We start from the raw sequence: 144,179 nt of genomic DNA, 5'->3' as shown, positions 1-144,179 counted from the left end.
CATTTCAAATCAATGCCAAGAGCTTATTCTCAACTTGAATCCATTTAGCTACAAGGAGACCTTATGGACCTATAGCTTGAAGCTCCAACGGTACGTGTATAATTGACTAAACTCTTTAGTCAAGGGATCCACCATCCATTAACTTCCAGTCACTCCACTAAAGACCGACATCTATATTCTTCTTACTACATATATATTTTGTGTCCATATCAACCAATCAACAGTGCGATAACCCTTCACAGATCGCTCGTAAGTATAGCTGGGCCAATAACAATTATGCCCCTGTAGTTACATCTAACTCCTTAAGTACCCCCGATCCCTCTAATGAACATAAGTCATAGTCCTACTATGACTGAGTCTTCTCTTCCAAAGAGAAGTTGTAGCCACTATGTTCAAGACCCAGAATCAACCCTTGAGGGAGCAATCTATTTACTTACCCCTGCTTCGGAGAAAGAGTGAATTCCATCTTGTGTAGTTGAGTTCCCAGCTCCCAAATCAGACAAATATCCAGAAAGGTAGGCTTGTTGAGTTGGCAATCTTGCTACTCTCATCCATACTAATCAAAGGACCGCCCTAAAAAATAGGAGTTCCCAAAACACTCGGAATTGAGATCATGTCACCTGTGGTCGTTTAGGTAAGATGTAAGTCTCAAGTATCAACAGCGTTATATAAAGAGACTAGTCATCTCATGGTCTGGTCTTATACAAACTCTTTGTATAGGATACCCCCGCTCGCATGTCTCCACATAAATGCTCAAGATCTACCATCTGTAGTAGTTCACAACACTTACAAACCTCTACAAAGCGGGTCGTATCTGTAGTGTCACCAGGATCAGGTATCCCTCCTTAATCCTTATACTATAGACCTTTTTAGGTTATCACTTAAGGCATGATCTACTTGTATATCTCATATACATGCTTAAGTTTACATACAATAACCATAGAGTTTTGTTTATTGGATATGAGTAAATGTCAAATAAAATAACTCTTATTTTCTTCATAACAATTTGTACAGTTTACAAATTACGAGACTCTAAGAGAATTAGGACACCAATCCCAAATAATCCCTCGTAAACAGAAGCTCATAATATACTCAAGATTGAGACTAAGTCGCTTAGGTCATTCTATTGAAATAGGAACCAAACTAGTCAACGGTGTTACATTTAGTGGTTACTATTTCGTAGTCCAGTCTTATGCATACTCATTGCATCACCTACACAAACACGTTGGATCATTATGTTTGTATCAAATACAAAGTGGGTCATATCCATAGTGTTACCAAGATAAGATACCCAGCCTTATCCCTATACTATAAACCCTTTAGGTTGTATTTTGAATATTGATCCCTGTATGTCTCCATATATAGTTCAAGACTCATAAGACACCTTTGGATGTTACTTTATTAGATTCAGGGTTATGAGGACAAAATGGACAACAATACAAACAATAACATTTATTGATTTAACATCTAGTGTTATTAATGACTGTCAATTAATAACATTTACTATCTACGAGTTTTAGGGCATAAAACCCAAATAATGTCATAATTCAAACTAAAACCTATTGCTACTGGATTGAGCATGCTTTCAATGCAATTACAGACATAAAACACACACTATTTTTTTTTTCTAGGAAGTCGGCGATTGCCTCAGTTTTTTATGCTTTTTTTTCTAATTTTCCAAGCAACTAATTTTTTTTTATCTATACTTTTTATTCATACACTAGGTCCATTTTTAATCCACTTTGTCTACTTTTTCTCTAAAACAAGTAAGGTTAGTCCTAAGCCAAAGATGGACCTTTCGGGGTGACAACAGATATATAAACTAAATAATATAATTATAAGCATGCAAGACTTTAATTTCGCAAGAACAATGACTTAAAGATGCATGAGAGATAAGGAAAAAAAAGTAATGGTCTTAAAATTCATGATTATGCTCTCATAACATTCTTTCATGTAGATTTTATTACAACAAGAGTGTGTCATAAACTATTCATCATAACAAACTAAGCAATAGATCAAATACAAACAATCAAGCACACAACAATGTCCGAGCATAGTGCTCAATGACTGTAGATCAGATCAAAATTAAACTACCCAACGGGTACCTAACCCCCAACTTAAAATGATTCTTTGTCCCCAATGTATCCTAATTAAAGCTCTAAAGTAAAAAAAGTACAAGAAAACAGAAAACCTCCTCCGATAATGTTCCCGTGCATGGGGTGATGGTTGGGTTACCACTCTCTTCAATTTGGTTTTCTTTCTTTTTAGGCTCTAAAGAGACCTACAAAAAAAAAAAGGAAAAAAAAAAAAGAAAACTATACATAAAAAGAAGCTAGTTTAAATTCTACTCCAAGAAAGCAATTAAAATTTGCCATCAGGAAGCGCAAATTTTTAAACGTCTTGCTCAACATGATTTATACCCTATCAAGGCACAAAGAAATTCTCATATATCTCTGATCACTTCTTGGATGAGTCAATATAGCCTCGTAAGGTTATAAAGGTTCCCATCTTTTGAAATAAACCAGACAGGTCGAATTTTTTATTTTTAATTTGTGGTAAAAAAAGTGAAAAAAAAAAATCAAAAGACTCAAGTGAACCTAAAGAGTCGAAATAAAGAAAAAACTCAACAGACTCTGACTCGTGAGGAAAAGATTAGCAATAACAAAAATATAAGAAATGCCAGGGGGAATAACAAATCGAGGCTTGGTAGCCTCTGACCTTACTAACTTGTTCCTGACATGACATGAAATAAACATCTTCTTCATCACTAAAGGGGTAAAATTCCTCTACGAACTCAGCCTTAGTGGTATGAACGATGGGAAGCTCTGAACGGCTCTCTCCAATGTAAGCATGGAATTTGCAAGCTAAGAAACAGAACCAACCTCAACAAGCTGGGGGATTAAGTCTTCAAGTGAGACTCAATAGAATCCTGCACACACTGAGAAGAACTATCAACAAGTTCACACATTATAAAACCCAAACTATTACCTTGACCGGCACTCTAAGGAGCCAATTGCTCAACTTGATGATCGATGCTAGTCAATTTACTACTCGGTTCGAGATCCATCCAAGACTCTTCAAGCCTCCCAACTAATTCAGTAATCTAAGCAACGAGGTCACTCAGATTCTGAAATTTAGTTCTAACTTCGGATCTGGAATGGAAGCTATCCGACTGGAAACTTGAGAGTTCCTGTTGAATAAAGGAAGTTTTTTGCACAAACTCACCAAAGCTGTTAAAAAGTTCCCTAACCATATCTTCTAAAGACATACCTAAATTGGCATAAAAAAACATACATTAATGTCAAGCTCGGGCTAGGAATCTCTCTAAGGGAATAGGGATCGCGTTCAGGACCACGCAAAACCTATAATTTCTTAGCAGCCAAAACTTTAACAAGAGAGATTAGTTCAGATATTTGATTTCTAAGCTCACTAAATTCTCTTACATTTTCTTCTCTTCGTTGGGCTGCTTGCTTTGCACGAAATGCGTAGTAAATGTCCAATTTCCTGTCATGAGAAAACAAGTAGACACAAGAAAGAAAATATTTTTGGGGTTTTTAAAGTTTACAAGTCAAATTCAGCTAAAAGAGATTAACTAGTTTGCCTCCCTGGCAACGGCGCCATTTTGTTCAACCAAAACTTTACATCGTTAATAAACCTCAGACTCGATCAAAAGAATACTTATAAATCATCGAACCACTACTTATACTACAAGGTAGCCCAAGTGGCAAACACGGGGTCGAACCACAAAGAGGCCAAGAATTAAATCTCTCCTAAGTTAAATTTGACTGAGTAAAAATGGGGTTTTGGTTTTGAATAAAATGAAAACATGCAAAAAATTAAAATGCGACGGATAAATATAAACAAAGATTGGTTTATCTAGTTCTCAGATCAAGATAGAGATTCAATGCAATTTCTATCATCGTTTTTTACCAAATAATTATGCAATCAAATTATGCATGCACGACTACTCGCTTGATTCGATATAACTAGCCTCTACAGTGGCGGATAACTAGCAAGAATCTAACCAAGAAAGCGTCCTAATTATTAATTAAGGTCGGAAAGCCAATACCCTAACTAATCTACATGCTTCTAAATTCTATTGGGTTCGATAGCAATCATGTAGAACTAAAACACATGCATTATGATTAAGGATTCAATTGTGTCGATTAATTGTCAAGAAAACTATATTCAATTAACCAATTTGCAATTCATGCATCCTAGGAATAGCCATAAAATGCACAATTAACTAATGTAACTTGATTAATTTTAGCTAGACATTCAAGTAAAAACGTGACATAACTAAAAATCGATTAGCCATGCACGATTATTCGTGAAAAGTCAACCTCACAATCGCGTGTATAGAAATTAAAGAGGATTCAAGGAAAACATAATTTCAGAATGCAAACAACAATTAAACCAGAAAACTCAAGAAATAAGCAAAGAATTCTTAATCTAAGAACTAGATGAAAATTGTCTCAACAATTCATAGAAAAATCAAAGAGACAATTCAATCCAAGCTTACAACCCAAAATAAAATAAATAAAACCTACCTAAAGATGCTGAAAAGATAGAGAGGAAGAAGAAAACCAGGCCTCTCCTCGGCCCTCATAAAATCCAACATGATTTTGACCTAAAGTTAAAAGAGCTATATATAGGAAGTAGTCATAGCATTGCAATGCTGTTACACAATTGACCCTCAAACGTTGGATGGGTGGTGCAATGCTAGCTTGACGCTGGTTTGCGCAAGAGGCGCATGCACGGAAGGCTAGAATGACGTCAAGAGTTCGTAGGCTTACAACACTCTTGGTGACGTTGCAACACTGCGCTGAATATTCAACCACTGCCTTCAGTGTTGGGATAGTGCCAGGCTTAGGAATGATGAGCATTGCGATGTTCATGTCAAGGGCAGTTTGGTCATTTTTACTTCTTTAATGTCTGGATGCTCAAATTACCTCTAAATTATTTTAGATTAACTCCATTTGGCTTCAAACACTCGGTTTTACCTCTTGGTTGCTCGATACCTATAAAATAGGATAATTAACATTAAAAATCTACTAGTAAGCTTGAGTTAAGCTAGAAATTATAGCTCTTTCTGAGAGCTATCATCTTTGCATCGAAAAATACCTCAAATCTTGTAGTGTCATGTCACAAATGTCTTTTGATTATTTGCACGGTAGTCATTTCACTAATTTCACTCTTATTTTAACAAAAAACTTTCGTTTTAAAATCAAAGTTCAAGAGTAAAAAAGAAACTTTTCAAAGTCTAAAGACATAGTGTTGAAACAAACACAAAGTTCATAAATATTCTATATAATAAAACCTTTTTTAAAAAAATCGTTTGGTTTCAATTTCATTCTTATGGTTTAAATATTTTATAGTGATTTTCAAGTTCATTGAGAATATTAATCTTCAAACCTCTTTTTTGGGCAATTTCATATATAGCAATCTAGAACAAAATAATTGAAATCTAGCATCATTTAAAATTATTTACAAACATGGTAAAAAAATTTGGCTTCTATCAATAGCTATCATTAAATTAGGTATATCATAATATCCAAATGACTGATGATGTCTATCACTAATACTTATCATGGACTAAGCTCTTTCAATACTTATTGATAAGTTTATCAATGATTGACATAAAAATAGTCTACCAAACATGTAAAAATGATTGCTAATAGGCGCAATTCATAAAACAATCTATCAATAATAAAAAGATATCATTCATGCCAAAATGAGCATAGCTCGACTGGCGCAGTACTTGTATCATTAACCTCAACGTCAGAGATTCAATTCTTCTACCCAAATATTGTCAAAAAAGAAAAAAGATATCACTAATAAACATAATAATGGTTTATTGATAATATATGTAAAAAAATTCATCAATAATAGACATAAGAATTATTGATAAGTGATAGACATCTATCGATAATTGATAACAAAAAAAAAAAAAAATGTACGTATGTTTCTGCTTGAAAGTTTGCTAAGAAATTAATGATTAGGTGCAAGTGTACATCATCAATAAATAATAAAGTGGAGAGTACTTCAAATATTATTTCCCAAGACTATTTGTGAATTTCATACTTTTAAGAGAGAAATTATTTGAGTTGAGCCTAAAGGTAACCAATAAAAATGAGTAGAGGTAAATTAATTATTAACAAAGGATTCGGCCAAGTAATGCAGTGCACTTTCTCTTATGAACTAGGGTAAATTTTCATTCAACATTGATTTTGGTTTGACGTTATAGATACTCGAGAATAAATAATGCATGAGAATATAATACTTGGAAATAAAAGATAACTGTATTCGATCATCCATAAAAATGTTATCAAAATTTTATGAACAAAAATTATGATATATTTAATTTATAAAATTAAGTATGACAATCTTATATATTAATTAATAGGTTAATTAATTAAACAATATATTTTATTTTATTTAACGAATTTATATTAATTATAGTCTAATACATAATCATCTTTAATTAGTTAAGTTCAATATTATTAATTTAAATTTAAATTAAGGAATAGAAGAACATATTTTTAATAAACAATATATTATATTAAAAAGTGAAAAAGAAAAATAAAAAATATGATATGGTAATAAAGAATACTAATTTATTTTTTTATATATAAAAATGATATGTTAATTATGAATGAAGTAATAAAAATTAAGCATAATAAATAATTAACTCATTATAAATAATCATATATTTATAATGAAATCAAATTAAAATTAATCACAATAAATGATTGTTGGATAATCAAAAAACAAAAAGTAATCAATTATTATTATTGAAAAATGAATTTTTACACTAACTAAAAAAATATAGAAAACTGCAGAAAAATATTTTCAAATATAGCAAAATTTCATTATCTATCAGTGATATACACTGATAAACATCTATCAATGACAGTGATAGACAGCAATATTTTGTTATATTTGAAATTATTTCATTTTTTTCATTTAAAACAATTACCCTTTAAATAATCCTAATTTATTAATTAAATATATTTAAGATATTTTAGCTAATTAATTAATAATTTTGTACATAAGTAATTGCATTCATTTAATAAATTGTTATTATAAAATAAATATTTATATTAATTTTGTTAAATTAATATTTATTAATTACTTAATTAATTAATTAATTGACTATATTCAAAATGAATTTTTATATATATAATAAAAAATAGAAGAAGAGGGGAGACAAGAGAAAACCCACAATTTTAGATGAGAAAAGAAAATATTGTCTTTGGGAAAAAAGGATGCTTGAGAATTACCTATTCTTAGGTAAATTGTTAAAACGATGAAACAAACATGAGTCAGTATGTGTCAATTCTCATCCATAAAACTCTCAAACCAAACGACCCCTAGAATCCTAAAAAAGTAGTCTTATATGTCTATAGTTAATTAAAACTTAGATGATGTCCTATGTCTAGGTCATTAGTTCCATATTCCTTTGTGAAAATTTTATGTTGATTTAACCTTCTCTACATTAAAACTCAACTAGCATGCTAACTTATGTGCCAATTTAAATTAACAAGATAAACTATAAAATCAACAAAGAAAATAACATAAAGTAATTAAGTGCAATGTATTCACAATCTCGTAAAACTAGTTCATCCTCCGAGAGCATCCACAAAACTGAACCTGTTAAAAATTGTAGCTAATAATTGCAAAAATAATTAACAAATTCATTGATAAAAAATTCATGAGTACAAAGGAAAGAATGTATGAAATGACCCGACCCCCTAGGACTTAAGTTAGGCCGTTATAAATACATGCATGCATGGAATTCAAAACGACACTCAATTAAATTCAAATACTAAAACAATAGTAAGGTACCCATAAATCAAACAGGACAATAAATAAGTTTGAAAAAAAATTCTTAAAAGTAAGTTTTAAACATCAAAACTAAAAGTTAAGAGGAACATGAAAAGAACTTTAAATTTCATGAGCGGAAGCGTAAAAACTAGTCTCAATGGCTCGATCACGAATTCCGCTTGACCATCGCCGGTGCATCTCTATCCTTACCTAAAACAACAACATGAGAAAGAATGAGTATAAAATACTTAGTAAGTAACCCCACTACTGGGGTCAGGCTAGGCATCTATATCCTCTAGATACCCACCTCTGGTGAAACATATAAATTGCTCTAGTCCTCATGGGACACATATACACATGAAACAAGAAGAGGGACTGAGTTCTATCCTACTGTAGTTAAGTATGTCCATTACCTCTAGTAATTCCCGTAGGACCCACAACCTCTAGTGAATCCTGAAGGAAACCCAATCTTTTACATATGCATTGTTATGCATACACCTCTTTCATATACACATAACTCACTTAATGTGTACCTCTTTCGTACACATGGTTACGTATACACAGAACCCACAGAATATGTACCTCTTTCGTACATCTAGTTATGTATACATCTCTTTCGTATACACATAACTGACTGAATATATACCTCTTTCGTACATCTAGTTATGTATACACCTCTTTCGTATACATATAACCCACTGAGTATGTACCTTCTTCGTACACCCCAGTACCCTCTAGGTATGCATCACTTTCATACACACCAGCCCTAGTACGTCTCTTTCATGTACTAGTGCCTTTTGACGTGCATCACTTTCATGCAGTCACATAGTCTGGAAAGGAAAAGAGATTGCATCTAACTTCATATTACATATAACATTCACCTAATCATGCATCCTCTAAAATCTCCTAATCAAGGTTAGGCTAGTTAACCTCAACATACATAATTAATCTGTATTAATGGATCCACCCTAGTACATCGATTTCATGCACTAACTCATGTAACAATCAAACATTTGAAATTTCATAATACATAATATAACTTACACACATTCATAATAAATCAAATCAACAAGCACATCAACAAAATGCTCCAACTTTCACCTAACTTTAAGACATTTCTGTAGTAGTGTCGCTTAACTCATAATTTAGGGTCATGCCCAATCGTCCTTTTAATATATTCCAGCTCATACATTAACAAGTTTTAGTCATATTATCACATGCTCTTATATCTTTTCTAAACAGTCCATTAAATCTCAGAACAGTCAAAATTATCCTTGTAACTAGTCTTACAATCCTCAACATCAACAGATCAAATACAACCATATGGAATCACATACCATCTCATGCTAGCATTCAAGTGTCTATGTGCACAAGTAAATCTTTTAGATCTCATACCAGAACATACATTGATCATACTGTACTATCAGACCATCACGCTGTCATTCTGCCATATCACTCATTTATCATGCTACCATACATCTAATGTTTGGCCCATGGGTGGTTCCAGTAGTAAGATTACTTACCTCAAATTACGCCTAAGTGGCAAACAATTTAATTTTTCTCCTCGTTTAGATGAATCTTGAATCAAGCCCCAAAGTATAGCTTGTTCCAAAACTGCCTTCGATCTCTCAAACAAATGCCTCAATCAAAACGTTGCTTGGTCCAAAATTAGTTTCAAACTTAAGTTCGTTTGCGAACCCAACTTAATCCTTCGCAATGCCTGACAACACACTTCTACCTTAAAATTCCACCAGTGCTCGAATCTTTCCTAAGGTCCAAAAATCTTGCGACGGGTCACATGCTCTGGTTGCTGTGATAGGTTGAAGAAGAGATTGTCGGCTGGATGTGATAAGCCATGCAAGAACAGTTGGAGCGGCGGAAAGGGTCTAGGCTGGATGAAGAAGAAATTGAAAGGAGAGTACCGGCGGGTGCGTAAGGAAGAAAGGGAAAGAGGGTTTTAAAAATGATAATAATAATAATAATAAAACAAAAAGGAAATAAATATAATTACATTTAATTCCTTTCCGTTTTATAAAATTAAATTCCTTACCGTTTTATACTATTAAATTTCTTTCCGTTTCAAAAGAAAAATAATTCCTACCATTAATTTTCAAATTGAATTTAAAATTGAATAATTTCACGCCAACAATTAAATTCCCGCACTTACACTTGAAGTCTAAAATTCAAAAAATGCCCTCCAACTAATAACAATAACTGAAATTTCAAATAATAAAGTTACTGAAATTACATTATTACTAAAAAAAATGTGCGGGATGTTATAATGTATGAACTGAAACAGCAAAACATTAACTAAGAACATAATGTAAAAGCTAGAAAAAAAAGTTTCTCAATCCTAGTCACAATGATCTCTTCGCTTTCTAAGATGCTCTCTTGACTCGATTCCACCTCTTTCAAGAATAATCTTGGTTACAACACTATCTTACAGATAGAGTTAAACTAAAAGCCCTAACTTCAAAGAAATTTTCATTCTTGAAGTTTAAAACACATCTCTCTTTAATGGAAGTGTGAAAACTGTCACTAAGCCTTGATTCTCCAAATTGACGGGTTGAAGGGCTTCTATATGGCTTTAGGGGATAGGGTTGTTGCCAAAATACTTGCTCCATACTCATCTAGGAAGATTTAGCATAGACTAAAAGCTCAGGGCCTCAACATAAGCAAAATTGTTTAGACCGCAACAATTTCGTTCAACTAGTCTAGGGCACAATGTTGCCCTGTTGATTTTTAAATTTAAGTTTTAAATTAGCCATAAAAATATGTGTTTAATTGTTTAGTCTCTTAAAGGTAATTCTCGAAGAGAGCTGAATAGATGGTGAATTTGATTCATGTTGCTAAGTGTCGGTCAGGGTAGATTGCAAACATAATTTGATCACATACAATCTAACTCCTCTCAGCTTAAAAGAGCATATATTCGAGGTGTAGGGATTACAACCCCACGCATCGGAAAAAATCAGATCTAACTCTAATTTAATATCAAACAAAGATAACACTAGAAAATAAACCTAGGTAAACATACATTTTCAACAAAATAAAGAAAGAGGAAATTTCTTACCTTTAGACGTCTTGATCAAAACAACTCCCAAAAGATCTTCACTGGTATTCTCAGATGGGTTTTATGAGGCGGGATAGTGGGATCCCCTCTTCTTCATTTGGGAGGAAAAAAAATAGATTCAGAAAGATCTTTGTGCTAAGGAAAGGGTTTCTCTCTTTTTTTTCCGTTAAAACCACACTTTTAGTGTGAGAGTCAGAGGGAAAGGAAGAAAATCAGGGAGAAGACTCACTCTACCCAAAAAAAAAAAAACGTAACTCCCCAACCTAATTTTTTTTATTTAACTTTGTTTATTATTATAAAATAAACAAATCTTATTTTGATTAATTAATAATAATAAATATATTTAATTTAACAAAATAAATTAAATCTAATTTAATTTATTAAAAAATTAAATTAAATAATTATTAATTAATAATAATTAAATATCTCATATATTTAATTAAATGTGTACTAGAATCATATTCTAATACATCCCTCTCACATAACCTATAATTTCAATTCAATTAATTTAATCAAATCATATTTAGTTAAATATAATTAAATTAAAATAATTAATTCATCATTAAATTAAATATCACATATTGAATTTAACCTTATAATTGATCACATTCAATTATCTTTCTCTCATATAATCTATAGTTTTGATGTGCATCTTATGCGCATTATTTTTAACCTATAATTTTAATATGAAATTAATTCATATTCCATTTAATATTTGAAATCCTTCGATTATATAATTCTCCCATAAATTAATTTTTAAGTCAAATTCAAAATAAATTTATATAATAAAGTTTAATTAAATTATAAACTTTATATTATAATGTATCAACATACATTATATTATTTTCTCTTAGTAAATTTGAACAATTCAAATTACTTTAATTTCCTCAATACCCTTTTTTCAGCTACTAGTGGGACTTAATGGACCTACGTATCAGAAGCTTCAATGATATGAGATTAATTGGCTAAACTCATTAACCGAGTTAATCAATATTCGTTAACTGTGGGTACACTCCACTATAGACTCACAGTTGCTCTTTTCTCACTATAGATATATTACTGTATCCACATATATAGACCAATAACAACAAGTAGTCCTTCACGAGTGTTCGTAACATTAATTGGGTCAAATTACCTTTTTAACCCTGGGTTACTTCTACATCCTTAGGTACTAGTGCTTCTCTAATGAACAACCTGTTTGTAGTCCAACCAACAAACAGAAATCCCTCTCGAGCGAATGAGAGAGCAGGGCCCTTTGTTCAAGACCCGAAAACACTACTTAAGGGAACACTCATCTACTTTCCTAAAGCGAGAAAGGAGTGAATTCCCTCTTATGAAATTATGTTCATAGCTATCCACTTGGTTTTGTCCCCAAAATGGTAGGCCTATTGAGTCGGCGAGCCAGCCACTTTCACTCATACAAATCCATGGACAATCCCTCATGAACAGGAGTTCATAACTCACATAGAATTGAGACTAAGTTACCTAGGTCATCCTAGTGAAATAGAAACCTAACTAGTCAATAGTGTTATAGCTAGGGGTTACTATTTTGCGGTCCGATCTCATGCAAACTCATTGCATGGGATACCCCCACTCACATGTCTCCTACACGAAAACGTTGAATTATTATGTTTGTATCAAATACAAAGTGGGTCGTATCCATAGTATTACAGGATAAGGTGCCCAACCTTATCCCTATACTATAGACTCTTTAGGTTGTATCTTGAACAGTGATCCCCGTATGTCTCTACATAAAGCTCAAGACTCATACAACAACCCAGGATGTTAGTTTATTGTATTAGAGTTATTTAGGCATGAATAACATAATATAAACAATAACGCTTTATTGAAAAAACATCAATAATAATTTATTAATGAACAGTCAAAAGTTACATTTATTATCTACGCGTTTTAGGGCATAAAACCCAATAAACTCCCACTTGAACTAAAACTCTAGTTAGTGAGATATATATAAAAATAATCCAAAGCTGGAAATGTCAAATGTATAATATACATTACATGGAAAGTAAATATACAAATACAATAAACTAGGGCATCCTTATACCCATTACACATCTCCCACTTGCCCTAGATTATACTATATACATGTCTCGTAGACCTAGACCCTCTAAATGACTCTCAAACACTTTAGCCGAGAGAGTCTTTCGTAAATAGATCAGTAATATTGTGCTCCGAAGCGATCTTGGTGACAATTAAATCTCCTTGTTGCACAATCTCTTGTATGAGGTGGTACTTCCTTTCTATATGCTTTCCTCATTTATGGCTATGAGGTTCTTTCGAATTGGCTACGGCCCATTATTATCATAGTATAACGTAATGGGTAAGTCCATATTTGAAATAACTTCTAAATCTTAGAGGAACTTCATGAGCCATACTGTTTCCTTATATGCTTCACAAGCAGCTACATACTCAGCCTCCATAGTGGATTATGTTATGCATCCCTGTTTGATGCTTCTCCAAACTACAGCTCCCCCATTTAGGGTGAACACTGACCCTAACGTTGATTTTCTAGAATCCTTGTCAGTCTGAAAGTCAGAGTTGGTGTATCCCATAAGGATCAAATCCTTAGCCCCATACACCAGCATGTAGTCCCTCGTTCTCTGAAGATACTTGAGGATATTCTTAACCGTTGTCCAGTGGTCTAACCCTAGATTGGACTAGAACCTACTAACTATCCCTTCAGGAAAACATATGTCAGGCCTAGTGCATAGCATAGCATACATTAAGCTACCCACAGTTGAGGCATAGGGAATGCGTCTCATATCCTCAACTTCTTAAGGTGTCTTAGGACATTGCTCCTTAGACAAATGAACCCTATGTCTAAAAGGAAACAAACCTTTCTTGGAGTTCTGCATCGAATATCTAAACAATATCTTGTCGATATACGTTATTTGAGACAACACTAGCGTTTTGTTCTTACGATCTTTGATGATCTGGATCCCAAGAACATATTGTGTCTCTCCCAAATCTTTCATTTGGAATTGGGCTGCTAGCCAGTTTTTTATGTCTATCAGGTACCCTACTTTGGGATTGGTGTCCTAATTCTCCCGGAGTCTCATAATTTGTAAACTATACACATTGTTATGAATAAAATAAGAGTTATTTTATTTTGTATTTACTCATATCCAATAAACCAAACTCCATGGTTATTGTATGTAAACTTAAGCACGTATATGAGATATACAAGTGGATCATGCCTTAAGTGATAACCTAAAAAGATTTGTAGTATAAGGATTAAGGAGGGATACCTGATCCCGGTGATACTACGGATACGGCCCGCTTTGTAGAGGTTTACAAGTGTTGTGAACTACTACAGATGGTTAATTCTGACCATTCATGTAGAGGCATGCGAGTGGAGGTGTCATATACAAAGAGTTTGTATAAGACCGGACCACGAGATGATTCGTCTCTTTATATAACGTTGTTGATACTTGAGACTTACATCTCACCTAAATGACCACAGGTGACATGTCCTCAATCCTGAGTGTTTTGGGAACTTCTGTCTTTGAGGGCAGTCCTTTGATTAGTATGGGTGAGAGTGACCAAATTGCCAACTCAACAAGTCTACCTTTTTGGGGATTTGTCTGATTTAGGAGTTGGGAACTCAGTTATACAACTCTTTCTCCGAAGCAGAGGTAAATAGATAAATTGCTCCCTTAAGGGCCGATTACGAGTCTTGAACATAGTGACTACAGCTTCTCTTTGGAAGAGAGGACTCAGTCATAGTAGGACTATCACTTATGTTCATTAGAGGAATCAATGGTACTTAAGGAGTTAGAAGTAACTACAGGGGCATAACGGTAAATTGGACCAACTGTACTTATAAGCAATCTGTGAAGAGTGATCCACTGTTGATTGGTTGACATGGACACAAAATATATCTGTAGTAAGGAGAGTGCAGCTTTCGGTCTTTAGTGGAGTGCCCGACAGTTAACGGATGGTGGATCCCGTGACTAAAGAGTTTAGTCAATTATTCACGTACCGTTGGAACTTCAAGCCACAGGTCCTTAAGGCCTCTTGGTAGCTCAATGGATTCAAGTTGAGAATCAGTTATTGGTGTTGATTTGAATTGTTCAAATTGACAAGAGGAAATCCAATTATATATGATATAATCAGTGTGATGTATGAGATACATCAAGTGGAGGATTAATGTAAATATGATTTACATTAAGTACCATAAAATAGAAAAAAAAAAAACTATGGTTTATATGTTTTATGAGATGAAATATTAAAACTATAGGTTATAAATATAATATGTTAAGTTGGTTATTATATATGTTTATAATAATATTAATTATTAGATAATTATCTTTTTTTCTCTAATAACCAATTGAGTGGGAGGTTATTGGTGATTATATGGTAACCATGAGATAAAAGGAAAAATGTTTTCCTAAATTTAGAAGAGTTACTTGATTCGGAAAGGAACTCGCAGAAAGACTATCAAGTGAAATTGTTTCACTAAACGATAGCTCATAGAGAAACTAAACGATCGTGGAGTGTCACTATACAATAGATCACTCAGCCGGTCGTAGCTAAACGATTGCAGGGCATTGTCTATACGAAAGGCTACCTTCTTCTACACGATTGAGCATTTGTCTATACGATAGACACTTCTTATCTACCACTTGCTCAATCGTCTACACGATTGTTGTTCCTCCAGTCTCTTCCTCTAACCAAGTCCATATAGAGCCCACACTTCTGGAATCTCACACCAAAAATACCAAGGTAACCATTGTGGTGGTGTCCTCACTCAACTCAACTGAGTTCGAGGTTTTGAAGGTCGTTCATTGGGTTCGTGTTGTTCGTGTGGCATTCGTTATTGATCGTGTTGTGTTGCGGTCGTTGTGTTCGAGTGTTCGTATTGCTGTCTTAGAGGATGAATGAGCATTCGTGATCAAGGGAGTTTCAAGAATGAGTCTTCAAAGGTATGATACTCTATCCCTTGATTATCTGTAAGCATGCTGTAATTTCTAGTTGTTGCAAGACAAGTTAGTTTCCGTTTATGTACTGTAATTATGTATGTTCAATTTTGAATGGAATTTGGACTGATCCTTCCGGTGTCATGGAAATCCTCATGCCTGATTTCCTTCACCTACGTCATTCCCAATGAGTAGGATGTCGTCCACATAAAGTACTAGAAAAGTTACTTTCTTCTTGATGATCTTCTTGTAAACACAAGGCTCATCAATGTTTTGGTCAAAACCAAAAGATTTGAGTGCAGTATCAAATCTAATATTCCAAGATCTGGACGCCTATTTCAACCCATAAATGGATTAGTTCAGCTTGCAAACATTTTTGCTCCTGACCTTGGATTATGAACCCTTCAGGTTGAGACATAAAGATATTCTCTTCAAGATTACCATTTAGAAATGTACGTCCATTTGCCATATTTCATAGTTATAATATCTGGCTATGGACAAGAGAATTCTTATGGACTTGAGCATAGCAACAAGAGAAAAGGTTTCCTCATAGTCAACCTCTTCTCTCTGGGTATAACTCTTTGCTACAAGTCTAGCTTTGAAGGTTTGTACCTTCTCAGCTGCATCTCTCTTTCTTTTATAGATCCATTTGCACCTAATGGGTTTTACCCCTTCAGGTAGATCTACTAGTTCCCATACTGAATTAAAGTATATAGACTCCATTTCGAGGTCCATGGCTTGGGACCATTGGTTCTTATCTACGTCATTTATTGCTTATCTATAGGACAATTGATCCTCAACACCATCGTCAGGTATGACAACTTGAGTTTCAGTTAAACCCAAGTAGCGGTCGGGTCATGTCATAACCCTCCCATTACATCGAGGCACTCTCAACGATTTAGAAGGATGAGATGGACCTAAAGTACTAGCTCCTTCATCAACCCTTGTTGAAGGACTAACTACATCTTCAACAACATTTTTGGATTTTCAGTAGCTTTTCCTAATACTAACTTAGTATGTGGTTTATGATTCCTCATGTGGTCTTCCTCCAAGAAAGTAACGTTTGTCGATACAAACACCTTATTTTTCTGGGGATTGTAGAAAAGACCACCTCTTCTTTCTTTTGGATAACCAATAAATTGGCACAGCCTTGAACGAGGTTCCAAATTCTTAGGATTTATTACAAGCACATGTGTTGGACAACCCAAGATATGGAAGTAAGCAAAGTGGGTTTACGCCTCCTCCATAACTCGCAAGGTGTTTCAGAAATACTTTTCGATGGAACAATGTTCAGGATGTGAACTGCAGTATCTACTGCATACCCCCAAAACGAGCTAGGCAATTAAGCATAGCTCATCATCGAGTGAACCATATCTAACAAGGTTCTATTCCTCCTTTTTTATACATCGTTTCGCTGAGGTGTACCAGGTGTGGAGAATTGGTATTGGATTCCATGTTCTATCATATAGTCCTGGAATCTTTGATCCATGTACTCTCCACCTCGATCAAATCGAAGTATTTTAATTGTTTTACTTAATAGGTTTTCAACTTCAGCCTTATACTCCTATACTTTTAAAGGGCTTCAAACTTATGACCCATTAGATATAACTAACCATATCTAGAATAGTCATCTAGAAAAGATATGAAGTATTCGTACCCTCCTCGAGCTTTTACATTCATTAGACTACAGAGATCCGGATGTATCAACTTTAAGGGTTATTTGGCCCTGTAGCCTTCTCCAATAAAATGCCTTTTATACATTTTTCCCTCAAGACAAGATTCACAAGGTGGTAATGAATCATCTTCTAACTCATTTAGAAGTCCATTCTTTACCAAACAATTGATCCTATCTATGTTTATGTGACCTAGTCTTAAGTGCCAAAGATAGATATTATTACTTTTAGGAGAAATGCGTTGCCTTTTTTATTGAGTATTAGTAGTTTTAAACATCTCATGATTTAAAAGTGTTTTTATTTTAGTTGGTCTTAACACATATAAGTTGTTTTCTAATTTAGCAGAACAAATATGTACACCATTTTTAAATGAATGCTTCATTAACTGAAAAATTAATTGAGTGCAATTGTTCTAATAAACAAGAAATAGATACTAAGTTCCTTCTTATCTTGGGAACTATATATAGATTTTCTAATAAAAGAAATTTATTTCCATAAAACAACTTTGCGTTTCCCACTGCACGAGCTGAAACAACGTCTTCTGTTCTGACTGTGAGCATCATCTCACCCTCTTTCAACTGCTGAAAGGAGTTATTTCCTCGTAAAGAAGAGCAAACATGATAAGTTGCTCCTGAATCAAGTATCCAGGAAAACTCATCATGCTCAATAAGGCATGTTTCTAAAATAAGTAAATCAAATTTACTTTCCTTTTCCTTCTTCTTTTCAGTGAGGTACTTAGGGCAGTTTCTTTTCCAATGTCCATCCACATTACAGTGGAAACATTTGCCCTTGTCAGCCACCTTGGCTTTTCCCTTGCCCTTGCCAATAGCGGTGGGAGTCCTCCCCTTGTTTGCTTTCTTCTTCTGAATCTTCTTAGAAGCAGAAGATTGAGATATAGCTTTAGTATCAGCGGATGAACCCTTGTGGAACTTTCTTTTGGAATGGGCAACGTTTGCCTCAATTTCTATTTGTCCCTTGATTTTCAGAAAAGACTGATAAATTTGTAGCTCATTCAGGAGACTAGTCAGGTTGAATTGAATTTTATTCATCGTCGCATTACTACGAAATTGAAGAAAACTCTTTGGAAGATATTCCAAGATGAATGCAACCTGACTACACTCGCCTATAACCGCTCCATTTTCCTCTGCAATGTTAAATTGGACCATCATGTCCAAGACATGTTCCCAAACAGATGTACTCTCTTTCATGCAGCAAATGTAAATGTACTTGAGGGAATCATGGTGGAGTTGGTAGGACAGTTGCCCAAACATCTCCTGGAGAGATTCCATAATCTCTCTCGTCATGACCATAACCTCATGTTTCTTGGCCAAGACATCAGAAATGTTGGCCAAGATATAGACCCGGGCTTTTTTATTTGCCTTTGTCCGGCAGTTATAAGCATCCTTTATTACTTGGGATGCATTACGAGCAGGGGTCGGAGGACATTCCTCTGTTAAGACAAACTGCAGATCGTCTACAACAAGAATCGTATTCAAGTTAGACTTCCACGTAGAATAATTTTCACCGATTAATTTTTCGTTTTTAAGCAATGCTATTATAAAGGAAGACATTGCTAAAAATAAACAATGACCATATTAGTTATCTTTGCCTTAACCCATTACACTAGCAAATAAATGCATAAAATCAGAACAAATTCAGCAAAGCAAGTACTTAAAGAACCCTAAGAAAATATTGATTCAGTTTTGCAACGATGCTTCAGAGGTTACTACTCATCCTCTAAAAATGAGACAATTCTCAACTAAATCTAATACCAGAATAACTCATATTCCTATAGACTTTAGCCATCGTTGTTCAGTCAAAGATTTATTAACACATTTAGCTCATCCCTGTAAGTGTAACCCTCCCACTTTATGATCCCAAAGGTATGTACCAACAGGCTACCGTTAGGAAAGACAACTATTGGTAATTAACCCAAAAAACCCTATCCTTTCAAGGAGTTCACGGTGTTCTGAATCCTATGATCAGACTCTCCGAAGGGATGGTTGCTCTAGGACAACATACAGGCAGATCATAAGGAGACTTTCTCGCCTGTTACCATGTTAAAGTCGATCCGCATTCTCCTATCCATTGCAGCTTATTATAATTATGAGATCTGGCAAATGGACGTCAAGACGGCCTTTCTGAATGGAAATCTTGAGGAAACTATTTATATGGTGCAGCCCAAGGGATTCATAGCCCAAGATCAAGGGCAAAAGGTTTACAAACTGAATTTGTCCATTTGTGGACTGCAACAGACGTCTCGATCTTGGAACATACGATTTGATGCTGCAATCAAGTCGTATGGCTTTGACCAAAACGTTGATGAACCTTGTGTCTACAAGAAGATCATCAACGTTTCAGTAGTCTTCTTAGTGTCGTATTTAGACGATATCCTAATCATTAAGAATGACGTAGGTCTACTGACTGCAATTAAGAACTGGCTAGCAACCCAATTCCAAATGAAAGATTTGGGAGAGGCTAAGTTTGTTCTAAGGATCCAGATCTTTCGGGATCGTAAGAACAAAGTACTAGCACTGTCTCAGGCATCGTACATTGACAAAATGTTGTTCAAGTACTCGAAACAGGACTCCAAGAGGGACCTACTGCCGTTCAAGCATAGAGTCACTTTGTCTAAAAAAATGTGTCCTAAGACGCCTCAAGAGGTTGAGGAGATGAGACGGGTCTCATATGCGTCTACCGTTGGCAATTTGATGTATGTGATGCTCTATACTCGTCTAGACATCTACTACGCTATGGGCATAGTCAGTAGGTATCAGTCTAACCCAGGCCAGGGTCACTGGACTGCAGTGAAGAACATCCTCGAGTATCTTCGGAGAACGAGGGACCACATGCTCGTGTATGGTTCGAGGGATTTGATCCTTACAGAATACACGAATTATGACTTTCAGACTGATAAGGACACTCGCAAGTCCAATTCAGGGTCAGTCTTCACTCTTAACAGAGGAGTTGTAGTGTGGCGAAGCACTAAGCAGGGGTGCATCGCCGACTCCACTATAGAGGTGGAGTACGTAGCAGCTTGCGAAGCTGCTAAGAAGGCCGTCTAGCTCAGAAAGTTCTTAACAGACGTGGAAGTTGTTTCAGATATGTCTAGGCCCATTACCCTTTATTGTGATAATAGTGGGGCAGTGGCGAAATCCAAGGAGTCAAGGAGTCACCAGCACGGTAAACACATAGAGCGAAAGTATCATTTGCTACGCTAGATAGTGCATCGAGAAAACATGATCGTCACGCAGATCGCTTTGGAGCACAATGTTGCTGACCCATTTACGAAGGCTCTCATGGCTACAATGTTTGAGGGTCACCTATGGAGCATGGGTCTACAGGATCACCCGCGGCTGAACTAAGACAAGTGGGAGATTTTATTGTACTGGGCTTTTATGCCCTAGTTTATTGTTTTGTACTAAATTTTTTGTACACCCCACTTCGCTTTAGGAAAAGTGGGAGATTGTTGGGGTTGAGGTCCTAAAGTCTCGTGTCCTGTAGTTTGTAAACAGTATATACGAACACCTGTGATTGTTAATATATGATATTTACTTCACCTCTTGTTGTTTTGCTCATTTACTTGTTTTATTTGCTTTACCACAAACCAATAAACATAAAATCCCTGGTTATCTGTATGTGACTCAAGCTTGTATGTGGTGACATACAAGTGGATCATGTCTTGAGTGATAACCAAAATGGCCTGTAGTATATGGATATAGGAGGGAAACCATATTCTGGTAATGCTACGGACGTGGCCCGCTTTATGGAATGGTCACAAGTGTTGTGACTTGCCACAGATGGTCTGATCCTGATCATTCATGTTGAGGACATGCCAGCGGGGGCGTCCTATACAAAGAGTTTGTATAAGACTTGACCATAGAGACTTCTCGTTATATAACAATGTTCATGACAGAGACTTAACTTCACTAAGATGACCATAGGTAACATGACCTCAATCCTGAGTGAGTTGGGAACTCCTGCCATTAAGGGCGGTTCTTTGATTTGTATAGGTGCGAGTGGCCAAATTGCCGATTCAAACCTACCATTTTGGGGATGCGTCTGATTTAGGAGCTGGGAACTCAACTACACAAGATGGAATTCACTTCTTTCTCGAGGTAGGGGTAAGTAAATAGATGACTCCCTTAAGGGCTGATTCCGAGGCTTGAACAATGTGGCACCACACACCTTCTCTTGGCTTGAGAGGTGTTCACACATGACTATGTTGTATTGTTCATTAGAGGAATCAATGGTACTTAAGGAGTGAGATGTAACTACAGGGGCAAAATGGTAAATTGGCTCAGTTGTACTTACGAGCATCTGTGAAGCGTCATCAGACTTATGATTGGTTATATCCAATGGACACAGAAATATATTTGTGGTAAGAAGAGTTCAGTTGTTGGTCTTTAGTGGATCACTAACAGTTAACGAATGGTGAATCTCATGGCTCAAGAGTTTAGATAGCTATTCACGTACCGTTGGAGCTTCGAGCCACAGGTCCATTAGGTCACCTAGGTAGCTTGGATAATGTTGAGAACCAGTGTTTAGGTTAATTTGAAATGTTCAAATTGACAAGAGGAAGTTCAATTATATATGATATAATTGGCTTAAAGTATGAGATACATTATTTTGTAGGAAATTAGATATAAATATGATTTATATCAAGTAGAGGAAAAATATTATTATAGATATATGATATCAAACTATAGGATATAAATATAATATGATTATATTTATTAATTAAATTAATTGATTAATTATTTAGTAATTAACCAATTAATTCACGTTTGAACATGGGGCTACAAAGGTTAAGGTAACCGACGGGTTAAGGTTTGAAAATCATTTTCATTTTAGAGAATTAATTCAGTCGTGCTTTTGATATCTCGCGCCCAAAAGAAACCGTGAAAGAGCGATCGCGAAAGCCTATATGATAGAATCTCATTCGTCTAAACGATCGTCTAGTTCACACGTTCTCTAAACGATCGTATACCACTTTCCTAAGCGATCGTCTTGTTTTTCCTAAAGGATCGTGTAGTTCTACTATACGATAAGCGTCTCCACTATATGATAGCAGAGTTCTTCTCGCGCGCGCTTATCGTCTACACGAAGTCTTTTCCTCCATCCTCTACCAAACTCACCAGAGCCCACTCTTTGGGTTTTTGACGTCCTGGATACCTGGGTTTTCCTTGTGGTGGTGTTGTCCCTACGGCCTTGTTCGTGTACGTTTGGATCGTGCAGTAACAGTCGAAAAACTCGCCGGGTGTTGGTAGATCGGTGGGAGTTTTCTGCTGCTTTGGGTTCACACATACGAAGATCGTCTTTCTCTGGTATGAACCCCTTTTCTCTATTTTTATTATATTCTGAGCATGCCATTGATGAGTTAAATATGCATAACTGTTAGTATGGAATGTATATCGTTTATGTTCCAGTCATTGTGAAATCGGAGCGATCTAAGCCCACTCATGGAACTATCGGTATGAGATTCTTCAATTGGTATCAGAGCTAGGTTTCTGATACTCCGATTTCATTTGTTGCAAGGAAATAATGTTTGCATTCATGGTGGGTGCATTTCTACACTGTTTTTAAGTGTTAATACTATTGTGGATGTGCCGGATTAATGGATATTTTCGGGATGAATTGCCTCGGTCTGTTTAAATTCCTTTTACATTTGTGGTTGTATGTAAAGGCCCCTGCATTTTTGGGCATATATAATCGTAATCGAGTCTGTATTCAAAGTGTTTAAAGTCTTGAGTTGTTCGTCGAAGTTCTGGGCAAAGGTTGCAGCTCTTTGAGGAAGAAGATGATCTAGAGTTAATCGCATCGTGCAGAAAAGGTTCTATGCGATCGCTATCCATCGCATCATGAAAATGAAGGACTAAGCGATCGTGGTTGAACGCATCGGTTGAACGATGGGGTATGTGATCAAGAGTTGGTCGTATCGGGAAGACGGTCATGCACGCGATCGCTGAGTGTCGTTTAATATGCGCGCGAGCTAGACAATCATTTAGGTCGGCAAGCTTTATCGCTTAGTAACTGACTAAATGATCGTTTAGCATCGTAAGGTAAATCGTCTACCAAGTTGCACGCATTGGTTAAACGATCAAACACTCGCGTATCGTTTAAAACGCGCTAGATGATCGTTTAGGTCAGCAAGCTTCATCGTTTAGTAACTGACTAAACGATCGCTTAGTAACTCAAGGTAAATCATTTACCTATCATTGTGCTACATGATCGTATGCACGATCAGGCTTCGCAGCCTCGTCATCGTCTACATGATTGTTTGCTAATGTTTCTATCGTCTAGTGTTCACTGAACGATCGTCTACCTGCTAAAGATTGCTACACGATGGAGACCTTCTGGCGATTCAAGACCCGGTTCACCTGTGAACTGGTTTTCTTGATGAAAAATGTAATAGATAGGTTTTTCATTCCGGTTCTTATTTGGTTTATAGGCTCATCCCGGTCTATTAATCTATTTGTTTAATGCATGTGATGTGTGTCTTATATGTCATATGGTATGCATATATAGTAAATCCCACCTTAGGTTATGCATTGATCAAGCATCATCTCTTTATTGTAATTGTTATAATTTAGATAATGATGATTTTATTATGTAAGAGCATGCTCATGCATCATATAATATAAGAGTTATATTTATGCATGCATAAAAAGCATTGACATGCATCATCTTTATATTATAATTGTTATAGTATAAGGGTGAACGATAGCATGTTTGCTTGGTTATTACGCGTTATATAAAAGTTATATAGTAATGATCGGACATTGCATGAAGCATGATACATAGGTTACTTTATAATTGTTATAAACACCTCGTTATGCGTAATGTTTTTAGTTGTTTCTTTTTAAGAGTTAAAGAGAAATTAGAACTAAAAGAAATAAGAAAGACGTGCATGCTCACTTAGGTTTAATTCATGTTTTAAAATGTTTAAAACTTGGATCACATAGACCTAAGATCACGGTTCTAATATGATTAGCAACCCTAAGACTTTAATTCTTTAACCAGTTTAATAGGATTAAATTGGCTAATAAAAGGTTAAAGTGTAGAAAATCTATCTATAAGGGACCTTTTGTCTAAGGTGGGTTCTGTCTAGGATGGGGTATTTAAGTTGATGGAAACGTAACACTATCTGGGAACTTACCTGGAAAGGTGAATTAGATAGATTTGATGCATGCATGCAAATTAAGGACAGTCCATTAAAGTGTTTAAATGAGACTACTTGAACTTGTTTATATTTCATAAACAAACACTGTTTATGAGCAGACTTTAAAAAGACCACTAGACTAAAATTAGTAGCCAGATTTTCTAGGTTAATGAATCCCTAGGTAGAACATTCAGTGGGAGGTACTTGGGGCATAAGATACTTCACTTAAACCTTTCACTTTTCTCCTAAAATCCATACCGTGAGATCTATCCTCGGCCTCGTGGCACCTTTGGCGTGTCCCCCCAATGGATGGTGTTTAGTTAGGTCAATATCAAGGTGGATGGAGAGAATGTTCATAGTAAGTGGAAGCGGGAAGTGCGATAGCATATCCCTCGATCTCCCTCATTAGGTTGAATAAAGTTACGCGCATTGCTTCGAGGCACCCTGAGAGTGTCCCCCTAAAGGATGGCAGTTTTACGTGTTTCTTTATTTGATCTCCTGTAAGAGGATAAGTTAACTTGGTCTCTTGTCCTAATCTATCTTTTCCCTACGGTAAGTGCATTAGGGCGGGACTCTGGCACCGAAAACGAGGGGTTACACTTACACAAAATAGTTAAATATTAACGATTCTGGACCGAAAAATGGTAGCTATTAGGTTCAGTTCCAAGAGTTGGTTCTGCCTAATGGTTAAGAATGTCTCATCCCAGTGAAGGGGCAACTGATCACCCCACCGGTGGCAATTTTCCTGATTCACTGGGGCATCATTGCAAAATAGAAGTTTATAACTTAGGATACTTGAAACTTTTTTGCAAAACTAATTGGTTTAAAAGTTTTTTAGCAAAAACTAATCAAGATTTGTTCGTATTTTCAGCAACTTTTTCAAATGGCTATAGCCACCTTATCTTTGTTAAGTGCCAAGAATTAACTGGCGACAATTTTTCAACATGGAAACACATGATCACAACGATCCTAATCATCGAGGATCTCATGTTCGCTCTCACAGAGGCTTGTCCTCCTATTCCAGCTCCAAATATCACTCAAAAATTTTTGGAGGCATACGAGCGATGGACAAGGGCGAATGAGAAGGCTCGTTCCTATATCTTGGCAAGTCTTTCTGACGTCTTGGCCAAGAAGCATGAGCCTATGGTCTCAGCTCGTGAGATCATGGAGTCCCTACAGGGGATGTTTGGACAACCGTCTGAACAGCTTATGCATGAGGCTCTTAAATACATATTCAATTCCAAAATGCAAGAAGGCACCTCTGTTCGTGAACATGTGCTAAACATGATGGTCCATTTCAATGTGCCGGAGTTGAATAGTTCTACCATCAATGAGGGCAGCTAGGTTAGCATAATCATGCATTCTTTGCCAGAGAGCTTCCAGCACTTTATTAGTAATGTGATTCTTAACAAAGTGAAGTATAACCATACAACTCTCCTCAATGAGTTGCAGACATACCAATCTTTACTGAAAAGTAAGAAGAGGCAGAAGAGTGAGGCAAATGTTGCTTCATCCTCAAGGACGTTCCATAGAGGTTCGACCTCAGGAACGAAGTCTGCACCTTCTATTTCTAACTCTGCAAAGGGGAAGAAGAAGAAGGGTGGTAAGGGAAAAGGGAAGGCACTTGCTAACCCACCGCCTGTCGCCCTGAGGAGGCGTCCACCAATTGCTAAGGGAGAGTGTTTCCATTGAAATCAAGATAGACATTGGAAGAGGACCTGTCCTCGGTATCTGAAGAAGAAGAAAGCAGCCAAGGCTAAGGCCAAGGCGGATAAAGGTAAATATGATTTACTTGTGCTCGAAACTTGTTTAGTGGAGAATGATGATTCGGCCTGGATAATTGATTCAGGTGCCACTAACCATGTTTGTTCTTCTTTTCAGGGGATTAGATCTTGGTGACAGCTAGAGGCTGGTGAGATGACGATGCGAGTAGGCACCAGGCACATCGTCTCAGCTGTGGCAGTGGGAGAGCTCCAGTTGACTTTACAGAATAGGTTTCTAAATTTAAATGATGTATATATTATTCCTGAACTAAAAAGGAACCTTATTTCTGTAAAGTCATTATTGCAATGTAAATACACTGTTTCTTTGAATTTGAGTAAAGTGTTAATTCATAAAGATAGTGTTTTTATTTGCAAAGCAAATCTAGAATCAAATTTATATGTGCTATGGCCATTAGCCATTAATTCCCTTCATAATAATGAAATGTTCAGAACTGTCGTAACTTAATCAAAACGTCAACGAACTTCTCCAAAAGAAAATGCCCAACTTTAGTATCTACGTTTAGGGCACATTAATCTCAATAAGATTGAGAGATTGGTGAAGAATGAACTTCTAAGTGAGTTAGAAGAAAATTCTTTACCTGTGTGCGAATCTTGCCTTGAGGATAAGATGACTAAACGACCTTTTACTGGAAAAGGTTTTAGAGCCAAAGAGCCTCTTGAGTTAGTACTTTCTGACCTATGTGGTCCTATGAATGTGCAAGCCCGAGGTGGCTATGAGTATTTTATCAGTTTTACTGATGATTACTCCAGGTATGGGTATGTTTATCTTTTGCAACGGAAGTCTGAATCCTTTGAAAAGTTCAAAGAGTTCAAGGCTGAAATTGAAAACGCATTGGATAGACGGATTAAAACACTTCGATCAGATCGAGGTGGAGATTTTTTGGACATCGCATTCCAAGACTATTTGATAGAACATGGAATCGTTTCCAAACTCTCAGCGCCGGGTACACCTCAGCAGAATGGTGTAACGAAGAGGAGAAATAGAACCTTGTTAGATATGGTTCGTTCGATGATGACTTACGCTTCCTTACCGGGCTCATTTTGAGGTTTCGCAGTGGAGACTGTGGTGTACATACTCAACTGTGTTCCCTCTAAGACTGTTTCAAGAACACCTCTAGAGTTTTGGAATGGGCGTAAAGCTAGTTTACGTCATTTCCACATTTGGGGTTGCCCTGCACATGTGTTTGAGGCTAATCCCAAGAAGTTGGAACAACGATCAAAGTTATGCCTCTTTGTAGGCTACCCCAAGGTACATGATGGGGTTATTTTTATGATACGACGGAAAATAGGGTGTTTGTTTCAACAAACGCTACTTTCCTGGAGGAGGATCATATAAGGGAGCACAGTCTACGAAGCAAAGTCGTGTTACATGAGCTTTCCAATGAAACTACTGAAACTTCAACAAGAGTTGTTGAAGAGTCTGCTACATCAACAAGAGTTGTTGATGGGAGTTCATCTAGTAGGTCGGTTCCACCACAAGAGTTGAGGGAACCTCATTGTAGTGGGAGGGTTGCGAACCCACCCGTTCGCTATCTGGATTTCACGAAAATCCTTGCTATGGTAGCAGATGGCGACGTTGAGGATCCGTTTTCTTATAAGAAGGCAATGGAGGATGTTGACCGGGATGAATGGGTTAAGGCCATGGATCTCGAGATGGAGTCGATGTACTTCAACTCAGTATGGGATCTTGTAGATCAGCCTGATAGGGTTCGCCCTATAGGTTATAAATGGATCTATAAGCATAAACGGGGTGATAATGGGAAGGTACAGGCCTTCAAGGCTCGACTTGTGGCAAAGGGTTATACCCAGGTAGAGGGAGTCGACTATGAGGAGACTTTCTCGCCTGTTGCCATCTTAAATTTGATCCGCACCCTCCTATCCACTGTAGCTTAATATAATTATGAGATCTGGCAAATGGACGTCAAGACAGCCTTTCTGATCCGCGAGATAGTGCATCGAGGGGACGTGATCGTCACGCAGATCGCTTCGGAGCACAATGTTACTTACCCATTTACGAAGGCTCTCATGGCTACGGTGTTTGAGGGTCACCTACGAAGCATGGGTCTACAGGATCGCTCGCGGCTAAACTAGGGCAAGTGGGACATTTTATCGTACTGGCCTTTTATGCCCTAATTTATTGTTTTGTACTAAATTTTTGTACACCCCACTTTGCTTTAGGACAAGTGGGAGATTGTTAGGGTTGATGCCCTAAAGTCTCATGTCCTGTAGTTTGTAAACAGTATATACGAACACCTGTGATTGTTAATATATGATATTTACTTCACCTCTTGATGTTTTGCTTATTTACTTGTTTTATTTGCTTTACCACAAACCAATAAACATAAAATCACTGCTTATCTGTATGTGACTCAAGCATATATGTAGTGACATACAAGTGGATCATGTCTTGAGTGATAACCAAAATGGTCTATAGTATATGGATATAAGATGGAAACCTTATCCTAGTAATGCTATGGACACGGCCCCTTTGTGGAATGATCACAACTATTGTGACTTGCCACAGATGATCTGATCCTGATCATTCGTGTTGGGAACATGCGAGCGGAGGCGTCCTATACAAAGAGTTTGTATAAGACATGACCACGAAATTTTAATGTCCCTTTATATAACACCGTTCATGACAGAGACTTCACTTCACTAAGATGACCTCAATCTTGAGTGAGTTGGGAACTCTTGCCATTGAGGGCGATCCTTTGATTTGTATGGGTGCGAGTGGCCACGTCGCCGATTCAAACCTACCATTTTGAGGATACGTCTGATTTGGGAGCTGGGAACTCAACTACACAAGATGGAATTCACTCCTTCCCCGAGGCAGGGGTAAGTAGATAGATGGCTTCCTTAAAGGCTGATTCTGAGGCTTAAACGATGTGGTGTCACACACCTTCTCTTAGCCCGAGAGGTGTTCACACATAGTTGGACTATGTTATATTGTTCATTAGAGGAATAAATGGTACTTAAGGAGTGAGATGTAACTACAAGGGCAAAACGGTAAATTTGCCCAACTGTACTTACGAGCATCTGTGAAGGGTCATCGTACTCATGGTTGGTTATATCCAATGGACACTGAAATATATCTGTGGTAAGAAGAGTTCAACTGTTGGTCTTTAGTGGAATCACTAACAGTTAACGAATGGTGAATCTCGTGGCTATAGATTTTAGTCAACTATTCACGTACCAATGGAGCTTCGAGCCACAGGTCCATTAGGTCATCTGGGTAGCTTGGATAAAGTCGAGAACCAGTGTTTGGGTTAATTTGAAATGTTCAAATTGACAAGAGGAAGTTCAATTATATATGATATAATTTGACTGGTTAATTATATATGATATAATTGGCTTAATCTATGAGATACATTATTTTGGAGGAAATTAGATATAAATATGATTTATATCAAGTAGAGGAAAAATACTATAGTATATATATGATATCAAACTATAGGATATAAATATAATATGATTATATTTATTAATTAAATTAATTGATTAATTATTTAGTAATTAACCAATTAATTCACGTTTGAACATGGCAACATGGGGCCACGAAGGTTAAGGTAACTGGCGGGTTAAATTTTGAAAATCGTTTTCATTTTAGAGAATTAATTCAGTCGTGCTTTTGATATCCCGGGCCCAAAAGAAACCGTGAAAGAGCGATCGCGATAACCTATACGATAGAATCTCATTCGTCTAAACGATCGTCTAGTTCACACGTTCTCTAAACGATCGTATACCACTTTCCTAAATGATCGTCCAGTTTTTCCTAAATGATTGCATAGTTCTACTATACGATAAGCGTCTCCGCTATACGATAGCAGAGTTCTTCTCACGCGCGCTTATCGTCTACACAAAGTCTTTTCCTCCGTCCTCTACCAAACTCACCATATCCCATTCTTTGGGTTTTTTATGCCAAGGATACCCGGGTTTTTCTTGTGGTGGTGTTGTCCCTGCAGCCTTGTTCATGTACGTTCGGATCGTGCAGTAACAGTCGACAGACTCGTCGGGTACTGGTAGATCAGTGGAAGTTTTCCATTACTTTGGGTTCACACATACGAAGACCGTCTTCCTCTGGTATGAAGCCCTTTTCTCTATGTTTTATTTATTCTGAGCATGCCGTTGATGAGTTAAATATGCATAATTGTTAGTATGGAATGTATATCATTTATGTTTCGGTCACTGTGAAATCGAAGCAATCTAAGCCCGCTCATGGAACTCTCGGTATGAGATCCTTCAGATTTTCATATGAAAAAATATAACACTTTATATATAATGCAAACCTGGAAATCAATTAAGCATGTTCAAAACTTTATAATAATATAACTCTTTATATCTATCTAAGTAATTACATGCTTCATGCTTTATTAATTTCGAAAAAAAAATATAACAATTATATTAATAAACAAATTAACCTATCATGCATAAACTATATATTATAACACTTGTAATATAAAAATGCATGAATATGTTTAACCTAAGGTGGGATTATATCTAAATGACATCCATAAAGCATTTAAATAGCTAATGAATCGGTTAATTGGCCCCTAGGATAAAATTAAAGCAAAAAAAGTTACATTAATTTTACTAATTTTATCCTAAATAGTCTTCACTGAACCGAACCAGAAGAGCTCAAACCGTGAACAAAAATGTCAAAACCAGGCCAAAACCGCTTAAACCGAGCTGAAAACCGCTTGAACCAGCCCAGAACTAGTCAAACTAGGTGCAAAAGTCAAAGAACCGGTTGAATCAGTATGAATCGCGTCCCAGACTGAGTCGAACCGGACGAACCAGGTCGAACCGTGCTCGCGACACCGACGGTAGAATGAACCGCGCCTACTGACGTCACGCTGACGTGATCTGTGATGTTGAAATCAGCAACCGAACCGAGCGAACCTCAAATCGGACCGTGCGAACTGTTGGGCTGACGTCAGCCCTTCCTTTTTCAGCGTCCGTCGCTGTTTTTCGATTTTTTCCCTTTTTTTTCTCGAATTGTAGCCACTGTATTCCTCCGTTTTTGGCCAAAATTGATCCCGATCTTCATCGATCTTCAACCTAATTCTAGACACGGACTTAGAGCCTCAATTTACATTAAAATACCCAAAATGCAGGGGCCCTTACATGATGAAATCACATAAAAACAAATGTAAATCTATGGCCAATTAAACCCAAACAGTTCACATCAAACTAAAAACATTCATAATGCATTTAATCCCACCTATAATCAATGCGAACCTGACTCTGATACTAATTGCATGGATTAAAGCCCTGCACAGCGAAAAAAATTAGATCTAACTCTAATTTAATATCAAACAAAGATAGCATTGGAAAATAAACCTAGGCTAAACATACATTTTCAACAAAAATAAAGAAAGAGGAAATTTCTTACCTTTAGACCTCTTGATCAAAACAACTCCTAAAAGATCTTCACTGGTATCCTCTGATGGGTTTTCTGAGGCGGGATAGTGAGATCCCCTTTTCTTCGTTTTGGGAGAAAAAAATTCATATTCAGAGAGAACTTAGTGCTAAGGAGAGGGTTTCTCTCTTTTTTTTAGTTAAAACCACACTTTTAGCGTGAGAGTCAGACAGAGAGGGAGAGAGAGAAAATCAGGGAGAAGACTCCCTCTCCCCATAAAAAACGTAACTCCCAACATGGGGAGTTATCTAAATTTTTTTATTTCTTTAACTTTATTTATTATTATAAAATAATCAAATCTAATTTTAATTTATTTTAATTAATTAAATAATAATAAATATATTTAATTTAAATAAATAAACTAAATCGAATATAATTTATTAAAAAAATAAATTAAAGTTATTAATTAATAATAATTAAATATCTCTTATATTTAATTAAATGGGTATTAGAATCATATTCTAATACATCCCTCTCACATAATCTATAGTTTAAATTCAATTAATTTAATCAAATCATATTTAATTAAATTAAGATAATTAATTCTCCAATTAATTAATCATTAAATTAAATATCATATATTTAATTTAACTTTATAATTGAATCACATTCAATTATCTTTCTCTCATATAATCTATAGTTTTAATGTGCATCTTATGCGCATTATTTTTAACCTATAGTTTTAATATGAAATTAATTCATATTCCATTTAATATTTGAAATCCTTCAAATATATAATTTTCCCATAAATAAATTTTTAAATCGAATTCAAAAATAAATTTATATCATAATGTTTAATTAAATTATAAACTTTATATTATAATGTATCAACATACTTTATATTATTTTCCCTTAGTTAATTTGAACAATTCAAATTACTTTAATTTCCTCAATACTCTTTCTTGAGCTACCATTTGGACCTAATGAACCTACAGATCAGAAGCTTCAACGATATGAAATTAATTGGCTAAACTCATTAACCGAGTTAATCAATATTCATTAACTGTGGGTACACTTCACTATAAACTCATAGTTGCACTATTCTCACTGTAAATATATTACTATGTCCAGGGATATAGACCAATAACAATAAGCTAGTCCTTCACGAGTGTTCGTAACACCTACTGGATTAAATTACCATTTTACCCCTGGGCTACTTCTACATTCTTAAGTACTAGTGCTCCTCTAATGAACAACTTGTTTGTGGTCCAACCAACAAACAGAAATCTCTCTCGAGCCAATGAGAGAATAGGGCCCTTTGTTCAAGACTCGGAAACACTACTTAAGAAAATATTCATCTACTTTCCTAAAGCAGGAAAGGAGTGAATTCCATCTTATGAAATTACATTCCCTGTTCACTCGATTTTGTCCCCAAAATGGTAGGCCTATTGAGTCGGCGAGCTAACCACTCTCACCCATACAAATCAATGGACAATCCCTCATGAACAGGAGTTCATAACTCACTCAAAATTGAGACTAAGTTGCCTAGGTCTTCCTAGTGAAATAGAAATGTAACTAGTCAACAGTGTTATAGCTAGGGATTATTATTTCGAGGTCCGGTCTCATGCAAACTCATTGCATAGGATACCCCCACTCACATGTCTCTTACACGAACACATTGAATCATTGTGTTTGTATCGAATACAAAATGGGTTATATTCAAAGTGTTACAGAATAAGGTACCCAACCTTATCCATATACTATAGACCCTTTAGATTGTATCTTGAACAATGATCCCCGTATGTCTCACATACAGCTCAAGACTCATACAACAACTCAGGATGTTAGTTTATTGGATTAGAGTTACTTAGGCATGAATAACATAATATAAACAATAACGCTTTATTGAAAAAAAACATCAATAATAATTTATTAATGAACAGTCAAAAATTATATTTACTATTTACGAGTTTTAGGACATAAAATCCAACACAAAGCACCTAGATCGTGTGCCAAATTGTGCTAGATCTAGTTAAGAAAATTAATTGTGCACGCAAAGTGAGCGCAATTCCTCAGGAAGGTTAAAACGGTTTTTGAATCTCTCTTCTCTCACCATCTTTTTTACACCAAACCTTGTTTACTGTTCTCTCTTCTTTCTAGCATTTTATCTTCTTTATTTCAAAAGCACACAGCAAACACTAATTAATTTCTTGATTACCATTGGTTACAAATTTAGAGGAGATCTTTCTTTTGTTTAATCGATTTATTGTACTTTCATTCTCTTGCGATTCAGTACTTGGTCTTTGTCCATTTTATGCTACTTGTTGGTGGAGTATACTTGCACCTAGGGACAGTTTGTTCCAATGCCCATCATTTGCAAAAAGAGCAAAATATGGTTAGTCTTTACTAAGGACTCTTTTACCCCCAAAAAAAACCCTTATACTATCACAAATAATATCCCACCGTAAGAGATATCTTCATTTCTACTCACTTGTGACCATTTAAGCACATTTTTTTAAAAAATATATATTTGATTCATCCAAGAAATAGTTTTTAATAGAAGGGAAAATATACACCATTACACCATAATGATGTTCGTTAGTGATAAATATAGAAATGGTCTATCAGTCATATACATAAAAATGGTTTGCCAGTAATAAATTATAAAAAATAGTCTATCGACTATAGAAATTTGTCCTCGATAGACTATATAAATGAGATATAAATAATAGACTCAATGATTTAAAAAATTGACATATTTACAAATTATTTATTTGTGTGACATATTTTCAAATATGACAACCACCTATTATAATTATCGCTTGTTTAAGGTTATTTTTTCTCTAATTATTATCGTGTTAATTTCAAGACCACAAATAAGAAAAAAATGTTGAAAATAAAAAAATAAAATAAAATTCATATTAATCTGTCAATTTATATGCTTTATTTTGGTTGACTTTTAGATTGACTTAACAGGTACATTATTCTTGCCTGAAACATTTTTTTCAATAAAGATTAATTAATTATTATTAATGGAACCTAACATTATTTCTAATTAAAATAATGGAACCTAACGTCCTTTTGTTGTTCTTTTTTTATGCTTGCCATGTAGTGGAGGGGGTGAAGGTTCTTGTCTATGTTTTACCATACATTTTGTCTTGTACTACAAATATGTATATGTGTGTGCACTTTCAATATATATATATATATATATTTATTTATTTATTTATTTATTTATTTACATAGATGCTAAAAGACCTACCATCATAACCGATCGTTGCTAAGTTTTATTTAGTTGATGATCTAAAAATATAATTTTAAAAATGAGAGATTCAATCAAAATAAGAGTTGTATTCTATGTTTTTTTGTTTATTTAAATATGTGTTTGATAGCAAATCATAAATTACATCTCAATTTAAAAGTTGATTGAAATTGTGTTTAGTAATATATCCAAAATAATAAAAATGGAATACATTAGGTAATAAGGATTTGGTTGAACTTCAAGTTTATTAATAAATAATATTATTATATTTTACATTATAAGCTTTATTTAATTAAAAAAAATTAATAATATCATACATCTAGTAATACATTATGAGAAGTCTTTTTTTTAGACTTATTAAGCTTCTTTTTTAAAGTTATTTATTGATTTTAAGGGAATTTTTAAAAATAGAAAAATAAGGAAAATTATTTATACAAAATAGTCAAATTTTTAATGTTCTTTCGATAGAGGCTGATAAAAGTCTATCAATTTTTATCGTTGATAGACTTCTATTCAACCTTAATTTTAAGTACACTTAGAAGCCTAAGTAATCAGATCTATTTGTCTATCTACTTAATTGGTTGCATTCCTTTTAGTCCTACCGTGTGCCTTATGTCTAAGGTCAAGTGAAATTCTATATCTAGGCCCTTAGTTCCATATTCCCTTATGAATTATGTGTATTTCCATAACCTTATTAACAATAAGACTAAAATGACCAATTTGAATTAACAAGATAAAACATAATTTCAACAAAGGAAATAATATAGAGTTAGTGCAATGTCACACAATATCTCAAGTTATTACATCTTTTCTAGGGTAGCCATAAGACTGAATCCCTTAAAGAATTTAACTGATAATGGGAAAGAATAATATTGATTTTATTAAATAAGAATTTATGAATACAAAAGATGAAATGAAATGCAACAGAAATTACAAGAGAACAAAGAAAACAGTAACTAAAATATAGAAAAATAGAGTGATAGCACCTAAAATGTGCTATCTTATCCGACTTAATTCAAGCTACATATTTATTTGATGATTTTGCATGTCTCGAGTGCTAAGGAGATAGAATCAAGCATTAGGATAAAAATCAAGCTTAAATGGAATTATTGAAGTCGGAATGAAAAAACTAGGTCAAAAAGAGGCAATGACCTTGGATGCCCCTTCGTCGCAACATCACAGGCGTTATGCGGTGCCATCCACAGTGCTGAAGGCAGTAGCTACGATTTTCGGAAGCACCACAGCGTTAGGGCAAATCAGTCAAAACCTTAAGGCCAATGAAATGTGGTGCTGCTCCTGCAGGGTTGAAGAAAATATGGAAAGTTGGCATTTATGGAAAATAAGACGACGTCATAGCTCCATCCTTTATCGTCCTAGCCTCTCGACAGCCTATAAGATAGGGCATTTATGTGTTAGGTCAGACACCAAGAACTCTACAGCCACCCATCCGAATTCCTCCTCGCTTCCTCTATATTTTCCCTCGTATTTTCCCCTCTTATGCTATATTGTGTAGACTAGTGTATACAGAGGAAGCAACAAATATCCTTTAATACAACAAATTAAAAGTTTCCTTTTCCACAACAAATTCAAATATACTTTAACTCATATCCTTGATGCGGGAAAGGAAACTTTTAATTTTTTGCGTTGATGGTCATACGTTGATCATGCATTAATCTAATGAATATACATTAATGGTGTGTGCGATGATCTTACGATAATCTGAAGAATATATCATATGCGTTAATCGTGTATGCGATGACCATGTGTTCCTGTCACAATTTTTCTTGGTCTCTCGCCAAGTATAACGAGAATGCAAGTTTCTCAGGATGATCTGAGGTCGAACACGGGGAATTGCAACTAAGAGATGAATGTAAAGTAATGCATTTGAGGCGGCAAATAAAAATAAAAAGAAAGAAGTTGATTGTCATGCACTACTCCTACTCCTAGCTAAAAAGACTGAGCAATTAATATTTGACTATGAGAATTGGTAGACATGCGGCAACTGTTAATGCATAATGAGATGCATGGAGAAGTAGAGTTGAGGGAAAATTTCACAAAGTCATTAAGTTTGGTCGCAAGGGTAATCCCAGCTCACCACAATAACGCATCGCACACCTCTCGGTAGTTAGCCACATGCTTATATCTCTATAACGCATGGTTGCGTTGAGCATAAGATTATTCCTATCTCTAGGAACGCTGCTTACTTTACTTAGTGAGTTCCACTACTTACCCTCCTGGGCAGTTGATTATAGCTACTCTGCCCATAGACAAGCATTGTGATAGCCTCGCACTAAGCAAAGAGGATTGGCTCACTATACTCGTGCAACGTATACTTCTCGGTGGTTTGCTACATGTGTCGTATCTCTATGCTGCATGATTGAGTATGCGATAACTCTTGCAATCTGCACTTAACTCATTGCGATGAAAGTAAAAGATGGTAAAGTAGAAGATGATGATGAAAATGATGTTGAAGAAACTAAAGAGATGCATTGGTTACAAAATATATTAATGTCTTAAACCAAAATGTAATACAATACAAAGGTAAAAAGAGAGTTGGAGGGCTAGATGTAGGCAATCTCTTGCTTCCATCAGATGTGTGTCAAAGCTGTCGATGGTGCAATGGATGGGGGGTAGAGTAGTATCTCTCGAGCTCTATCTTCGGTGAAGTTCTGGTTGTCAATCAGAGGGAGTTGTGGAAGTGAAGAACTCTCAAAGAATTTCTTGCTCATGCTCTCGTCTATGATCATAAAAATCTGTCCAAGGCAGAAGTCCCAGATGCTTTGAATGTGGGCTTCAAGACTCTATTTATAGAGCTCAAATGTTGACAACTTTGGAAATCCCACTCTGAATCACTGTTATTCTTGTCGCGATAGGTGAAATGTCATCATGATCTTATATCTTTGATACTCCCAAGGCAAGCGTTCATGATTGTTTCTTCTGAAGTATCAACACATTCCACCCATTTTGCGATCATCCTCCTATCATGGCTATCGCTCTGTAGTTACGACATTTCATGAGACCAACTTGTCTTCATTAAGATCAACGCATGTGATCAACTTTGTGATGGTTTGGGATCAACACATGCGATCAATTCCTGCGATAACTACAAAAATAGACATTTTGAAACAAGATAATGCATAATATAGGGTCAGCGAGAATTTTCCAGCGCTAATCGATGCAGGATCATTTTTCCACATGAATCCTTAGTCATTTTAACGCATATTTTGCTCATCAACCCTCATAATTCTAAGTAAAATGGTGCAATAGCTTGTATTTCTACAAGCTATCACCAGTCTTATACAAACTCTTTATATAGGATAACCCCACTCACATGTCTACACATGAACAATTTGAATCAAATCATTTGTAACTATTACAAAGTGGATCATATCCATAGTATTTCCATGATAAGACACCCAACTCTATCCATATTCTATAGACATTTAGGTTATTACTTGAACATGATCCACCTATATATCAACTATATACTATTCAAGATTACATATAATAACTTTGGATTTTATTTGTAATGGATAATTTAATATTGCATATTAATAATTAAAATAAATTAACTAATTAACCATAAGGCTCTAGAGCACAAATCCTAACAAAATCATCTAGTTTCCAATCCTTAAATAAAATTTAAACAATTCTAGAATAGTTAAGCATAATTTGTGCATTGATATCCAGAAGACAATACTTGGGCTCTTGATTGGTTTATTATATTATAACTTGACGTGTGTACTTGCTCTTCACACCAAGTTTTTTACATACACATTTTTTGCGCTTGATCGACCAAATGTGTATAAGTGATAAGAATGAGAATAGAGATGGTCTAAGTGCAAGCATATACTGTAATAAGTAATAAATTTGGGAGTATTCTAAGTATCGCATCCCAAGAGACTATTTCAATTCAATTTTTTTAAGAGAGCTTTTTTATGCGAACCAAGGGGTAACCAATAAATAAGTGATTTTGTAGTTGTTGCAAATGATAAAGATAAACTATAATAGAAAGCAAGGGATTCAAGTCAAGTTTCAACCATTAGACTTTATGCATTGAGTGCGACCGCATCAGATCAATAGTGACTCAACGGAGAGAAACCTTCTCCTATTCGGTCTTGTGTCAAGTTCCTTTTGGAGCTCTAAGCGGCTAGTGCATATATTTCTATAGTTAGTTGAATCTCAGTTTAATTGCAATTTATTTATCCTATGGTGTACCTTATTTCTAAGGCTACGTGACAATCCTATTTCTAGGCTTTTAGTCTCGTATTCATTTGTAAGCTTAGTTTTTATCTTAACCTTCTTAGAATTAATATTCCACCTATTAAGGTGTATGGCCTAAAGCCTCGTAGTTTTATGTTAGTTGAATCAATGGTTGATTGATTTTATATTACTTGCACAATAATCCATTAACCTAAACCAATTATTCAATAGATGATCGACTTACTGATTATGGTTAAATCAAATGGACAAAAATGTATCTACAGTGAGGAGAGTGCAACTACTAAACTATAGTGGTATGTCTCGGTAGTTAACGAATATTGATTAATTTGATTTAAAGAGTTTATCCAATTAATCTCAAATCATTAGAGCTCATGATCTGTAGGTCCAAAAGTCCCTTTACTAACTCGTAAAAGGATTAAAATATTGAGTGAATTTGAAATGTTCAAATTCAAATTAGGGTTTTGGATAATAATATTCGATATAATTAATGTTTAAATTTATTGAAATTAAATGGATTTGGAGAATTCAAGATATTTAAATATCAAGTACTTAGAAACCTCCCATCCATTCTTTTATTCAACCGCCGCATGCATATTACCGCATTCAGCCAGCTATAAGTCCTTGTTTTTGACCTCGAATCACCCGAGAAACTTGTGTTCGCATTATACTTGGCGTGAGCACAAGAAAACTTGTGATAGAACACATGGTCATCGCATACATTTATTAACACATAGTCACTCCAACGCATGACCATCGACGCATGACTATCAACGCATACCTTAAGAACATGCATCGCATATTGCGTCCAAGGAATTTTAGTTGTTGAGTAAATTGACATCTAATTTCCCGTCATTAACTACCAGTAAGGGCATTTTTTTAACTCTTTTTGAAGGTTTAAGAGAATGCAAAGTTTGAAAGTTTAGGAATGTTATTGAAATGAATTACAAAAAGTTTGGTATTATTTTTTATAATTGAATCTAAAATTTAATAATAGTCCCTAGTTTTATTAGACAAAAATTTAAAATGTCACGTACTTATTAAAGTTTAGAAAAACTATTAGACATGACTTAAAAAATTTGAAGACCCGAAATTTAATCGTTATAGACACAGCTATAAGATACAACTTCTAAGAGTTAGTTAAATGATATAAAACACACCTATACTTTGGGTATGTTTCCATTATCCTCCTTTAAAATTAGAATTTATACCTAACATCATTTACAACTCAATTTTAACATGAACAGTTGATTCTATTCATTTCAACATAATGTGTATGTATATGTGTATATATGACACTGTCACATAAATTAACACCTCAATTTATATGAATGATATAATTTTTTTTATTTATTTACTTAGTTATTTATTATTTGAAAAGGATGTTATTAATGATATCATATATACTTTCTAAATTTTACTCTCATTTTAATTGAAAATTCTCTGGAAGTATTTTTAAGAATAATCTCCAAGTCGAAAGCTAAAATAAAATTAAGCATATTTAAATTTAACCCATTTTTTCACTAATTGCATTCATGAAATTTAACACAAAATAATAGCAAAATCGAGCACAATTTCAAAATATTTGCAATTGGGCACAATCTTGACTTATATCGATACTTATCACTAATTGTGGTCTATTGCTGATAGTCTTATTTGTGACTAAGATCTATTAGTGGTTGAGAGTTATCAATGATAAACATCTACCATTGGTTGTTTGCATATTCCTTTACTATTTGTTGGGCTTGATAGGTTTAGATGGGCTGTGTTAAAACACTGTCTTCTTGAAAACAAAGTTGATTTGGGCTTAATTGAAAGCCTGGCCCGATGTGAAAACCAGATACCATTAATGGAAAGCACTTAAACACAAAACAGTGTGCTAAAAGCACAATCCATGTGAAGAATGATCTTCACCCTACACTTTGATGGGCGAGATTAATTTCAAGCACTCTGGAAATTGTAGACACTTCAATGACTATTCTTCTCTTTTCTTTGTTGCAGAAAAAAACCGAGAGAAAAGAGAGGGAGAACCAGAGGGAGATGCTGTCGGAGATCGTCTAGGCGATGAAGGCGAGTATTGTCTAGTCGATTGAGGTAAGGTTGTGATTCGTCTAGAAGATAAGGTAAGATTCGTCTAGACGATGAAGGTTTTGTCGAACATCGTCTAGACGATGGAGTTCGCTACCGAGTGAGAGTCTACACGATGAGAGTGCCGAAATACATGATAGAAGTCAAAAAGTGCACGATAGAGTAAAAGAAGATCAGGGAAGAAAAGCGCAAAGGTTTTTATGTGGTTCGGCCAAAGATAGCCTACATCCATGGAAAAGCTGATGATTTCTGATAGGGGAGTTACAACAAGAAGTATTACAAGATAAGCTGTTAAACTATCTTGATCTCTCAGTTTTTTTTTTTCACTCTCTTACTTGTACAAGAAAATACAGATATATATAAAGACAGCTTGTAACTAATTTCTAACAACTTTGAAGTTGAATTTCATTATTTGTAATAACAATCTCCAACTTAAAAGAAACTTCAAGTGTTTCTTCAGCTTCTTTGTACTGATTCTGTTCTTCTTTAACCTTTGTCTCTCAGCTCAAACTCTATAATATCAAGGCATTTCTGAAGTTTGAGCTGAGTGACAGTCTTTGTCATCATGTCGGAGACCTTCTCTGAGGTATGAACTTTCAAAATTTCTACTTGTTTTGCTTCAATCTGTTCTCGAATGAAATGATATTTAACATCTATATGTTTAGTTCTGTTGTGATACTGTGGATTCTTTGATAAATGTATGGTGCTCTGATTGTCACAAAAAAAATTTCACTGTATTCTGTTTGATCCCGAAATCACTTAGGAGACCCTTTAGCCATAAACCTTCTTTTACTGCTTCTGAAAGAGCAATAAACTCTGCCTCAGTAGTAGAAAGGGCTACTACTGATTGCAGTGTAACCTTCCAGCTTAGAACACACTTTCCATATAGGAAGATATAGCCTGATAAGGATCTTCTCTTGTCTAGATCTCCAGCATAGTCAAAGTCAACATACCCAATCAGCTCTAGTTCTCTGTCTGGAAGCTGTTGGTACATTAGTTTAGCACTTGAAGTACCCTTAAGGTACCTCATTATCCACTCAGTTGCCTCCCAGTGTCTTTTACCCGGATTAGCCATATATCTACTCACCAAGTCATCAGACTTGTAACATAGGCAATATCCGATCTTATAGACACCATTAGATACATTAAGCTTCCCACAACTTGGGAATAAGGGATAGTTGACATTACCTTCTGATGTTCAATGTCAGATTTTTTAGATGAATTCTCTGCTGAGAGTTTGAAATGATTAGCAATAGAAGTAGACACTGATTTAGCCGCTATCATATGATATTTCTTAAGTAATTTCTAACAATATTGTGACTAATAAATGCTGAGAATACTTGATTTTCTATTTCTGATTATATCAATGCCTAGAATTCTCTATGCATTGCCCATGTCTTTCATTTCAAATTCTGACTTGAGTAGATTTTTTACTTTATTTAACTCTTTCATAGTTGCTCCTGATAATAGCATGTCATCCACATAGAGTAACAAATAGATAGGATGAGTATAAGTATCAGTCTATAAACACAACTATCATAGGAGCTTTTATTAAAGTCATTCTTCTGCATAAAGTCACTGAATCTCTTGTTCCAACACCTAGGGGACTGTTTAAGGCCATAAATAGACTTTTTAAATAGGCAAAGATAGTCATCTTTCCCTATGACCTCAAACCCCTTAGATTGGCTCATATAGATAACTTCTTCTAAGAAGCCATGTAGAAAAGCTATTTTAACGTCAAGTTGCTCCAGCTCTAGGTTATTCTAAGCCACAATAGACAATAATAGTCTGATAGAAGTCTGTTTGACCACTGGAGAGAATATCTCATTGAAATCAACACCTGGTCTTTGAGTAAAACCCTTAGTACCAACCTAGCTTTATATCTAGGTCCTTGATCATTAGGGAAACCCTTCTTTAATTTGTACACTCATTTAGATGCAATTGTCTTGCAACCTTTTGGCAACAGTGTCAACTCCCAAGTGTTATTTCTGACTAGTGAATCAACTTCTTCATTCATTGCTTCTATCCATAACTTAACTTTAGGACAACTCACTACTTCTTCAAAAGTTGAGGGTACTGAATCATTACATAAGTCTGAAGCATTTAAAGCTAAGTAGTCATCATACCTTGAAGGTGGCACAATTGTTCTTCTTTGTCTATCTCTAGCTAGGCTATACCACCTCAAGTCTGGTTCTTCTTGCTTGGGATCAGAAATAGCATCTTCTACTTCTTCTTTAAGATGAGGTAGTTGATTAAAAGGTGATTCTAAGCTTGAAGGATCAAAACTAGGGTTGAGAACTTGCTCCACCTCAATTTTATCATTCTTCATTTGAGGTTGTTGTAACATTAGATGTAAATCCTTGCATAAACATCTCATCCTCCCTCAAAACAACATCTCTGCTTGTAATACATCTCTTCTCTATAGGGTGCCATATTCTAAACCCTTTAACTCCTTCTGTGAGACTCAAAAACATACATTTCACAGCTCGGACAGCTAATTTCCCTTTATTCTGATGGACAAAACTAGTGCAACCAAACACCCTTAGATTATTTAGGCTAAGAGGTTGTTTGGTCCACCTTTCTTCAGGGGTTAGAAGGTTAAGAGATGCATGGGGGCATCTGTTTAGTGTATAGACAGTATATGAGGCTGCTTCTGCCCAAAAATTTTCAGGAAGTATTGCATCTGACAATAGGCTTCTTACTCTTTCCATAATAGTTCTCTTCAATCTCTTTGTGACCCCATTTTGTTGAGATGTATACCTAACAGTCTTGTGTCTAGTAATACCATGTTGTCTACAAAAAAACATTAAACTCTTATGCACAATACTCAAGCCCATTGTCAGTTCTTAGACACTTAATTTGACTGTTAGACAATTTTTCAACCATAATCTTCCATTCTTTGAACTTATCAAATACTAAATCATTAGATTTAAGGAAATAAATCCAACATTTTCTAGAATAATCATCCCCAAAGGTTAAGAAGTACCTGGCTCCACTTAAGGATTGGAAAGGTGAGGGACCCTATAGGTTCAAATGCACATAGTCAAGGATGGACTTGGTTGTGTACTGAGCCTTTACAAAACTCTGCCTTGTATCCTTCCCTATCACACAATGTTCGCAAAAGGATAGGCTCTGATGAATTCCCTTAGGTAGAATTCCCTGATTAGCAAGATCTTGTAGACCTTTGGCACTAATGCGTAAGAGTCTTTGTGCCAAAGATCTCCTTCAATAGGCTGCTTCTAAATCACAGCCAAAGCTGAACGCATTTTCTGAACTCCTTGAACAACATAGACACCATTAATCTTGACCCCTCTAAGAATAGGCTTACTATTCTTCAAAACTTCACAGTAGCCTTCATTTCCTCTGTATTCACGGCCAATAGAATCGAGCATGCCTAGTGAAATCAGATTTCTCTTCTACTTAGGCACATGTCTGACATTTCTCAATAGTTTGATTGATCCATCTTCAAGTTTGAGTGAAACAGAACCAATACCAACCACTGGACATGAGTTATTATTACCCATGTAGACAGAGCCTCCATTCAACTCTCTATAAGGGTTGAACCAGTCTTTGTAGGGTGTCATGTGGAAAGAACACCCTGAGTCTAGAACATAATCTATGTTCTTATTAGATTCATCATCTACCTTCCAATTGGATGTAGCTAAAGCATCTGAATAGAAGTAAGAATCCTCACAAACTGAGGCTTCACCTGACTGATTTGGTTGGACTTTCTATTGAGGTTGTGATTGCTTGTTTTCCTACTCATTTTTCCACTTTAAGATTCTGCAATCCTTGATTAGATGTCCTAGTTTTTTGCAATATTTACATCTAACCTTGGATTTTTCTTTCCCCTCTTCTGCTGAGCTTTGTTTCCCCTTTTCCTTATTATTCTACTTTGACTTACCCTTGACAAATAAGCCTTCAGCACTGGGCTTATCTTCTTTGATGGTTAGGAGCTCCATCTCTCTGATTTTAAGGGCTAAAATGATAATATCAATGGTTAGAGAGTCTCTACCATATTTTAGGGCAGACTTTACATCTTTGTAGGAATTCGATAGTGAGTTGAGAAGCACAAAGGCTTCATTATCTACCCCAATCTCTTATCCTTGAGTCTTGATTTCAATAGTAATCCTTTTGAAGTCATCTAAGTTCTCTGTCAAGGATTTCGAAGCACCCATTTTGAAGGTAAAAAACCTTTCCCTTAGGAAAAGTTTATTGGGCAGATTTTTAGTCTCATAAAGCTCATTCAGCTTGTTCCACATCTTGATTGTTGTCTCTTGGTTGATCACTTGTCTTAGAATATTGTCTGACAAATTTAGAACAAGTGTGCCATGAGCAATTAGCTCCATGTTTTTCTTTTCTTCTTTTGTTACAGTGATTAGCAACTTGGCTGGATCCTCAAGGGCCTTATGAGCCCTTTTTTGCCCCAAGATGGCTTTGATATTGGCTTTCCACAAGCCAAAGTCTCCTTTCCTATCAAACTTTTCAATGTCATATTTTGCTACTACCATTTTTGCTTCAAATTCTGTCTGAAAGCTCCAAGATTTTGCTTCTTTAGAATCTTGACTAATCTTGAAGTTTTCTTGCAGGCTCTGATACCACTTCTATTGTTATTACAAATAATGAAATTCAACTTCAAAGTTGTTAGAAATTAGTTACAAGTTGTCTTTATATACATCTGTATTTTCTTGTACAAGTAAGAGAGTGAAAAAAAAACTGAGAGATCAAGATAGCTTAACAACTTATCTTGTAATACTTCTTGTTGTAACTCCCCTATTAGAAATCATTAGCTTCTCCGTGGACGTAGGGTATCTTTGGTCGAACCACGTAAAAACCTTTGCGTTCTTCTTCTTCCCTGATCTTTTTTTACTCTATCGTGCACTTTTTGACTTCTATCGTGTACCTCGGCACTCCTATCGTGTAGACTCTCACTCAGCAGCGAACCCATCGTCTAGAAGATCTTTGGCAAAACCTTCATCGTCTAGACGAATCTTATCTTATCATCTAGACGAATCACAACCTTACCTTAATCGACTAGACGATACTTGCCTTCATCGCCAAGACGATTTCTGGCAGCATCTCCCTCTGGTTCTCCCTCTCTTTTCTCTCGGTTTCTTTCTGCAACAAAGAAAAGAGAAGAATAGTCATTGAAGTGTCTACAATTTCCAGAATGTTTGAAATTAATCTCGACCATCAAAGTGTAGGGTGAAGATCATTCTTCACGTGGATTGTGCTTTTAGCACACTGTTTTGTATTCAAGTGTTTTTCATCAGTGGTATCTAGTTTTCACATCGGGCCAAGCTTTCAATTAAGCCCAAATCAACTTTGTTTTCAAGAAGACGGTGTTTTAACACAGCCCATCTAAACCTATCAAGCCCAACACTATTATAGTTTTACTAGGATATCATTTCAATTGTATACAAATATGGTACATAAGAATGATACCATTTTAAGTTTTTTATTAGTAGGCGCTTTCTCGTTTTAGTACTGACCTGATCTTTTTTTTATTGATTCACTGTAATTAGGAAAAATTAAAATCATACAATTCCCTACCAAGACAAGAGAAAGTCTTCAAAAAGTCTTCTTTGTAATTATAATGCCCAAATATTGAGTCATTCGTATTTATATTGGTTATTAGGGTCCATCTTTCATAATATTATACATGTGTCAGATACATCATGACAAAATCTTTAGAAAAAAAACCTATTATCTTCCACTATAGAATCTGATAAGTGAGATTTCGAATAAGTGCTTACATAATTTTCTTCCATGTTTTATTTACTTTTAGAATGATTATGAATATACACTATTAATAAAAAATAGAAATACTATAACAATGACATTAACTTTTGTTATTTCTTCTATATTTGATTATTTACATTAGTCTATCAGTGATTAAAATTGCAGACTTGTGTGTGTTATGAGATCTATCATTGATTTATATATATATATATATAAGTGATAAATAAGTATCAATAATGGACATATATCATCGATAAAAGTAGAAATGGCCTATCAATGATAAACATAAAAATGTTTTTATCAGTGATAGATGTAATAATAGTCTAAAACTAAATCCAAAAAAATTATTAAAAAAAAAAAAGAATAATAATAAGTTGTCATATTTACAATGATTGTTTTTTAATAGAATAAAATAAATCAAAATATTTATAAATATTTACAAATATAGCAAAATATTACTATTAATCATGTGATATCTATATTTAAAAAATTTATCATTTAAAACAATTTTCCTATTTACAAATTGGTTTGTTGTTTGATATATTTATTGAACAAATTTTGCCCCCACGAAAAGAAAACTCCAATTTCCATAGAGAATGTTGGATTAAGTGACGACGACTTTACTTTTTGGAACTTTCGAAGAAATTACAAACCAACAACTTTTTGGTTTAGTGTATCGAGATCGACATGCATGGGTTGGCCCTCTACTTATATATATTAAAAAAAAATATCCATAAGTTCTGTTCTGAAATGAGATTTTTTTTTAAGTTAATAAGTACGGGATGAGGATTGAACCTCCAATCTATAGGAATGAAAATTTATACCGATTACTATTGAGCTAAATTCATTTTGGGCGTGAAATGAGAATTTGAACTTTCCACACTAACCAAAATTAAAAATAATAAAATCTAAATTTAAAAAGAGATCTTTAGATTTTGGGTCTAGTTTCCATTTGACCTCTAGATATTTCAAAATGTTTCACATTTAGTTCTTAAATTTTAACTTTGATTTGTTAAATGTGTAAATGTTTAAATTTAGGGATCGAATTGAAACAAAATTCAAATCTCAAGAGAAAATTGTAACATCTTAAAGCCTATGGATTAAATTGAAACCAAACTTAAAAATTATAGATGGAATGTGTAACCTTTTGAAACTCAATGACCAAATACAAACTAAATCCAAAACTTAGAGATGAAAAGAAATATTTTTTTTCCCAAAAACAAAAAAAAAATAAAAAAATTAAGACATTGCAATGATATTGCAACCATGTTTTAATACTATGATAAATCATCAAATTGATCCGTAATTTTAAATTAATATGTTGACAAAACATGTATTTTATACTTCTATGGTTGGGTGTTTCTTCGATTTAATTAGTTTAGTTTCAATCTCATTTATGTTTTAACATCTTTAAATTAGGTTCTTTCCATTAGTAAATGTTAAAATTAACTTATATGATAAGTTTGATGTAAGATACTTGGCAAAAACGTAGAAAACAAATTTAGGTCTCATAACTAAGTATTCTAATTCCTCCTCAAAATTTCTAAGATGTTTGTAGAAATTTCAACTTGTTTTTAAGAGTCTAATTTCTCCTTTGAATTTATGCTAACTCACTACGTATCATGTCAATAAAGACTTTGAAAATATATACCCAAACAATTTATAACCAAACCATATATTTACAATGAGTTAAATTTCAAATTTATTCTAAAAAATATCTATAAGGTTCTTGAACTTTTAAGGTTGTGTCTAATAGATTTGATCTTAACTTTAAAAATGTCTAATAAATTTTAAAATTTTTAAATAAGAAAATTTATTATAATACAAAATTGAAAGTTCAAAATCTTTTATATAAAATTTAGTTTAATATATAAGAGATTCGTTAATTTAAAATAGGTTTAACTATTAGGGATATTCATGGGTTGAGTTGAGTTGGATTGAAAGACTTTTTTAGACCTAACTCAATTGTTCGGGTTGTAAATTTCTTCAACCTAAATAACCTTTTACTAAAAAATGAACTCAACTCAAACATTTGGATTGGGTTGGTTCAGATTAATCGGATCATTTATTCAAAATTTTGTTCTAAAAGAAACAAAACGTAAATATGTAAAAATCTAATTGAATTATTTTCATATATTGAATTAAGATTAACAGTCAATTTCAATTTATATAGTGAAAATTTTATTTCTAAAGTACAAAAAAATTACTTTTAAGAGTTGTTGAAAAATAAATTACTCAAAAAATATCATAATTAAATAAAATTAAAATCAATATATGTATAAATAATTGTGTTATAAGTAACAAAAAGGTTTTTTGAACACCCCTATTAAGTATTACTTTGGTTCCAGTAATTTGAAACTTTGGTTCATTTTAATCGATGTATTTTCAAATTGGTCATTTTGATTATTGATTTTCTAAAAAGTAACCAATTAAATCTCTTAAAAAGGAAATAAAAAGAAAACAAAAGGACCAAATGATTAATTTTAAAAAATATAAAGACCAAAATGAACCAAAAGATAAAAGTACAAAAACAAAAAAGAATATTTCATAACCATAGGAATCAAAATGAACCAAATTTAGAAGTACACGAACTAAAAATGAACAAAAACCAAAAACACTGAACCTAAAATAATATTTAAATCTTTAGAAAATATCAAATATATGGACCGTTTGACATAAAATTAAAAATTATAGACCTAAAATAAAAAAATGTAGAAGTAGACTTTGTAAATTAACCATTAGATTTAAAAAATAAAAAATAAAAAAAATGGGGATAGTTGTGGGGGTATAAATAAATAGAAAGGGTTAGTGAGTTGGGTGTGGAATATCCAAATAGAAAAGGATGTGGAGTGTATGGAGAAAAGGGAGGTTGCTTGGTGAAATAGAAAGCAAAAGGATCAAATTTGTTACTTGGTTTGTGGGTTTCTGCTTCATCAAGGTAAGCATATATGCAACTACCAACCCTTTTTTTCCTCACATTTTTATTTTATTACTCTTAATTTTATTTTTAATTTTTGTTATTCTTTCTCTCTATTCTTCTTCATCTTTTTTAAATATTTGTTCATTCTTAATATAAACTTCACCATCTCTTTTCTTCTTTCTTCTTCTTTTTTCTTTTTGAATTCATTGAGTGGGTTGATATAGAAATTTCAACAACTACAACCCTATTTCTAGATCATAAATCATATATCAAAACACGACTAATATTTATCTCTTTCTCTTATAAAAGTTTTATTTATTGATTTCATCAGAGGTTGAAAGCTAAAGTGTACTTTAAAAAGGGGGAAAAAAATCTTTTTTTTTTCTTTGGTTTCAACTTTTAAGGAACTTGAAGTTGCTCTTTTTTTATTATTATTTTTCTTTTTTTTCCCTATCAAGAGGAAATGGGGAGGAAATTTCCTTTTAACTTCCCAAGAAGAAATTACGTCTTCATTATTTTGAGTCCCCAAAAACGATGTCGTAAAGCTCTTAAATATTGACACATTATTGCATAGCAACCAATCAAGTTTTTTCATTTTTTTTTAAATTCGTGTAGCCGAAATAAAACAATATTCTTTTTTAAATATTAATTGCTCAACTCCTCAACCAATCCCGCGTACCCAACCTATCGCTCACAACTAACTACACATAGAAAGAGTGGCTTGAAATACCATCCCCGCCCACAAAATACTAGCCCAAGACACTCTAGGACGACGAGGATGCAAACTCTCCCATGCACTACCGATAGAAAACCAACCACTAGCACCCGGCTCCCAAACCCAATAATCCTCCCCCTCACCCTAGGCGCCAGGCCACCTCCAACCTCCCTCACTATCTAAGAACTCCGACAACCACGCCTCCAAACTACTCCCTGCAACATAAACCACCGTAGACCCATATGAATCCAAAACTGCACCCCTGGCAACCGAGGATTCCACCAAACAAAACAAGATTGTCCATCGCCGACCAATAAACAAACCAGATGCTTGAATTTATCACCACAATGCAAGATAACCCTCAAGCACCAAGACCTCCCAACCTCACTCCAAACAGCCCACGCAAAACATACGCCTCCACCCACGCCACCCATAATGAACCCGATTTAATTAAAAGAAGCTAGAACAGCTTCATAATAGCAGTCTGATTCCATGAAGCCACATGTTTCACACCCAACCTCCCTCTCCCAACGACAAGCACACCTCATCCCACGCCACCCGCACACCACTTTGACTCACTACACTTCCTTTCCATAAATAACTATGTAACAGACGATCAACCTCATGAGTTATACATGCAAACAACACGAAGATACTACACCAAAACATTTGAAAAGATTGTAAAACAAATCTAACAAGTTGCAATCTTCTAGCAAAAGAGAGGAATCGCGCCACCCAACTTCTAATACGAGTTGTAATCCTCTGTATTAAAGGCACACAATCCATAGCCCTCAACCGACCAGCCAATAACGGTAACCCTAGATACCTAACAGGCAACGAACCAAAAGAGAATCCCATAAATGCAGCTAGTTCCTCTGCCTCACCAGGCTCCACACCTGCAACAAACATGGAACTCTTCCCAACATTTACTAAAATCTACCAAAACCTGCCTTACAAACTCTAAGGAACAAATAATTTTGAACAACAAATAATACTCTATTAAAGCGTATAAATATTGTGATTTTGTTAATCAATGAAAACTTACAAATTGATATAAATGAAATTTAATGTAACAGTTAATTATTTATGAATTTTAATATATTAAGAAAACTTAATCAAATTGTTAATTCACGAGCATATCAACGTAGCTCAACACATATACTCGTTCAACCAAAAGTCAAAGGTTTAAATCTACTCCTTTGACTTCGCACCATATTGAATTTAAAATAATAAATGTTAAACTTCGAACAATTTGTAGCTTATATGGTGTTAATGTTTATTTAATTCAATGAATATAGAAAGTTGCGATTTAACCATCAACTTTAGAAACGATAGGATATCTTAGACATTAATTAACCTATGTTTGGAGCCAACATAAACGTATTTCAACTGATACACAACATACCCTATTGATCACCAGGAGGTCATATACCTTATCCACTGAGCTCATATATTTTATAAATGGAAAAATAAAAAATAAAAAACCACAAAACAATACTCTGATTTGTGGTTATCTAGGACAAATATCAAGTTATACCCGTAAATTTTGGATTGTCTCAACTAAAACCTCAAATCAATAATTATATCAATTTAAACCATTCTATTGAAATTTATTAAACCTTCCATTGCAATTTTGGTTCAAATGTAAGGATTAATTATGTAAATTAGAGAAAAATGTGAGAATCAAATAGATCATGTTGGGTTTTCATTATATTTGAGTGGTTTTATATACATGGGTTCATCTTCCCCTATGTCTTTTTAATAATTTAGACTGAATTCTATGATTTTTTTTTCCTACTTTGATAGGATTTTAGAGATTAATTTTATTTATATGATTTTAAGTTGATTTCAAATAGAATCAAGTTAAAATCGCTACAAACTATTAACAAATATGCTAAATTAAATTAATTCTTTTCTAAAAGTTTTGAGCTTAAATCGACAATATAATTATTGGTTTTTTTTTTACTATAATAATATTCATGATGAAGAGATTCGAAACTTTGAGTCAAAGATACATGCTTTAGAGAGATTATACGTTGAGTTGACCTTATTTCAAGAGTGGATCATAATGTAACGACTAGACCTTTCGAGTACTCTGACAATGGTCGTTACAACTAAATATACATTTAAAATTCATATATTTTGACAAAAAAAATTGGACTGACAAGAGAAACAGCAAATTTTAAAGTTTCATTTGAAAAAATGGCAAAAAAGTTTCAAAACTATAAAAATACCAAACGAATTTATATAATAAAAAAATACAATTAATAAATGACAAAACTACCCTAAAAACAACAAAATTAAGTACAAATGAAAATGTAGAGATACACTGCTTTAAAAACAATACAAATACCACAAATACACTCTACCTAGACATTCTAGAACCACAAATATATAGTATCTAAACATTTCAGAAGAAAAATTAAAAATCATCCTATATGGTCCTTTACGCAAGAGAAGATGACGAGCAGTCAATAGGGTCATTAGAAACTTATGAATGTATACAACAATGGACTTCCTCTAAAATGAGAAAGAGCAAAGTTGATTTTATGAGAAAGAGCAAAGTTGATTTTACCAGTAAAGTTGTTGGTGACAAGTGAATATGTGAAGGATTTGCAACTTCATGACAATGTGATTATTGGAAGTATGATGGCAATCAAACCAGTTGTAGGGAGTCTCATCATCTTCAATCCATGTGATCTTTTTGCTCATTGGATCTTGAAAGCCAACTTTAAACACTATCAATCCCAGAACGTCATTGTTGAAAATGATGTTCAGAGTAAAAACAAAAGCAGAAAACATGTGTGCAAACGAAAAAAGGTCGGCAACCTGGCGAGGGGTGGTCATTAAAAGCTAGCGAAGATAATGGAATTCAAGAAAGAGTTGCTGAACCAACGATCCAAGACATGTGATTGCAAAAGAGAAAATGAGATTTTGGGATGACTAAGTGAAAAAGATGAGGAAGATGAGATTTAGAGTTTTTTGTTATCTTTTTTTAATAAATAATAATAATTATGATAATAAGAATAAGAATAATAAATTAAATATATATATATATATATACACACCCCTTGTTTCAAAAATTTAAAATTTAATTCTCATTTATATGTTTCTTTTTAGGTTCAACAAGCCATTTTTACATGTTTGTATATGAAAAATTGAAAACATCGAAAATATAAAGAAAAAAATCAAATTAATTTGATAACAATATGTATAAAATTATAATAAAAAAATATTTAGATACAATTGAATTTGTAACAAACATATAAACAAATCAAAAGTTAGTTGGATAAAATCAAATTTGATAATAAAAAATAAATTCAAATATAAATTAGAGAGAAAAAAACAGTAACTTTTTGTTTATTCTGATTAAAAAAAATCGATAAGTAGTTAGATAAAATCTAATTTGATAATAAAATATAAATTCACATATAATTCGGGGGAAAAAATCAATAAGAGAGTTCGTTTATTTACAATTACACTCTATTCATAATTCCATTTTTATAAGCTTCAATAATTACACTGTATTTATAACTTCATCATCCACAAAAACCTATGAAAAAACCTAATTCGTTAAACCTAATTCGTTGTAGAGGCATAACAAAAACAGTAAGATTGCAAAAGTGAATACTTATTTGTTTGTCAAAAAGATAAATTAATGATATAATAATTTAATAAGATGATAATGAATAAAAGACAATCAAAAAATACAAAAAATATCAAATTTAAATTAAATATACAGTTTATTATTAGATGACAATATGTATAAAATATTCCATAAAATCCTAATTAAAATTAAAAAAAAAATAATCCAAATTTAGAATAATAAAAAATGAATAAAATAATGTGAAATCTAAATATGTATTATAAATTAAAAATCCAAATGGTGATTAAAAAAATTAAATATTGATTAATTCGGAATATTTTCGGAAAGTGGTTAAATCAAATCAAAACAAATAGTTAATTTGAATCAATTAGGGGAGAAAAATGTGGAAGAGATTGGTATATTTTAAATCAATTCGTGGAGTGGTTATCAAAATCTAATTTTTATATTAAAAATAAATTTAAATTTCAAAAGAGGGAAAAATGAGAAAGAGATTGGTTTAGTTTAAATCAAATCCTAATTATAGAGTTATAGTATAAACCATAAGAAAACCTAAATCGATGAAACCTTTGTGCAAGTAACAAAGGTTATGGCAAAGTATGAAACAATCATTCTTGTGCAATCAACGCATTACCATTTTTTAAGGAGTGATATTTGTTTTTTCAAAATAATAAAATAATATCAAAACTAACATATACAACTAATTTATTAAAAATTTGAAAAATATACGGCTAATTCATTAAAATGTGTGTATACAATTATGAAAAACAATATAGAGATTTTAATAAAATATATAGATAAAAGAAATTTTAATAATATATGGATATTTCAAATATAAATTTGATAGAAACATCTAGATATTGAGATAAATTTAAAAAGTGGTTAAATAGAATCTAAAATAATAATAAAATATATAAATTATGTTAACAACAATTACCCTGTACATATATTTCAACCTTGTTTTCTATTATAGAATTACCTAGTATTTGTAGTTTCGTAGATGATAAAACAAGGCAAGGGAAAATCAGGGATCAGGGATTTAGAAATTTGCCATGTGCATGTCACATGAGTTGCCATTATTCTTATTCTTTGGTGGTTTTGCCATTTTTCAGAAAGAAACCTCAAATTCTGCCATACACTCCAATTCCATAAAAAAAAATTCATTAAAACAATAAAGATAGTTTTTCCAAAATAAACTAAAAAAACAAATAAATAATAAATAAATAAAAAATTTATTCGAGTCCGCTACAAACAATATTCATAAAGAAAACGTTCAAAACATAAAATTTATTGTCTCACATTAAATTCTAGTTTCAAAACATTCAAATGATAAAAACATAGACTGAGCGGAAACGATTTCTCTTGTCCTCATATAGCTCTGTCATGGGTCCCGTCTGTCACTCGCCAACCTGTTCCTATCATTCCCTGGAAAACATAAAGGAATAAAGGATGATTATAACAATACCTAGTAAGTGACCCGTTATTGGGCCCTCTAGGTTACCTGGTAGCTAGTTTATCTAAGCATCGGTGTACACCCATCATACCCGAAGGTCCTCAAATCAGTCATAGACATAAACCCGAGGGAATATGAATCAGTCACAGGGAATATGAATCAGTCACAGACATGAACTCGAAGGAACATGAATCAGTCGTAGTGTGTAACCCGAAGGAACATGAATCAGTCGTAATGTCACACCCGAAGGCCCACAAATTAGTTATAGACATAAACCCGAAGGAACATGAATCAATATAGTGTATAACCTGAAGGTCCATAAATCAGTCATAGATATGAAACCAAAGGAACATGAATCAGTTGTAGTGTGTACACATGTCCATATAAGAAAAACTAACAGGAACCCTGTAACTTAGCATGCATGTTTTCATATAACTCCTATGTTATATTTTTACAGACAAAACAGTTCAATCCAATCAGTCAATGCTATTAAGTCATGCAGTCATAAATTATCAGTCGAATCCGCCTTCGCAGTCTCAAGAAACAGTCCATGTAATCTTAAGTAATCAGTCCATTAAGTGAACAATTCAAGTAATCTTAAATAAGCAGTCCAAGTGGTAGAAGACTGGTTTGCCAGACACTTATCTCAAATTTTAGTCAATATGAGCTCAAACAACCTTAACTTTTATTTGCCCAAAAGATCACGAACTAAGTCCTAAGTGATAAACCAAAAATTAGGATTTCCAAAATAAGGTCTAAATTCTTAATCAACCAATTTACATCATCCATTAAGGTCAAATATTTACAGTCCCATGATCCAATTACTTACCCAAATTGTCTCGAAATTGATCTGAAATTTGGTGAACAACACTTCAAAATCCTTCGATTCTTAAATCAAATCCTATACCAACAATCAAAATTAATTCCATCATTTAGGACATAATTCTAATCACAGCTTAACCCGAATATCTCCAAATAACTTACCCAACACGTGGTTTGATCCTAAAACCACTCCGAAACTTCAAAATTCAATACAATCCAACAACTACATCACTAAAATCAACCTTTAACTTTATTGGACAACAACTTTAGAACTTTTAATCCAACCTCCAAAAATCACATGAAAACAAAAGTTAAGCCGACACTTAGTGGATATCGAAAAATTCTCAACACCCCAAACCTTACAAAAGAAAGGATGCCTAAAAATTTTAATCTTATCGAAAAGCACCTTGAGCATCTGTAAAATCCAATTTCAACATCAAAACAATATGGGTGAGTCAAAACTTAACCAAGATTTGATGAGTATTCAAGATCTTCCAAAAAAAAAAAGTCCATAAAACATCAAATAATTTCCCTAAGATATCAATTTCGTTGACAATGGTGCCAGCAACGGTAGCAACCATAGACAGACAACTAGTGTTACGTATGGCATAAATTTTTTAAGCTAGCGGCTGGTAGTGAAAGTCATGCATGAGGAGGAGAGAGAAGGGGAATTTCCAATTTAGCAATTACGAACAAACTAGAGACCGTTCAAAATGAAACTCTATATATCTTGAACAGGATCAAATTTTAGCACGATCCAATGGTTCAAACTCAGGAAATTGACAATTTTGTGGAATTTGTCGCTGAAAAATCGAATTGCCTTCTCCCTGATTTTCTACGTCTTTTCACTCTCCTTTAATTTCGAAAAATCTCAATTCTTTATTTTTTTTTTTCAATTTCTAGAAAGATAAATAAAATATTTTATCATAATATCTCCAAAATCTCTGAAAATTCTATTAAATTAATAAATCAACTAACTTCTCAAATTACCGTAATTTATGCTTCAAAAACCAAAATTAAATGACATAAAATCCATCAATTTGATACAAATTAATTTCTTTCAAATATTTGAATCAATTTAAAACTATATAAAATCAATTATTTCCTTAATTATTTTAAGTTGGCTCCAAAATCAAAGGGAGACAAAATTCAATATTTTCAAGATAATTAGTTTCATACCAAATCCCAACAATCGAATCGCTTTTTCGAGAAATACGAGATATCTAAGTCAATTAAATTCAATTTAACTAATAAAAGTTTTTCAATTATTTCAATTTAATTCCAATTTTAAAAAATGAACGGAAAATTAAAACTCAATAATTTTATATAAATAACTTAAACTTTTCTGAAATTCGTGATGTTACACATAATTCATGATTTTTTTTTCCTTTTTCTAATTTTGAATTGGGAAATATTGAATATAATTTCTAATTTCTTTTTCTTTTAAACCTTTTTATTTTCTTTTGTTTTCTTAAAATTCAACTATTTATGTCCTTTGGTCATTATACAATATCTTAATGAGAAAAGGTATATCTAGTTTGGTTTTGATATTATAAGATTGGGATTGAATTTGGGAGAAATGGATGTAATTATAAAAGAATTTTAATGGTTTCTTGTGTTTGGTAAAATAGACTATTGTTAAATCCAATACTAAATTCACTTCTAAATCACAGTCCTATTTATTAGCTTTTAGATTCTTTTTGAAATAGATGAAATTTGTAGTATAATATAATATTTAATTTTATAATTTAAAATTAAAATTTATTTTATATATCTATTTTAACAATAATATTAGATTCATTTTAGTTATTATATCTAAAACGATGATTTTGTATATATTTACCAAACAATTAAAACTAATTTGTTAAACACTAATATGGTTCTTGCAGCTAATCTAACAAAAAGTAAAATTAGTAACCATTACTTTAAAAGGTACAATAATCCAAACGAAACTTAAATTTCTTATATTAAATTTCATAAAAACAACTCTGGAATAAATTTGAAAATTCCAAATTCTGAATATTATATATTTGTTTTGGTTAAAACGTTTTAAATGATCTTCGTGATAAATAAATAAAACTTATTATCAGATGTTGCATCAATATATATATATATATAATACATGAGACATGTTTGATATTGTTTTTTTTTTTCTTTTCTTTTTGAGGGAAAAAAGCACTTGTTTGAATCATATATTCTTATTTTTTTTGTTTAAATTTATAAAATAATATTTTTTGTATTTCTATTTTAAACAATAAAAAGCAAAAAATTAAGGACCCTTCGATAAAGTTTTGTTTCTAATCTCGTTTCTGGTTTCTAATGTTTGAAAACGACTTATTTGGGTAGTTGATATTGTTTCTTGTTTTTCATTTTTTTTCATATACGTTTTCTAAAATTGTGTAAAAATCTTGAAAATAACACAATCAAATTTCTTATTTTTAGTTTTAAAATATATATATATATATATAAAAGTATTATTTATCATTTATTACTTATAATTAAAGTGCATAACAGACATCTAAAAATAAATATAACATAAAATTTTTCAACAATCAAGTTCAAAAACTTGCTTCGTGTAAAATTTTTACATTTTTAATTTAAGATTTTCTAAAATAAAAAGTAAAAGATAGTAATCAGTTATATATCATTTTTTCTAAGAACAAGAAACAAAAACGATATCAATATATTCTTATTTTTATATATATATAAAAGAAGTTTAAATTTTCAATTTTGGGAATGTTATTTTTAAAAAATGAAAAATTGTGAGATCAGAGAAAAAAAAAAGGTTCTTAAACAAATATGTTTTTAAGAAATTGGAAACACCAAACAACCTCATATCCTAAGTGAAACAACTACCAACAATAACTTATTTTAGAAAAGAATGTGGTGTTTTTTTTAATAATTAATAATAATAATAAAATAGTGTTTTAATATAGGGGTGTACATCGGTCGGTGTCGGTTTTGGGAGAAAACCGGCACCGAAAATCGACCCAAAAAAGAGTGTGAAATTCGCCCGTACATCGTTTTGGTCGGTCGGTTTGGTCTTTTTTTAAAGAGGAGCCAAGGTGAATGAAAAATAAAGATGAATTGATAATGTGTTGTTGTTAGGTTAATAAAATTAGCAACTTTTTTAATTTTAAATTAATCATTTTTTTTATGAAAAAATTAAATAAATCATGTAATGGTTTGAAAATTAGGTAACATAAGAAAATAATAATAAATTAATACTAGAATAGTAGACTTGGGCTTGGTTGGTGGTAAATGGCCTGCTTTTATACTTTTTTTAAAAAATATATATATATATATATACATTCATACATCAGTTGTCGGTTTTCAATTTTTTCAAGAAACCGAAAAACCAACCAGCCAACCCCTAGTTCCGACCAACATATCTTAATTCGGTCGGTTTTCGGTGCTTTTATGTGCACCCCTATTTTAACCTAGATTCATCTTTTTGAGTCCTAAAAAAATAATAAAGTGATAAAAGCTGAATTCAAGGTTATGTTATAAAATAGTTTTTTTTTTTAAAAAAAAATCCAAGTCCTCGTATTTTAATTATATTTATCTAGAAGTCAAAAAAACTTTTTCCATTTTTGCTCCTTTTTTTTTTTTGACGAATTTTCATTTTGTTTGTTGGAAGTTGATCGATAGCAAGATTTAGTTGACTATGTATATCTTTTTCATTAGTTTGTCACTTAAAAATTAGACACATTGTCAAAAGATGCAATCTCGTAAGATATTGAAGGTAAAAATATTAACATATGGCTTTTAGAAAGAATTAAATTAACTATACTTTTTCGAAAGGATTAAATTAGTTAAATTTCTTTGGAGTTATTGGACTAGAATATATGAAGGTCCGGTCGAAAATTATTAATTTATTAAATCTGTGGTTGAAAAGTTTAGGTTGATATTGCTTGATTTCATTTTATCATTATAACTAGATTTTGTAATGTCGAAATTGATAACACATATTTTATGTCAGTTGAATTATTTTAGGTTAGTAAATAACGATAATTATTTGTTTTTTTTTTTAAGAAATAGACTTGTTTAATAGCTTTTTTTTTCCTTTCTCATTTTTTAAAACAACGTTCCCAAAATTTAAGATGAATTTTAAAAACAAAAAACAGGACATATTTGGTAAGATTTTGTTTTTCTTGTTTCCTCTTTTTTAAAGTGAGTATCTGGTGATATGTGTACACCTTAACTAGTTAAGCCATATTTAATAACTATTCAATTTTTTACTTTTTTGTTATCAAAATTGTGTTTGATTTCTCCTTCTTTTTTTTTGGGTAAACATTTATATTTTTAGTTAAATTTCAAAAACGAAAATAATTTTTTAATAATTAATTTTTTTAAAAAAATTTAAATTTTGGTTTACATTTTGAAATTGATAACTAAAAGTAAGTAGGAAATTTTCTAGTATACAAGAGTACGGAAAATTTTCTATACTTCATCTATTTATTATGTATCAAGTTAACATATTTTAAAAAATAGATTGAGATACACAATTAATGTGAGATAATATTTATGAAATCAAATATACTATGTGAACAATGGAGTATGGTGCTCCCATAACATTAGAAATTTTCTCACGTAAGGTTTGTAAGCTTAATTTTCTAAAAACTAAAAGCAAAAATTTAAGATCTCGTCCGATGAAAATTTAGTTTTTGGTTTTTAGAAATTAGGTTTAAATACTAGATTGGTCTCTATACTTTTGGTTTTTGTTCATTTTGTTCTCTATATTTTCAAAATGTTCATTTCGATCTCTAGACTTTCAACTTTGGTTCATTTTGGTCTCTATACTTTAATATGTTATTTTTGGTTCTTGTACTTTCAAAAAGCGATCATTTGGTTCTTTAATTTTCAGTTTTACTTCATTTTAAATGATCAAAATGGACACTTTTTGAAAGGTCAACTACTAAGATGAACCAAAATTGAAAGTAGAATGACCAAAATGAACATTTTGAAATTACAATAACCAAAGTGAACCAAAGTCGAAAGTATAGGGACTAAAATGAACATATAAAATATACAAAGACCAAAATGAACCAAAATTAAAAGTACAGGGACCAAACTAATATTTAAACATAAAAATGAAGTTTATAAACACTACTTCCACCCATATGTTTATATATTTTGTTATCAATTTTCTATTTATGTTTTCAAAACTAAGGCAATTTTTATAAACTAAATAAAATAGGTCTCATTTGATAACAATTTCATTTTTAATTTGATGTCTTTTGAAATTTATACTTATTTCCTTCCAATTCTTTATTATGATTTTTACCTATCTCAAAGAAGCACTTAAATTTCTATCCAAATTCTGAAAATAAAAACAAGTTTCTTTATTATTTATTATTTATTTTTTATTTTTCAATACTTAGCTTGGTTTTTAACACGAGTAAAAAGTGAACCATAAAACATAAAGATTATAAGGTGTGAATAATGATTATAAGCTTAATTTTTAAAAAACCAAAAAATTATCCAATAAAACTTAGATTAAATAATGTTTTCTTGTTGAAGAAAGGGAGAATAAAGTAAAAGTGAAATGCTAGTATTTCTTTTAATTTTAAAAAGAAAACTAGTGGGTTCAATTTAGCTAAAGTCAGTCCTTTTCTTTTAATATTTTGGTAAGTTACATTTTAAAGTCTAGCACAATTGTCTTAAAAAAAAAGAAAAAGAATAAGAAAAGTCCTAGTACAGTTGGAAATTTATTCTTAAAACTTAAAAAATATTATTTATATTATATCCACTTGATTTTATTAATTTATGACTGTTGGACATTTTAATTAATAATAATAATAATAATAAATTATTATTAGTATTAGTATTATTTGGTTGAAAAATTCATTCAATAATTTTATCCCCAATATGAACTTAGTTTAGTGATATTAGCATGCGTTATGATTGAAGAGGTTAGAGATTCAATTTCCCATCTCTACCACGTTTGTACTAAAAAATAGTTTTATTGCTATTATTATTGTTTATTCAAATACGTAAATAATTATGTATAGATCACCTAAAGATATATGTGTAATTAATAAAAAAAAATTTCCCTTTGATTTTTTCATCATAAAAATTTGTGTCAAATGATATTATACTTATTTTTCAAAAGTTTTTTTTCCTCGTAGAGAGAGGAACAAAAATTAAGATAATTTGAATTTGGATCCAGCTTTTGAATTTAACACTTTTCCTTTGTTTTTTTTAGTTCACCAATATGTGAGTAATAATTAATATTTAGGAGGCATTTAGGGTGGAGAGTTGATTATTATAATTGAATTAAAATAGTTTGTGTTTAGGGTGTAAATTATTTTAGTCGGAGTTATAATAATATGTGTTTGAGATGTAAACTATTTTAGTTTGAGAAGGAAATAATAAACACCGTAGCAAAAAATAAAAAAAATGATAAATGTAAAATAGTAAAAACTATAACAAATAGTAAATATTAGAGTAAATAAAAGTTTTAAAATAGTGTTGACTTTAGCTAAATAAGGACTACAAAATAATATTTACGGTAAGAATAAGTGGTTATTATAGTCTTATGATAGTCATTGTACCAAAAACATCCTTAAACTTTAAATCTTTTTAGTAGAAATTATAATACTTATTTGTTCAACGTTAAAATATGTAAGTTATTGTTTGGATCTAACTTATCTATGTTTAACGATTAAAAAAAAAAAAGCTTTCAAATAGAATGACAAATGAATAACTTGTCATGTACTCTTGCATCTAGAACTTTTTTTTTAACTTAATCCTCAACACAATAAAAGTTAATTCCTTTCTTATCTATTTTTTTTACCAATATTTTTAAAAACAAAATCAGGATATGAAAATATAGTTTATTTTTGTTTTTGAAATTTAATTTAGATTTCAAGTCTTTTACTTAAAAACGATAATAAACTTGATTTTCAAAAATCAAATAATTACCGAACGAAACTTCAATGATTTGATTAAAATAGACTCAATACATTAAAGACAAGATTGAATATTTCTTAAAAACATATAAGAATGTCCTTTGAACTATCATATCATTATGTCTTTTTTTCCTCATATTTTTTGAAAAAATAAAAAATAAAAGACTTGACCAACCAAGTCATTATGTTTACTTAAGTCACATTTTAAAACTTTTAAACATACTATATAACATTAATAAGGATGTAGAAGATAATCATAGCCTATGATTCTCAAGAGATATACCCTAACCATTTAAATCGTATATTTGAAATGGTAGTTGGAAAAAAGGCAAAAAAGAAGAAGAAAATTAGAACATGCCACCACATGAACATAAGACTATCCTCAAAGGTACCTGATCCTTGCTTGCAAAAATGAGAGAACTAGAAAGGAGTACTACCAAATTCACTATATATATATTCTCAACATCTTCCTTTGCTCTAGCTTCTTCCTATTATGCTATTTCTCTTTCCTCTTTTCCCTCTCCTCTCTTTAATCATTGAAGGTTTGTTCCTAATTTCTCCTCATTCTTGCTCCACTAAACTACATTAATTCAATTTCTTCATCTTCATCTTCATCATTAAATGCACCCTGTTTAATTGTTATGGTTGTTTGGGATGCCAAGTTCGTTACTATAGTCAATGATTATGATTGCTTGTATGTTATAATAGTCTGTGTTTGGGATGCGGATTATTTTAGTCTAGGTTATAATAGTCTATATTTATGGTGTAGAACATTTTAGTCCGAGTAGAAAATAGAAACACGATAATAAAGAGATAAGAGAGGACGAGTAGAAAGTAAAAAACACAGTAATAAAGAGAGATTTGAAATAGTAATATTATTGGTTATAATAGTTGGAAACACCGATTATTATCATTGGATTCATAAACATGGAATGAGCTATAATAAACCACTCCACCCACTTGAAGTTAGGAATCCAAATATTCCCTATATGTCTTTTTTTTTTAATTATTATTCAATAATGAAACCGTGTACTAGAAAAATATATTCAAACTGTCGGTAAGATTTAAGAAAAATTCAATAGATAAAGACATAGATTATCATATCAAAGATCAATAGTTATTCGATCTCTCACCTCGCAATTGTTCAAGAAAAAGTATTCTAGTCTAAATTAGTGTCTAACCATGATAGTTAAAGTATTCTGTCTAACCATGATATTACTTATATTTGTTTATTATTGTTGAGATATTTCAACAAATGGTATCGATAAATTTACCTTGACAATGACACGTGTCGTATTCTTAATGGTTGAGTAAGTGCATGCTTTTGTTAAATTAATTATTTTGCCATATGTAATATTAAAAACAATGGGCATTATGTTGATACCTTCAAATATGGAATTTACATTCTTTTTACATTTGAATGTGCATCTAATACCCACAAACAATTCAAAGGTAAAATATTCCTGAAATAAAAATCTTATCTTTCTCTTTTTCTGTCCTAAAATTCAAAAGTGGGAGAATACATGCTTTTTTTCCCCTCTCTTTTCATGTTTTGGAATCAACCTCTTTTTCCTTCTCTTCTTCTAATCTTTATTAAATATATTATATAACGGGTCATTAGTTAATTAACTTTCATTAATTCAAACAATAAAAAAGATGTTTCTAGCTACTTCTTTTATCGTATTGATGTTTTCTGCAAAAGTTGTACGATATGATCCTTGTGTCTTTCTTTACCTTCTCTAAAAAAGATTAGTTAGTAATATTTTCAAGAGTCTTGGAAATTTTTATTATTAACATAATCTTAACCTAATTTGATTTTTTGGATTTTTATTTGTTATCATAATAATTATGGTTTTTGCAATTTCTTATGTAGAGATAAAAGGTGAACATATTCCTTGAGCTGAAGTTATATTTTCAAGTTCATCTACTTGGTTGCTTCTACTAGGTAAGTTTCCCATTCAATTCTTTAATTTTTCAATATATTTATCTCCATGTTTCCTTTTTTTTTAAAAAAAAAAAAGAAAAACATTTTCTCTTATGTTTTTTCTTTTTTTTTTAATAATAATTTCTTATGTTTTTTTTTACCAGTAAGAGAGTTATAACTTAGAACTATGATATTAAATTTTTGTCAATAGATAGACGATTTTATTATATTATTAAAAAAAATTGTACAACATAAAAGAATAAATAACAAAATGTCTTTAATGTGAATATGATATAAATAATAAACATTTTAACTCATTTAAAAAATATTAAAAAACCTTTATTTATTAATTTAAATAGTTTTTTTTATTATTAATTATTATTTTAGAACAACGAAGCTAGAATTAAGGCTGTCAAATTTATCCATAAAGATATATATTCCGTTATGAGGATTTTCCATCTTTGGAACTTGGGTGGAGAATTTCCTCCTTTTTATATGGAAAAAGTAGACAATGAATGCATTTTCTTCGTATAATTAAATTTTATATTAAAAATAAAGAAAATAAAGTATTATTTTCAAGTTACCTTTACGATGATATAATATTTTCAAATTAGGCTTTAGTTTTAATTTTAAACACAAAACCAAAATCAAAACCAAAACCTTATACAAATAGAGATGTTATCTATTCACATTCTACCTAAGAGTATATATCATTCTTCACTTATAAACTCCCGTGATATTTCCTTTTTCTAACCAATATAAATTTTAGCCACACTTTTAACTAGTCTCCACTCAAACAAGGTTATCATGAACTTCTCCTTTTTAACTCACTACTTCTTTGTTCGATTTGGAAGAATTCTATTTCAACATGGTTAGTTCAAGGAGCATGATTTTGATACCAATTGTTGTAAAGTACTAACCATCCACGATTCACCACAAAAACTACATGGTATATTGTCCATTTTAGGGATAAGCTCTCATTTCTTTTAATCAACTAATTTGTCTCATGCCAATAGAAATGTTGTCCATCACTTTCTTTTTTCTAGTCAAAGCAAAACTTTGGTTTCACATCTAACATGGTCTTTTTCAAGGATAATCAATGTCCTATTCCATGAACAAAGTACATTTAATTTTATGACAATTGAGAATGTTTTGGGAGCTAGGATAAGAAACCTTTTAATAGAGAGTATATGCCATCCATATTCAATAAGATTCGTTGTTTGGGACGTTAACTTCATAACTATATTATATTATCCACTTTGGTCATAAGCTCTTTTGACTTTGCTTACGAAATCACCAAAATGATTCGCATCCGTGTCTTGCTCCTCAACTATATATCTATCATTTTCCTGTTTTTCTACTCAATATGAGATTTTGGTCTCACTCTCAACAATTCTCCACTCAAACAAAGTACACAAAACCTTTTTTCATATAAATCTATTTGTTTAGCTCTTATCCATACCAACTCTAACTTTTTAGGAGCACATAATTAATTCTAAACCCAGCCATAAATGTAACAAAACTAAAATACACCTAATCATATTAACATCTTTGGATACATTAAAAACAAATGATATTGAATAATTTTTATTGTGGAAGAATTTTTATCTAATCCATAAGAAAATATGATTTTGTTGGTATACCAAACACGACATTTCTTGCTATTAGTGCTTCTCACGATTTCTAGTGCAATCTCAATCAATTTTATAACGTTATAATACTAATAATTATTATTATTTAAATAAATTCTGTCATTATCGTGTATCAGTGGCACCAACGGTCATGTTCTCACCCGTTTTATAGCGTAGTCGGATTTTGACATCACTCTTGACGGTTATATTTTCAACTTTCAAAATAAATAAATACCGTCTTTATTCATTTACACGTGTCAATTTTTCCTTCAGTTTCCCGTATGAAAATATCGTACCTGCACCTGTCCTCTTAAACCCCATTTTTTAGAACCATTTTTTTTTAAAAAAATATTCAATAGCCTTTTTTAACGAATAAATAATTGGGGCTTTTTAAATATAAAAAAAAATATTTATCAATTTTGATATCACTATTTTTTCCGTTCTTAAATTTTGTTACTGCATGTTTGTTTTTCCTATTAGTTGATAATAATGATTTTGAATTTATAAATTTAGATATTTCTTTATATAAAAATATCTACTCATTTGTGACTTTTCTTGTTTATGAAGTTATATATTTCGCTTTTGAAATGTTGTCCACGAAGACTTTTTTTTTCTCCTTTTTAGTTGAGTGTTTATGAAGATTTTTAAAAATTAGGTTATTTGATTAAAGCTTTATGTCAGTTTAGGTTGCATGAACCATATAACATGTATTATTAATTATGAAGTCTATAGTTTAAATTCTTCATTTCTAAAAAAAAATACACACTTTTTTTAAAAAATTTTATTGTCGAAAAGTGAAAGTAGAAAAAAAAAACTTATAAACTAAAATAGTATTATTAAAATTTTGGAAAATAATGAAATAAATACTGAGTTATACTTGATTTTTACTACACTAAACTTAACTGCCAGAATGAGTGTACCAGTATTATCAACTTTAAAGTTAGATGTTTGATTCTCCACGGGTAGAAAAAAAACTTATAATAGCTTAATAATATTTACGTATACCTAAAAAATATATTAGTCTTTTTTTTTTAATACAACTATATATATTTTAAATTAATAAATTTTTCCTACCTAATTTGTTCATGCATGTTTTTTCTCCAATTTACAATACTCTGTTTTTTAATCACTTTCTTCTATTCACATGCTGAAACATGAGATTTTCTTTCATTCTTTATTGTTTTTGGGTCAATATTCAAATATTCACCCATCTATCGTCAACAACTTTGAAATATGAACTTTTTTGTTTTGAGACAATAAACTTATAATGTTATTTGCATTCAATTTTCTTAATTTTTAAGTAAAAACTTATTTTAATTATCAATTTATAAAAGAAAAAAATTATATATTTTTTTTCTTTTGCGATCTTGATATATTATCCAAATAATTTCGACAAAGCGGAAACTTTTATTTTATTTTATTTCTAAAAGAAAAAATGAACAAAACCCGTAGCATGTTTCCGGGAGCATTTTAAGGTCATTTTTTTTAAAAAAAAAAAAATTAAGTTCGTGTATTTTTTAGTTATTAATTTTGGAAAAAAAAACTTTTTGTCCTTAGATTTTGAGTCAAGTTTTTATTTAGTCCCTAGATTTCATAATGTTACACATTCGTTCCTTAAGTTTTGAGTTCGGTTTCAATTTAGTTTTTAGATTTCAAAATGTTATGATTTTACCCTTGACATTTGAGTTATACTTCAATTTGGTCCTTATATTTTAAGTCTCACACTTGTAACTTCGATTATTTACTAAATACACATTTTTCGTCTTTAATGTTATGTTATGTTAATAAATTTAAAACTTTTAAAGGAATTATAATTGATTAAGTTTAACTACTTTTATCACTTTTAAAATTTCACTTCATAATTAATTTTAATCAATTAATTAAATTTGACGTCAATAATTGATGACGAGTATCTAATTTGAGATTAAGGTAAAAAAATGCAAAATATTAAAGCCTAGAGACCAAATTGAAACAAAATTCAAATTTCAAGAATAAAATTACAGTATTTTAAAATTTAGGAATTAAATTGAAACAAAATTCAAAATTTAAAGACTAAATGTGTAATATTTTAAAATACAAGGATCAACTAAAAATTAGATCCAAAATCTAAGGACCAAAATGATATTTTCTTATAAGTTTTCTATAGATTTTTTTTTTCTTTTTTTAAATAAAAACCAAATAGAAACTAAACGGTAATTTGCCCTTCTGGCTTCTTCCAGATTTTTTTTTTTTTTTAAAAAAAGGGGGTGATTTTTAACATATTATTATTATTGTTATTATTATCATTTAAAGAACAGTACGATTTGTTTTTAGAAAACAAAAATTTCCATCAAATAAAAAGTATAAAATAAATGAAAACCAAAATTTCCGCCGGATATCCATAAAACCACAGAGCGTTATCAACTTATTTCTTTTTCCACAATTAATTATTATTATTAATTTTTATAATTTTTTTTAAAGATATTATAATTAAAACGCGGGAAAATTGCTCAGGTTGACTTTTAAAATTATTTTTGCTAAAACTGCCATACTTATATTTATTTATATTTATTTTTCACACCTACGAACCTTCCTCTCTTAAATCTGCTTTAAACAGATGGCCAAAAGAGGAGAAAAGAGAAAAGTTAGGGGGCCACAAGTGCAATACTAACTGAAAAAACAAAACAAAATTAAATAATAAATAATAATAATTAGATTAAGTTGTTTTCTTTTTTAAATGAATATTGCTAAAAACAACAAGAATCGTTCACGCTTCTTCCATGTTCTTTTTTTTTCTTTCCACTTGTCATGCTTTTAAACTCCTCTTCATCTTTTTAATTAATTTAAAGTTATTTATTTACAATTTTTTTTTTTAAAAAAAATACTCTCGTCTTCCTGAAGTAATTGGGATGTGTATTAAAAATAGAAGGCCACGTTGTCTTCCTTCTTTCCAGTTCACTGCATATGTTCGTTTTTTCCCCTTTTTATAATTCTATATTAATTATCACTACTATTGATATCCTTAATTACTATATTTATTATATTTTCGCTGTCGACATTACAATTTTACATGTCACTTTAGATAATGTAGATTATAAGCATTTTAACAATTCCTTAAAAAAAGCGTGAAATGTTTATTTATTATGTTAAATATTTTTTTTTCTCTCTTTTGTAAGAAGTTTAAATACTGTTTTTATTTTGTGATTTATTTTATATGCATTTTATAACATTTTATATTTGATTGAAACACTTAAATAGATTAACCTATGAAAATTAAATTGTAGTACTCCCACTTTTCAAGTAACACAATTGAATTATTTTGGGACAGCAACTAAATTTTTAGCTTATAAGTAAACCACATTTTTCTAATTTAACAATAATTGGTATGATGATCTCAAAACCAATTATATATCTCTTTTGAGCTCATCATTTTTGATCGATTTTTTTTTAATTAGACTGAATATCTGTTAGATTTTATGAACTCTGATACCGTATTAGAAAACACAATCAATTGATAATGAAAGGAATAATTTATTAATCACATAAAGAATATGAGATCACTTAGTTTTTCTAATATAAAATTCTTAATAGATTACTATGAACGAAAATATATGTACACGTTTAAAAAGTAAGACTATCATGAACGAAGATATATGTACACGTTTAAAAAGTATAAGAATTAAAATGAACTAAAGTTGAAAGTATAGAATGTTGATTAATTTTAATTGACATAATATTTGTATTATCGTTAATTATACCGCTGATTTTGACTCGATGGACATTTTAAATATGGATTAAAACAAAATATAATATAATATTATTCTAAACCCTTTTTGTTTTGGAGAACGCGGGGAGAATTTGTTCTTGGTTTGTGAGTGGGCCCCAGTACTTAAGTTTCGTCTTCCTTGGAAACCATCACTCACTTTGCGTGTTGTTTGTTTGTTTGTTGTGTGTTCAGTGAAAAAGAGAAAGTTGGGTTTGAAGGAGGCCGGCGCTGAGACGGCGACGGTGACGGAGAACAAAGGAGGCCGGCCACCGCCCACCACCGCCTTGCTTTAAACGCATCATTTTACCAGGTAAACCGATTAAACACAACACAACCGTTCTTTTATTTAAAAATAATAAAAAAACAAATTCCCCGTTGTTGAAGTAATTAAAAATTTATTTAAATTTAAAATTAAAAGCGGAGTGAAATATATATATATATATACGTGTGGGTATTTTGTTTTTGTGGTGTTTACTGTTTATATATAAATTAAAATTAGAATCGACAGAGTCGGCAGGATTTTTGGTCGGTTACGCGGAACGAGTAATTCAAGAGCCGGGCAGACAAAACGACGTGTTTTTTTTTTTTTTTTGTAATTTTGAATTTCGGGTTTGAAAACGGAAAGAGTTGGAAAATTTTGACTTCTTAAAAAAAAAAAAAAAATCTTCGGCGAGAAAGCCGTTTTTATTTTTATTATTTTTTTGTTCCCATGTGTTATTTTTTCTTTAGTTTGTTATTTATTGCCGTTTCTTGATAAATATGTTTTTTTAGTTATTATTATTTTTTATTTTTATAATCTGGCTGTGAATTTAAATCTTGCTTTTGGGGAATTATTGGAAGCCGAAAGCGGTAAATTAGGTCTAAACTTTCCATAAATATTTAATTAGTTTTGATTTATTTGATATAAAATTGTTTTGAGTATTAACGAAATTGTAAACTGGCGAAAAATTAATTTCGAAATTTTCATTTTGGATTTTAAAATTTATGAGACATGTTTGGAAATGATTTTAAATCCAAATTATTTTTCTCAGGTTTAAAATAAGTGGTTTTATTATCTAACATAAAAAAAAAGTTGAGTTTAAATGCAAATATTAAATTTATTTTAAATAATTAATAATATATTTGAAGGTGATCACAAAAGTAATTCTTAATCATAATTTAGTGCATATGTAACTGTGATCAAAATTGTTAAAATATGCTTTTAAATAACTCAAAAACTCATTTAATATTTTAATATTTAATTTCTAAATATAATTTTTATATCAATAAAATTAGTTTGAAATGAATAAAAAATATGTTTGAAATTAATTTTAAAAATGAGAAAAATGTTTTTAATTATCTTTTAATCATTTCTAAACATGTCTTTTATCTTTTTAAATATTTTATTTATTGTTTAATTTTTAAAATTTTAAGCATTTTTTCATTGAAACTTAAAAAGACATTAATTTAGCATATAATTTTTTTTCCCTCCTTACTGTTCTACGTCTATCAACTATATTTTTAACTTGTTACAGGTCCGCCGATTTTTATTAAATTCAGATAATTAAATATTAAGGATATTTTATAAAATTCAAAATTTCAGATATTTGGTGAATCTGTGATACAATATACTATATTGATATCTAATTATCTTAAAAAAAAATGATATCTAACTTGATCAAGATTATTTTTTCTACATTAAATTGGAAACAATCTACAAAATCCAATGTAATCAAATTGAATTTTCCATTAAATTCATAGTACTTGATGAATTATTTTTTCTACATTAAATTTATTACAACTAAATATTACCACATAAATCAACCATACATATTTTTTAGTTAAACATATTGGGGGGAGGGGGGATTTAAACTTAGATAAAGTAGCTACATAACCTAAAGTATTGAATGAACGAGGTACGATACGATCTTAGTAATATGATATCATAGTGTTCTTTTATGGATCCTATATAAAGATATATATTTCAGTATTGTTTAGAGTGAATACATTATTCGTAAAGTTTAGCCTCTATTAGTGCATGAGTAGGTTCGAGTTGACATGAGATTTGAATATGTAAAGTTATTTAATGTATGTTTTTCATTTATATATATGGTAGATGTTCAATTTGTAACCATTTCCCAACTATATTGTCTAATAGCTTCTATCTTTTTTAAACTTTGATGTTTGATTAATATATTTTTTTCCTTAAATATGTGTGTATCATTAATATAAATGGAGCTAAAAAAATTGCATGGAAAATTTCTAATTATGGAGTATTATAATATCGTTGTCATTCTTATTGATTATAAAAAAATTTCTTTAGTTTTTATAAAGTTGATAAAATTTGAAAATTTTAGGCTTGAATAACTTTTATAAATCAAATGTAAAAATTTTCCTTTTTATATACAAATAAAATCCACGAAATCGTTTTTAAATAAAACGCACAACCAATTTCACTAAACGGACAAAAGAAAAGTAAAAGAAACCAAATATGTCAACTCAATAGTATTACTTCTTTCAAAAGAAAAAAAAAGATTAGATTATGATTTCGTTAACTTTTTCAACGATTTAATTTTAAAAATAAATCATTCTAAAAAAAATTAAAATATTTTATAATTTCTAAAAATAAATTTTGAAACACTTTCAAATCTATTCTATTTCAGACTGTTTATATAAATCGTATTTAAATAAAAATGACTTTTTAAAAATATTTTTTTTTCAAGTCAATCTAAATAGACTCTTATTCAACTGAGTCAGTACGAGGATTCAAATTTTGATATCTTGATTGAGCCGAGTTTCTTGATCAATTGAGTTAGATTAATGATTAAATATGGGTTATGAAATTGAAATCGAGTATAGTTCAATAGGTTTATATTGGAACCTCTCTATCCATATTGTTGAACTACAAAAAGTTGTGAATTTGAATTAGTTACAAGTATATTATAATATCAGTGTCCCTTTAAGATTCTCGAGTATGATGATGTATTATCATCTTCTTTCATAAATTATTATAGGTTTTAATCTTTATTTTCGATTAAGAAGTCAAAGGTTAGAATTTAGAGTCTAAGCGAACATAGAGTGTTATAGTAACCACTAGGTCTTTATTTGAATATCTCAATCCTCATATATTTTACTTTAAAAAGAATTTAGAGAAAAAAATTGTAAAAAAAAAAAAAAAAAAATAGAGAGAAGAAAAACTTAATTCCCAAGATACGTAGAATCATGAAGAAATTAAGGCGTAAAACATATTAATTAGGTAAAGATGACAATTAATTAAAGGAGAAGAAAAGAAGGTAAATAAAACGTTCATCACAGAAGAAATGAGAGCGGTAAGAAGAGAAGTCTGTCGAGTACCATACAAGCCTCCAGTTCGTTCATCGTCAAAATTGATTCCGTTCACCCTTTCTTTTTTCCGGCCATAAGATTTGTATTCTCTGATCATTCTCAGATGATTTGTGAACTTTGATTCACTTGCCTGAAAATCTTCACGGTGCCATCTCTCCTGCGACAGATTTTTTTTGCGACTATGAGTATGTTCAAGGGCTCTCCGTACAGTAGACGGAGTGATGTGGAGTCCGGTAGCAGCAATTCCGGCGAGGCAGAGGAGGAGGACTTATCTAATCCTTTTGAAATTCACACCATTAAGCATGCTTCTGTCGACAGACTCCGCCGCTGGAGAGTACGGTTTCTCTTTTTTTTTTTCTTTCCTTTTCTGCTCTCATTTTTCGTTTTGTGAATATTGTTTAATCTCTGCTGTTTTCGTCTTTCTGTTTCGAAATTTCTTTGGAGTTTTTTCCCCCTCTTTTTTGTGTGTTTATGTATTGGATACTACCTTTTCCGACATTTTGTTTTGTTTTATTTTCTGCTTTACTTTAGGTAAATTTTGGAATTGACGTTTTATGTGTACAACATCAAAGATTGTGCTACCGAGTTAACTCATTAGGAGTTGGTTGAGAATTATATTCACGGGAAATTGTGTAATTAACTTAGTTTTTGAAGGACATGAAATTCTAATCAGTGGATATGAGCAACAGTAGAAATCTAAGAAAGGAATAAAGAGACCTATTAACGCAACTTAGCTGCAATGTACGTAGCAATTGTAATGTTAATTGTGCTGATTTGGTTTAATTCATCGAAATATGCCAGTTGACAATTTAATCCATTACTGGAAATTGGCCAGCTGAACTTAGACAAATAATGGGCGTTTTTTTTTATAGGGCTTGATAACTTTTTGATTATAAGGAAGAAGATTCTTTTAAAAAAATGTTAGTAAATTTGGTGGCGTTTGATGAAGGTCTGAAGAGGAAATTAACAGTTGCCCGTTCATTTCTGCCAGTATGTATGCTTTTACGATATTTATTTCCATCGAAAAATGCCTTGAAAAATTGAAACTTAAGAGTTAAACGGTAGGACCGTTTTACTAATAGAGGCCTGGAAAATTAGTGGTTCTCATTTTCAAATATTTGTGGCGTTGGTTGGGTTGAATTAGTGATTTTATTTGGTTAGCAGCTGATGTAGGGAAGGAATATTATGAATCATTTACTAGGATTGTTTTCTGATTTTCATTTGACCATGGTTCTGGCCATGAAGGTTAGAGTTTATAACTGACGTGAAAGTCCTAGCGAATTGATATTAGGAACTCTTTGAGTATGTAAACTTATAATTCACAAACACCAAATCCCCCATATAAAATCAATTTTAACCCATGGATTAGGTTGTACAAGGATCACATTAAGCTCAAAACTCTTGAGACAAAGAAGACCCAAGAGTTGACTACTCCTCAAGATAGGAGAATCAATCCTAACTAAATCCTAACTAAATGTTCTTGGCATGTATCTCAAGATATGAATAGCTAAATGGGTTTAAAAAGCTTTTTCTAAACTAGTAAGGAAATAGCTTAGCGGCTACAATTCTATACAAAACAACGTAATGGAAACACTTTATATAGCCTCCCAACTAAACCTTAAAAAAGAGGTTTTATCTTGATTTTGCCTTCTATAGATTATCTTATTTGATCTCCTTAGGCTTTTGTCATCCTCTTTATCCTCTCTATAAGAGGCGACAAAATCTTCCTTCTTTATCAAAACCATCATATATTCTCTAGGAAAGGGAGAAGGGATGTGAGAATTTGGACTCCTGATCCTTTTAGGGGTTTATCTTACAATTCATCTTACAATTCTCCTTTTCATATTTTGTCTACCCTCCCCTCCTCAAGCTGCCCTTGTATTTCCTCACTACGGAAGGTTAAAATCCAAAGGAGCTTTTTCTGTGCATGGTTTACATAGGAGAGTTCACATCATAGGTCGTTGAAAGATATCTTCGTTTGTGTTGTATCTGCAATGGTGCATTCACACTCTTCCTTTGTGTTGTATCTGCAATTGTGCATTATAGGCCGCAGGAGAAGGACCTTGATCATATGCTATGGGGTTATCACTTTTGCTCAATCCCTTTGGTGTTGTTGGATGAGATCATTTGGTTTATTTGGGCTTGAAATATAAATTGTCCCTCTGTTGTAGAGGGAGGTGCTTTTGAGTTCTTATCAGGAAAATGGCCAAGTGTTGTAGTACGCTGGTTTCTTTATTTGAATTTAGAAGAATAATAAGATTTTTATAGAGGTGGAGTGATCGTGTGTGGAGGTTTGGGAGGTTGCTAGGTTTAATGCTTTCTTGTGGGGTCCGGTCATTACTCACTAGGTCGTTTTGTAATTATAAGCTAGGTCTTATTCTTTTAAATTGAGTCATTTTTTCTCATTAGGGTTCAGCCCCATTTTTTGGGTGGTTTTTCGGGATATTCTTTCATGTCTTTCCATGAAAATGTGGTTTCTTACCTAAAAGTAAAAACTTGTTTTGGTTGGGATGTCTATTTCTGTGATCAATCTCCAGATAGAGCCCTCAAGTCCTTAATCTTTGATCATCTCATTCTTCAAAAATTTTCTTGTAGATTTTTTTTTTTTTTTTTTTAAAAATTTCTTCTCTCGTATTGTGTGCCTCATTAAAAATGGCCTCAATTTTCTTTTCGCTTACATCCCAGAAGGTTAAGTGCACTTTGAGCCTAAAACAGTTCCTAGTAAACTGGTTGAATTATTTACTCTGGGTCTCCAAGCTGTGCTACTGTTAAATGAGAATCTAACCATTTATATTGTTTTCCTATGTCTCTTTTATAGCAAGCTGCGCTAGTGTTAAATGCTTCTCGTCGTTTTCGGTATACTTTAGACTTGAAAAAGGAAGAGGAGAAGAAAGAAGCTTTGAGAAAGATTAGAGCACATGCACAAGCCATACGAGTAAGTATTTACTGAACCAGAGTCTTTTCAATTCTTTTAACATGTGTTTAATTTGATCTCCATTTCTTTTTCTGGGGTAGGCTGCGTATCTCTTCAAAGAAGCTGGGGATCGTATAACAGGTTTGCTATTCTTTTAATTTAGCTTCATCTCAATGTAATAAATGTGGAAGTACATGATATGAGGGACTTGTTAACGGAGATCTAGAAGATTCTTTCTTTTGGAGCTTCCATTTATATTTTAGGAGTGAACATTCACCTGCTATTGCCAGTAGTCCAATGAATGGATCTAGTTTGAGATTTTCTTTTGAAATTTGATCATTGTGAGATTGGGTATGTTCTAATCTAGATTGCACATACTGTTCTCCTATCAGAGAAACTATGTGTTTGAAATTTCTGTAGGAATGCCGGATTATTTTATGGTTCATAGTAACCTATCGGGTGGGGTTGGTGCATACATTAAATATTGTCGAATAGGAAAATAATTGACACTTTTATTTTTATCATTTAAATGCCCTTACATTTCATGGAAAGGTCATCACATTATTTTTATTTATTTTAAAAAAAAAATTTCGATAGTTACATTTGATAGAAAATAGGAATTTGGATATTTGACACCTCAAAGTTGAGGAATATCTTATAGCCAATGATTTGGAGAATTTCCTTACGTCCTTATCAAATAAAGTTGTTTATAATGATAGATTATCTTGCAACAAAGGAACTTTATTTATTTTTATTTTTAAAAATTTTTTTTTTGTGTTCTTTTGGGGGGAAAAACATAAAATTAATGATATCAGTTTAATTATATCTTTAAAAGTAAGCTTGGTGTTTTTCACTCTTTAGATTTTTATGTTTTTTTTTTTCTCTTCATGTCGATCAATTGGACTTTTAATACTATGGGTCAGTCTTTGGGACACTTCCAATAAGTATCTGTGTCTAATACATGAAGGATACAAATGATTTACCTAGATTATAGCGTAAATGAATTGTAGGATTGTGCACTAAAGTTTTTATTGTAATTCTAATGATTTCATTTGAATTCTTGACCCTATTTGAATGGATCCAATGCTAGAGAAATCTCCAATCCAAGAAGCTTCTTTCCCTCAGGGAATGGCATAATTGCTAGGATCTTTGATTCCTATTTTCCTCTTAATGCAATATGTTTTCCTCCAATAATTTCTTGACACTGCTGATTTATATTTTTAATTTCATATCAATTCCCTGTTGACGTGGGGATTTCTTACATTCATGTTGACTCAGATTTTGTCTTTTGTGATTCTTTATATTTACACTGACCACTGAGACAACCACATCTCTAATCTATTTTCAATGCTTGTTATTATTTACTATGTTGCTTCTCCATTATATTTAATTTTTTTCTACATTGATTCGAAAAGTATTTTCTTTTTCTATTTGTTGTGCATTTTCCTGGAGGAATTTGGTACCTCTTTTCTTGTTTTCTTTAAAACTAATTAGAACCTTTCATTTTAGAGTTTTGGGTTCTCTGCCCTTTGGTCTTTGATGCCTTTCTTTGGTATTTTTCATTTGATATATATATACTGTGTGAAGCCTGGGGGCTTATGGGAAGCCCCAAGCCTCGACAACTTGGCTCTAGGGGCTTGCTTTTTCATTATTTTGAAAAAAATAATAATAGTTGGGGTTTTATCTTATTTATGAACCAAAAAAAAAAAAAAAAAAAAAATTACTAAGCCTAAATGCAATTTTTTCCCTTCATATTCCCACTCCAATTTTGCTCTCTTTTTTATGTAGTACTTCTATATAATGCCTCTCACAAAAACAAGCCTACGCTCGTTTTCGCCTTAGAAGACTATTGAGCTTTGTTGCCCCTTGATCTGGTCATATGTACTATATTCTTTACTACAGTTTGCAATTGTTTTTGTCCGTTGTCTAATGATGGACTTGTTTTTTATGGCATTTGTGTTGTACTGGTATAAATGGTTACTGTTCTCTGTTTTGCTCTCTGATTGAATGAGGTTTCTTTAGGACCAGGGCCTACAGCACCAGAAGCTACAAATGGTGAATTTTCTGTAGGACCAGAACAACTGGCTGTGTTGGTAAAGGATCGTAATGTTGAAAATCTGGAGCAGTATGGAGGGGTTGGTTCCTATTTTTAGAAAATTTCATTATCCTTTTGATAATTTCCATCATATAAATTTTCTATCTAATGGATGAGTTGAATGATTTCATCAGGTTAAAGGGGTAGCAGATATGTTACAATCAAATTTAGAGAAGGGGATAATTGGTGATGATTCTGATTTATTGAAACGGAGAAACACTTATGGTTCAAACACATATCCCCAGAAACCGGGAAGGAGTTTTTGGGTAATTCTCACACTAGTAGTTATTTTGACATGGTGAACCAGTTAGACATCTATTCTTGTTGTTTTCCTACTCTCGACTCTTCTAATTCCTTAGACAACGGAGGGTTCTGTGATAAGTTACGTTTAAAGGTTTATTATTTATGTGCTTATTTATTTCTTATAAAAGAAATTATGTGATTATCTAGTAAAAATTCATGAAAGAAACAGGTTTTGTGGTATGTTAGCTAACTATTGATAAAGAATTATTGTATAGAGAGAATTACATTTTTTGTTAGGTTGGTCTAAATTGACACCTTGGTCTTTGAACCTTAAACATAACTTGTCGAAGGCTAAAAAAACTAAGGCTGAGTAGTAACGATCTTTTCTTTTTTCACTTTTCTTACTATGGTTTTCACCTATAAATATTTGAATTCTTTGTCAAATTCTAAAAACAAAAAAAAGTTTTTCAAAACTACTTTTCGTAGTTTTCAAAATTTGGATTGGGTCTTTAAAATATTGATAGAAAGTGAATAACAACACAAAAGAACTTAGGGGACGTTTGGGGTGCTGAGTAGAGTAAGTTATTAACTTATTGTAATATGTGGGTTATAATAGTCTCTGATTGGGGTGTAGACCATTTGAGGTTGGATAGAAAATAGTAAACACAGTAATAAAGAGGGGTTTCAAATAGTATTTCAGTACTTAACTGTAGATTATAAATAGTTGTTAGCAACAACATTATATAACAGAACAGAGAAAACAGTAGGTGGAAATAATTTTTGTTATATGATTAATAGACCGTGTTCTCTTAGTAGATTCCTCTTGGCCTCTATCGTAAATATACCGAATGCTTCATCACTTTGTTGAACATGATTTATTATTTATATTATGGATGGTTTGTTAGCTGTTATCTTTGCTATCTGTTTCTCTGTTAGTTGAACAAGCACATATTTGTTTCTTCTGCTTCCAGAGGCAAAATTTAAAAACATCTTAATGAGTGTCTCCTGGTTTTGTTCTCATGTAGAGGTTTCTCTGGGAGGCTTGGCAAGATCTTACATTGATCATATTAATGATAGCTGCTGTTGCTTCGTTGGTACTAGGCATAAAGACTGAGGTGAGATTTCATTTCATTTTTCGTGTCTTAGTAGGATCCCATGTTCACCCTTATTGGGCTTGGTGCACGTTATATTGTTGAAAAGACGTTTTAACTGTGTATTAGTATTTGAAACTTTTGGGTTTCTGAACAGGGAATCAAGGAAGGCTGGTACGATGGTGGAAGCATTGCTTTTGCAGTTATTCTTGTCATTGTTGTAACAGGTGCTATACATCGTTGCTTTTTATTGTTTTCATTTACTTTGTGTCCTGCTTATGGTATTGTGTTTTCTTTCTGATTCAGTTACGTTGTTTTAGTTATTTGAGCAAGGGTTATTCACGGGGTAGTTCAGTGCATTTTAGAGTTGAATCAAAACTAAATTGGCTTTTCGTTTGGAGAAAGAAAGTTGATCCAAGGACCAAAACAATAGGTGGATGACAATCACGTCAACCAAATTGTCAACCAGAAGAACAGTTTGTTGTTTTGGTTTTGGTTGCTTTGATGTGTTAATTAACTCAGTCTGCAATTAGACATCACCTAGCATTTGTGCAGCGCATTTAGAGTCCCAAAACCAACCTTCTCCTGTTGAGGAAATGTTAAATAAAAACCCCTCAAGAAAAAGCTTCTCTCTCTCTCTCTCACTTGCTCGCTCTCCTTCTGGAATGAAGGAGGAAGATGGCATCAGTTGATTGGTTGAGATGGTCGTTCCCATGCCTTTAGGTTCTTCAACAAGAGGAAGAGCCAGAGATTACAAATCTTTGGCAAGATTGTACTTGTTGTCGATCACATTGGCATGTCCAGCGAGTGCATTGAGGATGTGTTGATGCAGAAGATTCAAGATGGTTTCAGTGAAAGGGAGTAAAGAGAAGATGGATTTAAGAGAGAGAGAGGGATAGCAATAAGAGAAAAGGTTGAAATTGCATCAGGGAGAGAATTGAAATTGCCTTGAGAGAGAGAGAGTTGAATTTCAAATGTGGTTGACTACTAGCTTAATATACAATTGGTGTCAGTTCTATTTTAGTTAATTAGATAAAAAAGTGATCCAAACCGATAAATTCAGTTTTTTGCTATCAATATTTAAAAACTAAAGCTTTAACCAACTGAACGGACATTGGTTGTTGCAACAATAGTTTTATTATTGATGGACGGCAGGGCCTAATGCATTTTTTTTATAAGACAGGCTAAGAAAGTAACTACAAATTCTCTGCTGTTATAGCCACAATTTCTCACATTTTGTTTTGCAATAGTCTCAAAACCTGAAATCAGCTTTTTCTTGTAAAAATAGAAAATACATAATTTTTTTAATAATAATTTTCTATTTGTGATTTAATATTTTATTCACTGATAAAAAAATCTGGTGCATATATATAAATTTCCCATAGGATTAAATAACTTTCCAAAAAAAATATTTCATCCACTGATCTGTTTTACAACTGTTTCAATATCTTTTCACTGACAATTATTTTATCTTTTCTATTTTTGCCTTTTTTTCTCAGCTATTAGTGACTATCGACAATCTCTTCAATTTCAGAACTTGAATAAGGAGAAGAGGAACATACAAGTGGAGGTATGTTCAGTGTACTAAACCTTTGAAGTGATCGATGTAGTCATTATCACCACATGCCTTCATTGGTTAATTTTTCTTTGAGGTCCAGAAAATGTCTTCATAACTATTTTGTTAATTTTGGGTTCTTTCTAGTAATTTCCAGCTACCATGTTTCTTGCTTGGGGGCTTCATTTTATTTCATCCAAAGTTTATTTAGGTTCCTTCTGTCTGATCTATTTTGGTTGTCATTGCCTGAATAGTTTGGGAAGTCTTATATTTGTTGAAATTATAGTATCACCAACACATGTTTATTTGGAACTTTTATATACGAAGTTGTGACTATTTTTTAAGACAAGAACAGTATTTTTTTTAAGGACGAGAAAAATATTTTATGAATGTAATGAAATGTATAAAAACTAGTGTCTCCGTGAACTAAAGTGGGTTAAAGAAAAGCCCCTCCAGTTAGTACATTTATTTTTCGAGAATAAGTACAGAACAATTTATCAAGCCTGCCCCAGGTGGTAACTATGAATGTATGAGGTTGAATAAATACATGAGATTTCTTTCTTTTTCTTCTCCATCCAAGTGTTCTAAAGCTTCGAATGATGTTAGGCCAGAGGACTTCCACCACCTCAAATTGAACTTTTTTCACGAGTGTTTATACTTTTAAATAAACCCAAATAAAGATTTTTGCTTTTTAGGATTCTTATCTTTCCAGAACACTATTTATTTTAGGGTGTAGAGGTGAATATTATAGGTTGACATTTTGCAAGAGAGTTGCATACATGGGTTGTTTTGGCTTGAATCTAGAGTTCAGCTATAACCAAACTCAAAGTGAAAAGAAAAAGAAAATAGAGATCTCTGATTAGATGAAGAAATTGATGCTCGGTTGGTTTGGTTCAACTGTTTGCTAACAAAAAGGAATATTTAGGTAAGGTGGATCAGTTTGGTGGGTTGAGGACATTAGACGTGCAGAAAAAAACTCGGTACTAACACCATTCTTTTTCTTCCTCTTCCTTTTGTTCCATAATTACTACTATCACTCGTGCGAAAATTCTTTTTCAAGGTGCTTCCCTTGACTATCACTCGGGCAGTGGTCATGCATCTCAAATGCCTCTCGCTTATGGTGAGCACCTGAGAGTGCCTTGCAGCCAGGGAATGAGGCTAATTATATTTTAGGGTTCACTTATTTTTACTATTATTATTTTTCGAAATCCCTGAGTGTTGGGCTACGGAGGTCAACTTTCACCTATGTAGGTTTTGGTTACAGTATCTTTGGAAGTTTACTATTAACCAGCTTTATTGTTCTCTCGGAGTTCTGGAGTTTCCTTAATTTTTATGGTTACTCAGGATTTGAGACCTCTTCGGCTTTTTATGATTTTATTAATTAACAATTTTGTGGACTTTTTATCACATGATTTTGTATATATTCTCTCAGATCTTAATATTGATATTGTGTCATATCTGTCTAAAAATAGCCATCTTCGCTGTTTATATGACTAACAATCGTACTACTAATACCACTGTAGTTGGATTTATACTTCTATTAAATTAATAATTACTACTGGAATAAATAGGTCATTAGAGGCGGCCGTCGAATTGAGGTCTCAATTTATGACATCGTTGTTGGTGATGTTATACCACTCAATATTGGTGATCAGGTCTGCAGTTCTATTCTTTTCTTTTTGTATTTTATGACACTCACGTTTCGATGATGAACGGTTATGCTGATAGATCTTCGTTAGGTTCCTGCTGATGGCATCTTAATTTCTGGACACTCACTTGCTATTGATGAATCAAGCATGACTGGAGAGAGCAAGATTGTTAGTCTTTGTATATATATGTCTGGCTTATTAAATTAAATGAAATGCTCTCGAGTTCTTTTTCCTTTTTTGTCTGAAGAAAGGTTGCTTCATTTGCAGGTTCAAAAGCATGGTAAGGAACCGTTCCTGATGTCTGGATGCAAAGTAGCTGATGGTAGCGGCACCATGCTGGTAAATGTTAATTTATTTTTGGGGTTTTTCCCCTTCCAGTCCTTCAGGAGTGCAATTAATCCAATGTTGTTTTTAGGTTTTTTTTTGTGTGTTTTGTCTATTCATTGCAGGATGTTCACTTTTTGAAAAAGATGTTGACATATTCGGATTTCAACATAAATGATTAGTTTTGCTCTGTCTTTATCTAAGCCTGGATATTAGATATTAATTTCTTTGTCCTCACTTTAACATTTTCTAGGATTATATGATAATCTATGATTTGAAATTGCAAACTTTGAGGATGTTGGTATATGGACTTCTGGTTGGAAAAAAAAAGTTTATATCATGAACTATATCAATTTTCTTTAGAGTTTGATGAGTAAACGCGAGTTTGAGTAGTTTAAGTAGGAATGATCACTTCTCTCCCTTCTTTTATCCCAATTCAGATATTTTTACTACTTTGAGTTCATGAAATTTTAAGATTCATATTTAGCAAAATTGGCCTGTTATCATTTTTGTTTTCATATTTATAAAATATTTGTTTTAGTCTCTGTACTTGAAAAGAAACAATCATTTTGATACTTCTCACTTAATCCTCACCTCAGCCAATCTATGTGGCTCAAATATATGTCATGTCATATTAACATGTTTAAATTTAAATATGAAATTTGTTTTCATCATGTTAAATATTTATGCACATTTTTTAATAAAAGAACTAACATGTCTCCAATGTATTGTGCTGTGTCTAATGGTTCTTGAAATTGAAACGTGTCAGATGTTGCATGTTGGTGTCTGTGATTCTTAGGTACAAGAATGGCCTTTAAAAGGCTGTTTAACACTTGAAATGATTTTTTTAATGTGGGGTTAGTGCTATGGGAATGTTCCGTGCATGTGGGTTACATTCAGATAAGAGCTCTTGGCTTTCTATCTTGGGAATGAAGGAGATCCTATCCCCTTCTCTAAACTAATGCTTCGCTTGATGACATTTTTGGGCTTTAAGCTTGTCAAGGCTTTGATCCTAATGTTGGTGCTGATGGTATTGATGAAATATGTGTTCTAATTGTGTTTGAATAGGATGTAAGATGATAAATTATTTGTTCATAGTATAAGACGGCAAGGAGTTTCAATGGTAACTTGGCAAATAGTTAAGTCACAAATAGCAATTATCTGACAGTAGCTTAGCTAAAATAACAAAGATGAAAGGTAGTGGAAAATCATAGTAAACCACGGTAAATTCTTGAAGCCCAAAGCATAAAACTTCTCTACATTATATTATTTCAGGTTACGAGTGTTGGGGTCAATACTGAATGGGGTTTGCTTATGGCAAGTATTTCTGAAGACAATGGCGAGGAAACTCCTTTGCAGGTCCGTTCCTTTTTTTTTTTTTTTTTGGTTATTAATGGTATATCTTCTCTTCTTCCTATTTTACAGTTAATGAATTTTAATAGGTGCGTTTGAATGGTGTGGCAACTTTAATTGGTATTGTTGGACTCACAGTAGCTTTTGCTGTCTTGATTGTGCTCCTCACAAGGTAAATGAGAGGCTGGCTAACTATGTCTGTCCTTTTCTATTGATAGGATATGCTTGTTTAACTTCATTTTTTATAAAATGTCCTTTTCTATTGAGCAGGTATTTCACTGGTCACACCAAAAATCCAGATGGAAGCCGTCAGTTTATTGCAGGCCAGACAAAAGTTGGTCGTGCCGTTGATGGGGCCATCAAAATTGTCACTATTGCGGTATGTATATAAAATGTTTTGAGGATTGATTGATGGATGATGATGATATGATTACACACCTTAAAATGTAAAAGCATGTGTAAGATTTATATGATGGACGGATGATGTGCATGTCTGCTTGGATGTGTATTTACGGCTTGTATAATACATTTTGCTTTTAATGTTTGTCATGTAGGTGACCATTGTTGTGGTTGCTGTGCCAGAAGGTCTTCCGCTAGCTGTAACCTTAACGTAAGTGTACTTTATTTACCATCAAGATTTTGCATACTTTTGTTTATGGAAAGCATGTTCCATTGTTCTTTTTATACCCCATATTATTTTTTTCAAAACTTTTATACCACATTTAATTTCTATATTGTCAACAAATCTCCAATCTTGGGTGTCTTATTAGTTGCTTTTGTTTTTTTGTGGTTTTCCTGCTGGTACTGTTAGACTTTCTATTTGTAATTTGTTTGTAAACTAGTTCAATGCAATGTAAATGAGAACTTTATAAATGTATTGAATGTACTCTTAGTTTATGTTTATATTTTTTTGACATTTTATCTAACATCAGCCTTTATGTTTATATATTTTTTTGACATTTTATCTTACAATATTTTGACTATTCTTGCAGTCTTGCTTACTCAATGAGAAAGATGATGGCAGACAAGGCATTGGTATGTTCAGTGGTTTATTCCATGGTTATACTTGGGCGAACTTTTGTGATAAATAGATAGTGCAGATTAATTATTCATATGTTTACATACTTTGATGTGGCTTATTGTAAGGTGCGGAGGCTATCAGCATGTGAGACGATGGGGTCTGCTACAACTATTTGTAGTGATAAGACTGGAACCTTGACTATAAATCAGGTAAGTTACACTTTATTCTGGTGATTACTTGGTCCATTGTCTCTCAAATTTGATCTTCATAAGTCTCCTTTGTACGATGTTAAATTGACTGTGATTTTAAAACACACTAATAATTTTTCCACTTCCTTTGTAACTCCTTGGCATCTGAAAAATGATGAAACAGAAAAATACTTAATGAGTCTTTTGGATGGGAATGTTCTTTCTTTTGCTGTGATTACCGTGGTTGGCTTTTCAGGTCTATTAACCTTGTTGGTCAATTTTGTAGATGACCATTGTTGAGGCTTATGCTGGTGGGAAGAAGATTGATCCGCCAGAGAAGAAGTCAGAGTTGTCTCCTATGTTACACTCTCTGCTTGTTGAAGGCATTGCTCTAAACTCAAATGGCAGTGTATATGTGCCTGAGGTATGCGTAAAAGAATCAGTGATTATTTTGTCCTCGTAAATTAATCAGATATTTGCTGATAGATCTATTGAAATTTCCAGAGCCTTGAGTCTTTTGGGGTAAATATTGTACCAAGTAGATTCAAATTTACAGCCCATTTTTTGTCATCGTCAAATATGTATAATTTGTCTTTCAACCTATTAACCCTAGTGTGTCTTGTAATTTTCAGAGTGGTGGAGAGGTGGAGGTTACAGGATCACCTACAGAGAAGGCTATTCTTAATTGGGGTATCAAGGTACTTTTCTATTGAGTTCATCCTTTCTTTCCTACAGAATTTATTTGTAGTAAACAGTATTCATAATGATCATGTCGCTACAGCTGGGAATGAACTTTGAAGCACTTAGATCAGAATCTGCAATTCTTCATGTTTTCCCCTTCAGCTCAGATAAAAAACGTGGTGGTGTTGCAGGTCAACGGGTAATTAGCTATCCTATGTCATCTGAAATTCACTGTCTTTAGCTCCTTATCTGTTTCTGTTTTCTTTGTAACTTGAAATTGTTTCTTTGAATAAAATATTAAGAAATGTCTGTAGTGGGTAGTCGTAACCTCAATTCTGTATGCTTCTTTTGAGATACGAGAACATACCTCCCTCATTGGGCTCTATAAACCATTTTCGTGACTTGATAGTGTGGAGACGTAAAAATGTGGATAGCTTTTGACTTTTGGGATCAAGTTTGATTCTCTATTTTGAGATCCATATCAAAACAATTTTGTTGTTATCTCTGGCACTTTACATGTCAATTGTAGCGTCTTCCCGTTTCTTTCTTTCCTTTCTTGTATATATCTTGATTTCAATTAGAGGAGAGGAAATATCTATATCCTAGTTAAAATTTCCAAAAGGAAATTGTTTCTTTGAGTTTTTTTTTTTTTTTTTTTTTTTTTTTTTTTTTTTTTTTTTTTTTTTTTTATTGTTCTTGTTCTTATTTGAAGAATTTTATGAGGTGTACATGTCTTAATTTGATTGTTCATGTCTCTGGATTCTGTCAAAGAAAACTAATGTTTGGCGTGACAAAGTGAGATTCCTTTTTTTCATCCAATTCCTTGTTGCATTATGGTCAATGTGATATTTTAAATCAATTGTTTACATCTCCCTTTATATGTGGTAAAGTGGTACTTGTAAGTAAAATTATATGATGGAAAGAAGGGGTGGGAAAATTATCATCCCAATTATTGATCAAAGAATGAGTAATTATTTTTTATCTTCTTAAATACAAGAAGATATTTTTTGGTTTTGAAGTAGTATGTTGTGTAACGTGCACCTCTTGTCATAATTCTCTGTCTAGTATTAGTCGTTTTTTTTCTTTTTTCTTTTCCAAAAAGAACAATCATCCAAGGTGATGTTTTTCATTTGTTGTATAGTGCTGTTGCCCTTTGATTCTTGATGAAATATTAGATATTTGGACTAATGTTACATAAATATACTCTACGGTTTTACAGGATAATCAAGTCCATGTACACTGGAAAGGTGCTGCTGAGATAGTATTATCGTCGTGCACACAGTATTTGGATGAACATGATCAATCTGTTCAATTAGATGAAGATAAGGTCTGATGTCTTTGTGCTTTTAGAACAAATGGTTTTGTGAAACGTTAGCACAAAAGTATTATTTCAAGACTTCTCATTAAAAAATAACAAAAAAGATCTTTCTGATTTTTATTAGCAATTTACGCTGTGCTATTTGTTAATTTTTGCAGATGAAGTATTTTAAAAGAGCTATTGAAGATATGGCTTCACGTAGTTTACGTTGCGTTGCAATTGCATATAGATCTGTAGAACCTGAGAATGTTCCTGATGGCGAAGAACAATTGAGTAAGTGGGCTCTACCAGAAGAGGACCTTGTTTTGTTGGCTATAGTTGGTTTAAAGGTAGGTCTTTGTTCTTTAACTTGACACTTCATTTTCAATTATAAGATAGAAAGTTCTGCAGATTGAAGCCATGCATAAAGTTCTGGATTTGCCTTTACTGGCTCTTTCATTTAGGTTAAGATTTTCTTATACATTCTGTTAGTTTCTGGCAAAATTTTATGATGGCTGAATATTGCAGCTTTTTTTTTTTTCTCTTTTTTTAATTAAATAAAAAATCTTGGCAGTCTTCCTTATTTTATCAATACTCCATTTATCTGTCTTTATTCATGGCTATTCAGTTATCAGTAGATCAGCATCTTGCTGCTTTTGTTACTTGGTTATGTTCTTGCCTCAATTGAAACACTTGTAAATGAGAATGTGCAAGATTGTTTGGGTTTTCCCTGAACTTCTAATTGTCTTGGATGGGCTTGTACTGCTTTAAGCTTGAAATGCTTATTAGTCTCTTTTCAGTCTAGAAATTGGGCTTACATTTAATTTCTCATGCATGTTTTTATTATCTTACTCATGCTCTCTGGACTCTAGGACCCCTGTCGACCAGGAGTAAAAGATGCAGTACAACTTTGCCAAAAGGCTGGTGTTAAGGTACTCTTTTCTGGCAACTATTTTGTTTTCATTATTTAGTATTATGAATTATCAATATGTTTCAAAACATTAATGTTAATTTTTCTCTCCTCCAAACTGGCAGTGACATCAGTGATCAGTCTTATGAACCCAGCATCTTTATTATTATTATTTATTATATTTTGCATATATGCCATACATGCTTTTGTAAGATGTAACTTCTACTCTTTTGGTTATTCGTTATTCTTATTGGTTGTTGGTTGTTCCCCGTTTTGCTTTTTATTTTATCATACATCACCTGTGTCTTTGTCTCCTTCAAATGTTCTCGTTGTTTCTTTATTAGTCTAGGATGCTCCATATATATACATACGTTAAACTTCCTATACAGGTTGCACGAGAGCATTTTAAGTTGGATGTGGGCCATTGTACTCACTAAATTATTTTTCATGCATAGGTGCGCATGGTCACTGGTGATAATGTCCAAACTGCTAGAGCTATAGCATTGGAATGTGGAATACTTGGTTCAGATTCAGATGCTACTGAACCAAATCTTATTGAAGGAAGAGTATTCCGCGCCCTATCTGATGCCCAAAGAGAAGAAGTTGCTGAGAAAATATCAGTACGTATTTTGGATATTATTGAACCCCCTCTCCTGCTTCTCTAAACACACACACACACACAAAACGAAAAACAAAAAAGCAATTTGAAGAGTGTGCTTGTTTTTATAAAGAGTAATAATTGAGATTGACTTGAAACTTTTCTGATTCTTCTAAGGTGATGGGTCGATCCTCTCCCAATGATAAGCTTCTCCTTGTGCAAGCGTTGAGAAAGAAAGGACATGTAGTTGCTGTTACTGGAGATGGTACAAATGATGCTCCTGCATTGCATGAGGTCCTGCTACTATCTAGACATTTTTCAATCTTATTATGTAAGAGTGTCATTTTGTTCATCATTTTAAATGCTACTACTCTTACGGGAGTGTAGGCAGATATTGGTCTTGCAATGGGCATTCAGGGGACAGAAGTTGCCAAAGAAAGCTCAGATATTATAATCTTAGATGACAACTTCGCTTCTGTTGTGAAGGTCAGTCTTTTCATCGTAGTGTTTTTATTTGTTTATTTTTATTAGAATAATACCAGCAGAGATGTGCCTCATTGGTATAAACTTATATAGCCTCTGATACATGGTCCATGGATATTTTACACTGACTTGTGACATTTGAATCCATCTTTTTGGCTGTACGCTGTACTACTATGTTTATTTTGAGCTTGTTTTAATGGCAATGGTATCTTTTAACAGTAGTTGAATTTCTTCACAAGGAACTTAGAAGTTCGGTTGTCTTTTTGATGTTTGCTTTAACAAATTGTCAAATGCTTGAGATAATTTATAAATGTTTGTACTCCCAAAGTTTGTATATTGTTTTATCTTTCATATTGCGACTCAATATTGTGACAACTATCCAAATTTGTATACTATGTTTTGATCCTTATAACTATCCAGAATATATGAAACTTGGTGTGCTGTCCAGTGTGTTCACTCATCATTGTATTTTCCCAACTTGAACTTAATGCATAATGAAAATTCAGCTGAATAAATGTCACATTTAATGATTTTAATGATGAAAAATAAATTATCGAAGATGTAAAAGCTTTATTTCTAAAGCATTTTTCTTGAGCTTAACAATTGGTGTTGAGTGAGATGATGGATATGCAATCATTTATATTCTTTATACATTTCTATGATATCGTTATATGGAGCCTTTTATTCATTGTCGGCTGGATGCAGGTTGTAAGGTGGGGCCGATCAGTATATGCAAATATTCAGAAATTCATTCAGTTTCAGCTTACTGTTAATGTTGCAGCACTCATTATCAATGTCGTGGCAGCAGTATCCTCTGGTGATGTCCCCCTAAATGCTGTGCAGGTTTGTGCACTTTCTCTGTTGGCTGCCTTTGAGTATCTTCATAATATCGTTTTGATTGACATCTGTCTACATTTCCACAGCTTTTGTGGGTTAATCTTATCATGGACACTCTCGGAGCATTAGCTTTGGCTACTGAACCGCCAACCGATCACCTCATGGACAGATCGCCAGTTGGTAGAAGGTATACTTGCCTTGTATTCTACACAGATATTTGCAGAATGACAAAAGTTTGATTTTTTTTTTTGGAGGCCTAATTTTGAATCTTTTTTTTGTTTATGAGAAACCACAGTTATTAAGGACAATATATGCAAATTCAAACTTGCTATTCAAACTTGCAACTTGGGCGCAGTAGGCATAAATAATGTTCCTGGTGTAGCCTAAGGAATTAAGCAAGTTTTCCCAGAATTAAATCAAAATCTTTATCATGAGGCAGCTCTCTAATAGAAAATTAGAAAAAAATAGGGGAAAGGTACTAGAAATTAAGATACAAAAAGGACATTAAAAAGGAATTAACCAAGTTTCTTATGAATGTACCCAGTCTTATTACATCAGGTTCCATGTCAACTCACATATATATCTTGGCATGACTTTTCCATTTCCTACAGCCGGTTATCGTGTATTGTATATATGTATATCCCTTTTCATGGTGGTATCTTGCATTTTGGACCTTTTTGTTATCACTTATCTCACTTCACCGAAGCAATTCTCCCGAGTAAACTGCTTCCTCTTTTCTCACGGCTATATATTTCTTTAAAAAATTGTTTGGAACTGGTGACATATTTTATGGAGCTGTGTGCGTGTGCATGTGTGCTTTGTTGTCTTCTCTGTATTAGATAAGCAAAATATGGTCGTTTACCAATCTGTTGTATCTCTCAGAGAACCTCTTATAACAAATATCATGTGGAGGAACCTGCTGATACAGGTAATTCCTCGTGGCTTGATTTCTCTGTTTTTCAAAATTTGTATTTTTCAAGGCTCTAGCACTCGAGGAAATTCCTTACTCCATTGTGTATCTTCAGGCATTTTATCAAGTCACTGTGTTGCTTGTCCTCAATTTCCGTGGTCGGAATTTGCTTCATTTGAATCACTCTAACTTCGAAGCTATCAAAGTGAAGAATACGTTGATTTTTAATGCATTTGTACTTTGTCAAGTAAGCCCTCTGCTCAAGTAATAATTAGGCAGAATTTTATGTGCTGATTTTTTTTTTCATTATTTTCTTTACACATTTCGGGATCAATCAAAGATAGTTTGGGGCTTGTCTTGTACTCCAAACTTAAACCTCTTCGATAAGTGATCTTATTTAATTAAGTTCAGTGATTTAGGCTTAGTTTGGGATTGTCATTGTTGGCCACTGTGCTTTTAGAAAAATCAGCGGTGAGAAGTAAAATAGTATTCGGTGAAGTTCAATTTTTAATTAGAAAAATATTAGTTATGATGTTTAGTAAATTAATATTAAATGTGTAATTTAGTTATATGAACAAATGTGGATTATCATTTCAATTATTTTTCATATTCGATAATTTATAATTTATTAATATAATTATTTGGAAGTGTATATGATTTGATTTGCAACTAATTTTGTTTAATCTAAATTTTTTATAGAAGATTTTTTTTTAAATAATTGTTATAAGAAATTGAACTAATTAAAATTTGGAATGGTGAGAAAATAAATTAATGGAATGATAAATTTGAAAGGGGTGATATGAAATTTTTAGGAAAGTTAAAATCTTCCATTGAATAGCTTTAGCACGATGGAATAAATTTAAAAGTGATTTTGGGTAGATTAATTAATTCTTTGTCAAACAGTGGTTAAGATTCTCATATAATTGTTTTTTATCGTTGCAAAAGTAATCTCAAACGGGGCCTTATATTTGCTCCCTTGAATGTAGATATTCAATGAGTTCAATGCCCGGAAACCTGACGAGAAGAATATATTCAAAGGAGTCACTAAAAATTACCTCTTCATCGGGATCATTGCAATTACTGTCATCCTTCAGGTGAGACCAGTCGAGGCTTAGCTATTACATTTCGAGATTAGTAAGTTCTTCAAGTTAATTTATTTTCTTCTGCTTAGGTGATAATAATCGAATTTCTTGGGAAATTCACATCCACGGTCAGGCTAAACTGGAAATATTGGATTATTTCCTTAATCATTGGCATTATCAGGTATGCTTATATTTAAATCTGTTATGGATACCTTTAGGACATGTTTGGAATGACTAGAGAAAAAAGTGATTTTTCATAAAAATGATTTTTATTTAAATTCTTTTGGTAAAAGTCGTTAAAAATATACATTGAAAGTGTTTTAAAAGTTATTTAGTAGTTGTTAACACTTCAGTTGTTTCTGAAATGACTTATTTTTAAAACACGTGAAAAGTTATATCAGACACACCTTCGATAAAAAAAACCCTAGCATCGAACATTGACAAAACCCAAAATTCTTTTGTTCTCTCCTTTAGTTTTCATTGCATTTCATCTCACAATATACTCATGAACTTCTTTTATTTTGTGGCTTTCTGGCTAAACCATGCCTTTCTTTTGTCTCAGTTGGCCTCTAGCTCTCCTTGGGAAATTCATACCTGTTCCTGAAACTCCCTTCCATGTGTTCATTATCAGAATGTTCCGTAAACGACAACCCGGGGGAGCTTAACTGTAAATGTCACTGGATGTGCACAGCAGCTTTATCTTTGCTTTTTCAGATTGTAGGATGGCAGTTTTTAGGACCCTGAGCAACACTCTCCTTGACGCTGAGATGGAATATTGTGGGAATTGTTTTTTTTTGTGCTTCTAAAGCGCAATCGTTCCGAGGGATATCGTTCTTTGGTAAGTCGTCGGCTTTTCTAACTTGCTAACCCAATACGAGAATGGTGGCTAAAGAAAACCGTCCTGTTAAATATAACTATCATGGTATTTTACAAGTTTAAATTTCAGTTCCTGTTTATCAATATGTTAACAACTTTTGTGATTTGGGGTTTGCTTGCTTATGGTATGTTGATGTGAAACGCAGAACAAATACTATAATTATACGCCATAAATTCGATTCAATTCTTTGGTTTTTTATTTCAAGCTTTTCATTTGTTTGTCATCATTCTTACCTCTGGGAGAACAAAAATAATAATAAAGATAGCTTCTGGGGAGCTTGCCATTTCTTCAACATGATTAAGTTTCGAGTTATTTTTCTAAGAATTTTTTCTAAGAAATGATTAAGTGTGGATATGTAATAAAAAAATTCAGGGTTAAAAGTGCGAATCTTTGACACGTTTGGTCATTTGAGAAATATTTGGGGAGAGAACTATCTTAAAATTAATAACCACCTCTTTCTTGTTAGTAAATATTTTATACTTTCTAATTTTCTAATTAACTATAGTCAATATTATTTCAAGACTTCTATTTGTTATATATTATTTATTACTTGTTACAGTGTTCTCGAGTTGAAATAATTTACATCTGAAATACATATTATTATAACTCAAACTAAAATAATTTACACTCTAAATACAATCTATTATAATCTTAGAACTATAATAATCAATTCTTTGCCTCAAACGATCTTTTTGTTTTTTGTTTTTCATTTTGAAAATTGAGTCTAGACACAATTTCCACTTCCAAATTAAAAAGTCAATATTTGAAAACTAAAAAAAAGTAGCTTTTTAAAAGTTGTTTTTATTTTCGAAGTTCGACTAAAAACTTAACTATTGGACTTGAAAAAGATACAAATTATTGTAAGAATTGGAGAGGAAATATGTTTAATTTCTCTAAAAACCAAAAACAAAAAAAGGAAATAGTTATTAAACGGAGTCTTTAGAAATATTTTGATACTTAAGTAAATATTAAATTAAAATTAAATATAATTTAAGGACTAAATGTATAATAAGTTGAAATTTAAGGACTAAATAAATACTAGGTTCAAAATTTCGGGTTCGATATTTTTTAGGTCACCGGACCGGCTTGTAGGAATTACCTATCTTCCTTGCCATATAGTTAAGAAAACATGATCAAGCCAACCAAGTCACAATATAAAACCAATCATGAACTGATTTACCTACCACGGTCGAATTATGGAGGAAAACAATAGAAATTGATGTGAATAGTAAAAGAGACAGATGCCATAATAATGATTACTGAGGGTCTTGGAAATTGAACATTTCAATTAAATTCGCAGAAGTATATGCATATGTATATATTATGACCAAGGCTTGTAGCAACCTTTTATGTTCTTTTGTTTTGTAGTTAGATTGCAAGCCTTGTCTTTCCATTATTAAAGTTGTCTACTAAGTTGCTAGAAACTGTCTAGATGATTATTAGGGGACGTTTGGGGAAGTGAACTATTATACTACTATAATTGTTAGCATTTCTAAATTTTATAACTCATACTTAACTAGTATTACTATTTCAAATACCTCTGTTACAATGTAATATTTGGTACTCATTCTCATTAACTCAAACTAAAATAGTTTGGATCTCAAATACATACTATTATAATCTACCGATAATAATAATCACCGACACTCCCTTTAGTTTCTTGAATTTACAATTTATCTTGTAAATTATAGATTTACTAGATAGTTCAAAGACTTTCGACATTAAATTGAGAGTTTATGAAACTATTCACATTTTTGAGTTTTAAGAAGCAATGAGATACAACAAAGAAAATTCGACACTTATTCGATACATAACTGAAATTTTAATGTCCAAACTTATAATTCAATACAGAAGAAAATGTGAAAGACAGATTTAGAATAATTTTAACTCTTTTTTAAGTTTTGAGGGACTCACAACTAGATAACTCTTAAAAGACACTCTACAGTCAATTGGAGTCATATTATGAATAACTCTTAATATTGTTGCCATTAATCCATTTTAAATATGGTTTTATTTAATTTAGAATTACTTTCAAACATATTTTTAATGTTTCAAAACCAATTTTGATGATGTGCAAATTATCTTTAAAAAGTATAAAATTAAATATTAAATTAATTTTGAATAGAATTTTAAGTATGACAAAATATTTAAAATCACTCCCACACGTTAAGGTAAAAGTGGTGTTATTATCTTTTCTCTTACAAAATAATCTTGTTACATCATCATTAGACTAGAGAAAAGAATAGTGATTCATAGAAAGTGGTATCTTTTGGTCAAAGCATTGGCTGTTGTGGGTTGATCTGTGCATCAAGAAATAATGATGATGATCAACAAAAACTTATTACATGAGACCTATAATGGATAATTTAAACATCTTGAAAAATTATCTAGGGTTAGTTGTGAATATAACAATTAATTTCAAAATATTAGCAGATATAGTACAATATTATACAACAAAATTTAAATCCAACTCTCAAAATCTATCAATGATAGACTGCTGATAGACTCCTATCAACGATATAGTCTATCACTACAAATTTTGTTCCATTTATCATTTTTTTACAAATGTTGTTATACATTTAATTATCAGCTTTAAAATGTTTATATATATATATGATAAGGACAAATAATAAAGACATCGATGTGATTCAAGAGGGGGCTATCTAGAAAATATATTTTGGAGGGCCAACTAATGGCTATAAAAGATATAATAAAATTTTGACTAAAATAATAATATATAAGTTAGGGATTGTCTTCCATTTCTTTTATGGTTTATTTTTGGTGGGGATGGTTGCTCTAATATTGTATTGTCTTTATACTTTAATAGTGTTTATTAAATCTTTAAATTATTGATAATCTTGTATCTAATAAATTTTGAAGTTTAAAAATATCTAAGTTTTAACAACCCATTAATAATGACCTATTAAGTTCTAACTTCAAAACTTTAGAGGAGACTTTTCTTATAGTTCAAAAACCTTTAAAGTACAAAAATTTGAAAGCTTGCAAATGAAAAGAGAATTAAAAAAATATCTTTGAGTCAAATCTGAACATAATTCAATGGATTAAGATATATATTTTCGATTCAAAGAATCAGAGGTTCAAAATTTTTCATTCCATATATCGTTGGAATCTCAAAGAAAAAAAGAAATTTAAATATGAAGATGACTCAATTGATTACTCAACCTTAAAATTTGAGAGGGTTGCCAATTAGTGAATAACTATTAAAAGACAATGACACACAATGTTGGGGGACATTAAGTGATTTAGTGATCAACTAGATACTTAGAAGAGGTCAAAACCCCTCTCAATGTCATCAAGGGTTGATATTGCTGACATTAGTACAATGAGCAATCAAATCATGTGAGTGGTTTGAGGGATATCTCCACCATTTTGAGCATAACAAGTTTGAGACTTATCTTTAGTGGAACTCCCAAATATGGAAGGATTTTGAAAATTTTGAGTCTGTTTGAGACGAGAACTATCTTAAGATTATAATAATCACGTCTGGTTACAGTAAATACTATTTTGTATTTCTCAATTAGCTACAATTAACACTATTTCAAAACCATCATTTGCTACGGTATTCACTATTTGATGCAATTTTTACTATTTTACATTCATTACTTTTTTATTCTTTGTTACAGTGTTTATTATTTCCCTCTCAAAATAAAATAGTTTACATTTCAACCACATACTATTACAACTCAAACTAAAATAATCTACACTTCAAATACAAAATATTATAACCCAACTATAGTAACCAACTTCTTGTCCCAAAAACCTTTTAATCTTTAGGTATAATAGCTCTTTTGATGTAGTAAGATAAAACTAGTTGAATCATAAGTTAAATCTCTGAATTTTTAGGATTATATCTCTACGTAGGTTGTATTTGAATACATTTTAAGTGTTTAATTTTTTTTTTAAAAAAAATCATTTTAGAAGAAATTAGAATGTTTAGCAACCACTCAAAATAACTTTTTTTAAGTGTATTTTAATCCATTTTTATCAAAAGTATTTAAATAAAAATGAGTTTTTTCAATAACACTTTATTCTCAAGTCAATACATGTCCTTAGTCTCTAAACTTTAAAAAGTAAAGCTTATGAACTCTCAATTTTGTATCAAATAGGCCAATGAACATTAATTGGATTTGTATTAGGTTTTTAAGCTTTCAATTTTGTTTTTTTTTTCTTAGATCCCAAAAATTTCAAATTTTTGTCTAATTGGTCATTAATTTTTTTTTTTTTTTTAAATTCATAAACTTACCCGACAATAATACTGAGTTTTAGGATTCCACATTATATATAAAATTCAACTTTTTATTTAATAGATTATTAAATTTTTTTTGAATATGTTAACGATGCTATATATAGAATTAAAAGCTTAGAGGTTTATTAGAGACATATTCTAATATTATATACATTTTGAAAGTTTAATAACTAAAAAGACATAAACCTGAAACTAATTTAACGATTAAAGTTATAATTTAACCTATCTACTACATTACCACATGAACATGTTGAAATATGAAGCTCTAAACACAATTCCCTTTAATCTCTCTACACGAATATGAAGTCAATGAAGATCATATAAAAACTTATGGTAAAACTCTATATCAACATCATTTAGGGTTGTTTCTCAATATATATAGAAATATATACCTTTTGAATGCAATATTAATCGTCCGAGCCTCATCAAACAGTGATAAATGATTGAAACACGTCGTTCCTTCACTCGTGGTTCCAAATGACTTTCGACTTAGAGATTAAAGATGGTCGATTGTAGCCATTACAATATGCATGGTCTTTAGGATTTTATAGCTCTAAGAAATAAACAAAAATCCCGTTTTGTTTGGTTTTGCCTTAAGATTAAAAAACTACTTTCCAACCAAATTTGGTAAAACAACAAACGGCTACGAAGATCAGAGAGAAAAAAAATAGTGCATATAGAGAGAATATTACGGGTTGTCGAGGGTAATTTTTTTTAAAAATTATAAATCTATAATTATATATAATATCAATTTATACTCTAAAATTTGTGATTTGTGATTGTATCAATTAACATCTCAAAAGAATTAATTGTATCAATTTAAATCGCATCAATGTTAGTGATTGATAGTTATTTTCATTTGATTTAGTTTATAATCAACTAAAAAATCACTTAAAACCCCAAGAATCTCACAAGATTAGGAAGAAAACTTATGGAGTAATTCTTTCTAAATGAGTAGAGAAAAAGAGAGGAAGACGATTGGATAAAAATCCACTCAAATTTGATCAAGTCTTATATATGTATGAAAGGTTATTCAATTATGATTTTAAAATAAAATCCTAACGATGAGTCTAAATTAAGGGATGTTTTTAAATAAAGAAAAATGAATCAAGATATTTACAAATATAGCAAAATTTCACTTTCTATTTGCGATGGACTACTATAAACTACTATATATGTGTCTATCTATACAATGATAGACACAAATAGTAGGCGATAGACTGCGATATTTTATTATAATTTGTAAATATTTTCAATAATTTCATCATTTAAAATAACTTTTCTATTAATTTACTTACAAAAGTATTTAGAGTTTAAATTGATATAATCATTAATTTAGAGTTGTAATTGATATAGATTCAAAATTTTTAAATATAACCCATATTTAAAAAAAAGAAAAAAAGAAAGGGACATAATCGAAAGGGTTGACTTTATCAAAGAGAAGGAATAAAAAGCAAACTTCCCAATGTACATAGCCATTGTACTTCCATTTTGCTCCCCCAAAAAAAAAAACACCTATTTTTTTTGTTCCACACGTGGTAGGTCTCAAGTTTTCTTATTTTATCATTACAAATCCTTAAAAAATTGATCTCCATCCAAACACATCCTTATAACTACAACCAAAAAATAAGTCTATTCTATTCTAATCTGTTCCAATTCCATTTTTTTTTAACACACTCTCTCTTTTGTGTTGCTTTTGTTTGGTTTCTTGGAGAATAGGTAAGAAAAAAAAAGAAAAAAGATTTGAGTTGATCTTGTGGGGGAAGCTATGAACATGTTGTTTGAGCAGCAGCTGCGGCAGCCAGCCACGGAGGCGGGCATGACGATGGGGGCCGGGAGGAGGATGGTGGCCATGACGATGCCCGGGACCGGGGTGGCGGTGGCGGCCGAGAGAAATAGAAGGGTGGTGGAGGAGGCTGAGAGGCTTGAGATTGTGGATTTGAGTGGCATTTCTTTGAATTCTTTGCCCAATCCTAATCTAAATTTGGCCACCATTTGCAAATTAGACCTCTCTAATAATAACCTTCAGGTCATCTCTCTCTTCCCTTTTATTTTTCACCTATGTTGGGATATATCCATGCTTCTCTTTTTTCATCTTTAGTTTTCAATATTATTTTCATGAAACTATCCTTATGAATATAATTACTATTTACTTATGCTAATTTTTAAATCAATTGGTTACTTTATCTGAAAAAGACTTATTCCTCATAACTTCCCATCAACTTTTGTGTTTGGAAAAAAAAAATAAAATAAAATTATTAAGCTTTTATTTATTTAAGAAAAATAGAAGACAAAATCCTCTATTTTTCTTAAGAACTTATTAGAGGAATATCTATATTGTAGAAAATTTCTTGGAAAATGGAACTAATTGTTCTTATAAAAGTTAAAGAACACTTATTATTTTCTAATGATATAATTTTAGAGAAAACTTCATATTTTCTAACCATATGATTTTTACTTATATATCACTTATACATTAAAAAAAATAATTTTATCATTTAAAAATTTCATTTTTTAGGGGGAAAAAACTTACTTAGAACTTTCTTTCTTTAAAACAACAATTATCAAACACACCTTATGGGTCTATTTTTAACCAAACGAAAAAAAACTAAGAAAATAAAATTTATCAAACAAAATGATTTTTCTTAACAAATATTATTGTTAGGGAAATTGTTTTAAATGGTAAGAAAATATTTTCAACAAAATATCATTGTATATCAGTGATAGATTGCGATAGACATCTATCAGTGGACAACAAACCACAATAGACACTTATAAGATATTAATAGATTTATCTATCAGTGGACAACAAACCACAATAGACACTTATAAGATATTAATAGATTTTTATCGTTGTCTATCACTGATAGATAGTAGCATTTGTTATATTTGTAAAAAAGTTTGTTCATTTTTCTTTATTTGAAAACAATTCTTCTTGTTAATTAATGTGTGTTTTTATTTTTGTTATTATTTTCTAAATTTTATAGAGCATCCCAGAGTCTCTCACAGCAAGATTGTTAAACGTTGTGGTATTAGACGTTCACTCAAACCAATTAAAATCTCTTCCTCATTCCATTGGTTGTTTGGGTAAGCTCAAGACTTTAAATGTCTCTGGCAATCTCATTGCTACCCTTCCCAAAACTCTTGTTGATTGCAGGTTCGTTGTTTCTCTCTCTAAATTTTACTCATCACCCGAACATGCTCTAACTCTTCTTCATTCTTCTTTCCCGAGTTTAATAATATGTGGTTTCGATATTTGAACATCTTATGTTTTAGTCAAAGTTATAATGTCTTAATCAGTTAAATAACTTTGATTCAACATGACATTCAATGTCGTTTTCTTATTTTTAGAAAGAAATTTATACCTTCTAATGAGTTATATTTGTTGTGTATATGTAAAGATAGTAAAAAAAAATTGGTTTGATTATCTAAACTAGTTAAATGTGCCAATGTTATATTTAGTGTCTTATATATTCTGTTTTTAGGATATGTTTGAGAATGATATTTTGAACCTATATTTTAACGATTTTAAAATTGATTTCAAACATGTATTATAAGTAGAGTAAAAAAGGATTCTGGTGGAGTCTTTTCTAATGCTAGCATTATGTGATAGGTTTTTAGGTATTGAAACTGCTTTTTGTTATATTTTCCAAATAGAAATTGGTAAGAAATAAATGAAAAAAAATCCAATGGATATTATAAACTAAGAAGCAATACTAATATAAGTATTAAAATGTTAATATCTAAAAATACTTTTGATAATACATCCATAAAAGATTTTTATATTGATTTTCTTTTCTCCTATGTTTTACAATTTAAAAAAACTTGGTGGTAATTTGAAAAGGGTAAAAAGTATGGTGATTAAGAAGTAAAAAAGATGCAGCTATTACAAAGGAAAAGTAACAAAAAGGTAAAATAACACAAGCATTGACCTCAAAAATGAGCAATTTATATATATTAGGTCAAGTGGGTATAAAATTATATGAAAAGCAAAGGAGCATCAATAAAAGATAATGGGATAAATCATGATTGGACTTTGACATTTAAAAAAGAAGAAGAAATAGAGAGAGCTAACAAATTAAAATTAGTCTATGGTGGGAGGCATATGCCATATGCCTCTCATCATTCCCCCCTTTGAATACATTATAAAATATTAATAAATATAATGCTACTAACATAAATATGTTTTGATTGTATGCAATGAATGTTCATTTTTACCAAATAGAAAAAATAAATGAAAAGGAAATATAAGGATTTGTACTTATCTAGCCTACTAATTAATTTTTTAAAAAAATGTTTACAAATAAGTCAAAATTTCAAATTAATTACAAAAATAGTCTGAATTCTATGATCCCTTGTAGTTGTCTTTTTTTTTTTTTTTTTTAATAAGAAAATAGGAAGATATATATATATATATTTTCTTTTGTTCAAGTAAAAACAGAAAACACATTCTTAATTGGAATTAAAATTCACCAAAAAAGTGATATTATTTAAGGTACACTACATAATTGTACCTTTGTGTCTATTTGAGTCTTGTAACGTCATTTGATATCTAATCTTACTTTTCTTTTTTTTTTCCCCTATTAGCCTTACATCAAAAGTTAGTTTGCTAGATATTTTTGTTAATTTCATAATATATCTCCCAAAAAAGCAAATTCTTTATTTCACAATTGCTTCCCCTCTCTCCACAAATCCTAACTACTTTTTGATATTTTATGATATTAATAATAAATAATAGTTCTAATAAGTATCAATGACAACTTGATACTTTGTTGATTTAGGAATATTAAAGATATTATTTGACTTTAATGTTAAACTAACTTATAGAAATATCAACAATGAATATATATATATATATATGTTTGATTGCAGATCCTTGGAAGAATTGAACGTGAATTTCAACAAGTTAACAAAACTTCCAGACGCATTAGGGTTTGAAATAAGAAACCTAAAGAAGCTCTCAGTAAACTCTAACAAGCTTATTTATCTTCCCAACTCCATCTCCCACCTCACCAACCTTCGTGTCCTCGATGCCCGCCTAAATTGCCTTACTTCTCTCCCCGATGACCTTGAAAACCTAATTAAGCTAGAAGTCTTGAATGTCAGCCAAAACTTTCACCATCTTAAAGCTTTGCCTTATTCCATTGGTCTTTTGTTGTCTTTAGTCGAACTAGACATTAGCTACAATAGAATAACCGCTCTCCCCGACTCCATTGGCTGTCTCAAGAGACTTCACAAACTTTGCGTTGATGGAAATCCTTTATCTTCTCCGCCACCACTCGTGTTCGAACAAGGACTACATGCTGTCAAGGAATATTTGAGTGAGAAGATGAATGCAGGACATAGTAGCTCTCATAAGAAGAAGTCATGGGTGGGGAAGTTAGTTCGATATGGAACCTTTAATGGCGGATATGGGTACTTTAGAACTACTGAGCCACGTGAGGATCGAGAAGCCTTCATGTGGTCTCAGTATCGCTCCATTGATGGTCTCACTTCGCCGAGGTATGTCGGTATATTCTCGCCACGTCGCTTTTTCTCGACACGGGGGTACTTCACTAGATGAGGCTATTTCCAATGCTGTCATCCAAAATATATATTTGATTTTCATAAGAAAGACTAATCTCAATTTTATCATTTCATTTTTCATAGTGAAGTTTGAGAAACTCTTAATAGAACAAAGTGGTGTAACCCTATCTGTTACATAATGTAGTGTCCACCACGACACGTATGCCTTTTTATAGCTTTTTAGAGCATTTTTAATAGAAATGCTATTAAAGAAACACACAAATTTTACTGTTCATGCAGGAGGTAAAATATTTTAGTATAGTGAGCTTACAACCCTTTAAATAACAATGCATGTGAAATTTCATTTTCACTTTTTTTTTCTTTCTCTTGGCATACATTTCTTCACTTTCAATTTTTTTTTTTTTTTGTCTTTTGTTCTCTCAAATTATAGATCAACTTAAAATTACAGATTCACTTTTAAAATTGAACAAAGTTAACAATTTTAAAAAAAAAAAATAGTGAAATTGACTCACATGAGCATTCATACGAAAGATTATTTAGAGAAGGAATACATTAATATCTCAAAAAAAATTTTGAAGGCAAGAATATCTCAAATTAATCAAGTTTTTGTATGTAAAGTTTTGAGGGAAGATAGCATTTTCTAAAGTTAATTTTAACTAGGGTAGAGTGACCCAAATTATTTCCTATTAAATCTTCAAAATCGTTCTTAGTCTTTAGTAGATTACTTATAAAAAGTAAACCCCTAAAGCTATCCAACCCCTTTTGCCTTTTGGTTTCAAATCACCTTTTTAGACCTCAAAATCTACCTCATTTTTTCAGCAACTTTTTTTTACTTTTTTTTTTTTTTTTAATGAAAGTTTTAGACTTATCTGTACTCATAAAAATATCAATTTTTCAAACATACATTTTTCATTTATTCTATTGTGTTTGTTTCTAAAATAATATTTCTAAAATTAAAATGAATCAAATTGAATTAAAGGAAATTTTTAAAAATAGAAAAATAAGAAAACTATTTACACAAAATAGCAAAATTTAATCTTCTTTAATATAAACTGATAGAGGTTGATATAAAAGTCTATCAATGTCTATCAACAATTGAAACTAATAAAAGTCTATTATTAATGTTATATGATAGACACTGATAGAATAATATTTTTTTTCTATAAAGAGTTTGACATTTTTTCTATATGTGAAAATTTTCTTAAATTAAGTCAGTGATGCATGAGATGCTTTACATGGCATGTGGTAAGTATAGCACTGACAGATAGGAAAATTATTATAGAGTACAAAAATTGAACCAGATAGCACTGACATGACAACTCTACACACCCAAACACAGACATATCAACTCAGACATAACAACTCTGCACACCCAAACACAGACATCAGAACTCCCCACATCCTATATCATCTTAGTGCCCCAAATAACCCCTTACAATGATTGAATGCCAATTTTTTGAAAAGGTGAAACTTGTTTATAGTGACAATGGAGCCTAGTATGGTATTCCACGAGAGATTATTTCACAAACAATGAAATTAATATTTCAAATATCTTGTGTGGGTACACCTCAACAAAATAGAAGAGTAAAACGAAAGCATAAACATATATTTTAAATATTGTTTGGCATTTTATTATGTTTTCAGGGGGTTGTAAATATATTCTGGATTGATATGGGTACTTCAGAACTAGTGAACCACGCGAGGGTCGGAGAAGCCTTCATGTGGTCTTAGTATCGCTCCGTGTTGACGGTATGTCGGGATATTCTCGACACACGGGGTATTTCACTAGATGAGACCATTTCTACAAGTATCAAGAGATGGTCAATGAGTTTTTCCCGATAATACTCCTAATACCTCTCTAGTCATCAGGAGATAGACTGTCAATGCCTTTTTGAGTATTTTCTGATGAATATAAGTGTTGGAAAATAACTCTTTTCTTGTAGTGAATATCAACATCCAAAATATATATTTAACTTTCATACGAAAGATTCATCTCAGTTTTATCATTTTTCATTATGAATTTTGAGAAACTTTTAAATGGATCAAAGTCGTGCAACAATGCATGAGTATATGTTACGTGTAGCCCTTTCTTTACATACATGTTATATGTAGCCCTCTCTTACATAATATAGTGTCTACAATCTTGACAACATCGAGGTCATTGTCGAACTCTTTCTCATTGTACCATTCTTCAAATCAAAGGTAGTGGCATGCATGTGACCAGGGACTTGAACAGGGGACCCCACTCTCCCATTGGCCTAAGAGAGACTCTTAGTTTATGGTTGGACCATAAACAAATTGTTCATTAGAGGATTAGTGCTACTTAAGAAGATAGAGGTAATTATAGGGGTAAAATGGACTTTTAACTCAATTGTATTTACGAACAACTCGTTAAGAATCGACTTACTTATAATGATTATATTCATGGACATAACTTGCGTTGCTGTGCATAAGAGTGCAACTATAGGTCTATAGTGGTTTGCCTTATAGTTAATAAATATAGATTAATTAATTAAAGAGATTAGTTCATTAATCTTGGATCATTGGAGTTTATAATCTATAGGTTCATAAGGTCCCTTGCTAGCCCACCATGTGAAGGAACTTGTATGAGGAGAACCTTGAGCAGAAGCGAATCGACCAAATTCTATTAATGATTGAATACAAAGTTTACAGTAAACATACAAATAGATATGCATTTAAAACTAAATTACAACATGTTTTACAAGAAAAGGTTTCAAGAAACATTACCTTTGTAGAACCTTTTCTTCACGATTTTCCTCATATGGATCACGAACAACTTGAACACCTTCTTCAAGATAAATCTCGAACTAAAACCTGGATATTACCACAATGTTACCTTGGTATTCTCAGGGTGAGAACCTAGGAGTGGTAGACTCTAACTATTTTGGTTAAGACGGAAAGTTTAAGGTGGAGGAGGAAGATTGAGAAATCTCTCAAGAACACAAAAAACACAGAATGCTTTTGTAATTTCTTTCTCTCAATCGTTCAACAACAGCGTAGAAGAAGAAGAAAACAATTTTCTTTTATTCTTCTTGCCATAAAGTATAACCACCGGCACTAATGAATAGGTGGAGAGAAAAGATAGGGAAGGGACTCCCTTCCTTATTATTCAAATAATAATAATATAATATAAATAAATATGATAACTAACTTATCATATTACATTTATATTAAATTATATGTTATATCAAATATAACATATAACCTATAGTTTTAATATTGTATCACATACAATATAAACTATAGTTTCTTTTCTATGTTATATGACACTTAATATAAATCTCATTTATATTAAATTTAACAACTATGAATCACATTTATAGAAAATATATTTGAATCTCATTCAAATATTTATTTCCTCCCATTAAGCTATAATGTGTCAAATATATTATGACAATTGTATCACATATAATCGAAATAATTTAATTATACCACATATAATTAAATTCCTCTATTAATTTGAACAATTCAAATTAATCCAAAAACTGATTTTGAACTAAATCCTATTGAGCTACCAAGGGGACCTCATGAACCTATAGTTTGAAGCTCTAACGGTACATGAATAATTAATTAAACTCTTTTATTACATTATTTACCATCCATTAACTGTCGGGCACTCCACTAAAGACCGACAGATACACTCTTCGCACTACAGATATATTTCTGTGTCTATTGGATATAACCAATCAACAATACGATGACCCTTACAAATTGCACATAAGTACAGCCAGGCCAAATTACCGTTTTGCCCCTATAGTTACATCTAACTTCTTTAAGTACCACTAATCGCTCTAATGAACAATAGATCATAGTCCAACTATGACTAAACCCCTCTCGAGCCAGGAGAGTGTGTGGCACCACATTATTCAATACCCAGAATCAGCCTTTAAGGGAGCAATTTATTTACTTACCCTTACCTCGGGGAAGGAGTGAATTCCATCTTGTGTAACTATGTTCCCAACTCCCGAATCAGACGAATCCTCAAAATGGTAGGCTTGTTGAGTCGACGATCTGGCCACTCTTACCCATACAAATCAAAGGATTGCCTTCATAGGCAGGAGTTCACAACTCACTCAGGATTCAAGTCATGTTACCTATGGTCATCTTGGTGAAATATAAGTTTCTATTATGAACGACGTTATATAATGAGACTAAACATTTTGTGGTCCGGTCTTATACAAACTCCTTTGTATAGAATATCCTTACTCGCATGTCTAATACATGAATGATCAGGATCAGATCATTTGTATCACTTTACAACAATTGTAACACCTACAAAGCGGACCATACTCGTAGTGTTACCAGGATAAGATACTCAACATTATCCATATACTACAAATCATTTAGGTTATCACTTAAACATGATCCACCAGTATGTTCCACATACATGTTTAAGTTACAAAGATAACATTGGATATTAGTTTATTAGTTTATGGTTAATGCAACTAAAATACCATATATTCTATAGACAATGTGAATAAAATATCATATATTTTATTAAATACAGAATGAGTTTGTCCATACAATATGTTTACAAACTATAGGACCCTACGAGATTTAGAGTATCAACCCCAACACCATAAACCAACAAGGATAAAATGTATTAAAGGTAAATTTTGAAATGTTCAAATTTACGAAGGAAAATATATTCATTGTATTAGATACAATTAATAATACAATATTATAAAGCTAATTTGAATGAGATTCAAATTTAAAACTTTATTATATGGAAGAATTAATATATTTGAATACGATTCAAATAATTAATTAAAACTATATAATATGGGAGAATTAAATTATTTGAATATGATTTAAATAATTAGATATTTTGTATTCTAATATAAGATATTAAATTAATAATATAGATAATTAGGGTTGCTCTAATTAGATTCTAGAAATAGGACCTTACAAATGAAGAATTTTAAGCAGTTAATATATCTCTCAAAATCATAGAGAAATTTTCACTGTTCTCCCAATTCCTTCAATTCTTTTAAGAAGTCTCTCACAAGTTGGATAATTGTTAGAGTGATAGCGAGAAAGATCTCATGAAGAAGAACATCATTTGGAGAAGCTTCTTGTTGCAGCTACATATCAACAACGGTATGATTCTCTTATGCTTAACCAATTTAGTGTTTTTGTATGATTTTTAATTCTATACAAAATCAAAGCATGTGATTCCATCGCTTTCGCTTCGAGATCGAAGCGTTCAATCCCTTCATTAAAAGTATTCAAAATTTAAAGATTAAACAAACACAATATCTTGTCCTAATTCATTTTGGATCATTGTGGGTCGCCCTGTATGGAGGCCAATAGACTGCATGGTCGAAGTATTTGGGTGGTTTGTCTCTCTAGTCCATCTTCTTGGTGTTGACGGGTTATCCTTTGTGTTTGAAACAATTTGCAACCCATGGTATGTTTTTTTAATGGAGACGGGTAATGTTGTTTGGTTTTGCTTGACCCTTGGTTAGAAAAGGATCCTATTCTTCAACAGTTTAATATTGTAGTTATTTTGGATACACATAGTTGCCTTCATGCTAAAGTTGGTGATTTCCTCTGTTTTGATGGGACTTGAGACTAACCTTCCAACAAGTACAATTAATTGTGACGGAGGGAAGGGAGAATTGTGTGACCTAACTCCCCTGTCATTCTGGAGTATTTTTAGCCATTAGTCCTCGAGAGTCCATATATCTTAGGCATCCTATGGTACTTTGGTCTTAGCCTTCTTTGGTTTGGAGATGACATTCCTATACATTCTATCATTAACTGGCCTGCTCTTCATAATCAGTTATAGACATGTGATCGTATTAGCAGGTGGTGTTCTAATATCCGTAGTAGTGTATATATTATATACATTGGTAGAGTTGAGTTTAGGAGGTGCTTATTCATTGACGATTGCTCTTTTAGTCAAGCTATTTGGGGCAATATACTATTGTTAAGAGGGTGTTCTCATTATAAGAAAGTTGGATTTTGTCACTTTAGTGCAAGTAGTTGATCGAGATGTAAGAATAGAGTCAGTGTATTGTTTTTTTATCATATTAATAAAATCTTTATATCCATAAAACTACCTTGCATTCTCTCCATGTGATTAATTACATTGTGTAGTATGAGATTTTTCTTTGTTGTTCTAAGTGACTTGAGACTTCTATCCAAAGGATTCAGTAAGGTTATTCTCCTTGAGACTCTTCTCCTTAAGTTGTGGGTGTTCTTTTCCCTAAATGTATTTGGTTGAATTTTGTCCTTGTTCTTTTGTTAGCTCTTTTGGATGTGTTGTATTTGTACCTTGACCTCAACATCTTGAGATCCTCTTCTCTTTATCGAAATTCAATACCTTTGCAGAGAGAAAAAAAAAACTCAAGTTTAATTGATTAGCTGTATTTAATATTAGCTTGGGCTATGTATTAGGGAATAGAGGTGCTAGCCAAAATCGCTGAACCAACCAAATCAAATTGGATTTCGTCAATTTTAATTTAATAAGTCAATTTGAACATGCATTGGTTCAATTTTAAAAGAATGGTTTCATAATTAATTTTCGTTTTTCCTAAACCAATACAATAGTTCAACGTCAATGTTTGCATATATATAAACCTAAACCAACCCACATTATACCTCTAGATAAATGCTCGTTGTAAAAAGACAAGAAAACAATAAATATTGGAAAGCCAAAGACAAACTTCAGATTCCAAATAAAGAAACTGAAACATCCTCAAAGAAAATAAGTTCTACCTAACCCTCTTCTTAACGCAAAGGTATTGAAATCCTACTCAAAGGAACATAGAATAAGACACAAAAACAACCAACTCTCCAGCTGAAGAGCTTTCATATTTAATCCACACTAAATAGAGGTAAGATCCAACGAACCAGAGTAAACTTCCAGCCGATTCTCCCTCTATTAGTCAATTTGGTTCAGTCTAACCCACCCATTTGGCTGGTTCATCCAAGAACCGAATCAAACCAATTCATGCCCCTAATATTATTTGGCACTATACAATGCTGGTTATTCAGTACAGTATGAAGATAACAATAGGCATTACACAAGAAAATGAGAAAATGAGGATGCAATATCCAATCTACAATAGGCATTTCAAGTCATTCGTTCACATGAATACTTGTATCAGAAAAACAAAAATGCATTCGCCTTATAACCATCTCAATAGTTGGCTAGGAGCAAATAATATGGTATTCTGCAAGGAATAACTTGTGCAAAAGACAGCTTCCCATAATTAGAAATTGAGGAAGTTCAGTCGTTTCCAGCCAACTTAAAGCTATAACCAAACTTTTTGAAACTCGCCTACTAAACCACAAAGGCACAAAGTACTAAACAAAAGAAAAAGTAAAAATTAAAAAAAAAAAAAACAAAAAAAAAAAAACGTTACACTTCCCCTGCACCAAAATTCTACCCTAGCTCTCACTCATTTACGCTGCAAAACCATCTGCTCCCACGGCTGTGTACCACAAGAACCCTATGAAGGAAAAAAGAAAAATGACCAGGTACAAAAATCCAAAATGAAAGGCAAAGAGAAAATTTGATCATTTAACTAGAATTCCATGGCGGCATTTGATTTCAAGTACTCAACTCAATGCATCAGAACCTTCATTCATTTCTAATGGTTGAGATCAAGAAAGTCAATATGAGAACAACGCCCAAATGAAACGAAGTAATTAAGACAATCATTAAATGATAAAAATTTGTAAGCTTTGGACCTCTTCAACTTCATACCCTAAGACAAAAGGTACTAAGTACTCTTAGATTTCAATTTCTTCAAACGTTTGACAGGCAAGCTTCTTACACCTTTCTTAGCCCTCATTGCAACAGCTCTCCTTTTTGTCCTTTTAGTTGTGGCAGGGAATTCCAAGATAGGACCTGGAGGTATTCCTTTCTTAAGTGCACTTCCCCTTGGAGTAACAGAGGGAGGCAGTCTCAAACTTTCAGGTGGTAAGGGATTATGGGGTTTCCATACCAAGTTATTTTTCATTGAAAACCTTACCTTCTTTACACTCTTCTCTTCACTTTTTGCAGCAGTATTTCCTTCAGCGTCTACTTGGCTAGAAAGTACTACTTCGTGTTTCTGCGACCCATCAACATTCTTTGCTCTCTTTCTTTTCTTGACTGAGCCATTGGCTGACATTACAGGGCTCGCAAAACTGTCTTCAAAATCAGCTTCAGCAGCAGCCCTCTCAAATTGCATCTGAAGGTTCGATATCACAGTTTCATCAAAGGTTATCATATTTCCATCACTAATCTGTTCATTATTAGAATTCTCACCGTTAGCAACAACTATATTCTCATTGTCCTTATTCACAGGAGTATTTTCAGAAACAAGATCAGAAATACCGTTTGTGGTCTCCTTTGCCTTCTTAGCCTTCTTGGCCTTCTTCTTGCCACTGTCATCAGTGGCCTTTTTACTCTTCTTTTGCTTCTTAAGTGCCTTATCAGTGGAGTCAGCATTCACATCAACATCAACCATGGAAATTTCCGAAGGAGCCTCTTCTTCACTGGAAACAGGAACCAAAGTAGGCACTTCATCCCCATCTTGCTCTTGAAGACCTGGTAATGAAATCTCAACCCCTGATGAGATAAAATCTTTCTCCAACTTCTGAAACTCTTCGTGCATGGCAAACAATACCTTTCTATTCCCTTGACAGCAATCAGGTGAAGAACCCAATTCATAAAATGTTGTTGAGAATAGATTTGTGAACGAAATAGTCCCGAAGACAACTATATCATCACCAGAATCAACATCATCTCCACATTTTCGACGGTCAAGTAATTGCTTCCCCATTTTAAGTATCACATCAAAAAGATTAGACTTAATTTTTCCCAACAACACTTTATCTGGCAGTTTAACCATGGAACAGAGGAATGGCTTGAACAGGACATCAATGACTTCCTTCTGAAGAGGAAGAAACGGCTTAAGTTCCTCAAGAAACACAGAAGCAATTTGGTAATTAACACCATTCCCATGAAACTTATCATCAGCGAAAAACACCCTTTCCTCCAAAACTTGAACCGAACAACGACACAGTTCCAAATCCCAAGAATGCTTCTTCAACAAAGCAAAAAACTGGTGCAAAAATCTACGAATCAAAAGGTAAAACTTATCTAACCTGAGAGCATCAATGCCAGCCCATTCACGACGCATGGTAAGAAGGAAAACAGAGAAGTACTGAACAGCTAGCGGCAGGTCGAGATGGAGGAGCAGAGAAGCGAGGCGATTAATAAGCTCAGATTGAACAGGAACCTTGTCAGCATGCCAAATACAGTAGAACAAACCCTTCCAAAGCTTTTTCATATCGCCATCGGAAAGGCTCTTTTGAGTCGGAAGCCATGTCTTGATGATTACACGGAGGGTCTTGTCTCGAGTTGCCTTATTGGAGGACGCCAAAAGCTTGACCAATGAAGTGAAATTTTGATCCCCTTCAACCACCTCCTCCATTGTGTTTCACCAAAAAACCTCGCTCGTTCGCTATCAGATTCAGAAACGAGGGAGAAATCAGAACAAAAACGCTAAATTAGATTGAAAGACGAGATGGGTGTGAGGGAAAACGATTGAATTCGATGAAATCGGAATTTCCCAATTCACAGAAGGCTGAACGGCGGCGATTGGAGATTTTTGGTCTCCCCTGTATCGCGTTGAGAGAACCCTAAATGACCTTGGGAGGTTTAGTTCAAAGCCGTTCGCATTCCCAGAAAACCAAAAGAAAATAAAATAGAGTGCAAATGGCAAAAAGTAAAATCACCGCTAAAATGCACTAGTTTTTTTTTTGTAATTTTACCCTCAAATTTTTAATGGTAAAAATTACTCCTCAAATTATTCTAAGCGACTTGATAGAATAAATTTGAATGTCTGAATTTTAAATATCTAAAATCATTAATGTTACTTGAATATGCACAATAGAATTTTTTTAAAATAATATTATTTTAATATATATTAACAAAAATATGGTAGGGTTGAAAAGATTGACTAGGTTTTTTAATTGTGTACCCGATACACGATTACGCCTTAATCGTGTACCTAGTACATAGAGTGCTTGTTGATCTGGCAACGCGACCCTTCTTCTTCCTCATCCGAATGCTTCTTCGTCAATCTTCCTCTGTCTCCCTCTATCTAAACATCGTCCGAAAACCTCCCAATATATATGAAAATTTAACCGTCCGTCCAAACATCGTCCGAAAACTTCGATCTTCCTCCGTCTTCCTCCTTGTCCATTAAACCATCCATCTTCCTCCTTCTCCATTAAACCGTTCGTCTTCCTTCGATTTTCTTTGACTGAGGTAAAAAAATTTCCCTACGTTGTTTTCTAATATATAATCTTCATATATATATCATTTTTTTGGATATATGTTGAACTTAAAAATTAGATTTTGTTGAGCTATTTTTCTGGATGATTATGTTTGCCTATTTATTAGGATATTTTTTTAATGATTAATTTGTTTGATGATTATGTATTTGTTGGGTTGAACCTAGAAATATATGTATATGTTTATAAAAATGAAGATTGGTTATATATATATATATATATATATATATTACTTTGTTTGCATTTAGACTGAATTAAATGTATGATTCATGCATATATTATTATGTTTTTATTTGGGCTGATTTAAATATATAGTTTATGGATGTTAGATTTGGGCTGATTTAAATGTATAGTTTATAAATCTTAGATTTGGATAGTTTATGGATCTTAGATTTGGGTTGATTTAAATGTATAATATTTAAATCTTATATGAACTTAGAAATTGGATTTTGTTGGGTACATATTAACATATTTTTTGTCAACTATTAACAGTTGAAAAAATCATAATAAATATGTCGATGCGTCCTGAAGATTTAACCGCTATGGGATGATGGTGGGTACCGTTATGGGTGGATGACAAGCAATGTAGTTGAATACATGAATGGTGTTTTCAAAGGTGCTAGAATGTTACCAATTACTTCTTTGGTTAGGCTAACATTTTATCACACAACAACGTCGAAGACAAAAAAGCAATGAAGCACTCGATCATGGGGACATGTATATAGAATATGCCCTGAGAAAACTTAAGAGGTGGGAAAAACGAGCATCTGCGCATACGGTGACATCTATTGACAGGGAAAGTCAAACTTTTGAAGTATAAATTGGTATAAGTATAATTTCTCCCTATAAAGGACAACACACACAAGTTTTGAGCTTGAAAGAAGGAACCTGTTCTTGTAATAAGTGGCAGTCATTCAAGATTCCATGCTCTCATGTAATTGCAGTTTGTAATTATATGCATTTGACATACATACTACTTATTGATGAATGCTACAAATTGTCCAATTTCAAGCGATGTTATGAAGGTCGCTTCCTTCCAATAGAACACCTAGATTATTGGCCAGAATTATCATTTACAGAAGTTCGTTCAAATGCGGACTTACTAAGAGAACATGGTCGGCAAAAAGTACGCGCATTCATAATGAAATGGATTGGAGAGAGACAAGCCAAAAAGTTTGATGTACAATTTGTAAGAGAGAAGGACATAACAAACGTACTTGTCCACAACGTACATTAGGTACTTTGTTTTCGGGTCATTAGGTGTATCTTTTATGTACTTATATTTTTTTATGTAATTATATATTTTATGTACTTGTATTTTTCATGTAATTGTATCTTTTATATACTTATATTTTCTATGTAATTGTATATTTTATGTACTTGTATTTTTCATGTAATTGTATCTTTTATGTACTTATATTTTTTATGTAATTGTTTCATTTTATGTAATTGTACTTTTTATGTAATGAATTTATTTTTCATGTAATTGTATCTTTTTATGTACTTTTTATGTATCTTTTATGTGATGGATTTTATTATGTAATGTAATTTGAACTTCTTAGGTAATGGAGTCTGGTCCTTCTAATCCTGTACAATTATATCAACAAAATATGCATCGTTCACAATCAGTATGGGATAGTTCTTCTACAGTAGTTTTGAGTTGTTGGAGAAGGGAGGCATCTGCACAACATACTATCCCATTTGATCACCGCATTATTCACTATGTTGAACAGGCAGGTTTTCTTGGGTTGCACAAATCAGATTTATCCAGCTTGATTGACACCTTATTATTGCGAGCGTTTGAGACCAAAAACCCACACATTTCACCTGCCTTGTGGGGAATGTACAATCACGCTGCTTGTCATACAATTTGGGTTACGAGTGTACAGACAACCATTGACAGGTTCACTACAATATGATTGGAAGAATATTTGTGAAGAGCTCTTAGGCGTTCTACCAGATGATCTGAAAGGCTCAAGATTGAGTATCCCTTAGTTGGCGTTCCAGTTTCCAGAATTGCCTCCTGATGCCGATGATATCAGCGTACGTAGGTATGCACGAGTATACACTATGCAACTTATTGGAGGATTTTTGTTCGCTGACAAGTCAAATACTCTAGTGCATCTCATGTTCCTCCCACTAATGTCTGATTTCGGGCATGCTGGTACGTACTCATGGGGTGGTTGCATGTCTTGCATGATTGTATAGAGAACTTTGTCAGGCTACTAATGCATAAGCGTTGGAAATATCGGGACCACTGATACTACTACATGTATGGGCTTATGATAGATTTCCAATTATAGCACCACAAGTCCAGTTACAGGCCCCAGATCATCGTCCATTTAGTGTCAGGTATTATTTCATTTATATATTTATTTCGTTATCATTTTATATAAGAATATAAATTAATTGTATTTTTTTATAATTTTAAATGAAGTGTTGTAGTAGCTGCCTCTGAATAGTCAGCAAATATGTTGCTCGTGTACCGAAAAATATTTGACAGACTGATGCTTAGTCAAGTAACAAATGTATATATAAATGAATATTTAAATTATTTTGGATGTATACTTATCTTTTTTTTTTTGTCAGATTATTTGCACGCCACACAACAAATTTGGTCATCCATACCTGATTATTGTCGTGACGGTGAAGACATTCGGTTGACCGTTAGCCCTCTTATATGCTTCCATATAGTAGAGCGGCATCATCCAGATCGTGAGTAGACAGTTCGGTCTACGACAAACGATATCTTCATTGTCCTATACACTCCCATCACTACACCACATTGATATGAGAGGTAAGCACGACCAAGACTGGCATCGAATCCACGTGAAATATATATCCTACTGGCATGGACGACATATCGTTGTGCACAAAGAGAATTAACAAATGGGCCAGCTATATCAGATGACTACTTTGCCTGGTACGATTCAATCACGAGGTAATTTATCACACCTGACGATGCCTACTATTATTGCATGATAAGAGATTTAAAATCAGACACATATATATGATATGAATATTGTTTGGTATTTATTTTTTTCATTGTACAGAATAATTTTATCGGAGATGTACAACAATATTCAGTACAACACAACTTACTAGAGTTGGAACAAGACGACTCAATTTTGTTGACATTGATCGAAGACGTATTTGTCGTAAATGACAACGATAGTAGGGTGAACCTTATTTAGAGGGACACAAAGACAACTCCAATGAAGGGTAAGGGCCAGGAGGGTCGTTTTAAATTTCATGTAAACTTTTATTTTCAAATTAAAGAACTAATTGTAAATCTTCTTTAATATCATGACATCCTTTTTTTTCTTAATATGAGTACAAAATAATTATGTTTTCATTGTAGATTAAATATATAATTAAGTTTAATAATGAAGGAATTTGTGGATCCATTCCTAAAGTCTTAATATTGTTGTACTTCTTCAATTAAAAAATAATAATTAGTCAATCTATTTTTTTTTTAAAAAAAAAAGAAAAACAAATTGTGGATCGGACAATCGTGGACCCGATCCATGAGTCTCCATGCGACCGGTCAACCAAGTCAGCCGACGTGGTGCTGACTTGATTAAATGTTAATCGTGTACCCCATACACGATTTTGCCACATGGCAATCGTGTACCCCGTACACGATTTCACTACCCTACTTTTTTCAAGAGTTTCAATACCCACCTATTTTTAAAAATACTTTCTCATATACCCCATTTTTATCAATAGTTTGAAAAAATACTATATTTCTTAACTTCATCTTGCACAATAACTAATGCCGAGAAGTTAAATTTCTGTACTTAATTTACTAATTTTGTATATAGGAACTAAAATTAAATAATTATTTAATTCAATGCAAGTGGCCAATTAATGTAATCATTAATTAAAATTAGTATTATTTAATTTATTGTTATATTAGTTAATTATCTAATCAATAAAAAAAATAAATAAATACTTCATGGAATGGGTTGAAGTATTAGGTCAAATCCATGGCCAAAGAAGAAAAAATCTATCCTTAAATATGAGAGAACTCACTCTAAAAGAAACAACGTTCTATATTCAAATGTTAATCAAAAGCTTCCTATGACAAACCAAAAGTGGCTATTTATAGTCTTATAAGTAAATATAAAATAACTAATTAAACACTAATTAATTTCCGAAAAAAGAATTTAAATACTAAGACCCTATTTGGTAACCATTTCATATTTAGTTTTTGGTTTTTAAAAATTAATACTATTTCTTCTCTTTTTTTTACATCAATTTACATCTTTCTTAACGTACAATGGTTTAATTCTTAGTCAAATTCAAAAAAAAAAAAAAAAAACTAACTTTTGAAAAGCTGCTTTTTTTAGTTTTCAAAATTTGGCATGGTGCTCTAAACCATTGGTAAAAAGTAAACAAAGTAAAAAATTTGGAGGTAAAAGTAGTGTCCATAAGCTTAATTTTCGAAAACAATAACAAAAAAAAAAAAAAAAAAAAAAAAAATGGTTACCATCCCAATCCTAATTAATCTAAATTATCAACCAAACTTGATATTAATTAAAATATACTAATTATCCTATAATTATCCTCATCAATATTTTTATATTAAACTTTGATTTAAATACACTAAAATTATTTAAATTAATTAGAATAGTGATAATTAGTAATAATATTTTATAGCAAATAGTTAAGATAGTATAAATATTAGTTGTAAAAGTATTAATTGAAATTTATTAAGTCTAAATAATATAATTATATTTAATAATTAATTAAAATTAATAATAATGAAATATTTATGTTGATTAGACAATATTTTTTCTGTTCATCTTCCAGACATAAAAATCTCATAGTTATGTAGGGTATTAAAAAACCCATGTCAGATGGGTTTTAAATGTCCACTAGATAATAATATAATGGATTTTAAAAAGTGAAAGTCTTGTGAAACAAACAGAAATATCAAATGTCGTTGTTTTTTGGAATGTAGATGACTAGATGCCTAGAATTGTAGATGTTTGAAATTCAGATGTCTAACATCCTTAGATAATCATGTTTATTTTGTAGGAATATTTTGGAAGATATCCAGTAATACTTGGATAATCCCTATTTATTTTCTCAAGATTTCTACTCGATAATGTCTTAAATTCACCTAATATTCCAAGAATTAATTTAATATAATTTAAACTTATATAACATATTTGTTTATTAATTTGATTTTTTTTAATTAATATAGTTTTATTATTTTATTTCTTGTTTTTCTCAACAAAATAATATATATTAATTTAAGAATTTTTATAAAATAAATATTAATATAGAATTTAAATATATTTCTAAATAAAAAATAAAAACAATCCCAATATAACCAAAGAGAGTGAAATTCATAGTTGACAATATTTATTTTTAACATAAAATGAAAATAAAGAAGAGTGATATATATATATATTAAAAGAAGGTATAAGAAGGAGAATTTTCAATTCCTATTTTGCCCTTGATTTTTAATCATATTCCGATTGCACCCTCCTTTAATAGTTAGTTATAACCTCTTTTCTTTTTTACTAATGATACCTTTTCCCTAAAATATCTCCTTGCAAAAGAGATGACTTATCAAACATCTCTATATAAAGAGATCATTAATCTCTTTCTTCTACTCACTTCACCATTCCAACCAAAAAAGGTAACTACCATTGTTTTCTTCCCTACATCTTTTTTTTCAGAATCCTTGGCAAAAGCACTATCAAACATAGGCAAGAAAAACACAGGCGCACACACCCACACGCGTATGCGCACACACCCACGCACACGCGTACGCACACGCACACACTTATTTGATATCTTAATTATGAGTATAGAAGATTTTTTATGGAAGTAATTGTAATATGAAAACTTTGAAATCAAAATTCTTACATTATTATTATCATTTTTTTACAAAAATAGGCAAGAAACAACAAATTAGGAAAAACAAGGATCAATTTTTAAAAAGAAGTCGACCCATGTGAGTGATCTTCAGGACAAATTTTTAAAAGCAATGCTAATATCATTCGATGTTTGCGGGCATGTGTAGCAAGGTTGTGAGTAATGAAATTGCAGTTGTGATTAACAAAGAAAAAACCTTGTGTTGTCCTCTATGATGTAAATCATGCAAAGAGTCTACAAAATACTAAATCTCATTACCATAAGGTGATGATCTATTCAAAAGTAATTAAAATTGTTACATTATCTAAGTCTTAAGTGTTGCAGTAATTAAATTAAAAAAAACATATATATTATTTATTTATTTCATGCTAAAAAACTAATATATTCTAATTTTTTTTTATTAAAACGACAAAGTTTTACGTGCATTGCACATGTGTCCTTACTAGTATATATATGTGTGTGTATATATATGTATGTATGTAATAAGTAAAATAAAGGTTACAAAAGTAAAAAAAAGATGCCTCAACCCAGAATCTAAAAAACCCATGTTTCATAAGAACATCCAAAACTCTCGAGATACCTTTCTTAAGAGTATTCTAGGATGCTCGAGAATCTCCATATGTCTGGACATCTTACATTACAACAAAACAAACACGATCCAGATACCTACTCCATGAGAATCTTGAATTCACATAAAACAAGCAACTTTTAAATGTTAAAATTGAATCATCAAACTAATAATAGATGTAGAAATTAGATCTCGAAATGATAAAAATTGAACCTACAAATTTATACAATTGTCACAATTATGTAAGTTTGATAGCTTAATTTTAACACTTGTAAAAGTTTGAGGACTCAATTTTTACAATTGAAAGTTTGAGGGTATAACTGTAATAACCAACAAACCTTAGGGGTGATTTTTGCAAATTTTCCTAAAATAAAAGTTAAAATATCATTTTGATCTTCACTTTGTATTTGGTTTTTGCAATTTATCAAATTTGGTCTTTCTACTTTGAGTAAAATTTAAATTGTTATTTAGTTCTTATACTTCAAAATTGAATTTTACGAGACGCCTTCCTTAAGAGCATCCTAGAATGCTCGAGAATCTCCAGATGTCTGGGCATCTTACATTACAGCAAAAAAAAAAACACAATAATCTAGACGTCTACGCCATGAGAATCTTGAATTCACATGAAAAAAGAGACTTTTAAGTGTTAAAACTGAACTATCAGACTAATAATAGATATAGAAATTAGATCTCAATTTTGCAATTGAAAATTTGAGGGTATAACTATAACTACCAACAAACCTTAGGGATGATTTTTGCAAATTTTCCTAAAATAAAAGTTAAAATATCATTCTTGATCTTCTACTTTGTACTTGGTTTTTGCAACTTATCAAATTTGGTCTTTGTACTATTAGTAAATTTTAAATTTACAACTAGTTCTTATACTTCAAAATGAAATTTTACTAAAAGCGGTTGTTGATACCAAATTTTGGACAGGGGTGAACTTACTTGACCTTCAAGTGACACTAGCAGTGAATTTGTTTAAATGGGAAAATAACGTTGCTTGCAAAAGAAAAATTGTACATTGGTATGGTGCTTGCCACACGCACTATGATGTTTATGTCAGAGAGTGAAAGAATGTGGAAACTAGAGAGTTTGAGAGTAGGACTCGAGTTACCTCATATGAAGTCATAATAATGTATTTATATAGAAAATTGGCCTAGAATGTTTCTTAGGGTTTCAGAGTAGCCTTAAGTTAATTAGATGACCTACCGAGCCAAGTGGCGTACTCGATTTTATGTTTGGCTAAGGTTGGCCTCGACCAAGCATCTTGTTTGGCCATATCTCGAGCCCAAAATGCTCTCTCGACCCAAGGCATGCATAGTCTACCCTCCTTTTCTTGACCCATTTTGATCCTCAATTTTCATTTTTGGCTCGTACCACGCTTCTTCTTGTCCTTGTCATTTTTAAATGTCAATTATACCCTTTGGTACAAAATCACCCATAATATTAGCCCCCACTTTCATGTCGAGTATCAAGGTTTGACCGCTTGTTATGTGTTAAACATTCTAAGCCCGACTTGGGAGTATAATTTCTTATATCTTGTGTTGCTTCAATGACCCTACCGATCGACTCTTAGCAAGGCTGAGCTTTTCATCGGTGTCCGTGTGACTGCTCACAGATTGACCCATTTAACCTATAAGATGGATCTTAGGTACTTCCTTGGACGGTGCTCTAAACCTTAGAGTTACCTTGGAGGTGTTCCAGGGTGCTTTCAAGATTATCCTCGAAATGACCCATGGCACCTTGTCAATAAGGTCAAGGTTTGGGGTTTCTCTAGGTTCAAGTATTCCAAAGTCAACCCCTGTTTAAGGGATTAACCCCGTACTGAATCTTATCAGAAAGATGAAAATCGATTTCCTTAAGATTATAAGCACATTCTCGAGAAAGACAGAATATCAATTTCTGAGAGGTGATGTGACCAACAAATAACCATCCTTGGAGCTTGAGATTTTCTCTAGAAAAATAATAATTGATTTTTTAGAGAAGATCTGACCAACAAATGCCATCCTTGGAGCTTGAGACATTCTTTAGAAAGATGAATATAAATTTCTAAGAGGTGAGGTGGCCAATAAATGGCCATCTCTGAAGCTTGAGATTTTCTCTAGAAAGTGTTGGTGTTGATGCCCTCAATCACGTAGGGTTCTATAGTTTGTAGACCTTGTGTGAACAAACATTTATGTGATTAATAATATTTGATATTTTATTCACTTTATCTATGAAATATATGATATTTTAGTTGCATTAACCACAAACCAATAAACTAACATCCAAGGTTATTGTTGTAACTTAAACATCTATGTGGAGACATATAGGTGGATCATGTTTAAGTGATAACCTAAATGGTCTGTAGTATATGGATAAGGCAGGGTACCTTATCCTTGTGACACTACGAGTATGGCCCGCTTTTTAAATGTTACAAATGTTGTAAAGTGTTACAAATGATTTGATCCTAATTATTCATGTATTAGACATGCGAGCAAGGATATTCTATACAAAGGAGTTTATATAAGACCGGACCACGAAATGCTTAGTCTCGTAAAATAATGTCGTTCATAATAGACACTTTCATTTCACTAGGATGACCATAGGTAACATGACCTTAATCCTGAGTGAGTTGTGAACTCCTGCCTATGAGGGCGGTCATTTGATTTGCATGGATGAGAGTAGCCAGATCGCTGACTCAACAAGCCTACCATTTTGGGGATTCGTCTAATTAAGGAGCTGGGAACTCAGCTACACAAGATGAAATACACTCTTTCCCCAAAGCAGGGGTAAGTTGATAAATTGCTCCCTTAAGGGCTAATTCCGGGTCTTGAACATGAAGGAACTCTTATACAAGAGTACCTTTGAGTGGAAGCAGATCGTTCCAAATACATTGTGACAAAATTTCCACATTTACAATCTAACAGACAAGTTATGCAATAAACTACAAATTACCTACATGCTTTTAATAGATAAACTATAAGAGAACAGATACATACCACTTGAAGACTCTCCTTCAGCAAAACTCGTTCTCTTGAACAGGACTGCTCCTCTCGCTCTTGCTGGAACGTCCAAGCAATCGTTCATAACACCACCAGTCGTCTACTCACGAACGGCCTCCACACGAACAGAAACAAAGGGGATGACACCACCATTTAGAACCTTCGGTATTCTCAATGTGAGAATCCAAAGAGTGGGCTATGATAGAATTGGTAGAGGGAATGAGGAAAGAAGATCGTATAAAACGACCAAGCAAGTGGGAGAAGGGCAGGGTCTATAGACAATGGTTGATTGTTTAGAAGAAGTACACGATTGTGTAGGAAATAGGCAGCGATCATATAGATGATTGTTTAGTAATCGCTCGGGCGCTAGACAATTGTTAAGAAAAACTTAAGCGATCGTTTAGAAAGCGGCACACGTGTATACGATCGTGAAGCAACTTTGAGCTATCGTATAGTCTCTCCGTTAGTTAAGCGATAGGCAGTATACAACTCATGAGCGAATTACGTGATATCTTGCAAAATGAAAACGATTTTCATTTTATTCTTCAGTTATGAAAACTGAATGAAACTTTCCACTAACAAATGGTTACGGAGAAAACGCCGGGGACAATTATCCTATAATTGTCAAATAAAAATAATAAATATAATCATATTATATTCATTAACCTATAGTTTAATATGACATATAAACCATAGTATTTTTTTCCTCCACTAGATATAAATCACATTTATATCCATTTTCCTCCAATTAATGTATCTCATACATAAAGTCAATCATATAAAATATAATTAACTAGTTCAATCATATCATATATAATCAAACTCCCTCTTTCAATTTGAACATTTCAAACTGACCCAAAAACTGACTCTCAACTTGAATCCATTGAGCTACCAAGGGAACCTTATGGAACTATGACTCGAAGCTCCAATAGTACGTGAATAGTTGACTAAACTCTTTAGCCACCAGATCCACTATCCGTTAACTGCCAGACATTCCACTAAAGACCGACAACTGAACTCTTCTTAACATAGATATATTTCTCTATCCATCGGATATAACCAATCAACTGTACGATAACTCTTCACAGATGCTCGTAATTACAAATGGGCCAATTCACCATTTTGCTCCTGTAGTTACATCTAACTTCTTAAGTACCACTGGTCCCTCTAATAAACAATACAACATAGTCCTACTATGTGTGGACACCTCTCAGGCCATGAGAAGGTGTGTCATGTCACATCGCTAAAGCCCCGAGATCAACCTTTAAAGGAGCAATCTATCTACTTAACACTGCTCCGGGAAAAGAGTGAATTTCATCTTGTGTAGTTGAGTTCCCAGCTCCCAAATCAGATGAATCCCCAAAGTGGTAGGTTTGAGTCGGCAATTAGGCCACTCGCACCCATGCAAATCAAAGAACCGCCCTCAAAGGCAGGAGTTCCCAACTCACTCAGGATTGAGGTCATATTACCTATGGTCATCCTAGTGAAGTGAAGTCTCTATCATGAACGACGTTATATGACGGACGTTAACACTTCGTGGTCACGTCTTATACAAACTCTTTATATAGGACGCCCCCGCTCGCATGTCCCCACATGAATGATCAGGATCAGACTATCTGTAGCAAGTCACAATATTTGTAACTATTCTACAAAGCGGGCCGCATCCGTAGCGTTACCAGGATAAGGTTTCCCTCCTATATCCATATACTACAGACCATTTTGGTTATCACTTAAGACATGATCCACTTGTATATCACCACATACATGCTTAAGTTACATAATGATAACCATGGATTTTAGTTTATTGGTTTGTGGTAAAGCAAATAAAATATCAAATGTTCAAAGGTAAGAATTGAAGAAAATATCATATATTATACATCACAAGCGTTTGTTCAAAACTATGTTTACAAACTACAAGACATGAGAGTTTAAGGTATCGACGCTAACAGAACAATGTGGTGTCACACCCTCTCTTGGCCAGAGAGGGGATAGTCATAGTGGGACTATGATCTATTATTCATTAGAGGGATCAGTGGTACTTAAGGAGTAAGATGTAACTACAGGGGAAAACGGTAATTTGGCCTAGCTGTACTTACGAGCAATTTGTGAAGGGTCATCGTACTGTTGATTGGTTATATCCAATGGACATAGAAATAAATATGTAGTGCGAAGAGTGCAACTGTCGGTCTTTAGTGGAGTGCCTGGAAGTTAACAGATGGTGGATAATGTGATTAAAGAGTTTAATCAGTTATTTACGTACCATTGGAGCTTCAAGCTATAAGTTCATAAGGCCCCATTGGTAGCTCAAAAAATTTAAGTTGAGAATAAGTTTTTGAGTTAATTTGAAATGTTCAAATTAATAAGAGGGTATTTAATTATATATGATATAATTAAATTAATTCAATTATATATGATATAATTGACATAATGTATTTGATACATTATTATTTAATTGGAGGAATAAATATTTAAATATGATTCAAATATATTTTCTATGAACAAGATTCATAGTTGTTTAATTTAATATAAATATGATTTATATTAAATGTCATAAAATAGAGAAAAAGAACTATGGTTCATATGTTGTATATGATGCAATATTAAAACTATAGTTTATAAATATAATATGATAATTTAGTTATCATATTTATTTATATTATTCATTATTTGATAATTAATTCCCCCTTTCTCTCTAACCACCCTTACTGAGAAGTTAATTGGTTTTATGGCAAAAATGGAATAAATGAAAATTTTATTTTTATTATTCCAGAGATTAGTATTCACGATTGAAAGTCTTCTACTCAATTTCCTTGAGAGACTATATGATCGAGTAAGAAAGTCTATGCGATAGACTTGACCGCCTACATGATATAACCAAACTCCATGCGATAGTGTTAGTTCTTCCTCGATCGTCTTCCTCCTCCATCCCACAAACTTCCTCTAACCAAAATAGCTAGAGCCCACCACTATTGGATTCTCACACCGAGAATACCAAGGTCACCAAGTGGTATTGTCCTTCTTTGGTTTGAGTTGGTTGTTGTTTGCTGTTGTTCGTTTGGAGTGTTCGTGACTCATTCGACGCGTTCGTGAGCGAGTTAGTTCGAGGGATTTACTTGAAGAAAAGTTCTTCAAAGGTATAATCTCTAAATCTTGTTTCTTATTTTAAAAGCATGTTGTAATTTATCTTTTGATGCATAATCCGTCTGTTTGATTGTAAATGTATGCGTTCAATCGAAATGAGATTTGGATGATCTGCTTTCACTCATAGGTTCTCTGTTAAAAGAGTTCCTTCAGAAAGATGATAATCGGTTTCTAAGAGATGATGTGACTTTCATGTAGTTACTCTTGGTTTCAATTGTGGGTGTCCAGCCTCCAGTTTCCACCAAATAATTGTTTCACTCAAAAAATTGTTTAGGTCTTAATAACAATATTCCTCTAAGTTTTGATAGAAGTTCTTTAGCAAACTTGCCTTCTGTTTTTTTATGTAAATCTTCTAATATTGATGCTTTAAATTTGCTCTAGTTGTAACTGTCTGACCATTTATATAACTTTTTTGGATACCCTTGAAAATGTGTTGGACTATGGCTGACGAAGGCATATTGATCCTAATTAAGCGAATGCATAGTGGCTATGTAAAGCTGGAAAATTTATGGGTGAATGATAACAATAAAAGAATCTAGGTGAAAGTCAACCTTGGCCCATATGCTTAGGCCTCAGTTCAATGTCTGTCTAATGATTTGTTATTCTTTGTCAAGAATGAGCTTTCAGATTGCAACCACAACACTTGAATGCATGATGTGTATGTAACTCCTAAAAGAGGATGGATCAATCTCTGCCTCAGCTTCAACCATCTAAGGCTTGACCTTAGCCATCTAGTGCGTGGTCCCAGCTAAAGCTCGACCTCGACTACCTATATACTGGTCAAATGGCTTATCTTAGTTTCGTTTATCATTCTTTGGATGACACTGGCTTTAGCTTATTTGCCTTGGAAGTCCCTAGGTTTTTATCAGATTTGAAGTCTTCTTATGAAATTAATTTGATAATTGTCTTGGAGATCTTGTTCAATAGGGAAGCATATACCCTGTTGTTGTGGTTGATGCCCTAAATCTCAGTGTCTTATAGTTTGTAATTGTATTGTACAAACAATTTATTTATCTAATAAAATATGAAGTATTTTATTCAACATTTAATTGCATTAACCCACAAAAACCAATAAGATCCAAAGTTATCTTTTGTAACATAAAATATGTATGTGGAGACATACAGGTGAATAATGTTTAAGTGATAACTAAAACTATCTATAATAGGTGAATAAGGTTGGGTACCTTATCCTAGTGATACTACAAATACGACCTGTTTTGTAGTTGTTACAATTGTTGTAAAGTGCTACAAATGATCTGATCCTGATCATTCATATGGAGATATGTGAGCAGGGGTATTCCGTACAAAGAGTTTATATAAGACCAGACCACGAAATGAATAGTCTCTCTATATAACATCGTTGCTAGAAGAGACTTTACATTTCACCAGGATGACCATAGGTAACTTGACCTGAATGCTGAGTGAGTTGTGAACTCTTGCCTATGAAAGTGGTCCTTTGATTTGCATGGGTGAGAATGGCCTGTTTCGCTGACTCAATATACCTACCATTTTGGAGATTCGTCTGATTGGGGAGTTGGGAACGTAGTTACATAAGAAGAAATTTACTCATTCCCTACTATTAGGGTAAGTAAAGAAATCGCTCCCTTAAGGGTTGTGGGGCTTGAACAATGCGACATCATACCTTCTTCTAGTCTAAGAGGGGTTCAATTCTAGTTGGACTATAACTTATTGTTCATTAGAGGGATCGGTGGTATTTAAGGAGTGAGATGTAACTATAAGGGCAAAACGATAATTTTGGCCCAACTGTACTTACGAGCAATTTATGAAGAGTCAACACATTGACGATTGGTTATATCCCATGGACATAGAAATATATCTATAGTACAAAGAGTGCAGCTATCGGTCTTTAGTGGGGTGATTGGTAGTTAATAGAAGTTGGTAAATTTAATTAAAGAGTTTAATTAATTAATCAAGTACCATTGGGGCTTTAATATATAAGTCCATAAGGTCTCCTTGTTAGCTCAATTAGGATTAATGAGAATCAAATTAATTTTGGGTTAATTTGAATTGTTCAAATTAATAGAGAGACTGAATTATATAAGATACAAGTAATATAGAATTAATTATATGAGAGATAATGAATATAATGTATACGATATATTATAATATAAAGTTCTAATTGAGAGAAAATAAATATTTGAATATGATGCCAAATATTAATTATATAAATGTGATTCATATTAAATACTATAGATTAAATGAGTGAATATTAAACTATAAGTTATATGTTATATTAGATACCATATGCTATATCTAATATAACATATAACTTATAGTTTAATATTCATATTAAATACCATATGTTATGTTGTTAAACTATATATGTTAAATTATATTTTAAATAACTTAATTAATTAATTATATATATATATAATAACATATGGTATTCTATATATAGTTGGTTATTATATATATTAAATTAATTAAATTATTTTTTAATTAATTAATTATAAGGGAGGGAGTTATTTGATAACTCCCCCCTTTTTTTCTCCTTTACGTGTCTAAAAGGGATGGAGAGGTTGAGGATTTTCTTCTCTTCTTCTTGCATTCTCACGTAGAACATAGAATACCAAATAAAAACTCTCTTTGCAATTTTTACTCTCAAGCAAAATCAATTCCTTTCCTCCCTTCCAAATATTAATACCTAAAGCCCACATACTCTCAAAGATTCTCTACCCTTCGAGAATAACGAGGTTTCCAAATGGTGGTGTCTAGTTTTGGGTTGCTGTGATCGTGAGTTCGTGGGAGAAGGAACTGTACGTGAATTGGAAAAGAACGTGAAGAGATTTGGTCTTCAAAGGTGAATATTCTTCATCCCTTATTTCCTCTTCAATTTCTGTATTAATAGCATGCTCAATTAGATTGTAAAAATCCTCATTTCCTCCTTTATATAATTTTATGTTCTGTAAAATTGAAATTGGGACTCCGACGCTTTTGGGATGGGTGTTCTCATACTCTTTCACCTGTAACCCTTGCTTTTTGTTTGATAGGGAAGCATATCCCCTGCAACTTCTGTTTTTTATTTAGTAGGGAAACATATCCCCTTCGTAGCCCCTTACTCAAGAATCATTTTACTCAAAAAAAATGTTTGATTGAGTATGAAGTTTTAATATCTTGAAGAAAACAATTCCTCTCCTAAATGGATATAATATGTTCAAAAATTGAAAATAATCATTCTGCCAATATAAAAAATTCATCACAAAAAAGCAAAGTACCTTAAGATGAAGTTGGCTTAAAGCTTGGGTTGGTCGGCTCGACCTCGACCTCGTAAGGTCAACTTTAGCCTCGGCCTAAGCTGGTCCACTTTGCTTGGTGGATTTTCTTCGATCAAACTTCACATGTTTATCTTCAATTGTCCCTTCATCTATTGAGGTTCTAGCTGATTTTTGGTCTCTAGTGGTTCTCCTCAACCTCGGCCTCGACATCAACCTCAATGTTGGACTATTTCTATATCTTGAGCAACTCAGCTTTCCATTGGTAAGTTGAGCCACGGTCTCGACTTTGAACATTTAGGGTTCTCACAACCTTCTAGATGTTAGGATGAGACTAGTAAAGATATCTGACCCTGATGTGCTCAAGGCCAGCTTCGATCTTGGCTAATTTTCACAGTGTGTATGGTGTACTTGAATGTATATGAATGGTTAAAATATTTTACCTTGATGCACTTAGGGTCGACCTTAGTTAAAAATTTTGAACCTAAACCTTAGCCTCGGCCTCTGCTTTTCACTCTAACTTGGTCTTCTTAGCCTTAACGTTAGTTGCCACGGTGTTTGTTCTTTGCTTTAATTCTGTCTCCTTGGCCTTGACCTTGGTAGCCTCGACCTTTGCTCTTCGCTTCAGCTTGGTCTCCTTGGCCTCGGCCTCGATAGCCTCGACCTTTGCTCTTCACTTCAACTTGGTCCTCGGCCTCGACCTTGGTCTCAGTTATCTTCATCTAATTTTTGTTCTTGTCCCTATTACTCATGCTTTATAAGGTATGCAGATTGTTAATAGAACACTTTCTTCCCCATAGATGGCACCGACTATTGATGCAAAATTTTGGACAAGGGTGAACTCACCTGACCTTCACGTGACACTAGCAGTGAATTTGTTTGAAGGGGAGAAGAACGTGGCCTGCAAAAGATAAAATCTGCACATTGGTGTGGTGCTTGCCATACCCACTTTAATACTTAAGTCAAAGAGTAAAAGAATGTGGAAGCTAGAGGGTTTAAGAGTAGGACTCAAGTTACCTCATATGAAGTCATAATGATGTATTTATAAAGAAAGTTGATCTAGGTTGTTTTCTAGGGTTTTAGATTTTCTTAGGATAATTAAATGACCTACCAGGTCAAGAGGCCGACCCTATTTTAGGTTTGGCTAGGTTGAGCCTGAGCTTGTGTGGGCCATATCTCAGGGCCAAAATACTCTCTCAGGTCGGTGCATGCGTAATACATGGCCCATTAGACATTTGGCAAGGCTCGACCTTGGTCTTGGCTGAGGCCGAGCAAGTTGGCTTGGGCCAGGCCCAAGTCAACCCTCTTTTCCTTGGTCCATTTTGGTCCTAAGTTTCCATAGGCCTAAGTCAACCCTCTTTTCTTTGGCCCATTTTGGTCTTTAGTTTCCACTTTTGGCTCGTATCATGCTTCTTCTTGACCTTGTTATTTCTAAATGTCAATTATACTCTTCGGTCAAAACTCACCCATAACAGTGGTTAAATAATAATAATAATAATAATAATAATAATAGTAGTAGTAGTAATACTTTTTTTGACAAGAAAAGACTACATGAATAAGGTTTTATAATTTTTATAAAGAATGCCAATAACATAATAGACTAACTGTAAGGACTAATTTTAAATTTATTAAAAGTACAAAGATTAAAGTTGGGCATGTATGAAAGTTTAATGACCAAAATGGAAATTTAAAGTATACAAATAAAAATAATCTTTTAAATAAATACTTTTTTATTTTAAAAATATATTATTATATTAAAAAAAAGTGTCACCGTTGAAGGAGAAATTTTGGACCAGTCACAAATTGCCATGTCATTTACCAAATTAATGATGAATTTAAAAATTACCTAATTTAGAACTAATTAAAAATTGACATGCTTCCTAAATTGAAATTGAAGACATAAATTGGCGAATCCCGATGATGCCATTATTTTCGTCCTGACCGTTGGATTGAACCAAATAATTTGAAATTGGGCTAAATTCCAATTGAGCCAAAAAAAAAAAAAAAGGGCTTAATTTGACCCAAATGTCAAATAAAGCAAAAATCCAATCAGTTGGATCTAAGGGCTAGGTCTATGGACCAACCAAACCCAAGCCCACAAAGCTCATCTGATAACTCTATAAATAGAGGAGTTCTCTTCATTTGTGGGGATTAGCGATTCTATACTCTAGAGAGCCGAGAGGGAATTCTCTTGAATCATAAGACTTCTTTACTCCTGAAGACTGAACCACTCCTTAAAGCTCAAGCTCTGAAGATACAAAGATTCTTCGAAGACTTCACACTTCCAGAACATCACGCGCTCCGCTTCCTCAAGTCCGATCGGATCTGAAACTTCAAGTTTGATCGGATGCATGGACTTCTATTTTTCCATGCATTATTTCCACAGATGGCTGGCCTACTATTTTAATACCCATTACCCCATTCAAGTGGATATTCAGGGTCAAAAAATGACCAACTTTTCTGGACAAGGTGGCTCAATTTATTTTGGAGAACATGAAGCATGAGAATTGATCCATAAAGGTACAAACATTCAGTGGCACGTGAATTCTCAGAATTGGAATAGGCATGAGCATCTGATCGATGATCAAGATTTATCATTTCAACAATCTTGCCAACTTTCTAGTATACGATCATGCTACGTATCATCTCGGTGTGCGGATTTTGATTATAGAATCATATAGCCCTTATCTATTTGGTCGACAGCTCGAATTTTATCAAGATATTCCTAATGATATAGGGGGAACTCCACCTACCATCATTTTCTATAGTGTGATATATCACTTTAGAGTCTGCACCAGATGTAGATCATTGTCTCAAGTGTTCTTGTCAGCTTGAACGTTGGAGCCATACAACCACGTTACACCGCAATAGAAAAATTGGTGGTTGACAAAACATGGAAGTTACTTTGAGAATAACATACATCACTTAGTAAGCAACGATATTCCTCCTCCCTTACAACCTAAGTTACCTAAGAATAAAGGGAGTAACCAATGAGATAAGAACATTTTTTTAATCGAAGAAGCAGCTCCCGCCCTTCAGAAAGATGTTTCTGCTCACGAAGGAGAGTCATAATAGTAACGGAGATCATCATTGGAAAAGACACTCAAGGAAGGCGAAGATTCCATTTGATGATTTTTTTGAAGGAGTTCCAAGTGCTTTGATAATTTCTAGTGGTACTATAATATATGGTACATACATCTTCCCTTTATGTTCTCTTTGATTGCCTCTTTAGTAAATAATTCATTTATTCTCTCTCTTTGGTAAATATATAAACGAAAACCTACCTTTTGCAAAGATTTGAATGCCTCTACCAACCCACTTGCAGTTGCATTGTACGTGGATGACTTGTATTGTTTGAACTTGAATTTCTCACATAATTTATCCATCAAGCCATCGAAAAAATGCCTCCCATTATCTATCATGATATGATGGGGAATATCGTACCGGTAGGTGATGTGAGTACGGATAAAGTCCACTACATTTTTGCATAGGGAATCTGTCTCATTTCCTCAACATCTTGAGGTATCTTAGGACAGTGTTTCTTAGACAATAAAATTCCATGTCTGAAAGGTAAGAAATCTTTCTTGTAATTCTGCATCGAACACCTGATAAGCAATTTGTCAATATACGATATTTGAGACAAGGCTAGCATTTTGTTCTTGCGATCCCTGATGATTTGAATCCCTAAAAAAAACTACGCCTCACCCAAATATTTCATTTGGAATTGGGTTGTTAACCATTTCTTTACATTAGTCAGTAAACCTACATCATTCCCAACTAGTAGGATATCATCCACATACAACACTAGGATTGTTAGAGTAAACGTGCAAAATGTTGAAGCTAACAGAATCATTAAGCACTTTAATTACATTGATTTGAGTAACAAGCATGCTAAAAATAAGTTTTTCAAACAATAAGGTTTTCATTTTGGATACCTTTGATGATTTTCACTTACTCCTTGCAATTTTCATGAAATTGACCTTCAATTTCTTCAGTAGACCACCAAGAGTATCTTTTCTGCTAATCTCAGCCTTGGATTGAGTGGTGGAACTTTGAATTGAGAGGGAATTAAATTGGATTGAGGGATTGAGGGTTTTGAGAGAATAGAAATTTCTATAGAATTTCTTTCTCAAATTAGTTACATGCCCTCAAATCTGATCAAATGAGAAGTATTTAATCAACTTGATTATGCAAACACTTAGTTTATCAGCCTAATGATGCTTCAAAAGGCACTAAGTGAATAGGCTAGGTGTTAATTTGTGAATAAGTCCACTACAACAAGAATTTTAGGGGAAAATCCACTCAATCAATAATTTCTAAATTTATTATATTTAATTTAAAACTAAATTAAATATATTTTGAAATTCAATTTCTGAAATTGAATTTAAGAATTGAAATTTGATTTTAGTTTCATTAATTAGACAAATTTAATTAATTAAATAATAATAATTTAATATCAAATATTAAATTAATAAAACATCTAATTCAAACATAAAACCTATTCATGTAATCAATATTTAAATATATTGAATTCTCCAAATTCGTTTAATTTCAATAAATTTAAACGTTAATTATATTGAATATAATTATCCAAACCCTAAATTAAATTTGAACATTTCAAATTTACTCAATATTCTAACCCAATGTTTAATCTTTTACGAGCTAGTAGATGGACCTTATGGACCTATAGATCATGAGCTCCAACGATTTGAGATTAATATGCTAAACTCTTTATACTGAATTAATCAATATTTGTTAACAACCGAGACAAACCACTATAGCTCAGTAGTTGCACTCTCCTCACTGTAGATATATTTTTGTCCACTTGATTTAACCATAATCAGTAAGTTGATCCTTCACAAGTCGTTCGTATTTATAGCTAGGTCAAAAATACCATCTTACCCCTGTAAATACATCTTGCTCCTTAAGTCTCCACTAATCCTCTATTGAACAATTGGTTTATAGTCCAACTCATAAACCATATCTCTCTCTGTCATGAGAGGGTGGGCCTCTTTTTGTTCAAGACCAGGAATCAGTACTTAAGGGAACAATCAATCTACTAACCCTAAAACGGGTAGAAGTGAATTCCTTCTTTCAAGACTATGTCCCCAGCTATCTATCCGATTTTATCCCCAAAATGGAAGATTTATTAAGCAGTGATGTTGAACTACTCTCACCTATGAAGATCAAAGAATAATCTTGAATAAACAGAAGTTCATAGTTAGCTCAAAATTAAGATCGAGTTACCTTAGGCCATCAATTTGAAATAGTCAGTTTTAACAGTAAACGTTTGTTATAAAGAAAAGTGACTATTTTGTGGTCTGGTTTTATGCAAACGTCTTTTGCATAGGATGTCCCCACTTGCATGTCTCCACATGAATGATTTTAGGATCACATCATTTGTATCTATAAACAACGTAAGCCACATCTATAGTGTCCCCAAGATGAGGTACCCAATCTCATCCATATACTTATAGACCTTTTTTGGCTATATACTAAAACTTGATCATTTTTTATGTCTCTATATAAAGTTAAAGTACTCATACTATAGCCATGAGTTATTATATTGGATTTTATAACAGAATACAATTTCAATAACACTTTTATTACAAAAATAGAATATGTTTAACAAATATGAACTGCGAGTTTTAGGACATTCTTAACAAAGATAACTACTGAACTGTTGATGATCTTTTTGAGGACACAAGGTTCATCAACATTCTGATTAAAGCCATAAGACTTGATCGCAGTATTAAATCTTATATTCCAAGATCTAGATGTCTGTTTCAATCCATAGATGGACCGACTAAGCTCGCAAACCTTTGCTCTTGACCTTGTTTAATGAATCCTTCTGATTGCTTCATGTAGATATCCTCATCAAGATTACCATTCAAAAGACAGTATTGATTTCCATTTGCCATATTCCACTTGCCACTTTCTAAAGTTATTGAACAAGTTCCAATTCCATTCTTGAAAATAAACGATCTATTCACTAAGAAATTAGTTGAATAACATTGTTCTAATAAGCAAGCAACTAAACTAAAATTCCTTTTAACATTATGAACTATATAAACATTTTCCAACGATAAAAAAAGATTTCCTAAAAAGTAATCTGATGCTCTTAACAGCAACGACTGAGATGACTTCACCATTCCCGAGCTTTATGGCCATCTAACCCTTGTCTAGCTGCCTCCAGGAAGTAATTTCCTGTGAAGAAAAACAAATATGGTCAGTGGCTCCTAAATTAATTATCCAGGTAGAATTATGATCCTCTACTACATAGGTTTCTAAGATAAGTAAATCAGATTAACCTTCTTTGGCTTTCTTCTTCTCAGACAAGTACTTGGGCAGTTCCTCTTCTAGTGCCCATCCTAGTTGCAATGGAAAAAAGTTCTCTTTGCAGCCTTGACCTTTTTCTCTTTCTTCTGGGAGGCAGTAGAGACAACTTTCTTCTTTTTACCATCCTTTTTCTTTTGGAAGTTCTTCAGGCTAGAAGAAGAAACTCCATTTTTACCCCAGAGGTTTGACCCTTTTGGAAGTTTCTTGAGGCAACGTTTGCCTCTCCTACTCGTCCTTTATTTTTCATTAAAGTCTGGTAAGTTTGCAGTGATGGAATAAACATGCATAAAACGGAAGCTAACATAATCATTAAGTACTCTAATTATACTTAATTTGAGTAAAAGCATGCTTAAAAGCAAGTTTCAAATAAATAGGATTTTAGATGTACAACCTTTGTAGATTTCTACTTGCTCCTTGCTAAAACCATGAAATTGACCTTCAAATCTTTAGTAGACCACCAAGAGAATTTTCTCTACTATTCTCAGACTTGGATTTAAGTGGTGAAACTCTCAATTGAGAGAGACTTGGAGTGGAAAGGAGAGGGGTTTTTAGAGCAACTAAAGAAATTGCAGAATTTTCATAAAATTCTAAATCCATGAACTTCAATCTCAGAAAATGGAAGTTTTTATTCAGTTTCTTCATGCAAGCACTAAGCCTCTAAGCAATTTGACACTTCAAATTGCATTTAGATAGTGGGGCTAGGTGTTAAAAATGTGAAAAGATGCACTCAAATCCCATTTTGGGATAAATCCCTCAAATCCCATTTTGGATAAATCCACTAAATATATCAAAATTTCAAATTTAAATTAATTAATTATATTTAATTTTAAATTAAATTTCCTTTTAATAAATTCAAAATTAATTAATTAAACAAATTTAATTAATTAAATAATAATTTAATATCAAATATTAAATTAATAAAACACCTAATTTACACATGAATCTTATTCATGTAATCAATATTTAAATCATTATTTAAATATTTTGAACTCTCCAATTACGTTTAATTACATCAAATTTAAACGTTTAATTATATCGAGTATAATTATTCAAACCCTAAAAATTGAATTTGAACATTTCAAATTGAAACCCTAATTTCGAATTTGAACACTTCAAATTCACTCAATATTCTAATCCAAGGTTCAATCTTTTACGAGCTAATAGAGGGACCTTATAGACCTACAAATCATGAGCTTCAATGATTTGAGATTAATCGGTTAAACTCTTTAATCCGAATTAATCAATATTCGTTAACCACCGAGACACACCACTATAGCTCAATGGTTGCACTTTTCTAACTGTAGATATATTTTCGTCTACTTGATTTAACCATTATTAGTAAGTCGACCCTTCACTTGTTGTTCGTAATAACGACTGGGTCAATGTTGTTTTACCCCCGAAATTACATTTTACTCAAGTCCCGATGATCCTCTAGTGAACAATAGGTTTATGATCCAATCACTAAACCGAGTCCGTCTCAGGCCAATGAGAGGGTGAAGCCCCTTGTTCAAGACGTGTAATCAATACTTAAGAGAACAACCTCTCTACTATCCCTAGAGATTGGTAGGAGTGAATTCCATCTTACTCCCTATGTCCTTAGCTATCTATTCGATCTTACCCTTGAAATGTGAGGCTTATTGAACCGGTGCTGTTGAGCCAACCCTCACCTATGCAAATATAAGGATAATCCCAAATAAGATGGAGTTACCTAGGTCATCGATTTGAAACAGTCAGTCTTAAATAGTAAACAACGTTATAAAGAAAGAGTGACTTATTTCTTGGTCCTAGTCTTATACAAACTCTTTGCATAGGATGCCCCCACTCGCATGCCTCTACATGAATGATTCAGGATCACATTGTTTGTACTAGATACAAAGTGGATCGTATCCAACAGTGTTACCAGAATAAGGTACCCAACTTTATTCATATACTATAGACTGTTTTGGCTATTTACTCGAACTCGATCCATATTTATGTCTCCAAATAAAGTCCAAGTATTCATGTAATAGCCATGGATCTTAGTTTATTGGATTTGGTCATTATAAGTGCAATTTATAGACTCAACAACAAATTTTATTGAATAAATATCAATAACATTTTTATTGATAATAGAATACGTTTAACATTGCAAACTGCAAGTTTTTAGGACATATAACCCAACATACAGTTCATTGAGAAAAGGTGTAAGATTGTAGTTTATCTTGTTCATGACAATGTTACTATAGAAATGCAGGAAACTCTTCAGAAGAGATAAATAAAGATGACCTGACTAGACTCATCTATGATAGCCCCATTCATCTCAACAACGTTAAATTGAATCATTATATCGAGAACGTGTTCCCGAATTGGGATTCCTTCTTTCATACATGTATTGAAGATATTTTTGAGAACTTCATGCTTGAGATGAGTGGTTGTTTGTCCAAACATCTCTCGCAGTGAACTCATAATCTCATAAGCAAAGGCCAAGCTCTCGTGTTTCTTGGCCAAGACTTTAGACAAGGTTCTCAAGATGTAGACTTTGGCCTTATCATTGGCCTTAATCCATCTATCATAGGCATTACGAACATTTTATGGTACATCGGGTCCAGGTTGCTGAGAACATTCCCCAACAAGGATAAAACCTAAGTCGTTAATAACCAACACAATATTGATTATGTTTTTCCACGTAGTATAGTTTTCACCATTAATTTCTCAGCAAAGAATATCGTTATGACAGAATTAGACATATTTAATTGTTGAAATAAACAATTTTTAAATTAATTAGAAATTGCATAACTTTTTTAAAAAATCCAATCAAACTTAGCAAAGGAAATAATGAAAACCTTTACATTCATTAATGTTTGTAATGATACTTTAGTGATTCAGAATTGAGATGTTTTCAACCAAAAATACACCAGAATAACTCGTATTTCTATAGTGCTTAGTTATCATTATTTTGGTCAAGAAAATATTAACTTAATGATTCTTGTAAAGTGTAACCCTTTATTTTAGATCAAAGAGTTCTGCCTAATAAGCATGCCAAAGTGAAGGACAATATTAGTGCAAAAACTAAAATGATCCTATCCATTTCTGAAGTTTTTCCTGATATTGATTCCATACAAACACCTTCCAAAGGGCAGGTGCATCCAGGGCACTTCGAGGCCGAGTATGAAATCTCACAATGCAAACTAATAAAAAAGATCGTAGGTTATGTTAACACATATCCTTCTCCCACTTACTATAATTACTTTCTCCATTCACCTTGATGTTAACCCATACAAACACCTTTCGAAGGGAGGATGCGCCTAGGGCATCACGATGCCGAGTATGGATCTCAACATATGAATTTTATGGAGAACGTGAAAGTAGATGTATTTCAAATATACTTTTGCTCCCACTAAGTATTTTACAAATTAGGGTTCACTGCTTAATTAAACTTAGGCTAAGTTGTTTATTTAAGTGATCATTATTTGGCCCAATATAATATCTATATTGGTTATTTTAACAAAAATAATTAATATTTATTGAACACTTTAATAAATATTATTTAACCATACATCACATATGTACAAAAAAAATGCACCCACCAATTTATTATGTAAAAATTCTATAACAAAAATTGAAAGAAAAAATAACTCTATCTTATACCAATTGAAGGGATTGAATCCCAATGTAGAAGCTATTTATCACTTTGCTCCAATTTTGTTATTAGAAAAATTATAGAACTGAAATAAAAAAAATAGGCTAAACATGCTTTATACAGAAATGAATTAGGGAATATGAATTACAGCCTTTGTAGAACCAATTCTCAAAGTCCTTGTCCCAATCTTCTAGATTCACTGCACGATCGAACCATGAGCAAGACACAACCATCGATCTTCTCTACTATTCTCTTTGGAACAAGAAAACTTGTGGGAGCTTTATGTTCTTGGAGAAGGGGAAGGCAAAACTAGAGAGCTATTTTCTCTCTCTCTCTTTTTTAAATGTGAGAGTGAGAAAGAATTGTTCTATATCTCTTAGTCCTCTAGGGTTTAGAATAAAATGTGAGGGGAGTTAAATCCCCTCACCTCACCAACCACTCCCATATATTGCAAGAGAGTTGACTGATTAATTTATTTAATTCAAAATTTAAATTAATTCTAATTTAATCTAAATAAAGTAAATAATATAATATAATTAATTAACCAAATATAATATTTATTTAATCTTTATTAAATATCAAATATTTAACTAATTTAATATTTGAATCATATTCAAATATCACCCTCTCTCATAACGTAATGTTTAATATGAATCTCATTCACATTAAATTTACTCTATAGGTTTAATAAGAACCAATTCATATTATCCAATATTTTAACCTTAAGTCTTATTCTTTCATATTATATAGTTTTAAATTTGAATTTAATTTAAATAAACTACATACTATAATGTATCTATATAGATTATATTAAATTTTCATATACAATAAATTCCCTTAAACAATAATTTGAAACTTCAAATTTACAACACCTAAATCCTTGCTTAATCCCGTTATGAGCTAGCAGAGGGACCTTATGGACCTACAATTATAAGCTCAAATGATACTAGATTAATTGATTAAACTCTTTAATTAAATTAATCAACATTTATTAACTATAAGACACTTCATTATAGACCTATAGCTGTACTCTTATGAATTGTAAAATATTTATGTGTCCATTGATTTTTAACCAGTTTTTGCAACTCAATCCTTCATATGTTGTTCGTAACTATAACTGAATCAAATTACCATTTTACCCTTGTAGTTACTTCTTGCTCCTTAAGTACCACTGATCCTCTAATGAACAATCTATTTATGGTCCAGCCACAAATAAAATCCGTCTCAGGCTAGTGATAGGGTGAGGCCTCATTATTCAAGTCCTAGAGTCAGCACTTAAGGTAACAATCTATCTACTTATCCTAAAGGAAGAAGGAGTGAATTCCGTTTTGTGACGCTATATTCCCAGTCCCCACTTGGTATCGTCCCCAAGATTGTAGGCTTATCGAGTCGGCAACTAAGGTCACTCTCACCCATACAAATCAAAGGATGACCCTCATGAGCAAGAGTTCATAACTCACTCAGGATTCAGATTGAGTTCCATGGTAATCATTTGAAATATTAATCTCTTCAGTTAACAATTTTATAACTAGAGACTATATATTTTGCGATCTAGTCTTATACAATCTCACTACATAGGATACCTTCACTCATATGTCTTACAAACGATTTGAATCAAATCGTTTGTAAGAATTACAAAGTGGGTCGTATCCATAGTGTTATTAGGATAAGACACCTAAACTTATCCATATACCATTTACCTTTTAGGTTATTATTTGAACACGATTCACTTGTATGTTAGCCACATACTGTTCAAATTACATGGAAATAATCTTGGATCTTAATTTATTGAATTTGAATTATGTGATTGGATAAATAACGCTTATTTATTAAAGATAAATAACATTTTATTTATATAGAAAAAGTTGTTTATAAATTTACAAATTACAGGTTTAGGACATAGATCCCAACACTGATATGACGACCTAAGCTTCTGTTAAACCCATATAGCAAGCAAGGTTGGTTTATAACACTTTCACTATGTCGAAGCACTTTCAACTCTTGAAATGGATGTGTTTGACTAGATATGCCAACATCAACAACCCTTGTTGATGTACTAGCCTCTTCAACAACTCTTGTTGAAGTTTCAGTAGTTTCATTGGAAAGCTCATTTAACACAATTTTATTCTACAACTTATGCTATTTTTCGTTTCAAATACTTTATTTTCTCTTGGATCATAGAAAAGACCATCTCTTGTTTCTTTGGGATAGTCTACAAATAGGCATACTTTTGAAAGAGGTTTCAATTTATTTGGATTTGTCTCAAGCACATATGTAGACAACCAAAGTGTCGTAAACTACCTTTATGACCTCTCCATAATTTTAAAGGAGCTTTAGAAATACTTTTGGATAGAACGTTGTTCAAAATGTACATTGCAGCCAATACTAAATAACCCCAAAACAAATTAGGTAATTGAGAATAACTCATCATAGACCGAGTCATGTCTAACAGGGTTCTATTTTTCCTTTATAATACACCATTCTGTTGAGGTATACCAGTGTCGAGAGTTAGGATGATTCCATGTTCTATCAAATAGTTTTGGAATCCCAAATCCATGTACTCTCCACTACAATCTGATCGAAGTGTTTTAATAGTTTTACCTAACAAATTTTCAACATCAGCCTTATATTCTTTTATCTTATCAAAAGATTCAGACTTATGTTGCATTAGGTAAAGATACCCATATCTTGAATAATCATCTATAAAAGAGATGAAGTATTCACTCTCCTCTTGCCTTAACATTTATCGAACCACAAACATCTAAATGTATAAGTTCTAAGGGCTCTTTGGTCTTATAATCTTTTCTAGTTAAATGTCTTTTTGTCATCTTACCTTCAAGGTATGACTCACAAACAGACAAAGAGTTTTCTTCTAACTCACTTAGAAGTCCACTTTTAACTAATCTCTCAATCCTAGTGAGATTTATGTGACTTAATCTTAGATGCCAAAGATGAACATTTTCTTTAGGAGAAATCTTTTGTCTTTTATGTTAGGTTGTTATAGTTATGAACATTTTAGTATTTAGAAGTGTTTTAAAATTAGACGGCCTTAGCATATATAAATTACTCTCTAATGTTGTAGAGTAAATATCAATATCATCTTTGTAAATAAACGCTTTATTAATAGAGAAATACTTGGGGCGGTTTCGTTTTGAAGAATCTCAACTGAGGAGAACCTTGAGTGGAAGCGGATCGACCAAATTCCATTAATTAGCGAATACTAAGTTTATAGTAAACATACAAAAGATATGCATTCAAAATTAAATTATAGGATGCTTTATAAAGAAAATAGGTTTCAATAAACCTCACCTTTGAAGAACGTTTCTTCGCGTTTCTCCCTCGAACAGTCACAAACAGCTTGAAGACCTTCTCCAAGAATTTCTCGAACCAAAACCCGGACACAACCACAATGTTACCTTGGTATTCTCAGGGTGAGAACCCAGGAATGGTGGGCTTTCATTTTGGTTAGGAGGGAAAAGTCTTAAGATGGAAGAAGAAGAAGATTGAGAGATTTCTCATAAGACAAACTCATAGAACTTTTTTGTAACAACTCTCTCAATCGTTCAACAGGAATCGTACAGTCGAAGAAAAAAAAAACTATTTTTCTTTTTATTCCTCTTGCCATAAAAAAAGATAACCACCCACTAAAGTAGATAGAGAGAAAAGATAGGGAAGGGAGTTGTAAATCCCTTCCTTATTATTCAAATAATAATAATATAATATAAATAAATATGATAACTAACTTATCATATTATATTTATATTAAATTATGTGTTATATCAAATATAACATATAACCTATAGTTTTAATATTGTATCACATACAATATAAACTATAGTTTCTTTTCTCTATTTTATGGCATTTAATATAAATTATATTTATATTAAATTTAACATCTATGAATTTCATTCATAGAAAATATATTTGAATCTCATTCAAATATTTATTTCCTCCCATTAAGCTATAATGTATCAAACACATTATGACAATTATATC

At 32.3% G+C, this 144,179-nt stretch overlaps 3 protein-coding genes and 1 long non-coding RNA gene across 17 annotated transcripts; 2 read left to right on the top strand and 2 right to left on the bottom strand.

Moving 5' to 3' along the window:
* Positions 1-30,825: 30,825 nt before the first annotated feature.
* LOC150035622 (uncharacterized) lies at positions 30,826-32,126 on the bottom strand. Its single transcript, XR_016530197.1, has 2 exons — positions 31,852-32,126; positions 30,826-31,730 (listed from the first exon to the last, which is right to left on the bottom strand). It is a non-coding gene; the product is annotated as an uncharacterized LOC150035622 (long non-coding RNA).
* Positions 32,127-49,930: 17,804 nt separating this feature from the next.
* On the top strand, positions 49,931-94,474 carry LOC120079616 (calcium-transporting ATPase 10, plasma membrane-type-like). 13 transcript variants are annotated; one of them, XM_090314264.1, is made up of 36 exons: positions 49,931-50,069; positions 65,433-65,504; positions 71,052-71,169; positions 74,350-74,517; positions 77,002-77,118; positions 77,199-77,238; positions 79,126-79,232; positions 79,327-79,458; positions 80,461-80,550; positions 80,684-80,753; positions 82,026-82,096; positions 83,653-83,736; positions 83,821-83,898; positions 83,998-84,069; positions 85,330-85,413; positions 85,497-85,579; positions 85,678-85,786; positions 85,962-86,017; positions 86,400-86,442; positions 86,554-86,637; positions 86,903-87,040; positions 87,249-87,314; positions 87,398-87,496; positions 88,517-88,624; positions 88,774-88,944; positions 89,467-89,526; positions 89,960-90,124; positions 90,280-90,396; positions 90,490-90,588; positions 91,291-91,428; positions 91,509-91,609; positions 92,305-92,350; positions 92,448-92,579; positions 93,319-93,426; positions 93,504-93,595; positions 93,977-94,474. In XM_090314264.1, exons 4-36 carry the CDS (start codon positions 74,365-74,367, stop codon positions 94,077-94,079), a joined length of 3,216 nt encoding a protein of 1,071 aa, XP_090170390.1. In that variant the 5' UTR covers positions 49,931-50,069; positions 65,433-65,504; positions 71,052-71,169; positions 74,350-74,364; the 3' UTR covers positions 94,080-94,474. The 13 variants fall into 13 exon arrangements, with proteins under 13 accessions (XP_090170390.1, XP_090170387.1, XP_090170388.1 ...); XM_090314261.1 differs by having other exon boundaries at positions 79,120-79,232; XM_090314262.1 differs by having other exon boundaries at positions 74,287-74,517.
* A 5,551-nt stretch (positions 94,475-100,025) lies between these two features.
* Positions 100,026-104,338, top strand: LOC120092633 (plant intracellular Ras-group-related LRR protein 6-like). Of its 2 annotated transcripts, XM_039050780.2 has the most exons (4): positions 100,026-100,096; positions 100,278-100,587; positions 101,546-101,715; positions 103,431-104,338. In XM_039050780.2, the coding sequence occupies exons 2-4, from the start codon at positions 100,327-100,329 to the stop codon at positions 104,119-104,121; spliced, it is 1,122 nt and encodes a 373-aa protein (XP_038906708.1). In that variant the 5' UTR covers positions 100,026-100,096; positions 100,278-100,326; the 3' UTR covers positions 104,122-104,338. The 2 variants fall into 2 exon arrangements, with proteins under 2 accessions (XP_038906708.1, XP_038906707.1); XM_039050779.2 differs by lacking the exon at positions 100,026-100,096 and having other exon boundaries at positions 100,106-100,587.
* A 7,326-nt stretch (positions 104,339-111,664) lies between these two features.
* LOC120067849 (ribosomal RNA processing-like protein) lies at positions 111,665-113,935 on the bottom strand. Its single transcript, XM_039019451.2, has one exon. The coding sequence runs from the start codon at positions 113,537-113,539 to the stop codon at positions 111,839-111,841; it is 1,701 nt and encodes a 566-aa protein (XP_038875379.1). The 5' UTR covers positions 113,540-113,935; the 3' UTR covers positions 111,665-111,838.
* Positions 113,936-144,179: the final 30,244 nt, after the last annotated feature.

This window comes from Benincasa hispida, chromosome 6 (genome assembly GCF_027475165.1).
Source record: "Benincasa hispida cultivar pf3 chromosome 6, pf3_genome.v1.1, whole genome shotgun sequence".
Lineage (NCBI taxonomy): Eukaryota > Viridiplantae > Streptophyta > Magnoliopsida > Cucurbitales > Cucurbitaceae > Benincasa > Benincasa hispida.
The sequence above is the reverse complement of the archived record's forward strand: the minus strand, read 5'-3'. Positions and strand labels throughout refer to the sequence as shown.

Bases quoted from the DNA above. Each gene is read 5' to 3' on its own strand.
- LOC120079616 (XM_090314261.1), top strand. From the start codon at position 74,365: ATGAGTATGTTCAAGGGCTCTCCGTACAGTAGACGGAGTGATGTGGAG. The intron at 74,518-77,001 runs GTACGGTTTCTC...TCTCTTTTATAG, and splicing joins ACAGACTCCGCCGCTGGAGA to CAAGCTGCGCTAGTGTTAAA. The intron at 77,119-77,198 runs GTAAGTATTTAC...TTTCTGGGGTAG, and splicing joins CACATGCACAAGCCATACGA to GCTGCGTATCTCTTCAAAGA.
- LOC120092633 (XM_039050780.2), top strand. From the start codon at position 100,327: ATGAACATGTTGTTTGAGCAGCAGCTGCGGCAGCCAGCCACGGAGGCG. The intron at 100,588-101,545 runs GTCATCTCTCTC...TAAATTTTATAG, and splicing joins TCTCTAATAATAACCTTCAG to AGCATCCCAGAGTCTCTCAC. The intron at 101,716-103,430 runs GTTCGTTGTTTC...GTTTGATTGCAG, and splicing joins AAAACTCTTGTTGATTGCAG to ATCCTTGGAAGAATTGAACG.
- LOC120067849 (XM_039019451.2), bottom strand. From the start codon at position 113,539: ATGGAGGAGGTGGTTGAAGGGGATCAAAATTTCACTTCATTGGTCAAG.